This window comes from Sorex araneus, chromosome 9 (genome assembly GCF_027595985.1).
Source record: "Sorex araneus isolate mSorAra2 chromosome 9, mSorAra2.pri, whole genome shotgun sequence".
Taxonomy (NCBI): Eukaryota; Metazoa; Chordata; class Mammalia; order Eulipotyphla; family Soricidae; genus Sorex; species Sorex araneus.
In genome coordinates this window covers 51,982,456-52,126,634 of record NC_073310.1, presented here as the reverse complement: position 1 = coordinate 52,126,634, position 144,179 = coordinate 51,982,456, and the positions used below count along the sequence as shown (strand labels likewise).

The following is a 144,179-nucleotide window of genomic DNA, read 5'->3' as shown; positions in this document are numbered from 1 at the left end:
CAGGGTTGGTGTCAGGCAGCATGGGGTTGTGCCGTAGCTCTGTATTTATTTGGAGGGCAATCACAGGCAAATTATTCAATATTCTGAAGCTTGAATTGACTTACACTAAAATGGAATATCAGTTTCTTCTGGGGATGAAAAATGTAGACGACATAGTATAACTTAGCCCAAGACATGGTAAGCTTTTAAATTGTAGCTTTTTTATTCTGACCAACTTTGAATGAGGGCAGGTGGGTACCTGAGAGAGCAAATGGAGGGAGTTCTCCAACTTGAATTGAGGGCTCAGAGCTAGAGAGAGATGTGTGTCTGGTTTTGGTGTTCACTTGGCCTTGCCTTGATTAGTATCAGCTGGGTATGCGTAGCCAGACTGTTATTTATCTTAGAGAAGATGACTTTGGAGCCTATCCGATTTTCATCTGCCTTTGTTTTAAACTTGTGGTTTGAGGGCTGCCTCAGGAATTGGAAAGTGCAGAGGCCCCCTGAACCTCAGGGTGTTTCTGCCACAAGAAGTTCTTACCTCTCTAAGCACAGAAGCATCTTCATCAAGGAAGTGAAAGAAGTGGGGGCTGAATGACTGGCCAAGACCTCTGACTCAAACAGTGCCATGGAGGATCCCTTTTACTTCCAAGAAAGATGAAGAAGTCTATTTCTGAAGGTCTACGTGGGACTTTGATTTCATTCATTCATTCATTTGTATGTGAATCCTTAGTCTAGATGTTTGGGGTATAGCAATGAACACAATATAAAAGTAGTCTGCTCTTACAGAATTTCTAGTAGCAAAAGATAAACAACAGACAAGTGAACTAACCACCAGCCAACAATATCTTTCCTGATGATCAGGTCGACCATTAGAATTTTTTTCTTTTTGCTTTTTGGGTCACATCCAGCGATGCACAGGGCTTATTCCTGGCTCTACACTCAGGAATTACTCCTAGCGGTACTCAGGGAACCATATGGGATGCTGGGAATTGAACCCGGGTCGGACGCGTGCAAGGCAAATGTCCTACCCGCTGTGCTATTACTCCAGCCCCAGAATTTTTAAAAAAATACACAAATGGCATAAAGAAGAGTAGAAAGATGATTAAAGTGCTCCTTGTAAAGGAAGATGGAGGAGGTGAGACCTTAAAGAGAAGCACCAGGCTCACAAAGATCTGGGAGAAGTAGAGCAATAAAATGCAATATAATGCAAAATAAATAGATAGATTTTAGACTCAATTTCTCTGTGATTCCAACTGACACAGAGAGAATCCTTCAAAGTCTCCAATTAACCCCCCAAACCTACAGAAGGGTTATATTAGAGACTGCTTGTTCTTTTTAGGTGCTCAGTACTTACTCTTGACTCAGTGCTCAGGATCACTCCTAGTGAGGTTCAGGGAACCATAAGTGATACTGGAAATCAAACCTAGCTTGGTCTCATGCAAAGTAAGCTCCCTACCCTCTGGGCTATCACTCTGGCCCCTGAGACAGCTTGTTTTTTGAATAAAATGCCATCATCCTAGGGTTCTTTTATACTTGTCAGTGATTTGACATACAAAACTAGAATCAATATAGGCACCAGAGATAAAGTACTAAATTCCTTGTCTTACACACAGCTGGTCCTAGTTTAATCCCAGCACTGATTATGGTCTCCAGAGCACCACTAGGAATAATCGCTGAGTACAGAATCAGAACTGAGCACTGCTGGTGTGGTACAAAACCAAAATAAAAAGAATTTTAAAAATATATGGCTTGATAATTTGGTGCAAAAATGGGTATTTTGTTCTGAAGACTATCATAATGATAAACACCAGATATGTGGATGACTAGAATAGCATTTCGTTTTCAATAAGAAAGGTGGGGAGGGATGAGGATGGCTGGAATTTGCCTTTTCTTTCATCTTATCTTTACTTGTCTTATCTTTTTCTTTTTTGTCTTAATGACTATGCTCTTAGACTCCCCTGGAAAGAATGAAGGCCTCTGCTCCTCCACACTTTATCTTCTCCATGTCTCTCTGCTCTGGCCAGGGGGAAGTGTGCCCTGACAGCACAGGCCTGCAGCACCCCACACGCAAGACTCTTTCCGCCCCTCTTCAGTCACACCATGGCTGTTCTGGGGTACTATGGAGATCTGTACACATTTCTAGCTGCTATTAAAACACACAACCTGGAGTGCTGATGTATTAAATCCAACTGCTGGCAATGCAAGAACACACCCTGTGTATAGACACAGTGTTCATCCAGAGAAGCCTGTGGTAGCTCCTGGGAGGAATTCTAATCAAGTGACAAAGTATGTTGTCAGAGTCAAATTACTCACTGGGCACTGTGGGGACAATGCCAAGGGTCCTTCATGTAGGTTCCACAAAATGTTTCAATTTCCTCAAAAAACAAAGGAAAGAAATAAATCTTTGGCCAGACAACATGTTCTAATGTATATTAATATATTTCTTCTTATTCCAAATAGTCACGAAATACATTTTTTGATGGTTCAAGGAAGGATCAATGGGGATAAGAAGACACAGGACCCCAGGTATATTTATGGTTCATGACTAAACACCTTAATAAATCTCCGCACTTCCTCTCTAAGATCAGGGGGAAGAAAATTGCACCTAGATACACTAAAAAGTGTGACTCTGGGACATAGGATTTGCTAACAAAGAAGGCCTGAGATCCCTGATGTCTCTGAGGCCACTCTCTTAGTCTCATTGTCATGAGAAATTAGTGAGAAAATGTTGGAAAGACATCTGGACCCATTCCCTGCAACCTCGGAAACATTCTTCTTTTCAACTCCATCTCTCTTTTATGCTGTCCTCTTTTCTCTTCCATTCAGTCATCATTTCTCCCCTCTCCCCACTCATTGTCCCTCCTGTCCTTCTGCTTCCTTCCATAAGAATGTCTGGAGATGTGGTGCCAGATTTGATTCAGGATTGACTGCATGCATGACTAGCACCTGTCCTATCTCTCTGTCTTTATAAAAGAGGTCTAAAATGATGTTCTGTGATGTGATTATATTCCTTTACAAGATATGTAGAAGGTGTGGTCTTCTTTATAGAACTTCTCCAGTTCCATGTAGAACCTCTCAATTTCTTTTTCATCATAGTTGGAAGTTGGTGTGTAGACGATGAAGATAGAAACTGCAGGCAGTGAGCCACATCTATCCAAGCGTAATCATCCAATTCGGGTTGTTAGGTATTCGAATGAATCGATGCTCATGGCCAAGTTCATGTTGACAAGGACACCAATGACACCAATGCCTCTGTTGTCGCATGTTCCAAGGAACAATTCTTCTCCAGTGTCGAAAATGGCGTGATGTGATTGATGTCTCCTCGTTTCAGTTAGACCAGTGATGTCGTACTTGTTCTTCTGTGGTTGCACCATCAGGTCCTCGATGGATGCTTCTGATGCCACACCTTCTACAAGACCATTGTTGCTGATTTTAATGCCAAGATAGGTTCGAGAAGGTCACCCGAAGAACTCCACATTGGGACATATGGCCTAGAATGGAATAATCAGGGTGAGAGACTGTCTGAATTCATCATGTAGACCAAGACCATCCATGGTAACTCACAGTTCCAGAAGGACGAATCTAAACACTGGACATGGGAGTCTCCCAGTGGACAGTTCCACAATGAAATTGACCACATCATAGAGCTATGCTGGGAATATCGTATCTCACTCAAGTGAGAGAAGGAATCCAGAGTTCTGACCTCTGTCGATGGTCAAAAATCAGGGATGCTGTCTCATTTGCCAAGGCATCAAAAATCAGATGGGCCGGTCATGTAATGCAATTCAGAGATTACCTCTGGACTAGAGCTGTTACCGACTGGATTCCCCGGGACGTCAGAAGACTTCATGGCCACCCACCAATTAGATGGTCAGATTTCTTCATCAAATCCCTGAATGAATGATTTGAGGCTCTTCCTGTTCCTGGATCAAGCAGATATCATTGGGCTGCACTAGCACGAGACAGGGACAAATGGAGACGTTACTGGTGCCCACTCGAGCAAATAGAAGATCAACAGGACTACAAGTGATATAAGTGATACAAGATATGTGTGTGTTTATGTGTGTGTTAGAATTTTCTTGTGTTATTTTATTTTTCTTTTTTTAAAATTTAATTTAATTTTATTTTTATAAAGTTGTTCACAATAATTTATTACATTCAATATTCCAACACCAATCCCACCACCATTACACCTTTCCACCACCATTATTTTCAATTTTCCCAACCAATGCCCAAGCCTGCCCCAATAGCAGGCCATAAATAATTTATTTTGTATTGCTTGTTATGAATAATTCACTAAAAATGATCAAAGAAGCTTTCCTTAGAAGAAAGTGTGTGAAGATTGCTGTATCTCACCTAAAGTCCTTGTAGAAGAGATTATTAAAATGTTGTTACAGGTTGAGCCTTGTGTGCTAATATTTTGTATTTGATCGAGATCAGTTGCCTTCTACTTTACACCCCACCCAATATGGTGTGCTACTTCCGGTACATCAGTGGTATAGAGCATGAGATGTTGCTCCAGGAATTCTAAAATTGTAAACAGGGTGATATAGCTGGAGTTAAATTTTTAATTGGATAGTGACTTTGGGGTCTAGAAGGATCTCTGCAGCTTGTTGATCTCTTCCAAGAACTATGTATGAGTCTCTGGATCATGGCCGTTAGTGAGCTTATATGGCACCAGAGGCAGTTCGTGGGTATGACTGCCAGGCTCTTGGATGAACAGAGAGATGTGGGGAGGTTATCCATCCCCGAATCTGAGAGCCTGGAGATTTTGGTTACAAAATCCAAATACGTAAGTTTTTCAACAGATTCACTCATGAATGAGTCTGTTCCAAGCCTGTGAAGATCGGCCCTGAGCATGGAGGTGATTGGGTTCTGGAAGGTTTTGGCTGCTCGGACTCTGTTTGGGGGAGTGGGGGACTTACCCAAACCCTTCTGGGGTGATCTGGGTGAGACTCAGCCTGGAGCCTGTGCTATTTTCTTAGGAATACTTGCTATATATTTTGTCTAAGTTCTCACATTGCTTCCCTAGAAATATCCTAAAAATATACTCTCTGCCTTGACAGCAAGTTGAGAGGCATGACAGCTGAGGACACTGAATTAATGTAAGTCATAAAAATTTTACCACTGGAAGATTCACTCTTGAGATGGCAAAGGTGAAAAGCAGCGATGGACTACAAATAGGAGGTCAATTACCCTTTGCATTTTTATCTACTCTTGACTTCAGTGCACTCATAATAATTCCTTTGTTGTAAACTTTTGAATATATAAATAATTATGATTGACTTAACAAAACACACGAGGATCGGTCAAGAGTTGGTTGCAGGCAAGAAGGTGGTCTGGCTAAGTCTTATGCCCTAGATTTATGAGAAATCTGAAAGCCTGCTTAGTACAATCCAAAGTAGAATCCATATTTCAACATTGACCCTGTCACTTGCTCCAGCACTAATTGCTTACTGGTCTGACCTCTTCCATAGCAATAAAACATCTGGAATTTACCTTTCTCAACTTTAAAGAACACCAGGATCAAAAAGAGACAGTTTAACCTGAAAGTTATTATACATGATAGGTTACAAAGGTATGGTACATTTTTTATAGCAAAAACATCCCCCAAATAGACAATAATATTCCAAAAATATTATATTTATTATTACTACACCATGCAAGACAAAGAAAGATTATGTAACATATTACATAATCTATGTCATTATTTAGTTGTCATCTGAACTATCTGCTTACTTGAGAGTGGAAAAAACCAAAAATACAGCAGAGGGTGGACCAGGCAAAACACAAGGAATTTTTTTTTTAGTTTTTTTTTGGGGGGGCCACACCTGGCGATGCACAGGGGTTACTCCTGGCTCTGCACTCAGGAATTACTCCTGGCGGTGCTCAGGGGACCATATGGGATGCTGGGATTTGAACCCGGGTCGGCCGCGTGCAATCACCCACTGTGCTATCACTCCAGTCCCAACACAAGGAATTTTTTAAGATGGGGAAATTATTCAGTAATAAAGGATAGATTACACCATGCATTTGCCCAAACCTGCAGAACTATGCAGCATGGAGTTATCTTAAAGTAAACAAAATGTTTTTAAGTAATTTAGGATGTCAGAGACTTTTTGACAAAAATAATCTACCTGATCTTGTGACAAAAATAATCTACCTGATGGATGTGTGATATGATCTCAGTAAACATGAAGGAACAAAGAAACAATCAATTTGGAAATGAGTAAAGAGAAGAATGAATCATTTATGGCATTACATTTATGCCAGTAAAGTTGTATTCACTGTAATATATATTAAGAATTCTAAAATTGCTAGGTATGTATTTTTGTAATTGCTGAACACTAAATACATATATGAAAAATGGCAGGAGCAGTACATATATGGACAATGGTTTCTCATTGCTTGATTATCAGGTTACATACAAATAAGAATAAAAGCTAGAAGCATCCATGTAGTGTTGGAGATCTCAATTTGAATTGAACTTTAGCTTTTAGGTACTAATGGCTTCATGCATATTTTTTAGTCTGCTTCTAGGCTACTGAAACAGCTGAGATGGATTGATATCCTAGAAACAAGAACAACCAATAAGATCTAGTCCAGATTTATATATTTTTTTCTTTTTGGCTTTTTACTTCGGGGCAGGGGTCACACTCAGCGATGCTCAGGGGTTCCTCTTGGCTCTGCACTCAGAAATTACTCCTGGCGGTGTTCCGGGGACCATATGGGATGTCAGGAATCAAACCCAGGTCAGCTGTGTGCAAGGCAAACACCCTACCCTCTATACTCTGGCCCCGAGTCCAGATTTCTAGTATCATTCTCCAGTAGAAGGGAATAAAGTTCCTAAAAAAACTAAGGCAGGAAATCATACAAAATGAGCCTAAGACATTCTACAATGCTGAAAATAAAGATAGGTTTAGCAAAACAAAAATGCCTGCACAGCTTCCAAATAAATACACATATGTATACACACACACACACACACACACACACACACACACACACACCACAGAATAATGAGTATAGGAGTCAACTCAAAGAGCTCCCAGTGGCCAAAGTTAGAATAACATGAATAACCAAAAAAAAAAAAAAAGTACAGCATTATTTACACATACTTATACAATATGTAAGTCTTTATGAGTTCCTTCCACTATAAAGTAAGGACTGAAAACCTTTTCAAAAGGGGAGAGAAATAGAAACACTTCCAGCACAAAATTCCAAATAACTTATGTAGTCATTTGGCACACATCTCAAGTGTGCCTTGGAACTTCCTTCCAAGAGAACAGTATGGAAGGAGGAGGCAGCAAAATGGTCTTCACAGAGGACAAATCTGAGACACATCTTTCAGCAGGTGGTCAGAACCTACCTCAATATCATGTGATAAGAATGCACTGCACTTCTGTGACCTTCTCTCCAAAACCCCAAACGAACTCACATAAAACATCAGATACACCCAAGTAGAAACTTCCATTAAGTCCTTTACCTGTACTTTTCAAAATCCTGGAAAATAAGGATAAACTGAGCAAGCATCACAGTTGGAGAACTCTGAGGAGACATGAGGACCAACTATGATGTGTTCTGGATGAGTTCCTGGCTAGAAAGAAAAGCTTAGGATAAAACTAAAGAAATCTGAATAGGATATGGGTTTGAGTGAATGAGATGTAGTATTTTTCATAGTTGTGATAACTGGGGTGGTCGAGGAGGCTTGGTACGGTCTGCAACATTTCTGGAAATTTAAAACCATTCTAAAATGAAAGCTTATTTTAAAAACATAAATCAAGAATACTGGCTATCAATTCTCTCTTCAAATACTGAAACTCATTTCCAGCTCCTTTCCTTTAATGCTCCAACAGGTCCGTAGCCCTGAAGAGCATGGCTTGACCCTGGCCACTCCCTTATTTCCAGAACTTCTCCTTCAACTGTGAGAGATCTCACAGGCTCTTCCAGCTGCTAATAGCCTTTGTTCCTGGAGTCTCTGAGATTTGCACAACACAGTGTCTTCTGATTGACTCATTTCTAATATATCCGTGTCCCACCCTCCCCCAGCCCTTATCTCAAGGTTTCATGATTTGCCATCATGATCTCACTGCTGCCTTCATGATCTCACTGGCTGGCAGCTCAGGGCACACAGCTGCGCACCGCATAATGGTACAGACTATTCCTCGTGCAGTACAATGGCCTGATTTTTAAACAACTGATCCCCCAAAATATCCTGGGGGTGGGGTATGGGGTATTATTTTAGCCCAGATTTTATCATTTAGATGGTCCTGGTGTCTGATGATGGCAGGTGACACCATCTCCCATCTGAGGAAGTGGCATTAGTGATACCTTCTTGTGGAGTGGTTGGCAGACCACAGATCAAATGGCAATGCCTGCCAAAGGCATGCACTGTCTGGGCTTGCAGTGGCTGGCTGCCACACTGGCTCTGTTCCCCCACTCTCTTAAGCAGCAGAGGGCATGGCCTGGTATTTCTTGTTCTGGATATCACTACGCAACTGCTAGAGAAGGTGGGAGATCTGTGCCCCTGGCCCTTCTCAGAATGATTTCCCATTCTACTGAGTTTGGTAGGAGCTCTGAGAAGGCCTGTACCCAGGAAAGCTTTCATTTTGGGTCCTGAGAATTCCCCAAACCTGCTGAACTCTTCCTCTCTGTATGGCATCTACAAGGGAGCCAATTCAGAATCCTTGATCTAGTCATTGTCGAGAGAGGAGGGACAGGAGGTAGGAGAAGAGGAAGTGTGGAGGCTAAATATCTATAAAAGCAGATGATCACTTGGCTGCCAGCTGTTCATCAAGCACCTGGAAGGCTACTGTGGGGCAGAAACCCATGTACGGCTCCAATGATGACAGGCAACATAGGTGTGTTCAGCACCTCCCACACTCACACACATACACACCATGTGGGTCTGTTGTGGGTCCTGTCTGATCATTCATGTTCCCCAGCCTTCAGGGTAAATCTCCCATCAGTTCTGCTGCTTCTGCTGGAGGAGACAGCAGCACAAACTTCCCCAAATCTCTTACTGGCGCTCAGCACCTGCGCAGCATGCATGCACAACTGGGGGCAGTTGACCTCACCCCCACCTCCAACCTCTCCAGAAGATGCCTCTTTGCGCAGTCTGCTGGTTAGGACAATCCCCGAACAGTTCCCATTCTCCCCCAGAATTCTTTCATAGTAATAATTGGTTGTCCTTCCAGGACCTCTGTTTACCCTGCTAAGCTCATCTCTGAATTAAACTGCTTAAGGGGAGATGACTTCCAGAGCATGTGTCTGCCCAGGTCCCACAGGTCTTAGAGAAGAGATGCAGACCCTTGTAAAGCCTCCGCAGGGAACGGAAGAAAGGTCAGACCTGCAGTACTCCAGAGAAAGGGTTGTAAATAGGATCACTTGCTTTGGTTGATTTAAAACCCTCAGGGACAGACAAAGCTCAGGATGAAATATGCAACTGACTATTCACACACCACTAGACTAAGAAAAGCTTTCTTTTAAGACATAATGACGATCCATCAGTACAATCAACCAGACCTGATTCTCTTTAGTATAAACAAAAAATGCAAAACCCCACAGCCTGGGAAACTGGGGAAATGGCTCAAAGGGATAAAAGTACATGCCTTGCATGTGGCAGCCTTGAATTTAATCCCTGATACTGATTGGTCCCCTGACCACCACAGGGAGTGCCTCCCCCATCCCCCTAAAAAAACCTAGCATACATTGCTTTACAGTTATTTCTATAAACTGATTCATGGCAAAGAGCTTTTTTTGAGTTTATTTAGCCCAGGTACTTCACTGAATAACTAACTATGCAGCTATGTTCTCTGGTCTTTGTCCTTGTAAAGTTATTTGCAGTTACCCAAAGAGGATCTTCTGATAATATTTCATAATGAAGCAGGAAACAGGGACTGGTTCTTTAAATGATGTGGCTTTTTTTAAAACCTCAATTTCCCATCTGTGAAATACATAATTTGGAATTTCTGGTGCCCAGAACAGTGAGAAATAAGTTTCTGTTGTTTTAAACTACCAGGTAATGATCACAGCAGCCCAGGAAATGAACACAGGCCTGAAGTGGGGGAAATCTGGGCTTGTTCAAAACTCTGAGGCGATGCGGTGAGTGATGAGAAGGGCAGTCTAAATGCTAACGGAGATTTAGCATCCAGGCCACACCAGGGTGCAAGAGCACAGAAAGAAAGGAGTGTGGAATATTCTTTCAACAATGGGAAACGACTGACCAGTTTGAATGGGAATTGCAATGACCTACTCTTTTTATCGTGCTATACACTGAGCTCAGCCATTACACATGCAAGGCACACACTTTACCAGTGAGTTACACCCCGGCCCCAATAATGACCTACTTATTAAAAGGGGACCATTTGTGCATAGAGAATGAAATTTAGGCAGTGCAGAGAGCATATTGTGACCTTGTGGATAGTAGTGGGTTTAAGGATGGAGGTAGCCAACCAAGTCAACATCTCTTTGGTAGATAAAGTTCATAGGCCTTGCCAATGAACTGGATAGGGATGGGGGTGAAGGTAAGAGAAAATAATGATGTTTTGGTAACTGGTCTAAGCCAAATGAGTAGATACGAGAAAAAAAATCTATTTGGAACAGGATTTGAGAATGGTATTCAATCCTGAACATGTGAACTTTTATGTGGCTGGGGATTATGTACAGAGGAATGCCAGGTGAGCATCCAGTTATATAAAACTGCAGCTCAGGAAAGACACGAAGGTTACAGATTTCATTATAGAATCATTAGAGGGATTATGCAATGCTCATATCCCCAAGGGATCCTGCTTATAGAAAATAGCTCAGAACCAGATCTTAAGAAATATCAACCATTTGAGATTGGAAAGAAGGCAGATGATCCAAAATGGAGATGGGGGAAGTTGGAGGAGTGTGATGTCTAGAGGCCAGAAGAAGGAAAGGTTTTTTGTTATTTTAAAGCATGCTCAACTCCTACAAAGGCTGCTAGGAAGTAAAATAAAACAAGACCACAGAATGGTCTTTTGAGTCAGCAACACAGAAATCTCTAAAGACCGTGCCCAAAGCACTATCAGGTGAATGGTGAGGGTGGACGCCAGATTGGGGTGGGTGGAAAAGTAGATGACTCAAAATAAGTTCCAGATGGAAGAAAAGTAAAAACACAAGAACCAAACTATAAAAATATTGTAAGAGAATGTAGGCGAATATTTTTTGTAATCTTGGGGGAGGCTTTAAGAGAAACACAAAATCAAAATACATAAAAATTAATATAATCAATACTTTAAAGCTTTCATGTGATTGTAAAAAAATACCATATATAATTTTTAGGTAAAAAATAAGCTATATACTTTTATATTAAATATTTTGTACTTGCAATATTGATAATAAAAGGATTAGTATTCATAACTTAAAAGGAATTTCATCTGTTTATTCAGAAGATAAATAATCCATAGAATGATCAATTCATAAATTTTGAAAAGATTTTACTTATAATAATCTGAGACATGTTTATGCCAAATGTCAATAAATGGAAGAGATTTGGTTTTCTTAAGCATATTTGATAATCGTGAGAGAATAAATTGGTATAGCCAAAGAGGGCAAATTGGCCCTGTTGATGAACAAAATTCATTTTCTAGAATTTTCCCTTCAGAAGGACATGCATGTCTATTGAAGTGGTTCTTCACTGAACCTATAATAGAGAAATGCAATTAATGGATCAGTCAGCATCGTTTCCATTTTGGAACTCCGGGTCCTCTTCCAAGCTCACACTGACTCAAGGTCCTTGAGGTTGACCTTGAGGTTGTCAATTGGTGGTTGCTCTTAGTTACGGAAACTTCCCTTATCTCCTACCACATGTATCTTCCTCTCCTCCATAACATGGCAACTCTTTTCTTTAAAGCTGGGGAAAAAATCTCTCTCTGAGAGAAGCTGCTAAAATCAGGTATTATATTACATACTCTATTCAACAGAGTAACAATCCTATAGGGGAAAAGTGAATAACAACAAGGAAACTATTAAAGGAAGTCAATCCAGTCTGGTGTGAAGTTAATAAAAGCCTTTGGTGGTTTCTTTCTTATAAATGTAGCTTATTTTATAGGTGACTAAAAAATATACAATTGTGAAGTATCAGTATATCATGTTTTTAAACAGCTAAATGAGATGGATTTATAGAACCCAAAACTTTACCTTTTGATCATACTAAAAAGAACAACTAGCACAAACTAAATTCTGAAAAAATAATTCCTTCATTGCTAAGTTTCCTGCTAGTTTTCTGGCTTGTTGCTGCTTGTACAAACATTTCCGCAGTTTTCTATCTCCTGGAGAGCACTGGGAAATGCTGTCAAAAGCAAGTTATCTGTAGAGTTTTGTAACCTGGGTTTTGCTTTCTTTCTTTTCAAATGTGGATAAGCTCATTAATGATGTAGGACTTCATTAGAACTGAATAGGACCAGCACCAGAAGAAAAAAAGCACTCGCACATGTGTGTGTGTGTGTGTGTGTGTGTGTGTGCGCGTGTGTTTACATAAAGCTCAGGACTTCCTGCAGAGTTTGTCATCTTTGGAATATTCACAACAGAAAATAAAGGTATCCCCTCCTCCGCTGTTCCCTGTGGCTATGATAACAAGAAGATGTATTCTTTGGACAATTTTTGCTGCCCCAGCAGTCTATAAGAGATTTCCCCTTTGTCATTAATCCACCATCATGAGCAAATTGTTTTGTCAGTTGGCCAGGACCTCTAGATACTCAAGGATCACGTTAGCAGGAAGCTCCAGCTGTGCGTGTGGAGGTGGGATGGCTGTGCCTTAAAAAAGTTTCATTTTTGTGGAAAGTTATCATAATCTTTTTATTGGGTTCAATAACATTAGATGAAAATGCATCCCCAGTCTTTCTACATCTGGAACTTAGCTGTCCTCATGGGGATAGTCAGGGACACTCCAAGGAATAACCACAAAAAAGATCAGGAAATTATTCTAAGAACCAGAGAAAGAACTTCATTACAGCAAGACACTTGAAGAATATTAGATCCTGTGTCAACCTCATATATACCTCATGTATACCCTGGAAACAATCAGGCTATACTGCAATCCGTTTCTCGTTACTTTTGAGTTTGTCACTTTCTTTACTTTCCATTTCTTTAAATTTGGATCAGCCTATGCTCTATCCGGTATCTCCTTTAGCAGGAAGCATATCTCAAGACTTGCTGATCTATTGTGCTCAGAGGGTTGGTGCTATCTGTGGTTTAATTTGCTGAATTTTTTGAGTTCTTTCCCCAGGAGTTCTTGGACAACAACATTTACTGCCAAGGCCTTGGTTCAGCTATCTATAGTGTGGTTCAGCTATATTCAAGTTCACCTTTATTCTATTAGTCCAATTCATAGTGTCACACTCTTCCTAACTCTAAACTTCCTTTTACACCTAGGTCTGTTATTGCCTCCCCAGCCCCAGTTACCATCGATACCATATCTCCCCTGCCACTGATATCAGATTTTCAGATCAATCACACCTAACCTATACTTCATTCCATTCCATCTTCCTTCAGGGTGAAGTCTAAGCCACGGGGAGAACTGGGGGAAAGGTTAACTCCAGAAGAAAATGCTTAATAAGATGGAAATGGGAGAATGTTAGAGTTTCTTACCTATATTTCCTGATCATTAAAAAGCTGAATATACAGTGGGATTATTTGGATTGATGTCAAAATAAACTCATCAAAATGGTAAAATCTAAGGGCACCTTTTAAAGATGCAATCTTGCTTGACAATAACTGTTAGACTAACGTTCCTCATTTTGTAGTATTTCTGAGTATAAAGACTCCTTTGCAACTTGCATTTAATTGTATCGAAAACGCTAAGACATATGTGCTTTTTTCCTTCATGTTAATAGTTTTGGAATCCCCTTGATGCATCTACAATCATAATTACTCTCACTGATGGCCACGTGTTGGTTGTTATTTGCTATCATTGCTTAGGATTTGGAAATGCCTGCAAGTCTACAGCCTGAATGGCTGCTGCCTAGAGAGGTCCCAGAGACAATGATCAAGTAACTCCTAGGTGCCAAATTCTTCAGTGGGGGAGGAGAGGGGGGGAGGAGGGAAGAGTTAATCAACCTCGGTTAGCAATTCTTAAAGTGGTAGTCAAAAAAAGGCAGGCTAATTGCAGACCCAGCCTCAACGCTTAGCATCACTGTCTTCTTGCACTTTGATGGAGCACTGCAAGAAATCTTCTGGCGTTAAGACTCTTCATGGCACAGAGGACAGTTTATGTAGAAAACAGAAATAGCTTCCTGTGACTTCATCACAAAGCAACTTGACTCAGAGTATGAATGTGAAGATGTTTTTCTATGATTTCTCTGTTTTCTTTTTATATATGCATATATATTATTAACATTTTACTTTTAAAAGACTGAAAATAAATTTAATACACATATAATACATATAAATAAACATTCTTCATGATAAGAAGACTTTGTCTCATAATTTGATGGTGTTCTTGTTTTCTTATAAATGGCACATCTTGGGGCAGAGGAGGTAGTACAAAAGGAAAGTTGCTTGTTTTGTATGGCACAGTTTTGACCCCTGGACACCCATGTGGTCCTCTGAGCCTTCCAAGAATAAGCCCAGAGCACAGCAGGGTATGGTCCCCACATCAAAATATAAGTAAGAAAAAAGTACATTGTCTATAGATAATGGCTCTCTGAAGCATGTATGCCATTTGGTGACAGAAAAGTAGAAGACACTTTGTTCTCTGTGATCCCATGTTCCTTCCTTTGAATGACACAAATTCTTAGTTGAAAAGATTCAGAGTGCTTATGCCAGTTTTCCTCCAGTCTGGAAGATTTGTTCAAGAAGATTGATTCTACATGGTGACCAATGACTCACATGGTGACTCAATGGCTCAATGACCAATTGATTCACATGGTGACCAATGACTATCCCTAATTTTTCCATCTTAAGATACTCACAGAGTTTGGGAGATAGGATAGGGGATAAGGAACTTGCCTTGCATGATTCTGGACCCTGATTCAATGCCCAGTACCACATAGAGTCCCCAGAGCACTGCCAGCATTCACCCCTAAGCACGGAGCCAGAAATAGCCTCTGAGCACCACTGGGTATGACCCACAAGCACACAAAAAGACATAAAGACCTAGTTTTAGAAATGCTTTGAAAATCCCAATGACTTGTACATCTCAAATGATAGAATAAAAAAAATTTTTTTTAAAGTCCAATTCTAATGCTAATGTTTGCCAAACCACTTGGACAATATAAGTAAAGACCGTTAAGCAGTTGCTTGTTTGGCAATAGCCTTGAGAAATGTGGGAAAATTGTGAGATTGTAACCCAAACATGAAAGCTTGTAACTATCTCAAGGTGATTCAATAAAATTTAAAAAAAAGAGAAATGTAGGAAAAGCATATTATGAATAAAAGTTACAATGAGTGCTCAAGGAGATCAAACTTAGTCGGATCATGGCTATCAGTCCTGAGTTCTTTGTACACAGGATAGAATTTGCCAGTAAGAACATCCAATATCTATGTTTCTCCAGAGGAAATACTGATATCTAATTGTTACCAGTTACAACATGCCCATTTTTCTTCCTAATAGCCACCCAGTTCCCTGATTATAAATGACATTCTCTTCTTGAGCATTTTGTTGTCAGAAGGTCACACTACTTCATGCTTCTCTCTGCCTTCTCTACTCTGATGGTCAGGGAGTTCATTATTCCCTCCATCTGCCAGTTTGAGCCACTGGTATCAGCTTACTCTTGGGGACCTTGGAGTCTGTGTGTGAGGCCAGAAATGAGGGGAGTTTCATGGTAGTCTCAGAAATGGTCCCAGGGATGCTCTGAATTATGCTGGCCTCTGACAAGGCTGTTGCCTGATTTGATACCTCATGACCTCTCTATCCAGATTTTTTTTATGATTTTTCTTTTTTTTTATGATTTTTCTGGCCTCAAATTTGTTCTTTCAGCTTTCCATCAGTACTGAGAATGTCAATCATATCCCTCCATGAATTCAAAGAACCAAAGTCAGTTTCTATTACTTGCAACCAAGATTCTTTACTGATTTAATAAATGTCAGAGGCAATTGTGGTGCTACAGAGAAGTGAAGCGCAGAATTTCTCCCAATTTCCTCCTTTGTGCCATTAGAGGGAAGAGAGTGGAATATGTCTCTAGAAATCTTTAAGAACACTATAATACCACACCTAACCTAGGATGATTCTTCAAAAAAAAGGGTAAAGTATGGAAATGACTTTTCATAGATTTCTTTTCCTAATATAATTAAGAACATAGATGTTTCTGAGTCTAATAGTCTCTGTCCTATGATTTTCTCCTTGAGGTACTAAAAGGGAAAAATCCAGAATTTGGGGCATGTTTAAATTTTGGAGATAGTAGGAAAGATTTTGAATCATACTAGAGGTGTTCAGAGGCTGTTCGTAACAATTTGTTCAGCAATAATCCCTGGAGGTGCTCAGGGGACCAGATGTAGTACTGAGGATCTAACCAGGGATATCTGTATTGAAGCAAGTGTCTTATCTCCTATGTCATCTCTCCAACCCTTTTTAGTGAAACTCCCTTTCCATTTTCCTTATATATCTTGACAGACCAAGGTCTCTTCTCCTTCCCTCAAATTATACATATCATTTGGGAAGGGGGCTCCCAAGTGGTGCTCAAGTTACTTAAGGAATGACATCCAGCTCTCCTCCACTTGGCCAATGGTTCAATGTGATGGGCCAAGGACATAGTGATGCTTGGACTCTGTAGTGCTGAGGACCACCAGCGCTATACCTGATGATGCTTGAAAGGCCACGTGGTGCCAGAGATCCAACCTAGGTTGGGTATATGCAAAGCATGAACCTTTTTCTTGTCAGCAATTTTGGTGACAGGCAGACAGGTGAGTTCTAGAGGTTGATAGCATATATACCTACCTGTGTTTGGTATTCAAAACTGGTGCTTCTCTGAAAAAATTATAATGGATTTAAATATAATGGGAATAGACAGCACAGAGGTTGTCTCAATGGTATATTTTACTTCCATTTTTTTCTTTTGCCTCTAAACGGTGTTTAGAGGCATTCAGGAATTACTCCTGCTGGTGCTCAGGGGACCATATGGGATGCCCGGAATTGAACTGGGTCAGCCACATGCAAGGCAAATGCCCTCCCCACTGTACTATCACTCCAGCCCATTTTTCAATGGCATATTTTAGAAAAAAGAAATACATGGCAGGCTCCAGAGATGAGTTTTTTTCTGTGTCCTGCATGAACTTTTCCAAAGATGCCCATCAGTGCAAGAAGATTCAACTTTACCCACATCTAAGGATAGTTTGAAAATGCTCAGAAATGCTTGCTTTTCTCTTCTCTGTAGTTCTGGGTGGTGGTCAGGAGCCTATCGTGGCCTGTTCAGTTCTGATCCACTTGACTCCCTAAGTGAATTCTCAACAGGGAATCCAAAAGACTAGCTGTTTTTTCAGTAGAGGTAGTACATTCAACTGGTGGGACATGCTTTGTAGGCAGCTGGCCAAAATGACTGGTTTGAGTTTGGATGCTGAATTAACCTCAGAGGTACTTGGCAAGTCTGGACTGCATAGTGTATGCCAAGGCGATCCAAGCCACCAGCCACCTAAGCTTCCCCTTCTTTTCCTCAGTGTTGCAAGAAATGACTATGATCTTTCAGTAACTTTTGCTCTACTGTGACAGAAAAAAAATTAGGGCAAAGGTGTAAGGTTTACTTGTTCAGTTTTGAATGTTTCCATTAGTTACATTCAAGATAAAGAGAGATAAAAGATGGAGACTTAAAAATAAAAAGAGAGAAAAAACTATAAAAGAACTGCACCCACGAGGTAAGCTTCATAGATAAAGAACAAGGCTAAAGCTGCCAGTCTCCTCGCAGGAGTTCTGAGGACCACCTTTTGGGATTTCTTTTGAAACGATGCTTGCCATATTAAATCTGATTTGTTCACATTTCAGCCAGGGAAGGAATGACAAAAAGGTAATGATGAGGTCCTGTCACAGTATGATATTGTCGAAATGGGAAAGAGATGAAATACCCTGAAATGACAAGTAGGGTATGTGTGTCTGAGAAAAACAAGTCCCTTTCCCTGTGGATGGAGAGCTGTGCTCCTCCAATCAGCTTCAGAGTTATCTGGAGTCTTGTTACAACATAGACACTGGGCTCCATCCCCAGAGCTCCCATTCATTTAGACTGGGCCTGGGTCAGGGATCAAGAATTTACTGGGGAGACAAAAGCTTTTGATTCAAGTACCCAAACTGCAGAATAACTAATTGCAAACACTGGGCTCCCCAACTTGTAGAACAACTAATTGAAAACACTGGGCTGGGGAAGGCCAGTGAGATGCAGAAGGACCTCAAGAAGATTTTGGTTTGCCTCAATTTACCCGAGTCCTACAGTATCTTTTGGTTCTGTAGCGTGCTCAAGAATCTCTTCCCTGAAACCACCCCTCCCACCATGTTTCTGCATAAAGGAGATGTTAACTCTTGGAGATGAGAAAGTAGCTTATCAGGAGAGAGGCCGCATGTAGAAAAGCCATGCTTTATATAAAAATAAGCCCATAGGGCCCTGAAAAAAGAGATTATAAATTCACTTGTCATCCAGTTGATCTTCGATTTGCTCAAGTGGGTGCCAGTAACATCTCCATTTGTCCCTGTCAGGTGCTAGTGTAGCCCAATGATATCTGCTTGCTCCAGGAACAGGAAGAGCCTCAAATCGTTCATTCAGGGTTTTAACAAAGAAGTCTGACCATCTTGTTGGTGGGTGGTCCCGTGGTCTTTTGATGTCCCGGGGACTATGATTACTTTTTAAATATTTTATTTTATTTCTTTTTGCATTATACTGGGTGATGCTCAGGGGTTACTCTTGGCTCTGCACTCAGGAATTACTCCTGGCAGGGCTCAGAGGACCATATGGAATACCAAGGATCAAACCTGGGTCAGCTATGTACAAGATAAACACCCATTTCGATGTACTATCACTCGAGGCCCAACCACTTTTTTTTTTAATCATGTAGAGCAATCTTACTATTATTGATGATGACATTTATTCATTGAGTCTTAAACTCTTTGTTACGAGCTTATGCAGGATGCACGTGCTGTCTGTTAGTATAGATGGATTCCTCTTCTCAGAAAAAGTTCAAAAATTTCTTCTTACTTTATGGCCTGCAAATAATGGACAAAGGTGTACGTATGTATCTTTTAAAACATTAATTTTCAATGAATCTTTTTTACAGGCCCCATACACTCACAAAATTTTTTAGTACTCCAAAGAGGTTGAGTTTATGTAGGGTATGTCCATCAATATTGATCATATAGTAATGTAAAATTTTGTATTTCTTAAACAATTTGAAAATAGTTACAATAACAGCACCTAATACTTTTTAATCATTTTTTTCACACCTCACCACTGCAGTTATGCCAATCACTCAACTCCACTGTTTCCCAAATACTCTGCAGAGATGCCAAACTGTGAATAATCTCAAGTACACTGGTACTCAGGACATACCTCTGGGGTCTTTTTGTACTCAGGGTGGGCAGCCTCCCTGCAACCCCCCTTCATCCAGAAGCCCTGGCTGCCATGCCCACCTCCCATCTTGTCAATTCATAGGCCCAGACCATAGATTTGAAGTCTCTGGACCTGCCAATTCCTCAGTACTGAAATTCCAGTGGAAACACACTAAATTAGATTGGAAGCAACACAGAATCCAGCTAAACTCAACAAACAAAAACAATAACTCAGCAGGCTCTACTAGCAGCAAACAGCTTAATAAATTCTAAGACAAAGAATTAACAACTTTGTGATCAGATATAACAATGCTCAGATGAAAATGATTTTTTCTTATACTTATGGATTTCAACTCTAGAATTGTATCATCAACAACTGTGGCTGTTGTCTACATTAAAATAAATAAAATTAAAAAATGTAAATGACTAAAGAAGTATGTCTATATATATATATATCCTGATATATATTGCAATGCCAGAGATCAAACCCAGGGCATCATACTCATGGTCCCATTGAGTCACATACTGATCCCCTAAAAATGATCCAATATCTTCTAAAACAGAAAATAGAGAAAAGAGTGGCATTGTTGTACACTTTTGGAAATTGCCTTTATCCTTTATGATCAACTTTATAGAAAATACTGGATATATGGTATAGTACCTTATAAAGGGAGGAATATTTTATGTCTTTTCAGATTATTGTAATTCTCTTCTGTGTTGCTACAGTAGAAATCAACAAGTGGGAATTACTTGAGGGTTCACTTTCATGTAGACTGCAAAATTATTAACGAACTATTTATCCTCTGTGACATTAAAGTCCACTGCCTGTTCTTGCAGTTTGAATGGATCTTTCTTCATGCTCAAGGTTTAAGACTCAATGAAATCAATGATCCAGAGCATACATAATTAAGACTTTCATTTTCCTTTGAGTTTGTGGTGGTGAAGAACATAATAATTACTATTCTTTTTGATACTATTTCTTTCGTTTGTACTAAGATACCAGTAGCCTCGATTGCTTTAGAGCTCTATCGTTCTATATGAACTTCAAGAGAAAAGAAGGGGTAAGTAAAATTTTAGAATCAATAGGAAAATAATGTTCCTCTCACAGATTCCCCAGGGATGTATAGGATCTCTCAGAGATTCACAGACCACAACTTGAGAACTGCTCTCCTAGGAGAATTAGGTAACAACCATATTCTACATTTTTATCTTGCTAGTTTTTTTTTGATCCTTTCATCTTTCAGTGTGACTGTTAAAGAAAATCCCAAGATTACATTAAAATCCTTCTAATTTACCCACAACATCTAATTACAAGGCAAAACAAATCACACAAAAAATGCAAAGTCTCTTGAATGCAATAAAAATAGTAATTAGTAACCCAATGGGGAGTTACTGTCTTGGCGGGCAGATAATGAAGTGAAGTACGCTCAAGCATACACAAAAAGCTATGGACTTAAACTTGCTATAAATTCATAGATTTTTGAGACCTTCTTTTAAAAATGCAAAGCAATTGTGACCATGGCTTTGTTATTTCTGTTTGGTAGAAATAAGGGGTTTTCTTTCTTTCTTTCTTTCTTTCTTTCTTTCTTTCTTTCTTTCTTTCTTTCTTTCTTTCTTTCTTTCTTTCTTTCTTTCTTTCTTTCTTTCTTTCTTTCTTTCTTTCTTCCTTCCTTCCTTCCTTCCTTCCTTCCTTCCTTCCTTCCTTCCTTCCTTCCTTCCTTCCTTCCTTTCTTTCTTTCTTTCTTTCTTTCTTTCTTTCTTTCTTTCTTTCTTTCTTTCTTTCTTTCTTTCTTTCTTTCTTTCTTTCTTTCTTTCTTTTTCATTAGTGAATCACCGTGAGGTACAGTTATAGACTTAAAAACTTCTGTGCTGTATTTCAGTCATACAATGATCGAGTACCCATCCCTCCACCAGTGCCCATTTTCTACCACCAATGGTCCCAGCGTCCCTCCCACCACCCCCATCCCATACCCTCCACCCTGCCCTGCCTCTGTGGCAGGGCATTCCCTTTTGCTTTCTCTCCTTTTGGGTGTTGTGGTTTGCAATGGAGGTATTGAGCGCCCATCATGTTCGGTCTATGGTCTACTTTCGGCACGCATCTTTCAACCTGAGTGGGTCCTCCCAACATCTTTACTTGGTGTTCCCTTCTCTATCTGAGCTTCTTTTTCCTCCAGCATGCAAGGCAGGATTCCAAGCCGTGGAGCAGACCTCCTGGTTTTAGAAATAAGGGGTTTTCTACCAAAATAAGAAGTCTGGGATCCCGACCTTCCATAATGTTGAGAAACTGAGGTGTGGGAAAGATTGAATATGGAGCTGTTTGGAATGCTGGGTGTGAGTTCGCTAAATGAAAGAATCTCTGAGTATAACCACTATCTGTGTGCTATGCTCCTTCTCAGCCTGGGAGCCATCAGAGAGCAGCAGGGCCCAGCCTCTGAATCATGCTGACTTCTGCAATGCTCCTCCTCATCCTATGACTTCCTGGGCCCTGACTTCACCTGACACTGAGATATGGAACCCACAACTTGACTCTTGGTCTTGTGGGCAGCCCTGACTATTTAAGGCTCTAAAACAAAGCCTTACCTGGGCTTGGCTTGACTCTGCCAGATTATTTTCTAACCTCTGTATTGAGAGTGGAGGAGATTGAGCCACCTAGGATATGGGGAGACCTATGTACATGCTGTTGACATCTGTATTGTTCTTTGGCCAGATGCGTAGTACAAAGTAACAAATAACAACAGGACAAAGCTTCCTGGGAAATTTTCTAACACCCACTGGTTTTCACTTGATTCTCTTCATGGTTCAACCTGAAGTTGGACCATTCACTTGGTACTCAAACAAGCACCGTAGCACTGTCACTGACATCCCGTTGTTCATCGATTTGCTCGAGTGGGCACCAGTAATGTTTCCATTGTGATACTTGTTGTTACTGTTTTTGGCATATCAGATACGCCACGGGTAGCTTGCCAGGCTCTGCCATGCAGGCGAGATACTCTCTGTAGCTTGCCAAGCTCTCTGAGAGGGGCAGAAGAAGCAAACCCAGGTCAGCCGCATGCAAGGCAAACGGCAAATGCCCTACCTGCTGTGCTATCACTCCACAGCCCTCAAACAAATTGATTTTTTTTCCGGACAAGTGGCCTCTATAAGGGCAGGGTGAGCTCCCCCTACTTCCTCACAGTGAAGGACGTTGGATTCACTCTGTTCCATAGGTTGCATTTTCTGGCATTTGGAACTTTTTTTTTTTTTTTGGTTTGCAACTCAGTACATGATAATCTGTTTAAAGTTTTAAAGGCTTGTTTATTTAGAACAAATTTTGCGCCACATTCATCTACTTGATCTTACCTCAGACCTCCCTGGCCCTTTTATTTTTTGTCACGGATCTTTATTTCTTTGGGAGAAGGGAGGGTGTTTTGGCCCACATCTGGCAATACTCAGAGACTACTGGCTCTGGGGTCAATGAGGTTTTTCCTGAAGGGAGCCATATGTGGTGGTAGGGTATCAGCCATAGGCAAGGCAAACATCGAACCCTGTGCTATACTTCCTGGCCCTTACTCAAGGGCTATCAGAATCTCCTGACACAACAGTAGACTGGAGAGTAAGGAGCCTGGACTCTGATGTTGGATAAACCTGCTCCTGTTCTGCTTTTACTATATGTATCCTGTCTTGGACCATGCAGCCCTCCCTCGTGTGTCTAAAATGAGGGAAGTAGAAACTGTTCATCAAGCTGTCAAAGGAATTATCTAATGCACTTAATCAGGTACCTGGCTCAGAGAGGGGCTCGGTAAATAATAATAGCATCTCCCAGAAAGGAAATACATTAACAAATACATAAACTGTCAATACAGCCTTTCAGTATCCAGGCTTCCTGGAGGTCTCTCAGTATCATGTCTGGGGTAGTTAATGACCCTGTGTGGATGTCATGACACAAGGAAGGAGCCACTCCTAGCTAAGATAGGCTGAGCCTTATCATGCCAAGCACAGTGACAAACATGTGTGTTTTCTCATATAACCTCCAAACCAATCCACAATTCCGGGATTATTCTTCCCGTTCTTTCAGATGAGAGAACAGCAGTTCAGAGAGGTTAAGTATCTTGGCTGAAGTCACACTTGTTAGCCTCAGCTATGTCTGACCAGCACAAGTTCTGTTTTAAAACATGCTCTTCCCTCTCTGTCCATGTGGCAGAATGTATGCTCAGGAGCTGTGGTCACATCCTGTCTCACCAATGAATATGATCCACACCTGGGCCTGTCAGAAGAAGGTTAATCAGAATGTTTCTCTGGGATTATAAGAGACTGGAATCTGGGGGTGCTGGACACTGTCCTTCTTTGAGGTACCCGTGTGGCCCACCATGCAGTGAACACGCCCAGGTCACGGAACTTGGAGTACCCTTCACCTGGGGTTCCTTGTTTTCTTAAAGGAGGCCTTGAACCTTGCATGTGTGGTGTGATCTGTGTGTGTGTGTGTGTGTGTGTGTGTGTGTCGGGGCAGGGGGGTCAATGAAGGATATGCAGTGCCATGTGTATATGCTATCTATGGGGCATGTGTTATGTATGAGTCTGTGGTATGATGTGTGTGCTGGGTATGGTATGCGACATGCGTGAGTCCACAGAGTGTTGTGGGTCTGTGTGGTCTGCACTTGTTTGTGTGAGTCTCTGGTGTCAGTGAGTGTGTGTGTAATGACTCTGTATGAGATCCTCTTCACTTTGGAAAGAAGCTTCTCCACTGAGGGCTGGACACAGCAGGCCCACCTGGCTTCAGCCCCTGGCACCTGTGCCTTTTGGATCTTAGCTCAGTCTCTTGGAGAGAAGGAAGAGTTTGCCCCAAGATGGGGTGATGCCAGGGGCAGGCATTCCTCGCTTCAGAGCCAAACAGCTTTTCCTGTGCTTCACAATAAAACGACCCTCCTTTTTCCTGGCCCCTGTGTTTACTCCTTTTTTGTTTTCCCTGAGTATCCAGGGACTTTAGCTGAGCTGTGTCCACTTCACTCTCTTTAGATCTGCCAGGCTCGGGAGTCCGGGCCTGAAGCCTGTCCTGTGTTTCCTGCTCCCAGACAGTGGGGTGGAATCTTTCATGCACACGAGCAGCTGAGCCTGCAGAGAAACTTGGACATGTTTTTTGCCCATTGCCCCCCTGGGGTTTCTAGATGAAACCGCCCCAGTCTGCCCGCTCTCAGCAGAGGCTTTTGTGAGCGGTTTATCCACAGAATGCAATTTCCACGTGGGAGGGCCCTACAAAAATAAACTCACAGCTAAAATATTGAGAGTTGAATTCTCTGGACTGCAGGACTCAGCATGTCCGCACTGCCTGCTAACTCATCACCAACTTGGGCCTGAGGTTTCACTCTGGTGACCTGAGCCTCTCTTCATCCCATACTGGATTGTCCTGGGGTTTTGTTCCAGGTCAAAAAGGCCAACTGTGAGCATCCTTGGAATAGATGCTCTGATGCCATACATGTTCTTCATGTCGTATTGTCCTGGTTCTTCTAAGCCGCATGCTTCCTGCCACTCCGGTCCAGAGGTTGACCTGTGGGTTGCCAGTGCCCTACTTGGCCACTACTGGAGCCTCTGTTAACAGCAAGGGGGTGTGTGGATAATGTGGCTCCATCCTGAAATGACTTGATAGGGATTTAGTCTGAGAGCCTGGTTGTTCAATCCACACCTGGAAGACCACAGTAGAGATCCCTTCTGTTCTGGCGTTAGAGATTGAACATTCTGTTCTCAACTTGCCTGGTGGGTGGTGGAGAGGCAAGACCTTTTAGGCCTTATTCTCCTCACCCCTTCTCCTCCATGTCTTTCTTTGCCTCCCCCATATCTTCATAGCTTGACATAAGAGTATCTTAAGCAAAAGCAAATGGCACACCCTTGACTGTTTTTGATAGAAACCATCAGGGAGATTGCTGTTGCTTATTTGTTTGTGTATTTGGGGGCTTGTATGGGGCCACTCTAGCAGTGCTTAGAGGCAACTCCTGACTCTGTGCTTTGAGATCACTCCCAGCAGTCCTCAGGAGATCATATGGTACCAGGAATCGAATTCAGACTTCCTGCATGCAAAGCAGATGTTCAACCCACTGTACTTATCTCTCTGCCCCCTCAAGCTGGTATTTAAAGAGGGGAAAGCACCAGCATGTAGTGACTTGAGAGGGAAGTATTTTTTACTGTCTGAGATTTTATGGCAGAGGGTCCCTTTGAAGACCTGGCACTATGGGATTCAGGGGATGCTATTACCAAAAGGCAGAGAGGAACTCAATGTAGCACATTTCTCCTTTTCATTTGCTTTCCTGCTTCTTCCCCATGACAGCTTCGGGACAGTCTTCCAGGCCAGCTCTATCAGTGTCCTTTCATTTAGTGCTACGTTTCACGTGGCTTCTGATCTTCATTGGTGTCCAATTGCCCTGTGTTTAGGGTCTGCCTGTGCATGTCCCTCACCAATCCAGCAGGAGGTGCTGACTGATGGGCACCTGCCTGGAGAGGAATTCCAGGGTCCTTTTCACCACCAGGAGACCCCCAGTTACAGGGTCTCTTGGTGTCATATCTGGGACGTTTAGCAATCACTGTGTGGAAGTTGCAATTCCAGGAACGAGTCCTCGCTGGTCTATTCTGAGCACTGAGCATGCTGAGCACAGCCCAAGCACCACCCGGCAATTCAGATTTTCAGATGAGGGGACAGAGGCTCAGAGAGGCTAAATAACTTGACTGAAGCCCCACAGCTAGATAACCCAAGCTAAATCTCACCAGCACCAGAGTACTCTGTTGCCTACGAGGATAACCCAGTCTGAAAGTTCAGTGTTTCTTGGCACTGCCTTTCATAGAACAGAGCCTCACCTTATCAGATGGGGATTCTTTGTTGGGGTTCTTTCTCGTGTCCCTAACTGGGCTTCAGCGTGCCCATGAATTCCACTCATCGCCCTGAATCTAGAAGCAAGATGCTGTGGGATGTGTGATGTTTTTGTTCATTAGTCTGTTTTTCTGAAAAATATACAATTTCTGGATTCTTGAAAGATTGATGCCCCTTGTCATGTCAAGAACCCTAACATTATGGTCACATCAGTTTACTACAATTTTCTGGCCCCCTAGAGGACTTTCTCCTGTTCCCAAAGCCCCAACTCCTTCTTTTCTTTTTTTTTTTTAAAGGGAAAAAAATCTTTATTTACTTATTAGGTGTTAAAAGTCTCAAGGACATTTAAAAATATTCTCATATTATCGCTTCTAGGCATTTTGGCTAGAATCAAGTGTAAAAATATTATCATATTGAATTGAATGGGAAGAATTGATATCCATGGGTCTACAACTTGTTGAAGTATCTTACATTTTTCTTCCTTTTTGGGTTACACTGGGCAATGCACAGGGGTCATTCCTGGATCTGCATTCAAGAATTACTCCTGGCAGTGCTCAGAGAACCATATGGGAAGCCGGGAATAGAACACAGGTTAGCCTCATGCAAGTCAAACACCATCCCCACTGGTCTATTGCTCCAGCCCCATGTCTGATTTTTTAATAGTAAGACTGTCAAAGAAAAGGTTTGAAGATGTTGGCAAAGAAAGGACTGCATTTTATCCAACAAGGACATGGTGGAGTAAAAGAAGTTGACATGTTAAAGTACTTTGCTATTTCCACCATGCAACTAATATCAAATGTTATAGTGAGTCCATTGGTTCTGGATATGAACTAAAAATGATAGTATATCTCTTTAGCTGCCTTACTCTTGTGCACTGCTGGCACATTGGAAATTGCTTCTCTATGTTCAGGAGAACCTGAATCCCATTTGCCATTTGAAATCTAGTAGCAATCTCGGAGTTTCTCAATGAAAGTGAACTTCTTGAAAAGATTTAACTTTGTAGTGAATTGAACTTTTTCCCTATTGCTGTGAATAATTCTTTTTTTAATTTAATTTAATTTAATTTTTTTTATTTTTTATAAATTTATTTATTTATTTTTCATTAGTGAATCACCGCGAGGGCACATTTACAGATTTATACACTTTTGTGCTTATGCTTCCCTCATACAAAGTTCGGGAACCCATCCCTTCACCAGTGTCCATTCTCCACCACCCGTAAACCCAGCATCCCTCCCACCCTTCCCAATCTCATCTCCCCCCACCCCACCCTGCCACTGTGGCAGGGCATTCCCTTCTGTTCTCTCTCTCTAATTAGCTGTTGTGGTTTGCAATAAAGGTGTTGAGTGGCCACTGTGCTCAGTCTCTAGCCCTCATTCAGCCCGCAACTCCCTTCCCCCACATGGCCTTCGACTACATTATAGTTGGTGATCCCTTCTCTGAGTTGCCCTTTCCCCAGAATGTGAGGCCAGCCTCCTAGCCATGGAGTCAACCTTCTGGTAGTTGTTTCTACAATTCTTGGATGTTAGTCTCCCACTCTGTTATTCTATATACCATAGATGAGTGCAATCTTTCTATGTCTGTCTCTCTCTTTCTGACTCATTTCACTCAGCATGAAACTTTTCATGCCGATCCACTTAAATACAAAATTCATGACCTCCTTTTTTCTGACAGCTGCATAGTATTCCATTGTATAGATGTACCAAAGTTTCCTCAACCAGTCATCCGTTCTAGGGCATTCGGGTTTTTTCCAGATTCTGGCTATTGTAAACAGTGCTGAGATGAACATACATGTGCAGATGTTGTTTCGATTATACTTTTTTGCCTCTCTGGGATATATTCCCAGCAGTGGTATTGCTGGGTCAAATGGGAGCTCAATATCTAATTTTTTGAGAATCGTCCATATTGTTTTCCAGAAGGGCTGAACCAGTCGGCATTCCCACCAGCAGTGTAGAAGGGTCCCTTTCTCCCCACATCCTCTCCAACAGCGGTTGCTTTTGTTCTTTTGGATGTGTGCTAGTCTCTGTGGTGTGAGGTGGTATCTCATGGTTGTTTTGATCTGCATCTCTCTGATGATTAGTGATGTAGAGCACTTTTTTATGTGCCTTTTGGCCATTTGTATTTCTTCCTTGGTAAAGTTTCTGTTCATTTCTTCGCCCCATTTTTTGATGGGGTTGGATGTTTTCTTCTTATAGAGTTCAACCAGTGCTTTATATACCATTGATATCAACCCCTTATCTGATGGGTATTGTGTAAATATCCTTTCCCATTCTGTGGATAGTCTTTGTATTCTGCTCACTGTATCTTTTGCGGTGCAGAAGCTTTTTAGTTTAATGTAGTACCATTTGTTGATCTCTGTTTTTACTAGATTGCTTAGTTCTGTGTCACCTTTGAAGATACCTTTATCTTCAATATCGTGGAGGGTTTCGCCGACCTTGTCTTCAATGTACCTTATGGTTTGTGGTCTAATGTTGAGGTCTTTAATCCATTTTGATCTGACTTTTGTGCATGGTGTCAGGTCAAGGTCTAAGCCCATTTTTTTGCATGTGGTTGTCCAGTTGTGCCAGCACCATTTGTTAAAGAGACTTTCCTTGCTCCACTTCACATCTCTTGCTCCCTTATCGAAGATTAGACGGTCATACATTTGGGGTTGTGTATAGGGATATTCCACCCTGTTCCATTGGTCTACGGCTCTGCCTTTGTTCCAGTACCATGCTGTTTTAATTGTTACTGCTTTGTAGTAAAGTTTGAGGTTGGGGAGGGTGATGCCTCCCATCGTCTTTTTCCCAAGAATTGTTTTAGCTATCCTTGGACGTTTGTTGTTCCATATGAATTTTAGGATTGCTTGATCCGTTTCTTTGAAGAATGCCATGGGTATCCTTATAGGGATCGTGTTGAATCTGTATAATGCTTTGGGGAATATTGCCATTTTGACAATATTGATTCTCCCTATCCATGAGCAAGGTATATGTTTCCATTTTCTCATGTCCTCTTTTATTTCATGGCCAACTCCTTCTTTTCATCCCATTCTGTTAGATCACTGAAAGTTGAGTTTAGTTCCTTTCACAGTAACACAAGTTGAATGAGCACCCAGGAAATAAACCCTCATTCTCAGAGGACTAGCTATCCTGCCCCACCACACGCATTCCTTTCAGTTATTTCAGAGGAACTGACTGGTTTGTTTCCATCTAAGAAATGATCTTAGCCTAAATTGCCTTAAATTATCTAGGGGTTGGGGGCTTGGGACCACAGCTTTCAGTGTTCAGGGAGGGGTTACTCCTGACTCTATGCTCAGGAATGATCCCTGGTGTTGCTCAGGAGATTGACCATATCTTGGGATCAAGCTGTGATCAGACACATGCAAGACAAGAGCCCTAAACCTTTATTACCTCTCTGTTGTCTAAATTATTTTTATAGAGTGAAGCCTGTGGAGGTAAGTGAATAAAGGGGACCTTGGTTCTTAACTGAATGTGGATCCTAAGTAAGGTAGGGGCACAGAAGCGAATTGTATCTCTGGGCACACAACTGTTGGCTGTTTGAGCATCAGAATGGTCCGAGAAAAACCATAAAAACTTTCCCCTGTTCCTTCTCCCTGCCCTGATGAGACCCCGAGTTGCCGCCCATGAATGGCACATCCTGCTCCTGAACAGCCATGATCTCAGAGACACACAAGCCAATCTCAGAACCCAGTGGCTTTTGGCAGAAATGCCTCTGGACTGTGCATTAAACTATGGCACTGTTCCATTCCCGGTGGGAAAAGGTGTTGTCCCTTCTGCCTTCCCCCCACATCCCCCCAGCAGTGCGGTGGCTGCCATCTCTCAGAACCTATTGGATAATCAGGTACCAGCCTGCAGTGATGAGACACATGGGGCCTCACTGGATGGGGGGTGGAACTGGCCTTTCTCCCTGCCCCAACAAGACCCTGAGTTGCCACCCATGAATGGCACATCCTGCTCCTGAACAGCCATGATCCCAGAGGCACACAAACCAATCTCGGAACGCAGTGGCTTTTGGCAGAAATCCCTCCAGACTTAGGTGGCCACATGACATCAGATGCTCTTCATAATCAGTAATAGAAAACAAATTATCTAATGATGCCTTTTCAGCAGGTCTGATTGTTGGGGGGAAATTCCATATAATAATGGTGGGTCTTTTGTTGGAATATTGAATGTAATCAAAGTAGACAGAGAGTAAAGTGGAAATCATCTGCCACACAGGTGGGGGGAGGGGTGGAATGGGGGGTATACTAGGGTTCTTGGTGGTAGAAAATGTGCCCTGGTGAAGGGATGAGTGTTTGATCATTGTATGATCAAAACTTAAACTTGAAATCTTTGTTCTCACGGTGATTCAATAAATAAAAATAAAAAAATAAAAAAACTGAAATATGGCCAAATTAAAAAAAAAAAAGCCTTCCCCTGTTGAGAACTTGTAATATCTTAAAGGTGCTTATGGCTAGAGGTAAGCACTTGATAGGGTTCAGCTCTGCTGCTGTTGCTACTGCAAAGATCACGTTCTTCTTTCTAGAAAATTCCAGTCTTTATGGCCAAATCTTTGAAGGTACAATACACCGATGTCCTCTTTCTTTCCCTTGCCAGAATTCTACTTTCCAGACAAAAGTTTGTTTCCCTTCACCTTTAAGGTGAGGAGAAGCAAAGAGAGCTTAATCGAGAAGAGCTCTGGCTTCCCACTTATCTGATCTGGAACAATCCTGAGAGAAAGAGAGAGAGAGAGAGAGAGAGAGAGACAGACAGACAGACACAGACAGACAGAAAGAGACAGAGACAGAGAGAGACAGAGAGAGAGAGGGAGAGAGAGAGAGAGAGAGAGAGAGTGTGTGTGTGTGTGTGTGTGTGTGTGTGTGGTGTGTGAGAGAGAGCTTTCCCTGTATGCAAATTAGCCTTCCTCTGCTTGAAATTAAAGCCATTTCCCCTCCTTGAAGCCACTTTAAGATAGAGAAGTGCTTTTCTCCTTAAAATAACTCTCCTGTATTTAAATGCTCTATTAAATGCCTCTTCTGGTTTTTCTTCCCCTGAAAAGAATTAGGCTCATTTAACTTTTCTCTAGGGCTCATTTTCGATTACCGACTTAAATTGCTCTTGTTCCTGCCTGCTTGTTTTCTGAACCACATTCATAAACCAAATCCACAACTAAAATGAATAAATTATGACAATTTTGATGCTCCAAAGGAGGGAGAGATGATTTCCTTCCTCTCACCTCTTCTTTTCCCGTTCAGGCTTAGCCTTGACCATATTTTCTTGGCTGTTGTTCAATAGAAGATCATAGTAGTACCCACACTGCAATCGAGGGCACTGCTTTTCTCTCTCTCTCTTTCCTACATCACTCAGTTTTTCATCCTGTCCTTTACCATTTGTGGGTTGATCTTAGGAGCTTTCCAAGGTGCCAGGCCCACCTCTAGATAACGACTCCTCCTTAATTCGAATGAGCAATAAGGTGAACTCTTTGGGGTGGAATATTCGACTCTATCTTTGTACTAATCCTTCTGCCTGGCTCAGAATAGATCTCTAAAAATGCATTGTTAGTGAAGTCTCCTAAAGAGCACTATGAGATGCTGGGTCTTGTTAAGACTAAGGCAGACCTTAAATTCCCTGCCAGGCGTCCTCTCTTGAACAGCCCTATGTGGTCCTAGCTGGGAATTGTGTCTATAGAAGTGACTTTTCTCAAGCAGTGTGGTTTTCTGCATGGAAATGTAGTTTTGAGATTCTTACCCCAAGTGCTAATTTATCTTCCAATTGGAAACTCTCAAGATACATTTTAAAAGCTGTTCAAAGGGAAAAGTTGACATGCTTGGGGCCAAGATGCCATTCTAATGAGCACTGTGGAGAGATAGGATGTGAAGACTTGAGCCGTTGTGAAATCAAACCAACAATTACAATGGTCTTGTAGCTACAACTTCGTTAGGAATTATTGATTCAAGTCACACTTTCCACTAAATTGCGGTGAGTTGAGTTCTTCAAAGAGACTCACATAAGACTGTTGACTATCCCTGTCAGATTTATTTCCATCTACTCCAATCCGTGTCCCTGCCACGCCAAACAGCGGGCCCTATTCCTGTCTTTACTCTCATTTCTAAACTCACTATTTAGCTTCATTTCTGCAGCTTTGCTAATGCTGTTTCTATTTTCAGGAATTCCCTGGTCCTCCATTGATCTGTCAGCAGTAAGCCCATCCTGAGCCGCCTTTTCTCACTGTCATTATTTTTTTGTTGTTGTTCATATGTGCAAGTTCTGTCTTTCCAAGTCCAGCTCTTTATCAGTCCTTAGTTCCAAGCAGAATATGATGCTGAAGAAAGAGTTAAGACCGGTGACTCCAAAACTCAATTTCCAGACTAATTTTTTTAAATAAAAAATCCACTGAAATTAAAAAAAAAAACAGAAACAAGCTCCTAGAATTTGCTTTTTTAAAAAATCGAAAAAGCTGCAAGAGTTGTGTCTGATGATTAAGTTTGAGAATTTCTGTGATGTGAGAATTTGTGTTCCATAATTTTTTAGCTATTTTGATGGTAGAACTGCTAAAACTGTGTCCCATAAAACCACAAAAACTTTCTTGCTCTCAGGTGCTCTGGGAGTTCTTACCTTTAGAGTTTGTAGGCTGCCGTGGTATTGTATATGTCCAATATTGACTCTTTATTCCCTGGAGATATTTATGTACTTACTTTCATATCCTGAGTCAGATCCACTTTCAAACTTAAATACCACTGCTCTTACCAGTTAATCAATTTTGCATGGGAGATAAACAAGGCTTTGCTTGGCAACTAACATTTTCCATCCTTCCTGCTTTGAAAGATGGCTCTTCCTTGGCCAACATGAAGAATAAACTCTGTTCCTCTTAGTGCTCAGTAATAGATTTGTTGGGCCCAGGGATGTGATTAGAGCATATGTGTGATGCCCAGCACAGCTGCCGTGGTTCCTGATGCCACAAGTGTGCAACCCCTGACAAGCATTGCAACAACTGTGCACATCCTGGGCATTGACATAATGACAACAAAGGGAAGGGCAGAAACAACAAAATTCTCTTGTTTAATAAAAGGAATAAAGGGACTGGAGAGATAGTTCAGGGGTTAGGGCGCTTGTTTTGCATGCAGCTGACCTAATTTCAATCTCTGGCACTGTGTATGGTTTTCAGATTACTGCCAGAAGTGAACCCACAGCAAAGAGCTAAGAGTATTCATTGAGCACCACTGGAAGTGGCTCAAACTCTTCTTGCCCCCCAAATAATAGATTTTTTCATGATGTTTGTGTTCTGAAAACGGGTAACCATTGTCATTTAATGCATTCCTTATACATTCTAGGTTGTGACTATATGTTATGTTGGATCAGACATTCCTTTGTTTAGAGTAAAATCAAGAGTAAATTCAGACTCCAATCTACACTCAGTGCCAGTGTTGCTACAAGTCTGCCTGTTGCCTTACTAATCTATAGCTGAGACTATCTCATCTTCCTCTTAATCTTCATCTTAGTCTTGAGTATGATTGAATATATCCACATAACAAAATTTTATTTGTTTGAAGGCATCATATTTTTCCCTGTGTATTATCCACTTACTCTAAATTACTTGAGTGACATAGTATTAATATGAAATATCACTGTCACTATATCACTCTCATACAGTTGTTCACCAATTTACTCAAGTGAGCACCAGTAACATCTCCATTTGTCCCAGCCCTTAGATTTTAGCAGCCTCTCCTTACTTGTTTTTCCCAATGATTGGAGGCTCTTTAGAGGGTCAGGGGAATGAGACCTATTATTGTTACTGTATTTGGCATATCAAATGTGCTACAGGGAGCTTGCCAGGCTCTTCTAATTAATATGAAGTAAAACTCTTTATTGGTAGTCTGTGTTAGATAGTATAGTAAGTGGGTTCAAGAATTTCAAAAATTAACAGGGTAAGAACTATATTTTAGACAGGACCATATTTTTATGGGAGTTACAAAATGCCATTCAAAAAATAAAGCACTTTACAAAGCAAATAGTAGATATGAAATACTAAATGAGTGTCATAGGCACTAACTATTCTTAGGTGTTAGAGGAAGACTTTTCACAAAGAATTTAAAGACTTCCTGGGAAACATATCAAAACCCAATTCTGACCCATAGCAAGCAGTCAATCAATATCTTCTGAATGAATAAATTATTAGTTGATTGAGAGATAAGAACCATGCCTTACAATATAGGTAGAAAATACCCAAAGGAAAAATTGCACTCATGCACATGACTTTTTTACCTATAAAGTATGACCCTTTTTATTTGGCTTTAATCTGAGCAAGGAATAGAAAATAAATAACTCCCTGTTAAGGTCAGCACTGTAGTACTGTTGTCCCATTGTTCATCTGTTTGCTTGAGTGGGCACCAGTAACGTCTCCATTGTGAAACTTATTGCTACTGTTTTGGGCATATCAAATACACCACAGGTAGCTTGCCAGGCTCTGCCACGCAGGCGGGATACTCTCAGTAGCTTGCCAGGCTCTCCGGCAGGAACAGAGGAATTGAACTCGGGTCGGCCAAATGCAAGGCAAATGCCCTACCTGCCGTGCTATCGCTCCAGACCCTGTTAAGGTTAATCTAAACTAAAGGATTACCATCTGTGTATTATCAACGGTAATCCTTTAGTGACCAAGAACTAAATAGCAATTACTTATTTCCCCCCATATTTAGATTAAATGCTCTCTGTGTGCTTTCATCAACTCACACTAAATGGGAGGCAAGAAAAAGGCTAGTAAGTCTGAGCTGTCCATCAGACAATGACCAGATAAAGGGCCATTGTCTGAGTTGTATAACATAACTCCCTGATTTATTTAGTGAGCAACCTGATTTATATCCCAGCTTTTCCAAAAGCAGATTTGAAGTCCACTTACAAGACAGAGTATAGTAAGTAAGGCGTATGAAGAAAGTGATAAATGGGACAAAGAAAAATGAAAAGAAACTAGACAGACTCTTCTTACGGCTGGGACTAAAAAGAAAGCAGACCAGTTTTCTAGGATAGGAATTAAATAAGGTTATGGGAGAAGGAAGAAGAAACTTTTCTCTCAGATTTTCTTTAATTTTGGTGGAAATATTTTCATGGGGTTGTATCAAATCCAATCCTAAACCTTTAGTAAATCACTTATCTTCCTACTCTTTACAATGAGTGAAACTCTCACTAGCATAGAGTTCTATCACTATCACTATCACTATCACTATCACTATCACTATCACTATCACTATCACTATCATCCTGTTGATCATCAATTTGCTAGAGCAGGCCCAGTAATGTCTCCATTTGTCCTACCCCTGAGATTTTAGCAGCCTTTTTTTTTTATATGGCTAATTGACATAGAGTTAGCCAGTGTTTTATGTATGAGGTACTCTTCTGAAAGACACACACACACACACACACACACACACACACACACACACACTCCTACGAGCAACCCTTTCTGTGTGCAGCCCAAGGCACCTGGGGTTGTGTAGCAGTAGTTCTTCTCCAGTCTGGAAGCCAACCTGCAGAGTGAACAGGAAGCCTGCCCAGGGGTGGATAAAAACATTCCACTTCAGAGACAACCATTATCTAGAGGGGCAAAGGCTCAGGACTATTTCCTGTTGGAGCAGTTCAAAAAGACACAACAGGAGGGGTTGAGGCTGAACAAGGGAAGAACCATCTCTGATTCTGATTGGCCAGCATCTTAGTTGCTGAGAAGCCGCCTTAGTCCAGATACCAATGTGCTGGACTTGAAGCCAAAGAAGATATTCCCAGACCTGCTCAGCTGCCATTGCCAGCTAAGTCCATTGGAGCAGATCTCTTCATGTCTTAGTTCCCATTTGTCTATCTGGAAAGAGTGTTCTCTACCGTCTGCAACACAGATTCCCTAGGACTGGATGTAACATTGTACACAAAGTGTGAAAATGAAAGCTCCAATATATATTCAACCCCAGTCCAGTTTATTTGCATTTTTTTCTGTCCCATTCTTCACTCTCTATATCTCAATTATTATCTTCTATCTTGTACATTGACTTCGAATCCGTTTTTTGAGAGGCTAGAATATAAATGAGCTGATTCCAAAATAAAATTCTATGTATTTTTGATTTGACTGAAGTTCAAAATCCTATGTATTTTTGATTTGGCTGAGTCACATAAATTTTTATCACTTGGTTCCTCTGTATTTCTGATTCTATTTTTCTTAATATTCTTTGCTATATCATTCACCATACAATATGCCCTAAATTCTGTTAGTTCAGCTTTTTCTTAGCCCTGCCTTTGCTCATGTCACTATTTAGTTGTGTTTTGTTTGCTTTTATTTCGGGCGGGGGGGAGCACACCAGGCAGTTCTCAGGGCTTACTCCTGGATCTGCTGGGGGGGCATATAGGATGCCAGGGGTCAAACCCAGATTGGTGGAAGGCAAATGCCCTACCTGCTGTACTATTGCTCTGGCCCCCACTGCTCAGTCATACATGACTTTAGACAGAAAAGAAAGGAAAGAGAATGGAAAGGAAGGGAAAGGAAGGGAAGGAGAGAGAAGGCAAGAACACTGTTGCAAAAACACTAATTTTTTTAAAAGGTAATTTTACTTTTAAAAGTCCATCTACATCTGGCATCACCTTAACATATCAGTTCATTCTCCCATATCCAGCCTAGTTTGTTATGTGGATTTGTGACTCTAAATAGACTGTGACTACAGGCCAGATCCAATACCTTGTTTGGTTCCTTCTGTGAAACATGGCTACTAAGTAGTTAGTTAGCAAGATACTACTTCACAGTCATAATTGTTCTTGTGAATGGTATCAATTTAGTCCTTGGAATAGACCATGTCATAATAAAAATCCTAAATTCATTACCACTGGACATTTAAGTTTACTTTAATAAAAATGTCATGATTTATGACTTGCGTATCTAACCTCTCCTCATCCTTTCATATTAGAGAAGAAAGTGTTTATAAAAATTTTCCAAAAACACAGGCAAATTTTTCCAAAATCTCAATTCCCCACTGGCTAAGCGTTTAACCGCTTCACTGACCCATCCCTGCTTTATCTCACTTTATCCTCATGGGATCCCTTGGTCAGTGAAACAAGACTCTGGTTGCTGTTTCTAATCACGACTTTTTCCATCTAGGAGTCTCTTTGAACGCTGTTGTTTTTGAAAAGGCCAGAAGAATTACATCAATGGCCCAATAACACCCGTCTCCTGGTTGTTAGCTTTGCAGGAGTCATCTCGTTCAAAGCAAGACGAAGGATTCTCTTTACCAAGGCATGTCCCCTCTCCAGTCCATGGGGGGTAGGTGGGTGGTGGGATGTTTTTGGAACTGAAGTCAAAGCCATGTGTGGAGTGGCATCCCTTGGACAGTAGGACAATGAGAAATGCTTAAAGCTTTAGAAACAGGGGCTGTTTCATTGACTTTTTTGTGATACTGCTGATAGCCAAATTTGGAAGGCAAATGGAGATGGCCAAGAGACTGAGAAATGTGTAATAGCAGAAAGACACTGCCACCCCAGGCTAAAAGACAGAGCCGGAGTCACCAGGTAGAAGCTTGGCCTAGAGCCTGGCAGAGTGGAAGGTACTAAGGAAGATTGGAATCTCGTTGGAGGTGCCCCCCTCCCCCCAGGCAGGGAGAAGTGGAAGGAAGGCTATGCCTTGGTTTTTCTTCCTGTCCTCCAGTTTCCTTCACTGCCTCTCTCTGTTAGAAGCTGCTGGAACTGGTAGTACAGTAACCTGGGACATAAGAAGAGTGGAGACAAATATCTCTGCAAACCTCTCCCCTCACACCCTGCACCCGCACCCACCCCCCACCCCCAGTTCATCATTTTTTTTTACCAACCACAAACCACAAAGAGGAAGGGTGAGGAAAACAACAAGCAAGTCAAGAATCAAAACAAAATCACAGCAATAGTCATTCAAAATAGCACCAAGGTGGGCCAGAGTGATAGTATAGCGGGTAAGGCACTTGCTTTACATATATAGTTAACCTAAGTTGAATCCTGGGCCCTATATATGGTTCCTTAAGCCCCTGCCAGGAGTATTCCTGAGGCTAGAGCCAGGAGTAAGCCCTGAGCACTGCCAGATGTGGCCCCCAAACCAAAACAAAAACCAAACCACACGCACACACACAAACACATGTACACACACACACAGCAACACCTAGGTGAGAGAGAATATCCTTGGGAAGAGTTGGCCAGAAGGCAAACGGGACCAAACAGCTTGATCTTAAGAACCCAGATTAGTCCTACAGCTCTGAATTCCTGGTGGCAAATAGTGGTCCCTCTTTCTAGAGTGAGCCATTGAAGGAATTACTGAAGGCTCTAGGAAAGTCACAGATTCACTGGGAGATCAAGGTCAGTGGTGGAAACTGCACAGCTTGGGATGCAATACCAGTTAGAGAAGCCAGCTGTTAGTTCTACACTGACGGTGAGTTCTACACAGTTCTACACTGAGTTGGGGCAGACTCCTGGACTCACAGGTACTAGGACCACTGCTCCTCCCTGGGGCTGCCCCAGGGGCCTGAGGTTTCCTTGCTCAGGAGCACAAGTCTATGAAATAATTCCACCCAGTGCTCTGGTCCTCTGCCCTTCTGGTTTTACTGAGTTGAAGGCATCTGACTGCCTACCAGTAGTCACACACACACACACACCCTATTGGGAAAAGACCACTGCCATGATGAACTGAATCCCATGCTTTAGTCCTAACTCCAATGTGACAATACATGAAGGAAGGGCATTTGGAAAGTAAATGCAGGTAAATAGGTGCATAGGAGTAAAGCCTTAATTTGATGGGATTGGTAACCTTATTATAATCAGGAGATTTTAAATGGTGCTATTTCTATGACATCTTTTTAAAAAAATCAAACAATGCAAAAGAACAGTCACAAAAATCTCTGCCTACAATCTCTGCCTTCGATACTCTACTCTGATGTTCTTACAAAAGCAGCCATAGAGAATGACTGAATGAGTGTGACTGCATTTCAAAAAACTTTATTCACAAAGCAAGCAGAGGTTTGGATTTGACCCAAGGGCCATAGTTTGCCTTCTCTGAGCATCAAGTGTTGAAAATATGGCTACTCTTTACCCCCATTTTGTGACTTTGTGTGTGTGTAGGGAAGACTAGGGGTCGGGGCAGTGTCTGGGGGCAGGCCTGGGAGAATCAGGAAGGAAATCAAGGTACAGGTCTGTGCAGTCCCTGGTGACTGCAGGCAGGTGAGGGCCATGTCAGAGGGCGGGTCCAACTGGGCTTCAGCTGAGAGAGTCCTGGCTGTGCCTGCTGTCCAGCGGGACCAGCAGCTGCTGGGCAGGAGTTCTGTCTTGTCCCTGCAGTGACTGTGCACAGGATAATTTATAATTTGGTGTAAACGTACCTCGAGCTCCTTGGAGATGAAAGACTCTCTATAAAACTGAGTTATGAGCCTGCTTAATAGGAGCACTGCTGAGCTTTCCAAAAGTGGAGTGAAAGCCCTTTGGCGTCTGGGAAGGGCTGGCTGTAAAAGGACCGTAGGCCACTTCAGCGGCTCTAGGTTTTGCTGCGAATTCACTGTGATAAATCATTCTCCTCCTCCCAGTCGGTCTAACAGGGTGTTTGTAATACTTGCCAAGTGGTCCTTGCCGAAGCTACATCTCAGCTTCTTAAGGACCACTTGGCAAGTATTACAAGTATTCAGAAGCAGAGTATTCAAAAGCAGAGATGTTGTTCGGGAAGTGAGAAACACACAACACACACACATACACACAGCCTCATAGTCACACACTACACTCACACAGACTCACACTTGCATCCCCACCCTTGCTCGCACGGACACATTTTCACACATGTGCACACTTGAGGCATTAACTCCCCCGACACTCACTCACACTGAGACCCTCAGACCCTCACACATTCACATGCATTTGTCCTCACCCCCCACAGCTGCACACTCATTCATACTGATTCACTTTCCCCACTCACTCGTTCACATGGATTCATGAACTCAGTCACACTCACATGCTCAAACCCTCAGTCGTTCATACCAACACACACTCACCACTTGCTGTTACGCCCCTTCCCACACTGACGGTCACCCCTTCATGCACTGTCACACCTATACTCGCACACACATGATCTCACACTCACACAGGACAAATTCCGGATGAGCTACTACTCCCTTTCTCTGGCATTTTCTATAGATTTTCACTACTGGGTTTTGTTTTTTACACAAAAAGTTGGACTACTGGCTCTATTCCTGCTCCGAATATTCTCTGTTTTCAGTCCTGGGCAAATCCCTAACATAGCAGAACAAAGTCCCCCACAAATGTAACTGCTCCTGCCTGAACGGGGATCCCAGAGGTCAGCTCTGGGCGTGTTTGCTTCAGATGGGATGAAGATTTTTTAGAAAACACTGCAAGTGTCTTATCTTACTCCTTCGGAATTTTCCATAGAGATTGACCTCTGGTTTAGGAAAAGTTGGTTTGAGGGCTCTGCACACGTACCCAAACTTTTGCACTAGATCTGAGAGCTCGCTTCATTGAGGTGCAGGGTGCTTCTGCTTGCCAGCCTACCTCATTTCCATCTCTCCTCCCTGGTGACTGGAAAGCTGTGGTTAAAATAACACAGACTCTGCAGAGCTCCAATTTAGCACTGCTCTCGGAGAAGATTTGGGATTTCGGGAGCCCACAGAAGATGTGTCTGTGTTGCTTTTCCATATTTCGTTTTAGATTTTCCTGACGAAATCAGGAATCTCCTCAGGTAAAACATTTTCTTTTCTCTTTCATTGTTTGGTGGAAAAGATGATTAAGACAGTTGTGTCAGCCTGGGGAAGAGCCAGCTGCTTTCTTCCTCTTTACCTCCAATGAGCTTCTGTCTGTTTCTCTGAGAGGGACTGAGCGTGAAGCAAGAACCCGAGAGAGCTGCAGGCTGGTTCTGTATGTGGAGAGAGGGCTGCTGTTGGCTGAACGGACAGACTCCGGGGCACCCATGTGACACAGCTGGCTGTGCAGGTCATGTCCATAGTTGGCTTGGTCTCATCTCGCCAGAAGAGTGGGTTGGAGGTAGCTCATGTGTCCACTCACACAGGAACCATTCCTGGTTTTATCTTGTATCATGTATACTTATTGAATTAAAGGGATGAACTGAATCTCTTTACATTGTTACATTCTCTTCAAGTAGTTGGTTGCCACTATCTGTATATGTCTCCATGAATCTATGTGTCGATTTATCTACCTATACATCTAAATACTTACCTATCTCTTTCTCTCCTCTATCCATTTATCTTTACTTACCCATTTACCTACTTACTACTAATCTCCTTATTATCTATATTTATTTATCATATATCCACCTGTCATCTCTCTCTCTACCTGTCATTGGTCTCTACCCACTTGCCTATCTCTCTCTCTTTATCTGTCATTATCTCCCTGTCATCTATCACACATCTCTCCTACATTTTCAAAAATACAGCTTTACAACATGGTCTGGTACTTTTAATTATGATTCTCTCCATTAATTGAACTCCAAGGACTTTATGTCTTTATTTTAAAATTTGTTGAAATTTTCTTTGAATGCCAATAACTACAGTCTCTCAAAATAACAGTTCATTTCTGAGGGGTCATTTATTTTTTAAACACTTGCCATCATCCTCACCAGCTTTTCTTCTTCCTTTCTTTTTTGTTTTTGGGCCACATCCAGTAGTGTTCAGGGATTACTCCTGACTCCGAACCCAGGAATAACTCCTGGTGGTTCTCTGGGGACCATATGGGATTCTGGGGATTGAATTCAGATTGTCTGTGTGCAATGCAAGCACCTACCCCTATACTATCTCTCTGTCTCTTTTTCTCTCTCCCTCCCTCCTTTCCTTCCTTCCTTCCTTCCTTCCTTCCTTCCTTCCTTCCTTCCTTCCTTCCTTCCTTCCTTCCTTCCTTCCTTCCTTCTTTCCTTCCTTCCTTCTTCTCTCCCTTCCTTCCTTCCTTCCTTCCTTCCTTCCTTCCTTCCTTCCTTCCTTCCTTCCTTCCTTCCTTCCTTCCTTCCTTCCTTCCTTCCTTCCTCCCTTCCTCCCTCCCTCCCTCCCTCCCTCACTTCCTTCCTCTTTTTTCTTTCTTTTATGTTTTTTCTTGCTTTTGTCTCTTTCTTTCCTTTTGACCATTGAGTAAATACTCAGTAATGATTGAAACATTCTCTGTACTCTATATTCAAATAGTCACTAGGGTTTGGAAAAGCTCTGTCATCATTGGCATTCATCATCAATTTTGATTTCTACTTACATTCATGAAATATTAGTTAGTACAAAATGAAGTGCTCAATCCCAAGCTTTGGATTTTGTTCTCACAAAGCCTCTGTGTATCAGGGCAAAGCTAGGCACCTTTCACCTTTCAGTCTTCTCACTGAATTTTCTCAACTGCGCTCAGTGATAGATGGGGAAATATAAATTAGAGAGCGGTTGATGAATGGAGCTTCTGCTCCTATCCTTGGTCCGAGCCAGAGAGGGTGTGAGGGAAATGTGTTCCCTGGAATGAGACCTGAAGTGTGTCCAGCATCCACGTGGCCCTAAGGAGCAGTTCTGTGGGTAGAGGTCTAGGCAGAAGGGGCTGTCTGTCTAGACAACCAGGCAAGACCTGAAGGGAGGTGCTGGGGGGGGAGGGGAAGGTGAGGAGGTGGACGCAGAGGAAACTTCTGTGACCTCTGGACAAGAATAAAATGAGGAAGGTGGACTCAGACCAGAGACTTCCTCTCTGGGCTGGCTATCCTCAATCATGTCAAGGCTGCAATCCTCCTGTCTCAGGTCTCTATCCAAAGATATCCTTATCAGAGAGGCTTCCCTATCCATCCTAGCCAAGGGGCATCTGTGACCACCCCCATTCGCATGTTTTATTGTGGTCATACACAGGTAACACAAAATTTACCTTTTAATTATTAATTTTTTTAAATATTTTTACTCTTTGGGTCACACCTGGTGATGCTCAGGGGTTATTCCTGGTTCTGCATTCAGAAATTACTCCTGGCAGTGCTCAACATGACCATATGGGATGCCAGCAATCCAACTCAGGTTGGCCGCATGCAAGGCAAATGCCCTATCCCTGTACTGTCACTTTGGCCCCACTTCTAATTATTTTTAAAGGTACAGTTTAGTATTTCTCCCTTGTGTTTGTTTGTGTGTGTGTGTGTGTGTGTGTGTCTCCAAATCAGTACTCAAGAGGCCCTGGGAACTGTCCTAGAGATACTGGACAATCAAGCTACCATTTCAAAGCAAGGGCCCAAAGATGCAATGCTGCTCTTGCCCGGTAGTACTGGGGATTACCTGGGTCCAGCCCAGTAGTGCTTATGGGTTCCAGGGCTATGGTTCATAATACTCAGAAATCCATGTGGTGCTAGGGACCAAACCTGGGTTGAGTGTGTGTTAAGCATGCACTCTAATTACACCACTATCATCTGGTCCCAGTGGCATTTAGCATATCTGCATCTCCACAATCTAATTCTAGAATATGTATTTTAATCATTCCCAAAGGATAAACCTTGAAAAACCCTGTACCAATGAACTAGTTCTACTGTATTTTCCAGCCTCTGGGAAAACACTAGTATGCTTTTTCTCCTGATGGATTTGTCTGGACATTTTCTTAAATTAAATCTTACTGTGAGGCCTCTTACAGTAAGGCTTCTTCCACTGAGCATAATCTTAAAGCTTCAATCAGGGAGCATCTGGAACCATTACTCACCCTTTTTATGGCTGACTGATATTCCATGGTCTCTATGGATCTCATTTTATTTATTCTTCTATCCTGTCATGAACATTGAACTCTTCTCACCTTCCAATGATTATGAATAATGCTGTTATGAACATTCATGTACAAATTTCAGTTTGAACACACGTTTTCAATTCTCTGGGGTGCCTACGTAGGAGTGGAATTGCTGGTTCATATGGTAAGTCTATGTTTAACTTTTTGAGAAGCTGCCAGACTGTTTCCACAGCAGCTGTACCATTTTGCATTCCCATCAGCAACATGTGAGAGTTTCCATTTTTCCACAGCCTCGCCAACATTTGTTATTTTCTATTATAGCTATCCTGGTGGGTGTGAAGTGGTATGTCATTGTGGTTTGGATTTGCATTTCCCTGATGACACAGAGCATTTTTTCCATGTGTGGGTTGTCCATTCTTCCCATTCACTTTCTATTCACTTTATCTAAATTTATTTTTCTCTATACACAAGTTCCATGATTCATCACTGCCAATCCCATCATATCTCCTTTTTATGGATGGTCTCTTTCCTCATGTGCCTAATACCATGGCGACAAGGACCCGGTTTTGTTCACTATTATATTTCAGAGCTGAGGACAGTGTTGGTATTGTAAGAACTCCATTTGAAGACTGGATGAAGATTAAATCATGGTTAACCCTGTAGCTCTGGGCCCAAGTCCTCCTCTTCTTGCTAGTGGTCAAGTGAGATGACACTCTGAGGAAAATCCACAGCCAGTCCCTTAATTCCCTACCCCCTCAGCCCTACCACACACCAAGTGCAGAGAAAGATAATCAAATGGGAAGGTAATGAGAGCTGGAGCTAAGGCAGCTGTAAGGAATGTAGAGTGGGAGGAATAGATATGAGGGAGATATTTAAGGAAAAATCAATAGACAAGGTGACTGACTAGCTGAGGTGCCAATCAAAGTAACCTCATATTTTAAACTTAGAAGAATGGGGAAATGGTGACACCATTAACTATAAAAGGAAGTGTGGAGACAGTCTGTTTGGGAGTAGGGGGAAGGAGAAACTTGTTCTATGCTGGGTTTGAGAAGACAACAGATGATCTGAGCAGGCACGCACAGGTGTGGAGGCGAATACAGACGGCCAGCTCTCCAGCTCAAGGGGCAGAGCTGGATGTGAGGAGCCCAGAATGGAGGTCTTGCTTTGGAAAGGAAAATGAAGCATTTCACAGAAATCAGTGAAATTCTAATGAGAGAAGGGAAAAGTCAGGGGGAGAAGGAGACCACACACAGAAATGAGTGTGGTAAGGGGTTGAGGGCTTGGGTGGAAGAGAACGGTTGTGTGCAGGAAGGAGCGGAGACTGGAAAGCCACACAAGAGGAGGTGAGAGAGAACTAGGGAGGGAAGGAAAGAAAGAAGAGGGGAGTTAAGAAGAGGATAAACAGCAAGGGTTGATGATCAGGGAATGAGTATACCTGCCCCAAACCTGAAAGAGAGCAAGAGAGAATGAAGGAAGGCTGAAATACGATTCTGTGACAAAGTTATTGATTACTTAGGGTGAAAAACTGGGGGAGATCATTTGTTGACTGAAATCTACAGTAGACTGAAATCTTGGGTGAGAGTACAGTTGGCCAGTTGTTCAAACAGGAACTGAATGCAAGGATGATGATGTTGTACCTTCTTGTGTGAGCCTTACGCTTGAGGGGATAATACTGTTCCATGCCCAGAGTCTTTCTCTCTTATAAAATGTTTGTCTCTGAAATGCAATGTGGATATTTACCATCTCCATTTCTTAACCTGATGGTAGAGAAAACGTCAGGGTAAGATGTACAGAAAACTAAGTACACAGGTGTCCGACACCTGATGACAATCAGTCTCTTCCTGCTCACTCTTCTCACAAGATTAGACTGGGGATGTATTTCTGGAACATAATCTCCTGACTGAGGTGTCTTAGGACAAGAAGGGCAAACCACCACGGGATGCATATTTTATAAATGAAAAGTTCAAAGAACTTCTTTTTTTTTTTAAGTCAGGAAGCTTTCTCTTATGTAGTTAGGAAGCAGCTAGGAATTTCACCTTCTTTCTGAAATGATGGGCTTTCAGGATTGACTGCCTAGGAATGCTTTTGAAGTTGATTATAAATTTATTTCTATACTTCTTGTGGAGGCTCACTGAAAGCCCACTTACCGCAAAGTGACTCAGACCTTACCCCTAGTCTCTAGCCTTAATAAAGTCAAGACAATAATGGGGTAAAGAGGGAATCCTAAAACAGGAGGAGGGCATAGCCCTAGGTGCCTTGGGTAGCAGATGTAGGGGTAGGGGCCCCTGTGTGTGGCTGTGGACTCCTTACAATGAGGCTAGTGGCGACCACCAAGGCAAGTCCAGGAAGGAGGATAATAACTGAGAAGTTGGGTGGGAGAATGGACACCTTGCACAGAATGCAGACTCCAAGGTGTATGACTCATTGTGTATTCCTCCAGATGAACTTTTGGTGCTACTGCTGGCTTCCCAGTGACAAAATCCGGTCATGCTGATATTTGGCTTTTCACAAGGCATGTCACCTTGCTCTGAGATCACAACTGATGCCCATATTCTCGTCAATAATAATGGTTTTATTGCTCCAGAATAGAATAACTGGCTGGGATCTTACTGCCATGGATGTTTTGTTCTAAAGGGAGTGTTGTGTTGCTTCCTAGATGTTGCCACAAAGAAATGACTAGAAAAGGTTAGTATAGTTAGATTAATAAAAAGACTAAACTGTTTCAGAATATAGAATATAAAATCACAATTCTGAATGTTGGTACTTAAATTGTAAAATCAGCTTTTGATCTTCTCTACTTATCAAAAGCTGTTATGTCCACCAGTGTCAAAACTAATTTGCAATAGCAGATAGTAAAATTATAACAACCTCACTGGCATTAGTTTTGGAAAGAATGATGTGGATTATTTTATAATATAGTTGCCTTCCTGATTCTTAACTTTATTTTATCAGTATTAAAGTGGTATTATTTCAACACATGCAAACTGATATTGAAGTATTGCACTGAAAAATTGGCTGAAGGAGCTGCTCCTCAGGACTTAAGTGTCACCCAAAGTGCAAGTTTGGTAACAAGCATGTCCAACTTAGCTTTTGTCTTCTTAGCCTTTATCAACACTAGGCACAGTGCAGGTATTGGGGAAGGGGTGTCTAAAAATCATTTCACCTCCCTCTTGTATGACCCCCTCAACAAAACCATTGCCAACATGGTATTAATAATGCAAGCAAATCAGCCCTCTTACCCCCCACCTCCAGATAAGAGGGTTTGAGGGGCAAGGGGGAAACTGACCTGGCTGACTCTCCCATCTCCTCTCTCCTGAATGTTAAGTTGTCTAAGCTTCAGTTTCCTGACCTATAAAATTCAAATAATGAAAGCTTCTAGCCCACAGGAATGTGGTGACAATTAGGGAGATAATGTGTGTGAAGCTCTTAGCACCTTCAATCCCTGTTAGCGATGATTATCACAGGTAACTTGCGAACAACAGAACTGAGCTGTTGCATTCTTCAGTCTCTGTTCTCTCTCCTGCTAGTTTTAGCATGAAGCACGGTTCTAATGAAGGGATTCCTCTATTTGAAACCTGAGATTGGATGGGGATGTGACTCAGTGGGAGGGCACATAGCTCACATGTGTGAGGCCCTTGTTTGGTCACCCACACAGCAGAAGCAAAACAAACTGCATGTGACTTAATCCAGTTCAGACCCCTTTTGCATGATATGCATTGTTCTTCTTGGAAGTCTTCCTGCTCCTGTCCCACCTATAATGTTCTCTGGTCTTGTAAGCCCTGTACCTAGAAATCTCTTTCCTGGGACTGGAGCGATAGCACAGCGAGTAGGGGGCATTTGCCTTGCACTCTGCCAACCCAGGTTTGAATCCCAGTCATCCCATATGGTTCCCTGAGCACCGCCAGGAAACATTCATGAGTGCAGAGCCAGGAGTAACCCCTGTGCATCGCCGGGTGTGACCCAAAAAGAAAAAAAATCCCTTTCCTATTCCTGTGTGAGTTCTCTATTGCAAGACCTCTATGAATTAGCTTCTGATTCCTTCATTTCTAGAGCCTTAGCCCTCCTCCACTCCCATAGATTATTTGAGTTAGAGTTCATTTCCTTTGGTGTGTTTACTTGCTTTGTGCTGTCTACCTCACCATTCTCACTTTGAATTTTTCCCCCGTGTTAGAATTCCAATGGCTTCACGCAACAACCAGTAGGAAAAGCTTATTGAGTAGCTCTGAAAAGTTTAATTTCTCAAAGTTGTTGTCAGTTAGTCCCTAAAACAACAATGCAAAAAAAAAGAGCATGTTTGGACTCAAAATACTAATTATTTATGTGTTTACACATGTGTATTTGTGTTATGTAACACACACATACATTTCTTATCTGTGAAATAGACATGAGACTACAAAATATGTGAAGTTATTCCCAAGTCAAAGTCTATGAATCTGAGTCACTGGTCTTTGTATGCTGAGCTACACCCTTCATTATTAGAGAATTAGCACTGTTAGTGCTGTCGTTCCATTGTTCATTGATTTGTTCAAGTGGGTACCAGTAACGTTTCCATTGTGAGACTTGTTGTTACTGTTTTTGGCATATCGAGTATGCCACAGGGAGCTTGCCAGTAAGGCAAAAGAATTGAGGTCAAAGCTCAGCTATGGTTCTGCCATAGAAAACCCTGTGAAAGACAGGTGGGTATGATTCAGTTCCCAGAAGGGTCTCCAAACAAGCCAGGGATCTAGCATCAGTCCTGGCCTCTTGTGCTATCTCAGACAGAGGCTACTATGGTGCCTGGGAAGCTTCCACTCTGCCTTGGTGGGTACAGGTGATCTGTTCTTCTCTGTAACACTCCTATATGTTTTAGTGATAAATGCTACCTCTCAGTGACACCCCTAAGATATCTCTGAAGTAAAGTAAGGGGGTTATCTTCTCTTTTATTACAAAAATAATTAAAATAAGATTTAAAATCTCTCTTTTTTAAATTTTTTATTGAGTCACCATGTGGAAAGTTACAAAGTTTTCAGGTTTAAATCTCAGTTATACAATGCTCGAATACCCATCCCTTCACCAGTGCTCATATTCCACCACCAAGAATCCCAGTATAGCTCCACCCCACCCCCTCACACCCCAAACCCCCCCACGCCCCTAGCCCCCCCACCCTAAGCCCCCCCCCGCCTGTGTAACTAATAAATTTCACTTTACTTTCACTTTGATTGCATACAATATTTCAACAAAACTCACTATTATTGTTTGGAGAGTCTCTCCCCTAAAGTCAGACCTGCTGAAAAGGAAGCATTAGGTAAAAAAAATTTTTTTTTTATTGAATCACCGTGAGAACAGTTACAAAGCTTTCAGGTTTAAGTCTCAGTCATACAATGATCAAACACCAATCCCTTCACCAGTGCACATGCTCCACCACCAAGAACCCCAGTATATCCCCCATCCTACCCCCCACCCTGCTTGTGTGGCAGATGATTTTCACTTTACTCTCTTTACTTTGATTACATTCAATTTTCGACAGAAAACCCACTATTATTATTTGGAATGTTCCCCCAACAATCAGAACTGCCAAAAAGGCAACATTAGATAATTTGTTTTCTATTGCTGACAATGAAGAGCATATGATGTCGAGGTGCTAATAACGCCAAGGTCTCAGGTTTGATCCCCATACGGGCCAGTAGGTCAGTATTTGGGGGTTGGAGTGATAGCACAGAGGGTAGGGAGTTTGCCTTGCACACGGCCAACCCGGGTTCAATTCCTCTGTCCCTCTTGGAGAGCCCAGCAAGCTACTGAGAGTATCTCACCTGCACGACAGAGCCTGGCAAGCTACCCATGGCATATTCGGTATGCCAAAAACAATAACAACAAGTCTCATAATGGAGACGTTACTGTTACCGGTGCCCACTTGAGCAAATCAATGAGCAATGAGATGACAGTGAGAGTGTTGATGTCGCACAGCCACAACAGCGGCTGCACGGTTTTGGAATTCTGGTATTTTAGTAATTAATTCCAGAGGTGTTTCTGCCAGCAGCTGCTGCATTCTGAGATTGGTCTGTGTGTCTCTGGGATCATGGCCATTTAGGAGTGGAGGAGCCATTCGTGGGCAGCCGCTCAGGGTCTGGGCAGGGAGCAGGGCCGGTTCAGGGGCCCCCTCGCCCCAAGCCCCATCACTGCAAGCTCCTACCTCTGTCCTATTGTGTCTGAAAGGTGGCAGTCGCGGTGCTGCTGCAAAGGGGAAAAGGCCGAGGAACAATAACCCTTCCCCTCCCAGGGCAGCATGGGGCCATAGCTTAGTTCACAGTCCAGGAGCATTTCTGCCAGCAGCCATTGCGTTCCAAGATTGGTTTGTGTGCCTCTGGGATCATGGCCTTTCAGGAGCGGAGGAGCTGTTCCAGAGCATTTTTTTTTTTTTTTTTTTTTTTGTATATCAGGAAAGACGGCTTACGGGGCCACGCGGTTTGGAGAAATAGTCCTGGTCCCTACATACTGGAGCCATGTTTGTAGATGCTCATGGTCACTGGGATTCCATCTGGAGAAGGTGGGGAGACTGCACCTGCTCCATCTGGGGCACCCCGGTGTTATTGGCTTGCTTTGGGGTCTGAAGCATTCTCTAGTGTTCTGGTGCCTGGAGGCCAGGATTCTTCCTAAAATCCTTTAATGATAAAACTCTGCATAAAAACCAAAGTCACATTTTCTACCAGTAGTAAAGAGCCCAGCCTAGAGGGGTAACTCAAATGACTGGATGCAGACTTTGCATGCTGGTAGCCTGGATTCATTTGATCCTTGTTACTTCATGGCCTCCCGAGCACTGCCATGAGTAAGCTCAAAGAGCCGGGAGTGTCCCCTGAGATGGTTCCAAAGCCAAAAATAAATAAAGAAAGAATGAGCTCTTCTCTATCTATTACTCATATATTAACTCTTCTAATTGTCATAGTATTCCTATGGTCTAAGAGTTACAGGTTTAGATATTTTTATTGTAGATAGCATTCCTAGGAAGCTAATGAAAATCTAAAATTATACCATCTGTGCTCAGATGTTTATTACACCACTCCCCATAAATCTCCGCAGGCTTAAAATTTTCTTTTTCTTTTTTTTTATTGCTATTATCCTAACATGAGGCATAGCACATAGCAGGTGTCTAAGTAGATACTTACTCAAAGGAATTTTCATTTATATCAAGAATGTGGTCAACCTTATAAGGCCAATTAGGAAGGAAAAATAATTTATTGTTGGGGGGGGGATTTCCCAAGTGGTACAGGAGGTCCAAGGTTCCCTTCCTATGATTCTCAGCCAACTGGATGAGCAGTGCAGTGTAAAGACTTGAGAATACCACGTGGTGCCAAGGATTACCTGGGTCACCGCAGCAGTGCTTGGGAATGCTTGGTGCACTTGGAAACGCTTGAAGTCCACGTGCCTTCTGGGAATCAAACTGTTGTCAGTCACATACAAGGCATGAACTTTAATCCCTGTACAAAATCCTTCTCAAGGGAAAGTCACTAATCAGCAAAGAAATCTCCACTTGCAAAAAAAAAAAAAGAAACGAAAGTAACAGAGCTACTTGACTGGATTTAGAGAGATGGAATAGGATACATTTTTTCTTTATAGAGATCACATTTAGAAGTGCTCAGGGAATGAATGTACGGCCTCAAACATGCGAGGCAATGTACAGCTCTACCATTTGAGCCACATCTCCAAACCCCCTAAATAGGAGGTTTTATAAATCCTGATTAATTTAGCAGAAATAAAAAAGGAATGAGTAAATTTGGATTACTGTAAAGGTTTGGAAATTATGAAGACTTTATTTTATAATATTGTTTTAGGTTTCAAAGTTAGAAGCAAGAAGAGTTGGGAACAAGTGTAAGTTTCATCTTCCACACACATTTCTTAAGAGTAGGCATGTAGCACTGCACTGTAGCACTGTTGTCCCGTTGTTCATAGATTTTCTCAAGCGGGCACCAGTAATGTCTCCATTGTGAGACTTGTTGTTACTGTTTTTGGCATATCGAATACGCCACAGGTAGCTTGCCAGGCTGTGCCATGCCGGGGGATACTCTCAGTAGCTTGCCGGGCTCTCTGAGAGGGATGGAAGAATTGAGCCCAGGTTGGCTACATGCAAGGCAAATACCTTAACTGCTGTACAATTGCTCCAATTCAAGAGTAGGAATAAAACATGGAAAATATTAAGAAGTCTATGAAGGAATTCCTAGAAAAGCACCAGGTGGATCAGCTACTAGTTCAAAACCAATGTAGCTATCCTGACCGAAAATAAGCAAAGAGAAAGCCAGAGAGATTGCACAGGATATAAGGTGATTGTCTGATCCAGGTTGGATCTCTAGCACTGCATATGGTCCTCCAAGCACCACCAGGAGTGATCCCTGAACAGAGTCAGAAGCAAGCCCTCAATACTACTGGATGTAACCCAAAAATGAAAACAAAATATCAAAACAAGCAAAGACTTCAGAGGCTAACTGTGAGATCAAGTGTAGGAAATAGTGGAATCAAGAAAATTACATGACTGAAGAAAGAACCACAAACATGATTCAGCTTATCAATGGCATTCAACATTTAAAAAGGGGGGGGGGCAGAACATCCTAGGGCCAATGAAGTCAATGAGGAAAAAAGGGAGTGGTGGATGCAATTATAAAATTGAAGATTTTAGTCCAACAGAGCTGCTGCAAAGATCTTCAGATTCTCATTTAAAGAGTATACCAATTTCTTTAGAGATTCTAAAGAGGTTTCACGAAGAGTCATTTAAGTATTTGGAATTAGAGGACACATTCTACCGAAAACCAGAGAGAAGCCGACCAGAATGCATTATTCTATAACTCATTGTTGATTGAGTTGATAATGGGGTCCCTGAAAGAATTATGGCACCTTCAGAAAACTGAGGAAGAAGCAATGGAAAAAGTTTTCAGGCAGCCTGAGAAATTATGGTAAAAAATTAAGGTTGTATTTCGAGGGCAATAAGACATCATGCTCACTCAAAGGTGGAAGGAAGTATAACTCCTAGCTGATTCTCCAGAGAACCACTACTCACCCAGTTGAACATTCACTCGCTGCCAATGTATTTGTTTGCCTCTCTCAAACTGTTTTCGTATGGGTTGTGGAATAAAAACCTGGGTACCCAACCCACATGCTTCACGGATTTTGACTATGTTAGCGGTTAGCTCCTTGGGTCCCTTCTGGGTTTCCTTCTGACCCCCATCCCTGTAACTGAGGATAAGATAGATGGCTGGAATCAGTTCCAGACCACATGCATCTATTTCAATTTCAGTTAATTAAAATTTAGTCAAATTAATCATCCAGGCTTTCATCACACTAGCCACTTCAAGTGCTTGATGGCAACATGTAGCCAGGGACTATAGGATAAGACTGCACTAATATGAATATTTATTTCACTACAGAGAGTTGACTGGAATGGACAGTACTGCCTTAGAGTATTAGTGAGAACAGGAGGTAAATCTACTCCATTGTCATCACTATTTGTGTGGGCCACACCCAGCTATACTAAAAGATTACTTCCAGCTTTGTGCTCAAGGATCACTCCCTGGTTTTCAGGGATCATACCTGATGTTGGAAATCAAACTGGGGTTGACTACACAAGGAAAATATCTTAACCCCTATAATATATCTCTAGCCCAGTTATCACTATTTTTAAACACTTCTATGACAGTAATTCTATGGAAGCACCAAGTATATAATGAGATATAGCTTCTCTTGCTTCTCTTAATTTACCAAAATACATCCTGTAAATCATTCCCTTTCCAAATGGTAACAATCACTGAGATGCTATTGAAGACATGCTCTAAGATCTGCTATTTGCAGCGGGGACATGGACTTGAAGCTAATTAAAATTCTGCAATTGCTCTCTGGAAAAATCTGAGCTCTTGCTTGATTCACCTTCCCACAGTATCTGCAAATAGATACAAGTCACATACGTGTCAGGCAGCCTTAATTATCTACTTGAGAAATTCCATGACACCATCTGAGTTTTTATCATCTCATATATCCCAACTTCAGGAAACCAGGTACATTTAGGGACCTGAAAGCTTGGCATAAACAGATGCTCATTTAAGAAAAAATTCTTTGAACTGATGAGCTAGTTATCCTATGTTCTGAGCTCAGAATAGCAAATGAAGAGGAAACAGATCAAAGATATTCTGGCTGAATGTTCTAAAAAAGTCATGTCAAGGTGTGATGAATAATGCATTAGAGGTCCCTTGATTTTTGTTATGTGCCAATTTGAGGATGTGGACTGTGCCTACAGACTTCCATTATCTTCTCAAAGTAATAACATATACACATGATTACCAGTTTCTGTAACAATTCTGTAAGGTAGATAGTATTGTTAGCATTTTAGAGATGAAGGAATTGAGGCCGAGGGTGTTGGGTCCAGTAGTCCAGAAGGATGCGACTTCACACCCCCAGGGCTATGCCTTTTATCTGTATCTCTGGGCTCCTCTGAGTGGAAGAAGGCAGGTGGGGAAAGTGGAGCAGGAAAACAGAGCAAGGGGAAATGACACACAGAAGGAAGACACTGGTCCAGGTTGACAAGATGATCTTGACTTCTTGAGATTTTCCTGCACTCTAGCTCCTCTGGTCACCATCTTTGAGTAAAGTAAACCTTGCCCTTGATCATGGGACACAAAATGGAACCCAGAACTCCCCTTGATTGTTGGATTCAGGTGACTCAATTTGATGTGTGTGTTCAAAGAGAAGTTCTGCCTTATTTAAAAACAAATAAGAATATCAAAGCAAATCAAAACACTGCAAAGAGTCTCAGAGGAAGAGAACAGCCTATCTCTTGAGAAAGTTGTCATTTATTACTGTCATTGCTTCCGGAATGAAGCACCACCTATAGGAGATGAGGGATGGGGAAGAAGTCATAGGGTTACATAAACACCCCTAGAGAACTTCGACAGCTTATGAATATTTTATGTGCATTTATGCTTACTATCCAAAGATGAGTGATATGTAGACTTTGCCTGAGAGGAGCTGGAGGTCAGGTCTGGGAGAGAAATGAGTAAGCAGATTATAAAAAGAGGAGAGATGCTTTGAGAGTCTAATCTGTGAACTACAAATGAGAAGAGGGCTAAATGTGAAACTCCAAATTCCAAATGATGGCAGATAACTTAGACACTGGATCAGAGGAGGAGCTGGCTATAGCAGTTGATGACTGCTGAAGGGATACAGACATAACACCTGGTATCCAGGTTATCAAGGCCACAGAGTACTGGTAGGATTGGCACAGGACTTCATTTACAACAGTTTCCAAATCATTGTACACTCAGGGATAGAATAAGTTTTAATAATTGACTAGTAAATATCAACCATCAATACTGCTCTTAGAGTGAAGAAATAGACATGGGGTCTTAAAATAAGTCCAACAGATGAGTGCCACCTGTTTGTGAACCAGGGCAACACTGAGAACTGTTAGTTTTAAAGCAGGGAAGAAAAAGGAGAAGCAGCATTGGAAGGACTCAGAATTCCAAGGCTTGGGAAAAGGACATAAAGTTTGTGACAGGAATACTGCCACAAGAAGACTGGGGAAAAGAATGAAGTGATCAGAGATCAGTGAAGTGATCAAAGTGATCAAAATAATGAAACATCTCATGGTATAACAGCTGAAAGCCACACAGATTGCAATTTGAACCAATAGGTCAGATATCCTCATCAGACAGGTGAATGGAGCAATTGCTGGTAAGGACTAGATGTTCTCCCTTGCAGGGGACATTGAGTGTAGTTATTCCAGAGAGGGTATTGGTGGAGGGAAAAAAGAGAACCTATACCACACCCTTGGAAAAGAGAGATCTGGGCAGAAGATCAGGGAGCAAAAATGACAGAGAAGGCAGTAAGCTAAATCTGTGAGGTGTGTGGGCAAGAAGAAAATGAGGCAGTGGTGGGTGGATGGCCTTTACAAAGGCAAGCATGCTTCTTTCATTTAGAGCAAAATGAAAGTCAATTTCTTCCCGTATGAGCATCAGCACTCTCTTCCAACACTGCCTAAGGACAAAATGGGCCTGGTGAAAGTCCCAGCTTCAGCACAAAAGAGAATATTCTGTGAAGTCCCTTGGGCAGTAACAATGGCCTCCTGGCCCCTGGGGCTCTGATTTCTTTCTTGTGTCCCCCATATTTCCCAATAGCCCTTTAGCACATTGTTCATGAATTTTCTTTTTGACTCCAATGTGAAAAGTGACAAAGCAGGAAGGTAAGTGCCTGTGACTTGCTATAGCAAGCCCCAAAGAAGTGTTGCTTTCCTTCCTTTTCTGTGGCTCTCCAGAAGTCTTTATAGTTCTGGCAAAGGGCTAAGCAATTAAGAGACTCCTGAGAAATTTCTAGTTCCCCCTCTCAAAATACCCAGCTCACAGGTGAGGACAGGAAATATCAGTAAACCAATGTTCAATACCCCCAAAGAGTTTAGGGTCTCCTTTGGAGATGGTTATGCAAATATCTTGACCTCTAAATACTTGGACTAGCCAGACCCTCGCTCAGGGGTTCCTTTGGCATCATGTTGTCTATTTGACTTCGGGTTAAGATCAGGGTGATGCCCTGATAATAGGAAGGGCTCCATTGAAGGCAGCAGAAATCAGGTTCTTTTTTTTTTTCAAGAATGCAGGGCCACAAGGCATGGAGGAACCCTAAAAGCACATTCTCATCTTGGCTTTAGAAAACCACCAGCCTCTTTGTTCTGCACTCCTGAAGAGGGCCAGCTGTCGGCCTTATGGCTGTCTTACACCTCTCCATGGGCAGCTTGAATGCACCAACAATCCCAATGAACGCCAGTTCCAAATGATCCAAACTGACACGGGTGCCCACATATGGAGAAGAGTGCCCTTAAAAGCAATACTGATATCTGTGTCCTCAGTTGAGTATGCCCTTGGGAGCCCCATGGGAAAAGTTTGGCGACTATTGTGGGTTTTATTGACATTTCAATCACATCCACTGAGAGACAGCTTTGGCTAAAGGGCAATTCCTTTGATCATGTGGACTCTGCATAGAGAACACGGCTCTATCACACCAAAAAAGCCAGAAAGTGCTATTGACTTAACAGCTAGGATCTTTTATTTACAGATGTCAAATCTGCAGACCTTCAATTCATTCCATGGAATGGCCTTTTCTTTATTTTTAATTGATAAAAAAAAAAAACTCTGACTAAAACCATGGCTTATTTAGTGTCTTTTTTAGAGACCTATCATTCAACTTTCCAAACCAGTGTCTGTAGTTGGCTTACTTTGGGGACCTCATTTCTGCAAAAACACACTTGAATTTTCAATAGCACCTCCCAGCAGTAGCACCTGCTCAGAGCTACTGAGCAGAAAAAAATGGTAAAACCTTCTATGTTGAAATTTAGGAGGTAGCTAAGCTCATGTACCAGCTAAGTGGCTGGCTCTCACCCCCAAACACTACTCTCACACCCTTTTAGTCTGCACCTCTCTGGAAGAACACATTTTTAATTTTGTTTTGTTTTGTTTAGGGGATTTTTGGAATTTCAGGCCACACCCAATGGAGCTCAGGGCTTCCTCCTGGCTCTGAGCTCAAGAATCATTCCTAACAGGGTTCAAGTGTTGCGGAATGAACCAAGGTCAGCTGCATGCAAGGCAAGCTCTCTTCCAGCTGAACTAACTCTCTAGCCTTGGAAGAACACATGTTTAAGTGTCACAGGCATTGTGAGGTGGTTGGGAACATTCAGTGTTCAAATGTTCAGCACCCAGCATGCTGTCTTGTAGGCTGCTCTCCATCCTGTCCACAGGAAATAACGTGTTTCTTTCTTAAACGGGCTGGAGTGATAGCACAGTCCGGGTAGGGCGTTTGCCTCGCACAGAGCCGACCCAGGTTTGATTCCTCCATCCCTCTCAGAGAGCCCGGCAAGCTACTGAGAGTATCCCGCCCGCATGGCAGGGCCTGTCAAGCTACTCGTGGCATATTCAATATGCCAAAAACAGTAACAACGAGTCTCAAAATGGAGATGTTACTGGTGCCCGCTCAAGCAAATCGATGAACAGTGGGACGAAAGTGCTACAGTGCAGTGCTTTCTTAAACAGCCTTGAAGCCATCCCAGTGGATACCATGGGACACATAGCATGAGGTTTTCTTTATGGACGCTTCCACTGGGATCTTGAAGGCTCCTGTAGCCTTGAGAGAGTCCTACAGAGTTTCTTCCTCCAGCATGGGCTAACTAAGGCTTGTTTTGGCTGCTGACTCCCATTTGCAAGAGGAGGGACATAGAAGAGTGAACCATGGTGGCTGGGATGGTTTTGACAACCCTGGAAGCACCCATCTACTCCATTTTGCCAGTTATATTAGTCCAGAAACCAAGGTTCAGTCCTGCCATGCAAATATTTGTCATTGACCCTCTTAGCCCTCTCTCTGGCTGTCTTTTGCCTAGCTCTCTTTCCTCATCCTTTTCCATTCTCAACTCTTATTCCTCCTTCCGAAGGATGCCTTTGGGTCTAGCAAACAGACTCTTCGATTTTAGACTGAAAGCACATGGACTTTAAAGCCCTTAAAGAGTGTTTAAAATAGAGTTATTGCCATCGTGAGGAAATTCAGATCGCTGAGCAAGTCATCTTTTCCCATCCCTCCACCTTCTTACCTCCCACTCCCCTCCAGTGCTGACGCCAGTCCCATGTGTTGGTACCGCCTACTGGAGCAATCTCTGCTCAACCCTGGCTTGGACAGGAACTTCCTTAAAAGAGAAATTTAAATAGAAATTTCATTATGCTATTAGCATCTCTTCCAGCATCACATCTATTTTTGAAAAGCTTTTTTTTCTTTTTTGCTTTTTCTTCTCTCTGTTTAGTGCTCTTTTAATGATGCCAAACAATTGTCAGAAATCAGAGCTTCTGCACCATGCTGTCAGCTGTCTCAGTCACCAGCACATGTTACTCCGACTGGATTTGAATGGTCTTATTTAGCCCAGGAAGACAAAGAGCAACATTTACACCTGGGGTCTGTGTAAGTGAAGGCTGGGGTGGGGGTGGAATTTGGAGTGTGGTACAGGCTTTTCCATGCTCCCTGCTACAGGGCTGCATGAGGCTGAGGTTGCCAGTTCTCATCTTGCCTTGGGGGTTGGCTCCAACACTCTCCTGTATTTATCAGTTGCAAGTGAATTAGAGCAGAAGTGAACAGCCAGTGAGCTGAGTGAACCCTCACTTCCACCTTGTCAGAACAAACATGTTTCAGGGTTCTAGAGAGCCCCTACTGCCTACTATGATTTGATTCTCAGTTTCTAGATCTTGCTTCTCAGGGACTGATGGAGTACTTGACCTATATGTAAGAAGTTTTAGGAGCAACCAAGGATACCGTGTTCATATCATTTTTCTCTTCTTTCTGCCTCTTCTATCAAGCCCTTTGCCCTCAGGGGCTGTCTAACTCCTGGGCAAGTATTTCTCCTTAAAAAATTTCTTCAGCAATCAGCTAGTTAGCAGATAGTGTTCATAGTGATTTTGGAGTCTCAGGAGTAATTTTAGAGCATCTTTCGTGTCATTCATTTTGGAAGCAAAGGGGAGTATAGAATATCATTGATCACATTGCTGAGCTAGCAGCTTTTGGAATGATATTTTATCAATGTAAGATAACATTTAGATAAGTCCCCATTACATGAGAGGGAAAAGATCAAAATAGTTAGTGATGAGCTTTAACTGGATGATAGATCATTGCTGCAACTACAAGGACACAGATAAAAAAATTTTTTTTTAAATAATGTAATAAAATGAACGAGTCATCTGAATTTATTTGGAAACAATCATGTTTTTATGTATTGTGCATAACTTGTATAAAGTAGAGTGTGTGTGTGTGTGTGTATGTGTGTACTTTAGAAGCCTCTGAACACAGAAAAGCCTTACTGTTCTAGACAGCTGGCATCTGCTGCTCTATTCCGAGTGATTAACTCATCTCTGACTCCTCACCCCTTTGGAGAAATCAAATGTCGTCACTGGCTACAAGAATGGGGGAGGCCATTCTAGATCCATGGAACAATTACCCAGTGAACTTTGCATCTTTTGATATAGTGCAGAGGGACTTCCGAAAAAGTCATCCAACATTTCGGTCTCTAGATAGACATTAGCAGCAACGGCAGTAATATGGAAGAAACAGCCACATTTCACAGCCCTCATCCCTGATGTTCCACTGAGCTTGGCCAGATGGAAACACAGCAGTAGCTTTGCAAGTAGCTGCCAAATAGGGCAGCCAGACGACACGGGGAGAAGGGGTGCTTGCGAGAAGCCAAGACATGGAGACTCCTCTCTGAGCTGCCGCTTTCTCTTGGGGAGTCCTTCATGATCCCATATTCTCTGCTGCTGCCAGGCAGACACAGGAGGAGCTGGGGCCTCCCTTCCACACCCGTGGAAGAAAGCCACCTGGCGCTTCCTTTCACCGAGGGGGAAGCCGTAACAGGGAAGGGAAGTGATTTGTCAAGGATGTGAATGGATTGTAGGAGGATTCCAGTCCTTTGGCTTCCAGCCTAGTGGTCAGCTGAAAGTGTCCAACCTTCTCGTGATCATTGTAGGACTGAAAAGGAGGGGGACCCTAAGCACTCCTGTGACCAATGACTCCTGCCTGCAGTTTAGTCTGGAAGAGAGAAAAAGAAAAGTCTCTGGGTTAAGGAGACCAAGTTTTTGGACAGATCTTTCCTCCTGAAGCTAGAGGATGGGTAGTCTGTGCTTTGTCTTCTCCTCTTGCTGTACCCAGGCCTGAAAACCAAATGGACATTATCCAGTTCCTGCTTTGGGATTTTTGTGTCTCTGAACCTTATTATTCTTAAAAGAAAAAGAAACAGAAATGGAATCAAGCCCTTTTAACTCACTATCTGCCAAGCTATTGAATGTAAAACCTGAACCAGGAGCCAGTGATCTCTCCTTCTGCTCGCTTTGAGTGAACAAATGACCCTGAAGGCCCTCAGGGAGGACTCCTCCAACCTTTGGCTGAGACCAGCAGACTCCTGAAAATAATAATGTCTTCTAGAAGTCAAACACAACCACCTTTTTGTTGTTTTTTTGCTTATGGAGGACTCATCTTGAAATGCTCAGGGCCTACTCCCAGCCCTGAGCTCAGAGATCACTCTCATGTATTGCTTGGAGGATCATGCAGGACTGGGGATCAAATCTGGGTCTCTCACATGCACAGCATGCTCCATCCCTTTGAGACATTTCCCATTTTTGTTTATTTATTTTTCGTTTTATTTATTTATTTATTTACTTTTGCTTTGGGGGACAACACCCAGTGGTGCTCAGGGTTAACATCTGCCTCTGTGCTCAGGAATAAATTCTGGTGGTTCTCAAGGGACCAGGGAATCAAACATAGGTCAGCCATGTGCAAGGCAAGAACCCTACCAGTGATACTATCTTTCTGGCCCCAAGCACAACCATTTTCATTCTGAACTTCAGTACTGCAACTTATATTCCTAATGTAAATCATCTGCCTTTAAGATGTGAAAGCCGGAGCAATTGCCTATAGAAGTCCCCCTTCATCTGTGATTTCATTTTTTATGATTTTAATTACCCATAGTCAACTATAGTCTTGAAAAGGTGCCATCTAATCTGGTATTTGGGGAGTGACAGCATCCACATAAATTTCATTGTAGTATATCATTGCAATTGCTCTATATGACTTGATATTATTAATCTCCCACCATGTCTAATTTATAAATTAAACTTTATCATATCTGTATAGAAAAAATGCAGTGTAGATAGGATTTAGTACTATCCAAAGTTTCAAGCATTCAATGGGGTCTTAGAATATATCCCCAACAGATGGGGGGAGGGGGCAGGGGTGTGCACTACTGTTTTTAGAATTTTCACATTCATCCTAGTTGGCTTCCCTCCACCAGATCCACAATCTCCATCACTATAATTTTTGTTCTTGCTGCTGCTGTTGTGTTATTCAGAGACTGTACTCTTTGGTGTCAACAGTGCCAGGGATAAAACCTCAGGACCTCACATGTGCAAGGCATGTGCTCCTGTGGCCACATCTCTGACCCCTCCATTTGCATTCAGTTTAAGCAAAATTTTATTCATATCCAGTGATGTGTCAAGTACTATGCTAGATATTTTTTAAATAAGGGTAAATAAATAACGCTCCTTTCATCATTTCCCCTTCCCACATTTGTAACCGGTTGTATTATTGACAAAATGATGCTAGGGCATGTATTTTCAATCTGCTTTTCAGATAGATAAGAGCATGTATTTTCAATCTGCTTGTCAGATAGATAAGCTTGCTGACACCATGCTCCTAAACTCCCCACACTTTCCTGGAAATGGGCACTGTCACTGCCAAAGAAACATAGGCTGATAGATTCAGAGGGAGGATGGAGGGAAATTCTGGGCTGAGGGGACTCTGTTTCTCCTAGACTAGACCACCAAATACCATTTGCTCTCTGCCCAGGTTAAAGCATGAAAAATGCAAATCTGAGTGCATGAGTAGAACCAATGGGAACTCTGATGGGGTTTCTTGCATCACACGGAGGACTCTCATTTAGAAGAGTCAGTAAGCTCGCTCAAGGCTACAAATCCAAGTTTGAGACTCATTCCACTCTCCCTATCTAGCTGGTCTTCTGAAACAACATGAGTTCTTGAGGAAGAAATAAATCTTCTTAGCCTAAGAAATTTGTTTCATACTTTTAAAAGATATGTGCATGTATCAATATATATCAGCATACCTCTTAGAAATGATTTTGACTTCTCTTGTTGGCCTAATTTCTTTATAAGTACAGAAAATTTCAAGATCTGTGCTTTATGTTGGCAAGAGTTTGGATTTCCTGTTTCAGTAAATCAAGGTAGACATTTTCTTCATCTTTCATGGATTCATGTGTGATCCCTGGAAAGTAACACAATGGAAAAGAAAGCTAGACTAATCTGTATTGGTGGGAACAGAATAACTTTTATTTACAATAGTAGAAATGGTGTAGTTGCCAACCACTATACCATCTCCACTTCCCTGATGACATCATTCTAATAGCACCAAGCATTTAGCCACGTGGCACAAACGCTGGCCTATTTCAACTGCAAGTGTGGAAAGGTCAGACTGCAGCTGAATCTCACCAAAACAATGTTTATGAAAAACGAACTAGTCCCTGACATTCCATTTGCTCTCAATGGAATGAACATCTCTGAATGCAGAAGCTATGTGTACCTGGGTCGAGAACTCAACATGAGGAATGACTTGGCGCCAGAACAGTGCAGGAGGAAGAGAGCAGTGTGGAATGCCTTCAAGAATATTGAAGTGGTTAAGAGGACGAAGAACCTCCTGCTCCGGGCACATCTTTTCAATTCCACCATTCTTCCTGCTCTAACATATGCCTCAAAGACTTGGACCCTACGAAAACAGGATGAGAATGCTATTATTGTTATTTCAGAGAGGAATCAAAAGAGCTATGCTTGGAGTATCATGTTTCTCTCAAGTGAGAGAAGGAATCCAGATTTCCGACCTCCATCGACAGTCAAGAATCAGGGACACTGTCTCGTTTGCCAAGATGTCAAAATTCAGATGGGCTAGACGTGTAATGTGATTCAGAGATGACTGCTGGACTAGAGCTGTTATCGACTGAATTCCATGGGACATCAAAAGACCACATGACCGACCACCTATGAGATTGTCAGACTTCTTTGTCAAAACGCTGAATGAATGGTTTGAGGCTCTTCCTGTTCCTGGAGTGAGCAAATACCCTTGGGCTACACTAGCATGCAATGGGGATGATTGGAGATGTTACTGGCACCCGCTCAAGCAAATCAAAGATCAACAGAATGACAAGTGATACTAGTGATACAAGTAGAAATGAATTTCCACCCAGCTTAGGTAGCAAAGGAATACTATGCAGCCACAAGAAAGAATAAAATCATGCAGTTCATAGCAACTAGGATGGAATTGGAGGGTATCATGCTCAGCAAAATAAACTAGAGGCAGGAGGACAAATCCAGGATTATCTCACTCAACTGTGGCAGATAGTAAAAGAAATAAGGGTATGGACAATATCAATGAACAATAAACCTTGGATATTAGAAATAGACTTGAGAATGCCAGGTGAGTGGGGGAAAGGTAAGGAGAACACATAGGTTAACAGGAAATAGCACAGAAATGTAGGGGGAGGATCTTAAGCATATGGGTGATGCTAAGGGAGGTAACAGTATGTACTAAAACCATAACTGTCAATCAACATACAATGGGATGGGTGGAAGGAAGAAACTGTTGGCATAGAAGTAACAAAAATGGCTAGGGGACAGGAAATGAGTACTTTGGTGAGCTGTGCATTAACTTTGTACATCAATACTGGGATCTTAAACACTATTATAACCCTATTGCCTAAACTATAATAATAAAAAGGAAGTCTGAAGCTAAGGGAACTTGCAGAGTTCAGGCATAACTACTGTGAACCTATAGACATGATCCAGCAGTCAAACAAAAATAAGACAGTATTGTCCAACGCAACGCAGCTCCTTTCCAACTCAGTAGTATGCTGGTCTCTGCTCTGTCATTAAACTACACCCTTTGGATTTATGCCCTGTTCAACTGATACACAATTTAATGAACTTGTCTGCCAGTGGACAAATCAGTAAGTCTCTGTGCATGGGAAAAGTTAAGTATCTTCAAAGAGGCAGATAATAAGTAAATGTTGTTCCTAATTCTGCTTTTCTGGGTAGTTAATCTTCAGTGCTCTGTGTATATGTTAATTTTACTTTGAGGGAAAACCCTTTTAAAAATTAATATTGATTAAAAATTTTGATGACAGCTTTCTCTAATTTTTTCAAACTTCCCATTTTTTAAAGGATGATAGAATATGAAGTTTTGATGAATTTTGTCTTAAAAATGCCATTCACTATACACAAAATTTCACTGTTTTAACGTATCAAAGGAGTTCCTTTAAGACTTTTTAGAAGAAAGGCTAGACTGGTGTTGGAATTTGGTTGAGCGAAGCTCTGAGACCATAGCTTCCTGTGCTGACAAGCAGGACATGCAGTTAGAATCCTATGGACTGAATATCACTGGAAATTCATGGGTGCTCTTCAATAGAACAGGCAAACCAAGACATACATGATGCTAACAAGGGAGCTCTTGCCTAGAGAGTGTCTTCAAGGTCAACCCAATACTTCTCTTGCACAACTTCCAAAACAGCTTTGAGTCATTAGACTAGTTCTCAATTCTTGAATTCTTAACTCTTGTACCTTGCTTAGAAGACCTTCCTCTTCTTATCCTTGCAATCACCTTCAAGTAGCCTTCTGCAGTTGTACTGCTATTCCTGGCTCCTGTCTTCTCAGAGTTTCTGCAAAACCCATGTGTTATTTTAAAATTCATCACCTTTCTCTCTCTCTCTCTCTCTCTCTCTCTCTCTCTCTCTCTCTCTCATTCTCTTAACAGTAAGCAAGAACCATGATGTTTATTCATTACAGAAGTTTATATAGAAGAAATCATACAGTAATAATGTTAAACACATGGAGAAATATTGTTGGACTGTAAGTTGAGTACATTTCTTATGAAAATAATGGCAAGAAGAGAGTCCACGTGGGATTTATAGTATTCATTCACAGTGGGTGGTTTTATTAATGCTTAATTTTTCTCTGATTTCACAATTTGAGGGACTGACTTTTTAGCACCAAAAATATAGGTCACCCCAAAAGAAATTCAAATTATTCTTCTAAAATAGCATAAATGTAAATTTTGAGTTTAAGTTCACATGTTAAAAAAAAAGGTTGAATACAAAAAAATTCCCCAACTGAAAAAAAAATAGGTACTTGTAAATAGCAAAATATGGCTGATAGTGTAATTATTAGGATTGAGTATATGACTGCCTCAGAGATCACGATTGTTATTTGTTTGGGGGCCACAATTGGCAGTACTCAGGCCAGCCCCTGAATTTGCAATCTTGGATCACTTCTGGTAAGCTTGGGGTACTATGTGGGTGACCAGGATCAAACTCAGGTCAGCGATGTGCAAGCTAAGTGCCCTACATGCTGTGCTCTCTCTCCTGCCCAGAATTGTGACTTTATTTCTGATGGGAGAGAATATAACCAATCTCAAAACTATTTGAAAATTTCAAAAAAACATTAAAAAATCAGTAACTGGTAGTTTCCAGGTATGAATTGTAACTATTCATATAGGTTTGATATAATTTAACCCTTCACTCATTAATAATGGATATTTTCAGAGTCTCATAACCAGTGTAGCCTGTCTGTATGTTTTCTTTGTTCTGGTTTTGTTCTAATGTTTGGTTGACTTGTGTCTGAACTGATTGAAATAAGTTTCAGATCATTCTCAAGGAAAACAATGAACTGAGGTTTTTTTTAATTTAATTTAATTTTTTATAAACTTGTTCACAATTATGTATTACATTGAATATTCCAACATCAATTCTATCACCCTTATACCTTCCCACCACCATATTACAAATATTTCCACCCTGACTCCCAAAGCCTGCCCCCCAAACAGGACCTAAATAATTTATTTTGTATTGCTTGTTATGAATAATCAGCTAAAAATGATGAACTGAGTTTTTAAAACATAAATTGATGACTGAATAAATAATTATTTAAGCTTTGCTAGAAGCTTGGCAATTCTTCCAGCTGCCTGTAGACCATGTATGCTGGAGACTACTAAGAATTCTAATGTTTCTTCAGAGAAAGATACCCAGCAACATATTTATCTTGAAAATGGTATATGGTTGTGTAAAATGTGACTTAACAGTCTTTGATCAAATCACTTATGGAGAACATGAATTATACAAAAAAAACTCGATATGGGGACTACTTACACAAAAGTCTTTAGAAAAATCACTGCTTAGTAGAGAAGGGAATGGAGGAAATCCATGAGAAAGAAGTTCTAATTCCCAGTTCTTTATCTGGCTCAAAAGAATTGTTTGACCTTGGACAAATCATTTGCTCCATCTGTTGTGATTTATAAGGGATTCACCAATTCTAGAAAATGCCACTTTCATGATTACTTCTTCCATTTTCTTATGATTAATGAAAAGACAAAAGTTTTCCAGAGGGTCCTTTGAGAGGCTGAGAGCACGCTTTGCATATAGGAGGCCTGGGCTCAATCCCTGAACTCTGTCAGGATTGAATCTGCAGGTGTCAAACTGTGGGGTTCAATCGCTGAGCTCTACCAGGAACAACTACTGAGCACAGAATTTGGAGTAATTCCTGAGCACATTATATATGATTCAAAAACCAAAATAAGACTGGAGAGATAATACAGGTGTTAAGGCAATTGCATTGCATATGGCAAACCCTGGTTTGATCCCTGGCACTAGATTTGGTTCCTCAAGAACCCAAGTGATCCATGAGCACAAAACCAGGAATCAACCCTGATCATCACCAGATAAGACCAAAATAAACATCTGCCAAATTAATTAATTATTAATAATAGATAAATTTGTTTCCACAAATATGACAGGAAAACTATGCTTATTTGGAAAATCCTGGATCCAATTGCATCATCTTTAGAAGAGATATTCTATATTAGGGCTGGAGCAATAGCATAGCGGGTAGGGCGTTTGCCTTGCATGCAGCAGATCTGGGTTCGATTCCTCCGTCCCTCTCAGAGAGCCCAGCAAGCTACCAAAAGTATCCCACCCACACAACAGAGCCTAGCAAGCTACCCTTACCCGTGGAGTATTCGATGTGCCAAAGACAGTAACAACAAGTCTCACAATGGAGACGTTTACTGGTGCCCGCTCAAGCAATGGACAACAGTGCTTCAGTGCTACAGGGCTAAGATTCTTTGATCTGAGAAACCTCTTTTTTTTTTCCTTTTTAGTTTGTGACATTCATTGGCAGGGAATTGACATAGTGTCTTCTGCTGACATTTTTACAAAAGAATCCATACACCACAGTATTAAGCTAAGTGAAAGCTTTTCTTAGCACTACCTGAGATTGACTCTATTTTTCACCCTATGGGAAGCTGGGTTTGACAGCTAATGGAGTTCTTTTGTTCTAAGACTACCATCTGTTCAAGGCACTTTTAAACACTTCTATCATCACCATTCTGTGTCAGATATATAAATATATTTTCATAATTACTCATTTCTAAGAAAAAGATAAAAACACAATTACACTTTGACTTAAGAAAAGATAATATTTAAATGAAAGCAGCAAAGTTTAAATTTCAGCAAGTAGGGCCAGAGAGATAGTACAGTGAGTAGGGTGCTGCCTTGCATGCAGCTCATTTGGGTATGATTCCTGACATCTTATATGGTCTCCCAAAAATTACTCAGGAGTATTTCCTGAGTGCAGCACAAGCAGTCACTCCTGAGCACCACCGGATGTGACCCCCAAACCAATAAATAAATAATTTTTAGCAAATAAACAAATTTAATATATCTATTGAAACTCTAGTTATATACACATTTAATATCTTTAAAAATGAAAATAACTTTATATTGCAAATGATATTAGATATGCTACAACAAGCAGCTTTCAAACATTTATCCATTAAACCCAGGAGACTATATGTGGGGATACTGGTTTCTTTTCTAGTCAGAGGCATTCTGGGAGCATTGAGATAACTGCTACCACTTGAATTCTGGATTCTGATTCAATTCGATGCCTTAACTTACCCATTTTGTTGGACTCCTTTCCCAATTCTGTGGTCCAATGAAATCTTCCCATATTTCCAAACTAGTTCAAATTGGGTTTTTAAAATTTTAACCCAAGCTGTCCATAACTGGTAAGTGAAATATCAAAATACAATGGCCCTTTGATTTCATTCCTTAACCTTTATTCTCTAGCTAATTTGACAGACTAGTACATGGCATGCATTCATTGGTAATGTCTTTCCTAATAACATGGATGCCTCTTTAACTCCATTTCAAGAAGCATCTGCCTTCATCTTTGGGGACCATGAAGAATCAGCATAGATTCTTTGGCCATAGTAAGGTGAGGTTTTATTGTTCTTTATTGGGTTGGAAAACTTATTCTTTATTGGGTTGGTACTACTCTCTAAGATAAGACTGCACTGATGAAAAAAATGAATTTCTTTCTTTCAATAAACCCAAACCAAATCTGGTACACTCCTGGTCTCATCTGGGAGAGAAGCTTAGGGCATCTGGCTTCATAGATCAAACAAGGTAGAACCAATCAAGAGGATGATTAAAGGAAGTATCCCAGGTTACACGGTTGGGGTATAACACTGAGGGATGGCTGCAAGAGTAGGAAATGAAGGAGCCCAAGCTGGTGCTGAGAAGGAGAAGCATTTCAGGAAAGGCCAGAGCTTATTATAGAAAGGCTAAAAGATCAGCTGGTGGGACCAACCTACAACCTAGGCAGAAGGGGGCTATAATATGTGAAGCGTATGATCAGGAACATTAATGTAGGAAGTGTGTCAGATCTGAATGGAATGTGATAGCGGCTTTATCATAGCAAACAGAGAGGCAGGGTCTGTGTGATTCATATGCCAGGCTGTTCTTTAGGCCGAGCAGGAAATTTGATGGAATAGAAGATCAGTGGTAGAATCCCAGACTTGACATGGTTGCCAAAAGTGCAAGAAGATTTTGGAAGGGATGGATTGAAAAGACACAGAAACAGGATTCAGTGTTCAGTAGCTATGGGAAAAATAGAAAAGTGGAGGTGAGAGTGGGGGTCAGCTAATGTTGATTCAGAGACATAAGCCATAGGGATGAGACAAAAGTGCCACAAAGGCAACAATTTAAAGTGGAGAGGAAGAAAGAAGGAGAAACAACACTGAATCTTTAAGAAATATGCAAAACGTGCTTCAAAACTTGGTCTTTCTTCCAAGGCGAGAATTAAAATAAATGAATAAATAAATAAATAAATAAATAAATAAAACTAAAAAACAGGAAAGTTTGAAAAAAACCTCAATTATTCTTAAATAAAACCACTGGACAAAACAAGAAGTAATTCTATCTTCAACTATTCTAGGAAACAGCTCAGCTACTTACGTTAGGTGACTCATTAAGATAGTTGTCTCTATCTCTAACAGATTTTTTTAACAGAGATTATATGGACATTCCCTTTAATCCTTGCTTTCTCTTTGGGAAGGGTTATTTGAAAAGCTGCATAAATGAGCAGTAAGTATTAGGAATATGTGTTCAAAAAGGAAAGACCTGAGTCAAATTATTTCCCTGGGAGTAGGAGGACTTCCAAGCAGTTCTTGAGAGGGGAGAGAACTCTTGGGAATACTTTGGCCAGCTGGACCATCAGAGCCACACCCAGAGAGGCAACATTCTAGTACAGCATGTGGCACTAGAATCCAACTAGGGACCTGCAAAAACTCTGTGCTTTGGGTTATCTCTTCTGCCCCACTATAACTTATTCTCACATTGTGCTGAAACAGTTCTAAATTTTAAAGAGAAGGCTTGATAAATGTAAAATCCTAGGACTTGATGTTCATAAGTGAAAAGCTAACTGTATTATATTCATCAACAATAGTTAAATTAACAGCCTTCAAATCAAGAAACCTCCTGGCCCCTGTCCTCTGTTCTTTAAATAGGAGCTGATAATATTGAGGGTCATGTGACCCCCACCACAATTGATTGACCAGTGTACTAACAAGGCCAGCCAATCTAGAACCAGAAATCCAGGATGCAGTTAGGCAAAAAAAAAAAAAAAAATTTGTGCAGAAGGGACCAGGAAGATGTACATGGGTTAGGGCTAGAAATTCAGGACCCTCAGGATCCCATAGCATCCTGAACCTCACTGGGAATCACCCTAGAGACCTTTGAGCACTGCTGGAGGGGGCCAACTGGTCCCAAGCCCTGTAGAGTAGGAGCATTAAATTGCTGGCCTATTGGTCAAGTATAGAATATCCCTGTAAGTGTCCTCAGACCTCCTGAGCATTGTGTGAGGTTCCCCAGCCCCTTCCTTCCAAAGTAAGAAAACAAATAAAAAACTTTCCTCAGAGATAATAGTGATTGAATAGCTCAATCAATTTTTTTGTCTTGAATATATTGAAAACTCAAAGAACACATGTAAAATAGTAATATCTCCATCAGCCACATTCTCTAGCGCTTCCTGCATTCTACTTCCAATTAGCAAGAAGATCCTGTATTTATTTCTAGCATCTTGACCTCCTAAGGCCAGGCAGAACCCTAGACCCCGTCACAGTGAGTTTCTTTGTAAATGACTGGAATAGCCTCACCAGAATCAGAATCTGGAGACCAGAACCAGGATTGTGGGAATCTGAACTCCATCTCTACACCAGCACATAAAGTTTCCTACTTCAAGGACACATAAGAACAAGAGGTCTATAACTTTTGATCAACAATTACATAACCTGTATTCTAGAACACCGAGAACCTGGCCCTCAAAAATGCTGCTTAGCATCAGGGACATTCTCTGCCGACCTGTCATCCAGGAGAAAAGCCTACTACAGTTCTAATATTCCTGATATTCCAAAGAGGGATGCACTATTATCCTGCATTCAATTGATGCAGTGGTACAAAGAGGGCAGCTGCCATCAGCCAAGCTCTAAGAAGCAGCTTCTCTGACTGATCCTCTGGATTCAGCTCTCTCCAATGATCACAGATGCAGCCAACTGGCCTTGCGACTGGGTCAGAGCAAGCCCCATAAGGATCACTTCTCTCCAGTCTTTCAGCCATTCAGCAGACATTTCCGCTGTCTTCACAGGTTAATGGGGGGATGGCCTGATTTCTACTGAATTGCAGTTCTTTGATGATGCTGTATTAAACAAGAAAGTCTCTCCTGGCCAGCCCCAAAGAATATCAAGTGCCCTTCTTGAGTCGCATGTTTGCCTTTCGACAATTCCAATCAAACTCCATGTGCTCTGTGGCTGTGACAGTTACAGAGTGAAATTCCTGCAGAGTAACTCTAAGGATTTATCCATAACAAGCTTCACACATGCACTGTTTGGTGAGCAAGGGGCGATTGGAATGTCAAAGGTACTTAAACTAATGAGGGTGTGGCTGAAAGCATGGAATGTAAATCCAAGCCATTTCACTCCTAGTAGGATGGCATTTGTTTATTTATTTTTTATTTATTTTGGGCATACCCAAAGGTGTTCCTGGCTCTGCACTTAAGAATTTTTCCTGGTGGTTCTTTGGGAACCTTATGGGATTCTGGGGATTGAACCCAGGTTGGATGTATTCAAGGCAAGCAGCCTATCTGCTGTACTATCTCTCCAGCTTCTGTACTTTTTAAAAAAAAATAACAAATATGGGCAAGAATTTGTAGTAATTAGAACTCTTATTTTTTATGAGTAAGAATGTACAATAGTGCAGGCAATGTAGAAAATATTTTGACAGTTTCTCAGAAAGTTAAATAGGGAATTAGATCTGTAAGTATATCACTGGTATCTGTGCAAAAGAATTAAAAGCAGAAACTCAGAAAAAAAATTGCGTAGCACTGTTCATAGTAGTGTTATTTAAAAATAGCAAAATGTACATATAACACAAGAATCTGTTGATTGAAAAATTTAAACAATAAAATGAGATGTGATATATGTATGTATGTATATATGTATATATATATGTGAGTAATGAATTATTATTTTAGCCTCAAAAAGGAAAGGCATTCTGATACATGTTGTTGCATGGATTAACCTTAAAAGATTGTGCCAAGTGAACTATGTCAAGTGCTATACATATAACTTCATTTTGATGAGGTACCTAGAGTAGGTAAATTTACACAGAAAATAGAATAGAGGTTATGAGGGGCTGATGTGGGGGCAGTATGGGGGAGTTATTTTTTTAAGGATAAACTTTCTGTTAGAGATAATGAAAATTTTCTGGAAAAGGATAGTGATGGTTGCATAACATTGTGAATATTTAATGCTATTGAACTGTACACTTAAAAATTGTTTCAAAAAAGCTGGAAAAGTACATTCTTCTATTCACTTCCTTGCCAAAGGCATAGACTACCTTCTGCCCAGGGGTGTTGTTAAATGTGTTACCTCACCACAGCGAGGTCACTCTCGGTCTGGTAGATGGTTTTTAACTGAACCATTTGGCCTGGCTTGCAGCAGCATTGCTAATATCCTCTGCAGTTCCAAATGTCTTCCCATATTTTTCCAAGTTCAATCAAATATGGGTCCATTTTTCTGCCTGCCATTCTGGGCCATTGGGTTCTGCTGGGAATGTGTCTTCTCTCCCCAAGAACACTTTTAAAAATGAATAAAACATGGGCCTAAGCAATTCAGCTTTCCCAGCTGGTTCTCACCAGCTTATAGTATGTATTTTGTTTCTTTTTACCCCTGACAACCAAGATGACTTTGCTCTCATGCTGACTTTTATTCCTATGAAGTTTGGGAGAATGGGCTGGCTGTTGGTCCCACCACAAGTCACACAAGACTTCAGTTTAGACTAATGATTGGCAATATCCTGGGATGACATGTATATCCTTCCATTGTACTGACTGTGCATATATAAATCTTCACAACTTTGTGCAGAATTAGTATAGGGACAATGGGCCAGACCTGAGAAGCCATCCTTAACTGAAACAGAACTTGCTGATCCCACATCTGGCTGAGTGAGCCCCCACAGTCTAGGAGAACTAAATTCTGAACCGCAGCTGTGATGTCTGCCATTGTCCAGCACCTATACAAGTGTCACTGTACAAGTGTCATTGTTCGGATCAAATAAATATACCAAGGATTTAACCTGGGAAGGAAAACATTCCATCAGATTTCTGTGTAGGTACTGAATGTTCAGAAAGTCCCTATTGGATTTGTAAGTTGGAAGTGAAAACACCCCGGAAGCATCAGGCTCACCCCATTTGTCACCTTCATTGAAAAGATTCAGAACAAATGACAATGCTTGAAAATAAGTGTTATGGTTTAATGAAGACCCACCAGTGGCAACATGGGACACTGCACAGAGGCAGGTGCCCGGCAGCTTCCTGATTTGTACCCTAATTCTTCTGAAGGCTTTTTCTACCCCCAGCCCCACCCCCACCCCCAGCAGATACTAGTAAACCAAACAGCCCTAATATCAAGTATGTTTTCACTTTGCTGCTGTGTAGACTGATGACATGATTCCAACATGTTGGCATCTACCAGTGTTTGGTGTTTGGCATTCCTGATATGACAGGAGCTTCATCTTAGACAAGCATTTTCACTTAGCATGAATGTCAGTTCCTGGGGTGAGATAAAGGTTGAACTTCACTAACAGTACATTTGGGGCACCCATTCGCCTTAGCAGGCTATCAGTTCACTTATTATATAACAGTCACCAGTGTCATTGGCCCTGACAGGAATGTAAAATCAATGAGACCACTGAGTGGAATTGGGAAAACACTATGTGAAATGTCACCAATCTAACAATTTAATGAGAAGAGCATGTGGTTTCTAAAGGACCCCTCTAAAAGCATATTGAGAACAATGTGTCACTAAGTCTGCTACATGGACTGTTTTATGGCATCTGAGGGGACTTAAAACATATTTGTTTCTTTCAGCAATTAGGAGAACTCCAGCTCCTTCCATTCTGGATTCTAAGATCTTTGTCCCCACAGAAGAATAAGGTGGTCCTTAGAAGTCTATACAAATCTGTAGTTGCACGATCAGAAGTTACCATTTTCTTATAAGCTAATATGATATAGGAAACGGAAAGGAGGGGCCTTACCTTAGAAGAATCACCAGGTATTGCTTCCTCATCGCATACTGAGATGTCAGGGAAATGGTGGTCATGTCGTGGAGAACACACAAACTTTCTTGACTTGCATCCTGCTCTATGGGTTGTGGTTGTTCTTCAATCCTCTTTCTGATTCTCCTTCCATATGGAGTTGCAGGCAGTGGAATATCAGCACAGCTGCACATCTTACTGTCTTTCCTAGGAAATCATTGACTTTTTGGGTTCAGGGGACACAGTGCTCTATCAGCATTAACCCTCCTATGACCCAAATATGTCAGAAGTAGGTCATTAGCCTGTGTTCCTGTGGAAGCCAGGTTGTTCTTCTCAAGCCAAAAATATTTGGCACATGATCTACAGACAGTTCTTAAACTTGAGACTACTGAAACCTCCAGTGAGTAAATAATATTGCCATGTTGCTTTCACATTAACCAGCTACCTACTTGATAGTCTTCCATCAAATTTGAAAGGAAAGGGACAATGACAGTAAAGTAATGTCCTAGTCACAAGTACAATATGCACTAACATTCAAGTGAAAAAAATGCCAATTTATCCCACTCATGTATGATTCAAAGAATTTGCTTTATTTAGCATCAGATGGCTGTTTTGTCCATAGTATTTTTGTCAAGATTTTCAACACACATATTCATCCTCTTGTCATTCGATTAACACCACCCATTTAAATCCTGAAACCTACTTTTTTTTCACTGAATTTGCATGCACAGACTCACACACACGCACATACACACACAGAGTGAGAGAAAAAAAATGAGGGTACCATATGCTCAGATTAAGCTGAGACTTCTTATTTCACATGAAGATTCCTCTCATTAAAGAGTTCTCTTGGAATCTTGTGATATCTGGATGCCCTTGAAAAATGAAGGTAGCTTTAAACAGCCTGCTTTGTAGCATCTGAACTAAATTCTTCATAATAATTCAATAGCTTTAAAAAACTCTCACACCTCATTTTAACTGGAAAACACTATGTTATTAGAAGGAAGGAAAAGAAAGATAACTAATCTTAATTTTTCATTAAAAGGCTACATGAAACAGAACTTTCCATGCTTTGCCCATTATCATCTATCTTTGTAACAGTTTGTCCCACAAAAACAAAATGAATATTAGAAAGTGTTCTTCAAGGTTCTCAGCAAATGAGAGAACTGTGCTCACAAGTTCCATTTACTCTCAAACATTGAATAAACTAATGGCCCCTGTTGGCAGAGTGCTATAATACTTCGGTGCTTTGCATTCCTCCATTTTGTCTTGCACAAAACCCATGAGTAGCAATGCACAAGGACTGAAAATATTTATGGAATATTGACTCTTACTGTCTGCTTTCACAAGATAGCTCATTGAGTCTTCATAACCAGACTGGTTTGCTTTCATATAAAGAAACCAAAGTCTCCATAATGGGATTAAATTGCTTAATGACACAATTAACAAAGGGTAGCCTGGAGATCCAAGGCAAATCAATCTACTCCAGAGCCTATAAGTTTCTTCCTTCTGATTGCATTACCTCCTGACTAGCAGGGAACTGAGAAGTACTTGACTTTCAGTTACCTGAATGAGGCAACAAGTTGCTTTGTGATCAATGAGATCTACAAAGCCAAAAAAAGAGACATTATCAAAGAAAGCCTATCCATAGTAAGTTACTATCAGGATAGGTTATAAGCAGTGGCTCTCAAACTTTGGTGCCCACTAGAATCAGAGAATTTGTTTTAAACACATATTTCTGAACCCCTTCTCTAGGTTTCTTGCTAATCGGCTAATCACTAATTTTTCTTTTCAGTGACCTATAAATTTACCAATTCATGCTTCCTTTGGCATGAATTCAGACTATGAAATTTCTAGTCTTAATGTTTGTATGCAGTGAAAAGCAGTGGTACAGGTATTTGTCATTAGGAATCTAGAACCTGGTGATGAATAAGGCACTTTTTTTCCTTTGCCAAGAGGTAGGTCATATATATCAAAAGTAGTTCTCTCCAAATACTGTATATCATCATGTTACACTGTGTTTTGTTATTTTATTCTTTTTTACAAACAAAATCCATTACTTTTTTAATTAATTCTCCCCTTCTTTCTCACCCTTTGCCCCTTTATGTAACCATAAATCTGTTGTCAATGTTCACTGGCTTATTTGTTTGTCTCATTTGTCTGTCATTTTATATCTTTATATTGCATATATAGGTGAAGTCTTTTCTCTTCTGAATTACTTTGCATAATCTCCTTGTATACTTCTGTGAATGGCAAAGTTCCTTCTGGGGGTGGAAAATAGTTGAATAGTGTTCTGTTTTATAAAAATTTTAAAAAATTTCTGATATGCATTGGGCACTTTGGTTGCTTATATATTTTAGTGATTACAAATTTTTGTTGTTAAATTTTGGACCTGGGGCTGGAGTGATAGTACAGCAGGTAGGGCATTGGCCTTGCACGCGGCTGACCGGGTACAATTCTCAGCATCCCATATGGTCCCCTGAGCACTGCCAGGAGTAATTCCTGAGTGAAAAGCCAGGAGTAAGCTCTGTGCATTGCTGGGTGTGACCCAGCCCCGCCCCCCAAAAAAATTGGGGCCACATGTGGTAGTGCTTAGGGGCTATTCCTGGTTCTGGTCTCAGAATAGGGATTATTTCTTGCTGTGCTCAGGAGATCATACATAACACTAAGGATCAAACCAGAGTTGACTGCATTTAAGGCAAGTACCCTAACTCCTGTACTATCTCTCAGGCTCTTAGCTATTATCAATAATGCTTCAGCAGATATTGGGGTGGCTATAAAATTTTGTGTTAATGTTTCTGTTTCTTCAGATAGAAACCCTGAAATGTGATTGCCAGATCATGTGGTAGCTCTATCTTTAGCTTCTTGAGGAAACTCCATTACTATTTTCCAAAATGGTTGAATTATTTAAATTCCTACCAACAGTGCATGTAAATTCCTTTATCCCCACATCCTTTCCAACATTTTTCTTGTTCCTTTTGATGTATGCTATTCTCATAGGGGTGAAGTGGTATCTCATTATAGTTTTACTGTGTTATTTTCTTGATAATTAGTGATGATGAGCAGTTTTCACAGGCCAACTAACCAAATTTATGTTCTCTTTGGAGAAGAGTATATTTAAATCCTCTGTTCCTGGGCCGGAGCAATAGTACAGTGGGTAGGGTATTTGTCTTGCATGCAGCCAACCTGAGTTCAATCCCTAGTATGCCATGTGGTCCCTCAAGTACCCCCTGGAGTAATTCCTGAGTAGCTAGGAATAACTCCTGACTATCGCTTGGTGTGAACCCCCTCACCCCCATCACCAAAAAAAAAGCAAATAAATAAAGATATTAACACTGTCGTCCCATTGTTCATCGATTTGCTCAAGTGGGCACCAGTAACGTCTCCATTGTGAGACTTGTTACTGTTTTTGGCACATCGAATACGCCACGGGTAGCTTGCTAAGCTCTGCTGTGCAGGCGTGATACTTTTGGTAGCTTGCCTGGCTGTCTAAAAGGGATGGAGGAATTGAACCCAGGTCAGACGTGTGCAGGATAACCACCCTACCCAATGTGCTATATTAAATAAATAAATCTTCTGCCCAATTGCCCGCTTGTTTGTTTTGGTCACACCCAGTGGTGCAGGGGTCTACTCCTAACTCAGTAGGTCTCTCTGAGTGGTGTTCAGAGGAAACAGGTAAACCTAGGACACCAGCATGCAAAACATATGCTCTAGCTTTTTCTGAACTCTCTCCCCAGTCCAAAGATAATCTATGGCTCTACTAAGATATTGTAGATTATACCTGAGTCTCTTGCCCCCGCGCCTGGCTGTTTTCACTGGGGCCCCCTCAAAGGAGGTGGGTTGAGTCTCCCTTCCTGCCTTGAGCAGAGCCCCGGCAGCCGAAACAAACTCCAGAACCCAGCCACAGCCATACTCAAGGCCCCTCTCCACACTTTCACGGACAAGCCTCATGCATGAAAGGACCGGCAGAGGAACCCTGGTGTGTGGGACCTGGGGCTGAGATTTCCAAGCCTCTTCCTCCCAGATCCCCCATTTTCTATTAGCCAAGCTGTCACACCCACAAACTGCCCCTGACGCTGTGTAATCCTATCAGGGGCCAACATCCAGAGACTATAAAACCAAGCTCCCAGAAGTGCGAGGTTGAGAAATAGCCTGATTTTCCCTCTTGGAGAGCCTGGCAAGCTCCCTGTGGCGTATTCATATGCCAAATACAGTAGCAATGCTGGGTCTCATTCCTCTGACCCTGAAAGAGCCTCTAATGCAGCACCATTGGGAAGGACGAGTAAAGAGAGGCTGCTAAAATCTCAGGGCTAGGACAAATGGAGCCATTGTTGGGCCTGCTCGAGCAAATTGATGATCAATGGGATGACAGTGATACAGTGATATAGTGATACCTGTGTTTCATTTTGCTTTGTTTTGGTGCTGGATTGAACCTATGTCTTATGCCTTGTGCTTTACCATTGAGCCACATCCTGAGTTCGTTCTGCCAATATTTTTTATCAGTCTGTTTGTTGTTAATTTGTATATGATTTAGAAAAGGACTTCTTATCTGATATATGATGTGTAAATATTTCTTTCATTTGGTAAACTGCCTTTATGTTTGCTTTTGGACCCCACCTAGTGATGATGCTCAGGGGTTCTCCTGGTTCTGTACTCAGGAATCACTCCTGGGACTATATGTGGTGCTGGGGATCAAACCTGGATTGGCCACATGGAAGGCAAGTGCCTTACCCACTGTACTATCTCTCTGACCCCAGTAAACTGTCTTTTTGTTCTCTTTATATTTTCTTTGTGCAAAAGTTTTCCAGTTTTATATAACTCCTATTGCCTATCTTTGTTTTTATTATGCCCTAAAAATGAAGTTCAGTCTTCTTTAAAGATCTAATCTTTCCTTTTTGTTTATTTTTGAGCCACTCCCATGGTGGTTACTCCTAGCTCTGCATTTAGGATTATTCCTGATAGAGCTAAGGGACATTATGGGATGTAGTGGGTAAACCCAGGTTGCCACATGCAAGGCAAATGCTCTACTTGCTGCATCTTTCTCTGCTCCTCACCTGTTATCCTTCATGTACTTATGATTTCAGGTCTTACATTGAAGTCTTTAATAGTTTTTAAATTTATTTATTCAGTTATTAGTTTCTGGGCTACATATGGCAGTACTCAGGACTTCTGCCTTTTTTTCTCAGGGATCACGCCTGACAGTGTTCAGGGGACCATATATGGTGCTGGGTATTGTACCTGGGTTAACTGTATGCAAGTATTATTTCTTTGGCCCGAAATTAACTTTTATATTCCAGGGGCTAGAGTAGTTTGGTTTTATTCTTTTATAAGTGTCTGTCAAGTTTTCCTAACACTATTTGTTGAAGATATTTTTTCCCTCCCTTGTATCATATAAGATCTTTTATCACAGGTAAAATATTGATAAATGTGAGGCTTTTCCCTGCCTGAACTTCCAATTCTGTCCCATTGATTTGTGTCTATTTTATTCCAACCACCATCCAGATTTTATTACTGGTGTTTTGTTATATAGTTTGAATTTAGATAACAAGATTTCACCATTTTTCTATTTTTTTCTCAGAATTGCTTTAGTTATTCAGCGTATTTTATGATATATCAACACTTGTATTTTTGTGCTATTTCACTAAAAATATCACTAGAATAGAGACTGAAGTGATAGTACAGAAGGAAGCAACTGACCCGGGTTCGATCCCCAGCATCGCATAGGGTCCCCCAAGCACCACCAGGAGTGATTCCTGAGTGCAGAGTCAGGAATAACCCCTGAGCATCGATGGGTGTGATCCCCCCCCCAAAAGAAACCCTAAATCACCAGAATATTGATGAGGTTGTATTAATCAGTATTATTTTTTGGGGGGACTGGAGCGATAGCACAGCGGGTAGGGCATTTGCCTTGCACACGGCTAACCCGGGATTGATTCCTCCATCCCTCTCAGAGAGCCCGGCAAGCTACCAAGAGTATCCCCCCCGCATGGCAAAGACTGGCAAGCTACCTGTGGCGTATTTGATATGCCAAAAACAGTAACAACAAGTCTCACAATGAGATGTTACTGGTGCCCGCTCAAGCAAATCGATGAACTATGGGATGACAGTGCTATATGTTATTTTGATAAAATGGACATCATAACTGTATTCTCCTCAACCATGTGAATGGAATGTCTTTTAATTTCTTAATGTCTTGCTATGTCTTTTAATAGTATCTTGTAGTTTTTGTTACATGGTCTCTCATAGTTTTATTTGATTTATTCCTAAGATAAAAATTAGATTTCAATTTGAAATAGGAATGTTTTCTTAACTTCTTTTCATTTGCTATTTGCATTTAGAAATGCAATAGATTTTTTCTATATTGGTTTTAATGCCATATATAATGCCATACTCATTAATTTCTTCAAATTAAAGGCTTTAATATGTATTATACAATCTGCAAATAATGATAATTTCACTTTTTTTCTCATATGAATTCCTTTAGTTTCTTGTTTTCTGGTTGTTCTAATATTTCTAACATTAAATTAAATAAAAGTAGTGAAAATAGATGGGTCTTGTTTCTGACTTAAAAAAAAATAATTTCAGGGCTGGAGCTATAGCACAGCAGGTAGGGCATTTGCCTTGCACGCGGCTGACCCGGGTTCAATTCCCAGCATCTCATATGGTCCCCTGAGCACTGCCAGGAGTAATTCCTGAGTGCATAGCCAAGAGTAACCCCTGTGCACAGCCAGGTGTGACCCAAAAAGTAAAATAATAGTAATAATGATGATGATGATGATGATGATGATGATAATAATAATAATAAAACAATTTCAGCTTATTTAGTCTGATCCAACAGTTTTATAGCTGTGGGTTCTTTGCATATGGCCTTCATTAGATGTGCTCCTTATATTCCCCTTATTCTGAGAGCTTTTATCATACATGGGTTCTGAATCCTGTCAAATGTCTTCTTAATCTATTGGTACTGTCATATGACTTTTATCTTTATATATATCATATCATATCACATTGACTTTTTTGAATAGGTTGGATTATTCTTGAATCTCTGGAATAAACTTTGTATAGTCATTTTGTATGATCCTTTTACTGAATTCTTCTATTAAATTTGTTAGTACTTTCTTGATAATTTTTGTATGTATATTAATATATATTAGAATTCACATATATTAATTTTGCATACATAATGGTCTGAAATTTTCTTTTTATGTATGTTGGTTGGTTTTGATATCAGAATAATTCTGATCTAATAGACAGCATTTGAAAGTATTCCTTCTTCCTTAATTTTTTTAAAAGTCTTAGGAGAATAGCTTAACTTCTTCAATGTTTAGCAAAATTGCCTAGTAAATCTGTCCTTTGTTTTGGGGGAGAACTTTTTATTACCGTTTCCATTTATAGTGTTAGTAGTTATGTTGTGTGATGGTAGTTGTCATCAGGTTTCTTGCCATTAAGAAACTTAGAAACTGGTGTGATAAATGAGACCTTTATGAATATAGAAATATTGCAAAAACCACACTTTTATTTTGAGTTAGTACAAATAGAGTCAACATAGTGCAAAATACCAACTGTATTATACAGCCTTGAAAATAGCACTGTAGCGCTGTCATCCCATTGTTCATCGATTTGCTCGAGTGGACACCAGTAACGTCTCCATTGTGAGACTTGTTTCTGTTTTTGGTGTATCGAATACGCCACAGGTAACTTGCCAGGCTCTGCTGTGAGGGCGGGATACTCTCGGTAGCTTGCTGGGCTCTCTGAGAGGAATGGAGGAATCAAACCTGGGTTGGCCGCGTGCAAGGCAAACACCCTACTCGCTGTGCTATCACTCCAGCCTTGAAAATAGAAACATTAAATAACCTTTACTAAGTATGAGCGGAAATTTACTATGAACGAATCTGTTTCATGGTCTTTCCTTATATTTTTTGAGGGGGTCTTAAAGCAGAGCTCGGTAGGCCTGGGTGTCCCTCCAGCGATTCTTGGCCAAGTAGGCCAGGGATTCAATGCAGGGACCCTGAAGTGTTGCAGATTATCCCAGCTGGCGTTTAGGGTCCCCCAGAGCATCTCCGGTGATGCCCAGGGTGCTGGGGCTCTGACCCTAACCACTGCACTCTATCTTCCTGGCCCCGGGCCTTTTATTTAAAAGTCAGGTAATTTTATTTTCTTGGGATGCCATCTTGTCACCCATCTTTATGAACAAAGAAGAGAACGTTGTTTTTCAAAGCACTGATGTACTGGCATATGTGGGGGTTCTTTATTACTGCCTTTATATCACTATTTAAAATGAATGTATTTTAGACAAATCTATGTCTTAATTTAAAAACTTAACATAGTTTACACACAGTTATCCAGGACCTAAAAATTTGCATCAAATGGCTGGAAATCAGATTTTCCATTCTGCAATGGCTTTAACATTAGCATATTTTGTCCTAACATACTTCCATCTGTCACATTTCTGTCCCTGTGTTCTAGTGCCCTTTTCATACTATAGTTAATTATGAAAACTGGGACAAGTAAAACCAATGAAAATTATATTGGAACAACTCACTATGAGGTAGCAGTGAAGAATTAGTCACTGGGAAAAGTTCTTCTATATTTAAATGAATCCTCCAATATATATAATCCATTATAACTCATAGCTAGATTTGCCTATTGATAAACAGGTGGCCCCTGACCATGAACAAGGTTGTGCTCTCTGGAAAAGATATTAGTTTTATTTATGAATAGCATCTGTTCGAAGAATGTATAATATTATGGCTCCAGTGTATGTTATATGGAGAAGGGAAAAAAATAGGGGTGGATTTAATACCCCATCTGTGACTAGTTAGTTATGGTAACCTTTCGGTATTTGGTGGTTTCAGCAAAGATTCTAATATACATTCCAGGCATCAAAAACTATAGGGAAGACTGCAAAAATATTTAGACAGAGAATTAATACATGCTCTTGTTTGAGAAACTAGAAAGTACAGGCAGTTTCCTGCTGGCTTGAAAACTGCACTCAATCCAGCCTCTCAGGAGGGAAGTGCGCTACAGCCTCCCACAGGGACAGAGGCTCTGTGAGGACACAGGCAGAAATGGGACCTGTGGTCTTATCAGAGCCAAATGGCAAAAAGGGACTAAGTTATCAGGGAATGCTAACAAGAAATAATGCAGCCACTTATTCCAGAACCTACTAATTCTTTCAGACAAGGAAATCACTGGGTTTGAATTTAAATTTTATTTTTTTTTAAATTCATGCTGATGAAAAGCTGGCTTTCATTAACTATTTCTTTTTTTTTCCTCAAATTTATATTTCATATCTAGTCATTGCCTACCTGCAAAGCTCTAATCGGTCTTTTTGACCTCTCTAATTTGCATTTTTTTTTTACATATTTGCTTTGAGGAAATCTGATTTTGGGTGGAGTAAACAAAAACAAAATCTGCTATGTCCTTAGGTATTTAGGAAGCTAATGATGAGTTTTAGGACAGTATCCTGGATTTAGGGCTGGAGCGATAGCACAGCAGGTAGGGCTTTTGCCTTGCACGTGGCCAACCAGGGTTTGATTCCTCCATCCCTCTCAGAGAGCCGGGCAAGCTACCTAGTATCCTGCCTGCATGGCAAAGCCTGGCAATATCAAATATGCCAAAAACCATAACAAGTCTCACAATGGAGATGTTCCTGGTGCCTGCTGGAGCAAATTGATGAACAATGGGAGGACAGTGCTACAGTGTTATGCTGGATTTATGATAGAACATGAAAAAGAGCAAAGAGTAAAAGCCAAAACGAATTTGAAGGAAATGGATAAGGTATTTACTAAACTTTAGACATTTTCTGAACGTGTCAGTCATTATGAAAAAGTAACTTTTGGTCCTAAACTGACTATTTTGACTCTACTGTGTACTGAGGATTTGTACAGGTGAATGGCGATGATTGCTTTTACTTTAGAGATGTGGTGCTACCTGTAGTAAACAAAGAATCAATTTGTACCTGTGTCTTGATTTATAAAGAGGGTGGAGAGGTGACATAGGCTAGAGCCATTAAGAAAACATTTCAAGTTACTCATAGTTTCCCCGGAATCACCTGGCTTGTTATGCCAAATAGGCCCACAGTGAGAAACACCAAAATCCATCAGGAAGCAGAATGAAATACGGCGGAAGTCTAGACCACAGCCTTGGCTGGGATCTGTGGGAAGAAAGGCCAGCCAGTTACAGAGTGACTGGGTTGTATAATTCTAGTGGACTGTGCAGCACAAGTACTATCTCTAGTGTTCCCAGTTAACTCAGTGCAGGGAAGATATTGGCTGGTATGGAGGAGGTAAACAAGATGTGTATCTCAATGAAGGCACAGTGTTCATCAGACTTGATAATAAATGGAAGCTAATTAGAGAAATACAGAACTTAAGGGAAGAATTGGGATTAGAGTGGAGTTCCTTCCACCAGTCAAAAGCAATATAAGAAGAGAACTGATCCACACAATTGAGTTTGTGAGGGACAGGGTTGAAAAGGAGAAATGGTGGGATCCTAAGGGATGGAGAAAGATACACTGGTGATGGGTGTGGGGCTGGAATTACGTGCATGAGAAACATTATTAACAGTATTATAGATCATATATTCTCAATTAATAAAAAATTAAAGAGGGAAAATTTAAAAACTTATGTCAGGAATGTTATTTAGTCAGAGAATTTGCCTTGAACGTGTGAGGGCCTGGCTCAATCCCTGGCATCATAAAACAAAACCAAACAAAAAATAGAATAAAAATAAATAAAACCGCTAGGAAAAGAGTGTATCTGCCAAGGAGGCAGGCTATAGGATGAGAGGGAACCTGGGAGTGTTGATTGAGAGAAGGTCACTCTGATGGTGGGGCTGATGTTGGAATATTGTAAGTCTAAAACTCTATTATGAGCAATTTTTTAATCATGGTGCTTCAAAAACATGTAAATATTTTTTAAATAAATAAAAATATGTTGGAAAAAGAAAAGGAATCCCTTCTGCCAAAAGTTATAATCCAGTAATTGAACTAAATATAAATAATAATATAGCAAATCCAAGATATATTACATTAAATGCTATGTTAGCTACTAGCTGCTTAAACAAATTACTACATGATTTTATATAGACAAATACATGGACATGTTTTTATTTTTGTTTTTTGAGTGGCGGGGCCCATACCTAGTGATACTCAGGGTTTACTGAATACAGCCAGTGATACTCCTGGCTGTGTGTTCAGAGATCACCCCTGGCTGTGCTGGGGGTAGGGATCAGTAAGGGAACCACAAGGAACTGGAAATAGTTTTGTGCAAGGCAAACACCTTAACCCCAAACTGTATCTCTGGCCCTGGGGAAATTTTCTGTGAAGGAAGCTGTACATTCTCCTCAACACACAATTATAATTGCCATGACAAAATCATAGAACATGATAATAAAAACATTCCTTACCTACACGGAAGAATGTAAGTCCTACCTAGTGCTTGGCACCGGGATATGGCTTTGTGTTGTTTGCTTCCATCACCAACTTAATAACAATAATTGTCATTGTCACTGTCATTGTTATCCCGTTGCTCATCGATTTGTTTGAGCAGGCACCAGTACCGTCTCTCATTGAGAGACTTATTGTTACTATTTTTGGCATATCTAATACTCCATGGGTACCTTGCCAGGCTCTGCCGTGCGGGCGAGATACTCTCGGTAGCTTGCTGGGCTCTCCGAGAGGGGCGGAGGAATCGAACATGGGTCAGCCACGTGAAAGGCGAATGCCCTACCACTCTGCTATAGATCCAGCCCTTAATAACAATAATAATAATAATAAATCAACTGGTATATCATTCTTCCTCCAAGAGGAAGCTTTTTGTTTGTCTGTTTGCAATTAATGTTGGTAACAAACTTATTTCAGTTTTGCTTACATATTTCTATTTAAAAAAACTAAAAAGTGACTTAGGGTTTATTTCGATTGATGATTGGCTCCTGTGATGGCAGGAGGGATGAGCCTAGGGTGTCTGTCTCTGCTTAAATGACTCTAGTGTAAGTCACACCATGGTCTTTCTTAAACCAGATGTGCATCTCCCTGGCGCCAGTGGGAATTCAGCCAGCCAGTGTCATTCTCCAAAAGACATGAAAACAGGACTTTCCTTATGAATTTGGCAAAGAATTTTCAGTTGCAGACAGGGGGATGCTTGGAGTGTTCTACCAGCCACTAGTAAACAGAAACTTTGCTGGGGTGAGTGGTGACAGGACTTGGGAGGGAGTTGGGAGGCTGTTTCCCATTCAGGGGTTGCCTTTGGGAGAAAAATGTTGACAAAGAGATAGACAATAACTAAAAATGATTTTTCTCATGCAACAACCATGATTCATAGTTCTGGAAATTAAGGTATATGATTGAAACACATTTGTTATTCTTTTCTTAATCGCTGGGGTTGTAAGCTTTCTTTTTTGGGTTAGCACTCAATCTTCTAAGTCAAGAATTAACACACACCTAATGCACTTCACTCCCAAGGGACACAGTCTTGCTATTCTTCATCATCAAACAATGTCTATGGCTACTAGTTTTTTTTTAGTGTTTATTATGTGCCAATCATTCTGTGAGGCTCTTTTTATTTCTTATGCTCTGCTTCTCAAACTTTACTGGAGGCAGAATCGTCTAGATATTTATTGAAAGTACAGATTCCAGGGTCTCAGTTGTAGGAATTAGAAATTCTAATTGTGTTCATTGTTGATGAGGCCCAAGAATGTTGCTTTTAGTCAACAAGCCTCCCCTTCCCACACCACAGTACCACCACACACACACACACACACACACACACACACACACACACTGCCCCTGAAATACCTGATCCCTAATGTATACTTTGAAGCACAGATTTCCATGACTGTAAAGGGATTATACAGTTTAGCCTCTGAAGGAATAAAATTTCTGTTGATAACTGAAAACAAATTCTATGAAACACCTATCGACACACAACCCTTTCCAGAATGGATATCATTATCATTGGCTGACTTTCTAGAGTTTTATAGAAGCCAAGAAGAGATTTTGAAGGAATTTTCAAGAACATTAATTCTGAAAAAAAAAAAGAGAACTGGTAGTATTTTTACAGTATAAGAAAACTATCAAATCAGCAGCAAGTGATTCTTCCAGTGATTCTTCATAGAAGAGCTATAAAGCAAAGAGGGAGGAAGGTTGTTCTAGGTCCTTAAAAAGGCAATGAGCTAATAAAGATATTTTTTGTCTTAAGTTTTCTTTTCCTGACTATCACACATCTGTCCCATGACTCAGTAAGCCAAGTTCCTTCCTGAGTCTGAGCCCCTTTCCCAGGACTCAGAGAAAGGCAGGGACATTGGGTATTCAGAGCTGTGTCATAGCTGGGGTCCCTGGCAGCATGAACTGTTCACTTGCATTGTGCTAAAAGTTGACTTAAATCATCTCTTGTCCTTAATATCATGTAAGAGTAGAAATGTTATTCTTCCTGTTGTCAAGATTAAACAGACATAGGTGTTTTCTGAGTTACAAAAACCTGACTTCAGAAGAAACCGCTTTTTTAAGAGGAGGATAACAGTTATTGGTATGTATATATGTAAAATACATGAGACCACATATGAAGAGATAAGTCCTCAAATCTCAAACCACCATCCCATGTTCCTGTACATACTTCTGAGCAGTGTGACATCATGTTCCAATTGATTTGTCTGCCCAGCTTTTATCTTCATTTGGAGAAACAACTTGCACACTTATGTCTCAACCATGTCACACTATTATTTAGACACTCAACCACTGGTGTGTTTGTTCAATCTTAAATTCTTTCTTCTCCACAACTCTTCCCCAAATCTTAAAATAAAGGAAAGAAAAAAAGAAAGAAAGAAAGAAAGAAAGAAGAAAGAAAGAAAGAAAGAAAGAAAGAGAGAGAAAGAAAGAAAGAGAGAGAAAGAAAGAGAGAGAGAGAGAAAGAAAGAAAGAAAGAAAGAAAGAAAGAAAGAAAGAAAGAAAAGAAAGAAAGAAAGAAAGAAAGAAAGAAAGAAGAAAGAAAGGAAGGAAGGAAGGAAGGAAGGAGGAAGAAAGAAAGAAAGAAAGAAAGAAAGAAAGAAAGAAAGAAAGAAAGAAAGAAAGAAAGAAAAGAGAGGAAAGAAAAGAGAGGAAAGAAAAGAGAGGAAAGAAAAGAAAAGAAAAGTCTTTCACCGTTCTCCTTTTCCCCACCATATCTGCTAGTCTTGTTTTGTCACTGCTGGCTTATTTGAAATGGTCCTAGTCAGCTATAGACCAGTTATGTATAGGGTCCTGAAGAGAGAGAAGTCAAAAATTCTGAAATGAAGACATCATGATGAAAAGTGAGTGTCAAAACCACAAATAATCTTTTGCAGTTGTCATACTAGAGATTCTTGCTCAGAATCTCCAGTATCTTTCTATTCTGTTATCTTCTACTAATGAAATCTGCCTTTACCTGGGTCAAGAAGATGACCCAAGAGTCAGAAGGCATATTTTGCATGGCCAACTTTCAACATCTGCACTAAATGTTCTCCCAAGAACCCCAAGAGTCACCCTACCAGCACTAAGGTAGGAGTAGCCACTGAGCATTGCTAGTTGTAGCTCTAAACTGCCCTCCACCTCAGAAATCATTTACCAACCAATCTTCCTTCAAAAACACAATTTCTTCTCCTCCCTATTCCCTTGCCATTGTTGTTCTTTCGATTACAAGGGGTTGCACATCTGGTTGTAGTGTTCAAAGACTTGGATGCAGTGCTCACCTGGGGTTGGGTTGCTCTCACTTAGTTGTGATGCTAGCAAAATCCTGTGTAGTAGTGTTTGCCAGAGGTCACACTTCTGACCACGAAACTTGCACTTCTTCTTCTTCTTCTTCTTCTTCTTCTTCTTCTTCTTCTTCTTCTTCTTCTTCTTCTTCTTCTTCTTCTTCTTCTTCTTCTTCTTCTTCTTCTTCTTCTTCTTCTTCTTCTTCTTCTTCTTCTTCTTCTTCTTCTTCTTCTTCTTCTTCTTCTTCTTCTTCTTCTTCTTCTTCTTCTTCTTCTTCTTCTTCTTCTTCTTCTTCTTCTTCTTCTTCTTCTTCTTCTTCTTCTTCTTCTTCTTCTTCTTCTTCTTCTTCTTCTCCTTCTTCTTCTTCTCCTCCTTCTCCTTCTCCTTCTTCTCCTTCTCCTTCTTCTTCTTCTTCTTCTTCTTCTACTTCTTCTTCTCCTCCTTCTCCTTCTCCTTCTCCTCCTCCTCCTCCTCCTCCTCCTCCTCCTCCTCCTCCGCCTCCTCCTCCTCCTCCTCCTCCTCCTCCTCCTCCTCCTCCTCCTCCTCCTCCTCCTTCTTCTTCTTGCTATAGCACTTGCTAGGGGTCCTGCCTTTCAGTTTTGGTATTTGTACACTGCCTGGTGAAGAGTCAGAGAACCAGGACTTTGCTGCAATTTGGGGTGTTCCAGACAGAAGAATATGTGGAACTCATGGCCTCACACTACTTTATAAGCTACTGAGTCATCCCTTAAACCTCCAAAACACCATTCGTTACTAAACTTTACCTGGGTTGATTTAGCTAGATCCAGTATTGCTTTAACATTTCCTACTGCAACTGTTCAGCTACCTTATGTACTCAACACTTTTTTCCCACATTATCAAACTGCTGAAGGGGCATTGACCTAGAATCCCAACAACATGCCACTGTTCTGGGAGGAAAAATGTGAATATTGATTTGTTGACTAGGAAGTGACCTGGGGTATCTGATTCCATGTCTGTCTATACTGAGTTGGGCATATATTTGCATTCCATCACAACAAGAAGCAATTTCACAGAATGATAAACCTAGGTAAATGGGAATTATATGGCACTAAGGAGCAATCTATTTCAAAAAGATGCTTTTTCTTGGGGATGGGGTGCACTCGCAGCAGTACTCAGGAACTATTTCCAGTTTAATGCTCCAGGGAGACTCCTGGTCGTGTTAGGGGACCTTTGAATGCTGATATTGAACCTGGACCTCACTCATGCAAAGCATGAACTTCAAACTCTGACTTTGTCAAATAATGTTTTTCATGACAAGAAGTAATGTTTCCACTGCAAACAAGTTGATTTCCAAGATAGGCCTTTGCTTTTCATGTTCTTTATCCCACACCCTCACCCCCTCATCCTATACCCCTAGCCTGGAGATGACACCCCTTTGTCCCAGTCTAACCACAGCCCTCTTGTCCTTTGGGCTGCTGCCCACAAAGTGCCCCTCCCCGTGGTAGCTCCAGTCTATAGAGCACTTGTACAAGTATTGATTGCAGAAGCCAACATTCTCGGTGCTCTCACTAGATCCTGTCACTGTGCTGAGTGCTCAGAACTGCTTTTCATCTCAGGGGATTCCTATGAGGTCGATGTCATTATCCCCATATTGCTAGTGAGGATACTGAGGAGTCAGGCATACATCTAGAAAGTGGCAGAAGGGCCTTAGATCGGGACCCAAGCCATCTGATGCCCGATCATGCTGTCCTCTGCCATATCTGCCATCTGGTTTCCTCAGATGCACTACAGAGAATGCACAGGGCAGCACGTGGTCATAATGCTCTTTCCAGCACTCGTGTGCTCAGCCTCTAGGATCTTGGCTTACATTCCGCATACTTGCTAGTGGTGGGCTTACCAGCACCCCAATTTCCAGTGGTACCCCACTTCATAGGGCTGTGGTGAGGATTAAGAAGAGAAAGACACACATAGACATGCATGTGATGGGTTCAGACAGGGATAAAGAACTTTAGGTATTTGGTGTTAGAGCAGCAAGTTCCAAATCCAGGGTATGCCTGAAGAGTTTTTTAAAATTTTCTTGTGCAGGGTTCCCAGTCAGCTCGGCTCTGAGCTTGATTTAGCCAACATCCTCTCCTCTCTAACTTGTCAACAAAGTTAAACATTTTATGACTTTTGCCCCAGCGCGCACTCTTCAGGCTGCAAAGAAAAACAAGGAGTGGGTTGAGGGTGGGTAAATGTTCAGTCTGGATTGTGCTCGCACTGACCTCCCACTCTCGGTGTCTGTTTCCTAACCTGCCCCATTGCTGGTAGACCAGATAATCTTTAAGGTCTCCTGCAGGCTACTGTTGAGGCTTTTCTTTATTGGATATCTTTTCTGTTGTTTTGTTTTGTTTTGTTTTATTTGGATCACACCCGGCCGCCCAATAGTGCTCAGGGCGTATTCCTGGCTCTGACCTCAGGGATCACTCCTGCTTCTGCTCCGGGACCATGTTGGGGTGCCAAGGATCCAACTGGATCGAGGGCATGAGAGCACTGTAGTAATTACCCTCTGTATTATCTTTTGAGTTAAATCTGTTTGTACTTTGGCACTGGGTTAAAGCCACCCAAGTGACAGGCAGAAGGGATGGATCACCCAAGTAGGCTGTACCACCCTGAAAAAGGCCATGCCTTCACCCTAGGCGCTGCTCCCGCCAAAAGAGCGGTAGCCCCCAGGCCGCTCAGCGGGCGGGGCGGTGGGCGGGACCACGGGCGGTGGGCGGAGCCTCAGGCGGTGGGCGGGGCCCGGGCGGTGGCTCCGGGCATGCTCCGGCGCCGTGACTGCGAGCCCGGCGGGTCGCGCTCGTGCCGGGCCGGCCCGGAGCGGCGGCGGCGGCGGCGGCGGCGGCGTGGGGCAGCATGAGGGAGTCGCTCGGTAAGTTCTGGCATCTCTCGCCCCGTGCCCTCCCCCGACTCCCACCGTCCGTTTGGGGCGCTCCGACCGCACCTTGGCGAGCGTCTCGGGCTCCCCTCCAGCGCTCGCCCCCCAACTTCAGCTCGGACGTTGCTCGCCGGGCTCCGAGCCCTGCCCAGCGTTCGGGGATGCCCGCACCGTCGCCCCGACACCTCCCCGCCGTGCCCCGCTGCCCGGCCGCCGCGGAGCCCACGCCCGCATTCTCGAGTGGGCTGCGCGCGCTCTCGTGTGTGTGTGTGTGTGTGTGTGTGTGTGTGTGTGTGTGTGTGTGTGTTGCGTGGGCCAGTGCCCTCCTGGACGCGGGGCAGCGGTGGTGATCCCGCGTCTCCCCTGGGCGGGAGTCGCCGTGTCCCCTCTCCGCGTCGCCCCCCGCCGACTCCCGTCCCCGAGTTGCGCGCCCGGACTGGGTGGACAGGGGTCTCCAGCCTCGGATGTGACAGCGGCTGCGGAGAGTCTGGGAGGGTCGGTATCCCCCCGCGCACGGGTGCCTGCTGATCGTTGGGACACCCCCGCCTTCTCCCCGCCCCGAAGCCCGGGTCTCCGCCCGCCCGTGCGTGCCCACCGCGCCGTTGGGCTGGGGCTGGGGCTGAGGCTGGGGGCGCGGATCGCCGCCGCCTCCCGGCCAGTGCGCGGGGCGTCCGGCCCGGGAGTGCTCTGGAGGGAGCCCAAAAAGGGGGAGAAAAACGAACCGGTGGCGAGTGGGGGAGAGGGAAGAGCCGCTTGGGAGTGCGGGGAAGCTCGTTAATCTGCTGGTTTATGGGCTCCGGGGCCCGCCCGCCGCGCTCTCGGCGCTCGGCTCCCCGAGCCACCCCCCTCCCCGGTCCCCGCCCGGCTCACCCCAAACCTGGCCGCGTCTCCCTCGACGCCCAGTCCACGCCCGCAGCCCAGGGCGCCTCTCGGAGCCCCTGGCACTGGACAGCCGCGGCCCAGGAGCCCCTTGGGTTCTTGGAGGTGCGCGGGGGCTTGGAAACGCAGCGGTGATTGCACTTCGGAAGGAAACAAACCAAAAGCAAACTTTGAGCGGATACAAACCCGCTCCTGCCGCAGCTCTGGCTCACACTTGCTCTCTAGGAGCTGAAGACTTTGGGGCATCAGCTTAGACCACCCCCACTCAGGACCAGACTCCCTTCCCCCCTCCTTCCCCCCTCCCAACCGAAGATCCATCGCCTTCCCCAAATCAAGTTGCCAGCACCTCTTGGAGAGAAGGATGCATGCACCAACCCTCCAAAGTTTACCCCACAATCCCCTTGGGCTTTTTTGTTCCTCTCTTCCTCCCCCTCTCCAGCCCTCCAGCCCCCACCCACAGTTTGGCAGAGAATAGACACCCCCGGGATTTCAGGTGAGGGAAGATCAGGGACTGGGCCAGGAACCTGGGGTTGGGCAGCCAGAAATGCTCTTGATGAAGATGTCCAACTCGGTCCTCACAACTGCGTGATCCAGGCCTGTGCAGGTCAAACTTCAGGACGCTGTCAGGTAGTTTCAGAATTAAAAAGACTCCGTTAAGAGCAGCTTCAGGGAAGACTGTAAAATTGGGGTGGTGGTGGTCTGTGGTGTGTGTGTTTCTTGGGGGAATTCAGTTTCTGTTTCAGAGTCTTCTGTGGGTTTTCATGTGCCTTTGGCAGCTCATGCACTGCATCTGGTTTTCTATGAATGTTCTGTGGGTTCGAACTTAATTGTATTTACCTTGATATTAGGTGTCTGATTTTCAGGCACCAGCCAGCAAGCCATAGTCCCTCAGTGTGACTTTGGGTGGGAGGACAGCTAACAGATAGCAAAGAGTCTGGCGCTGGCTGTAGGTGGGTGACCAAATATTTGTCGAACAAGCCTTCGTGCCCTGTGCCCTCCACTGTCTTACCACCAAACTTCACCATCTGCTGTGGAGCTCAAAAGTTAGGGCCCTTGGCAAGCTCAAGTGATTAAAGGGACTGGGGTGGCCCAAAACCAAAGGGGGGGGGTTCATGAAAAGTCTTGCCACCTCCTTGGAGCTAACTTAACATGCTCTGGGGTCATCCAATACCCTGTCTGAGGGGGACTTGGGCTGGGGTGGCATTGGCCAGGAGGAGATTGGAGGTCGGCAAAGAGAATAAATAAGGTTGGTTATTTTTCAGTTAATTTTTTTTCAAAGAAAAGCAAATATTAAAAGATCACAAAATCTGATTCTTTCCAAAGCAATTTAAAGAGAAACCCTGGAACTTCTGTCTTCTGGAAAGCCCAGGGTTTTGCTGCCAGATTGCCACCCTTCTAGCCTGGAGGGCCCTCCCGTCTGGGACGATAGTAAACACCAATGGAGTTGTCAAATCCCGAATTTCTCTTTAATGAGTTTGGCAGTGGGCCACTCTAATGAATCTAGGGAGAGTTTAGAACACAGAGTCTTCAGTCAGAACAATTGTTGGACTGTGGTTTTTATTTTGATAAGCCAGGACTGTATCTCCAACGCTGTGAGGCCTGTTGCTGAACCCTGGGCTGCCATTTATTCTGTCTTTAAACAGATGTTGTTTTTCACCTTTCTGAGGGGGAAAGCTTATCTCCCGCCTTAACTCTCCTATTGTGCTTTGTTTCAAGGGCCTGCTGGATTAAGGAATGCTGAGGGACACTCACTGGCTGAAGCCAGCATCCCCCACAGGGTGGGGTGAGGTGGTGGTGGTGGTGGTGGTAGGGTCTGCGATGGAGGGGGGTGCTTCCTCAGTTTCCTAAACTGGGATCTAGGCTTTAAACATTAACAAAGCATCAGAACTGCCCAGATATGAACACCTCAGTGATCTTGATTTGAATTTTGTGGCATCTTTTCACACATTGCATTATTACCTTAACTATCCTTCACCAACTGTATTTGCAGAAAACTAGACATTGCAGTTGGGAGCAGCTCAGCCCAAAATGGCCAAGATTTTATTATCAGATCACTAGATAACCTATAGTTTGCTGCCCCTTGGTTATCTCTCGATCATTTATCTAGAAAGCATGTTTCTTCCATAAGTAAATGAAAAACTTGAGATATTATTATGAAGATACTAACATCTATCTCAGGGAGAAAAAAAAGGAATGACAATGTTGGGGGGAAAATAGGTGGAGAATGGAAATCAAACTCTCACTGGGAATCTCTGAACAATGTTAATTAGTGGGAATTTTCACTTTTTACTCATTCACTGAGTTTTGCAGTGTGTAGAGGATAACTGATATTTGCAAGTGGAAAATAAGTTAAGACATACAAATGAGATGAACATTTGAGCTAACAATTTTTATGAGACCGTGTTCTTTTACTCAAAGATACTTAAAAACTAAATTATAAGATTATTAGACTATTTTTGGAATCTTTACCAGGAGAATTTGATATAGATGATGGTAAGAAATTAAATTCTGACTTATTCTAAGTTTTACAGTTCTTTTTATAAAGAGCCAAAAGCTCTAGAACTTTTGGAGCTAAATCATAGCCCTAAAATCTTTTCTTAATGAGTGCTAATCTTTAGGGATGTTAATGAAGTACTTAGCATCTCATAAAAAACGGGGTGTGCTCACCAAGGCAGTAACTGTATGACAGAATTTAGAGGTGAGAAAGAAGTCAAGAGAGTGTGTGTGTGTGTGTGTGTGTGTGTGTGTGTGTGTCTGTGTGTGTTTCCACACAAGTTGTGGGGGAAATGACAAAAGATTATTTTATGCAAAAACAGAGCACAAAATATTTATTTCCTTTGCTTTCTCTTTATCTCCTTTGCTCTCTCTTTTTGCAAAACTGTTGGTACCATGGTTCCCAGAGATAACACAGAGATTTAAATACTGTCTTAACACACACCTGACTCTAGCTTTATTTTGGGTACAAAATATGATCCCTGAGCCCAAAGCCTGGAGTCAGCCCAGAACATGGGTGGGTGTGGCCCAATTCTTATCCCCTCCCCAACAAACCACTAATAAATAAGCAAACAAACAAACAAACAAACAAATGGTCCCCACCTAGAGAGTTTATATTAATGAGATGTATTAGTGAGTCAGAAGGACAAATACCAGAAGCCAGGAGCCTTCTGATTTAGACTTAAGGTTTACCCTTTTAACTCTTTTTATAATTTCCATTTCCTTTTCTTCTTCCTCTTCTTCCTCTTCTTTCTTTCTTTCTTTCTTTCTTTCTTTCTTTCTTTCTTTCTTTCTTTCTTTCTTTCTTTCTTTCTTTCTTTCTTTCTTTCTTTCTTTCTTTCTTTCTGTCATGTTAAGGAAACTTACTGATAGTTGCATTGCTAAAATGACTACTTCACAGATGACTTCTGCTTTTGTACAAACTATAAAAGTTTGTACAAGATTTGTGATAGTTTGAAGACTAGGCAGGGCTGGTCAGCACACTTGGGTAGTAGCTGTGAAATTTGGGAGGATCTGTGTGAGGACTTATTGTCCCGGAAGCCAGTGGGAACTGTGGAGCCCTTTTTGAAATGATTAAGACTGCAAAGGGAAATGGCAATCGGGTTGCTCATAATAAAACACATAGTTCTACTTTTAAAAGAAAAAAAAGCTGTACGAAGCATTAAAAATCCATGCATCAGTTAACAACATGCGCCTTTCTGCCGTGTTTTATATCTTGGCTATTTACCTCTTGTTTAAATAAAGTACTTTGTTATATATTAATCATAACATTAGACCAAAAAGTTGTTGGTTAAAGAAATATTTACAGGGAGCTGCCAACAATTTGAGGGACTAATTACATCTTAAGTATGGAATGTCAGGGAATATAGTAGAGTTTTAGGTTTTCTAGAGGAGTAACAGGGCCTTTAGAATGCTATTTGTAATGTTATATTAGATTTTATCAGCCTAACAGTGCTTTTAGGCTTACTGGAAACATGTTCAGAATCTCCATAGCAAGTAAGACACATGCTTATGGAGAATCTTTGTGCCGCTTAGTAATCATGTGTTCTTTCCACAGTGTTTATTCTCAGTTAATCTTCCAAATACATCAGATATTCTCAAAGTAGTGTTTTCCTACTCCTACCGAGGCAGCTCTGTTTATGAAGAGGTTTTTTTCCCCCCTAAATGTGAAATAATATTAAGTATGTGAAAGAACTTTTGACTGATAAATGGCAACTTCATATTATTCTACCTCATGTATTTTCAGATAGAACATAATATAAAATATAGCAAAATATAAGAAAACATGTAAATAAAATCAAGTATCACAGTTGATATTTTCAGATGTTTCCATTCAGTATTTTACTCCTGCCTATACCATGATGAATCTGGGGTTTTCTATCCTAACTGTATTTCTTAACATTGCATCACATCAAGAGCATTGCCCCACTCTGTAATATCCTGGAAAATATAATTTACATATACACATTATAGTGTGTGGATGAACCAGAACTTTTAAACTGCACATTAAGTTGGCATGTAGTCTTAATTTTTTTTTTATCATGTTACAATTTGGGTAAGTACCCTTAAAATTGTGCATTTTCTCTGATTAGTTTGTTTAATGGATCCTGAGAAGTGAGATTATTAGTCTGTGGGGTTTCTGATATTTTAAACTTTTATAGTATATTTATCACTTTAAGAAAGGAAATGGGCTGGATTGATAGCACAGCGGGTAGGGCGTTTGCCTTGCCCACAGCCGACACGGGTTTGATTCCTCAGTCCCTCTTGGAGAGTCCGGCCAGCTACTGAAAGTGTCCCGCTCACTTGGCAGAGCCTGGCAAGCTCCCCGTGGCATGTTCCATATGCCATAAAACAGTAACAAGTCTCACAGTGGAGACATTACTAGTGTCCACTCGAGCAAATCAATGAACAAGGAATGACAGTGCCACAGTGCCAAGAAAGGAAATATACATCTCTACACACACACACACACACACACACACACACACACACACACATTAATATACTGGCAGATAGGAGAATCCTTACCGCATACCATGAGTGCTCTTCCCTAAAACCAATACTGCATTCTAAAAGCTCCGATAATTTGATAGGTAGATACTGAAATTTTGGTCTAATTTTCCTTCCTTAATAACAGGGGAAGCTAACTGTTGTATTCATATCTTTCATTAGGAATTTATCTCTTTTGCTCTTCATGCATGTTTTAAAAGGGAAGAAAAGTTCTGGTTGATTTAATAAACATATTATATCTCATCTTATTGTCCCGGGGACCTTAATCCTATAAATAAGCCAATAAAAATGATCTGAATGGAAAGGGGGAGGAAGTGGTGCCTATGAAGGCCAGGGATTGAAAGATCCCCCACACCCCTGCCCTCTCCGAGCATGACATCCCATGGAGGGGGTGGCTAGGTTTTACATGACCTTAGCTCTCAGGCACACACCCTTGTACCCAGCACATCCTGTGCAAAACAGGTATCTTGATGAGTAAGTTGGAATAAGTGCGCAGTCCCCACCCACATGTTAGGACTTCTGGGATGGGGAAGACCTGCAAGTCTTCTCCCAGTCACGGCCGCCCCTGCTGGTTTCAGTATGTGGTCATTTATGCTCACTGGTTGGCTTCTCATGGATGCTAATGAGGCGGAGGTCAGAGGCTCTATCTTCATGTGACCTATTTGGCTTTGTTTTGTGCCATGACCACATGCTGTGTTCTATGTCCAGTGGCCAGCTGACTTAGAAATGCATGCTGTTCACCACGTGGGGGAGGGTCAGAGTCAGGAGGTGTTTCTGAAGAACCTGATTTTGCTTTACCAGGAGAAGACTGATGCCCAAAGAGGTTCTTTTGGGTAATGTCTTAGCTGCCTTCAAAACAACAGATTACATGTTGTTCGACATGGAGAAATGAAAATATTATCCCTGAAGCCTGGGTAGGGGCGGGGGTGGACAACTTCATGCCAATGAATTAATAACATTCTCCTAAATTTATAGTCTTAAATAGAAATGTTGACAATAATGGCCAATGTTGAAAGTATTTGAAGTGTCATTCTGTTCTTTGAAAGAAATGAAAATAACCACTTGAGTATTTTCGGGAGAAGAAATTTTATGGGAATAGGTCTGCTAAATCAAAACTAAATTACCTGGTATCTTCTCCAATCAGTTATTTTCCAGTTATCTGCTTCTCTTAATGAAATGAGCATTATCTTAGTCATTGAAGTTAAAATCTGTTGTCCTTCTTATTGAAAATTACTTGTATTATTCTCCCTTTTTCCAGTTGCAACGAGCCCTGCAGGTCACAGTAGAAGAACCTTGTAATTCCTTGTGCCCCTTCTTACCACTCTGTCCTTGCTCTTACCACATTCCTACTAGGTTTCCTATACAGCACCCTTTCCCCTGCTTACTTTGGTGGCTTCTCATTTTCTACCCAAAAGTCCCAATTAATGCTGCAGAAAAGAGTGGCTATTTCTACATAATATATATTTTTTCTTTCAGTTTTTTTTTCCAAATGTCATGCTGACTTATCACAGAGATAGTTCATTAGTTTTCCATTTTCACATAGCTGGTTTTAGGATAACTACCTGTTACTGATGAAGAGTCTAAAACCCCAAATGATTTGAGGTCGGCTGAATGAAGCCAAATGAATGAAGAGGTCTTCTGAAGAGCACAAGGCAATTGTATAGTATTTTGGTGTTTGGTGAATGAATCATATAATGGAGTATTTAGAAATTACCACAAAGACACTGCAGTCAAGTGAGGTCTTTGCCTTTGTGTGTGCCTGTTGTGTGCCTGATGTGTACGCATCATGTGTTTGTGAGCACATTGTATGTGTGAGTATAGTGTGTATGTGAGCATGGTGTGTATGTGTGAGCATGGTGTGTGTGTGTGAATAAACATGGTTGTGTGAGCATGATGTGTGAGTGTGGTGTGTATGTGAGTATAATGTGTGTGTGAGAGCATGGTATGCATGTGAGTATAATGGAGTATGTGTGTGAGCATGGTTCATATGTGTGAGCATGGTTGTATGAGTGTGGTGCATATGTTAGCATTGTGTGTGTGTGAGTATGACGTATATTTGAGTATGGTATGGATATACTACATGTACATGTGAGATCCTTGTGTATGTATGAGTACAGTATACATGTGAGCATGGTGTGTGTGAGAACAAGGTGTGTCTGTGAGAATGGTGTACGTGTCAGAGTATTTTGTGTATGAACATGGTGTGGGATGAGCACAGTGTATGTGTATTGTGTGTGTAAGATTGGTGTGTGTAAGGAAAGAATCATCTAGAAGAAATGACCTAGACCCCAACAGGGAAAAATAAAAACAAAACTTTTCCCTTTGAAATGTACCATTTTCCATTTTAATGTCATCATCCCTTCTGTCTTTTCTTGTTTACATTTCTGCATTATTTGGTAAGTTAGGAAAGTTCTGTTGCTATTAAGGAAGGAAATGCAGATGGGTGGGCCTAAAATAGCAGCACAGGCTTTGAAGCTAGCAGACATGGGTCTGAACCTTGGATCAGCACCGCAAGCCTTATAACTTCAGACTCCTGGCTTTGCTTTTCTTGTCTGTCAAACAGAGACATTCCTTTTTACATCAGGAAGTCTGCTGGGACTTGATAGTAAAATAAAGAGTGCCAAGGGTCTTGCAGGTGCTCACTCAGTGGCTGGTTGATTTTTCTCTCGCATACATACTGATATTCTGTGCTTACAGAGCAAAACTCTTCTTTGTTGTCTGAGAGCTTATTTGGGGGAGGAAAGAACAAATTCGTCACAAATTAGAAGATATTTTTGGTGAACTTGTTCAAGTCATCTAGAAAGTATTATAAGCTTTTTTACCACCTATTGCAAGCATCCTGAGGGCGGGGGAAAGTAATAGGATATAAACGTAGTGATATTATGAATCACAAAAAAGAACCTAGTCCAGGAAAACTTGACTGTATTATTATTCCTCAGCCTGCCTGCTGTAAAGGACCTAAATTAGAGACTAGAAATGCAGTCAGCATTGCTTCATGGATGTCAGTTCAGCATTTGATTTACACAAGTTGATTGAACCCTGTCTTCGCACCCAGCTGAGTATTACTTGCTGTTTTGTGTCCTTCATCTCTTATTCAATTATGTCGTAAGTTTGAAACCTGTCAGATTGCATTCCAATAGCAGAAAACTGAAAAAAATACTTTATCTTAACTCCCCCCCGCCACACACACACCCTAGCACTCAGCACAAAAATCTTTCTTACTTAAAAAGAGAACTGTTATGCACCCAAATTTTCTCTTCCTTCTAGGGACTGCTTTGCTCAACCCCAGTTGTGCAAACAGATGAATTCTTTGCCAGGTGGCTGAGTAAAGCCCTGATTTCTAATGAATCTGAGCAGTTCTGTAGGAATGACCATTAGAATATCCTAATAACTGCTGGGAATTACACACTTTATTGGAATAAAAAGAAGATCAACTTTTTTTTTTTACAATGAAAACACTTGAGGTTTGGAAATTAAGTCACTTGACACAGGCCACTTACTAAGTAGAAACCAGAATGAAAAAACTCTGGGTTTCTGCATTCTCTTGCATGTACAGAGAATAAAGCCACATGCCATCTCCGCCTGCGATGGAAAGAAACACCTGAGCTAGAGAAACTGATCTGTTAGGACATGTGCCTTTCCTGCCTTCGGTTGTTAAGTTTTATCATGGTAGAGTTTTTTAGAACTGGAGTGATAGCACAGCAGGTAGGGCGTTTGCCTTGCATGTGGCTGACCCGGGTTCGATTCCTCCATCCCTCTTGCAAGAGGGAAGCTACTGAGAGAAACTCACCCGCACGGCAGAGCCTGGCAAGCTACCCATGGTGTATTCGATATGCCAAAAACAGTAACAACAGTCTCACAATGGAGACTGCTCGAGCAAATCAATGAACAGCGGGACAACCATGCAGTGCAGTGCAGTGCAATGCAGAGTTTTTTAACTGTTCTATAAGCTTTGTCTTTGAAGTGATAGCCTTACTCCAGGAATCGGTGGGTCAGAGAGGAGTATGAAAAGAGTTTTCTGAACTCTAATCCACTGCTGCTGGGCATGTTGTCTGGTTCATCCCCTTCAGAAAATAGTATGAGGTTTCTCAGAGCGGTAAAAATAGAGTTATCATACCACCTACCAATTCCACTTCTTGATATCTGTCCCTTGGACACAAAAACATTCATTTGAAATGACACGCACACCGCTCTCCATTGCAGCATGCAGCATAAGAACTAGAATCTGGGCACCAAAACCTCAGTGCCTAACATAGATGGGTGGATAATGAACACAAAGGAATACATACACCATGGAATCCTATGCAGCTGCAGGGAATGCTGAAAATCATGCATTTTGGTACCACTTGGATGGAACTGGTGATATGTTAGTGAGTCAGAAGGACAAATACCAGATGATTTTACTCCTTTGTAGTATGTAGGAGAATAACAGGAAATGTAAATACATGATCTCAAAGGGAGGGTGCTCAGACTACCCTTGAATCTGGAGCATAGAAAGTAGAAGGACAGGCAAGGAAAGAAACCAAGGTGGGTGATAAGAGAGAGATGGGAGGTTTCAGACACATTGGTAGTGTAGAGATGAGGTCTGTGTATAACACATAGAGCCAACAATACTGCACATAGGAAATCCAAGCTACAGAAATCAAATGTAAAAATGTGCCTAGCAAGGAGGCAGACTGGGATGTGGGAGGGAACCTGGGGACATTGGTGGAGGGAAGTTGACACAGAATTGGTGTTGGAACATCATAGACCTGAAACCCAGCTGAAAATAACTTTGTAGGCCATGGTGCCCTAATATCTTATAAAAATACATAAATGTTTTTTAAAAAGAAAATTCCTTATTTTTATTTTTTTCCATTTTGTTCAACTCTTTTTTTAGTCATTTTAATACTTTATTTTTAAAATTAATTTATTTTATTGAATCACCATGTGGAAAGTTACAAAGCTTTCAGGCTTATGTCTCAGTTATACAATGCTCAAACACCCGTCCCTTCACCAGTGCACATATTCCACCACCAAAAATCCCAGTATACCTCCCACCCCCCACTCCCCACCCCCGCCTGCGTAGCTGATAAAATTCACTTCACTTTCTTTTTACCTTGATTACATTCCATATTTCAACACAAAACTCTCTATTGTTGGAGTTTCCTCCCAAAAAACAGCCCTGCTAACAAGGAAGCATTTGATAATTAGTTTTCCATTGCTGAGAATGAAGAGATATGAAGTGGTGCGGCCACTATCATGGCTGTGCGGTTTGGGAGTTCTGTATTTCAGTATTTTAGTAACTAAGTCCAGGGAGATTTATGTTAGAAATTGCATCATTTCCCTTCCTGGGGCAGCATGGGGCTATGGCTTAGTTCACAGTCTAGATACATTTCTGTGAGCAGCTGCTGGTACCAAAAGGAGTCTAGCTGACTTCCAGATCGTGGTCAATCAGCATAAGAGTGACCGCACAAACGAGTGGCCACCCGGGTCGCATCTCGGTGGAGAGCGCGCTGGTATCGCCCCCATTCCGAGCTCGAGCCCGCGTCCCGCTGTTGCAAGTTCATACCTCTTTTTTTTTTCCCACGCCACCAGGTTCATACCTCCTTAATGGTCTTTATAAAATGGCAGACGCCACGCCGTTTCCCCAAAAAGGGAAAAAAAAAAAGCTGAGAAAGACCTTTCCCCTCCTCGGCCGGTGTGAGGCTATGGCTTAGTTCACAGTCTAGAGACATTTCTGCGAGCAGCTGCTGGTACCAAAAGTAGACTAGCTGGCCTCCAGATCATGGTCGATCAGCACCAGAGCGACCACACAAACCTGTGGCCACCCAGGTCTGAAAATTCCTTATTTTTAATTTAAAAAAATCTAATCAGAGGCTGGAGCGATAGCACAGCGGTAGGGCCTTGCACACGGCTGACCCAGGTTTGATTCCCAGCATCCCATATGATCCCCTGAACACCACCAGGGATTGTTCCTGAGTGCAGAGCCAGGAGTGACCCCTGTGCATTGCCGGGTGTGACCCAAAAAGCAAAAAAATAAGTCAAATCATGAGGCTGGAGTGATAGTACAGCAGGTAGGGCGTTTGCCTTGCACGTGACCAACCTGGGTTCAATCTCCAGGATCGTGACCAACCTGGGTTCAATCTCCGGCATCCCATATGGTTCCCCCAAGCACTGCCAGGATTAATTCCTGAGTTCAGAGCCAGGAGTACCCCTGAGCATCAGTGGGTGTGACCCAAAAAATAAATAATAATAAATAAATAAATAAATAATCAAATCATTGTGAACTGTAAAGTGACAAAGATGTTTGTGATTGAGTTTTAGGCATACAGTTTTCCAACACCAGCGTTTCCACCAGTGCAAAGTACTCTCCATCAGTTTCCCTCCTGACCCACATCCTGCCTCAGTGGCGGGCACATTTCCCCTCCCCCATGGTCCTCCCTTTCCCTGATTTAGCCCCCACCCCCATCCCAGCCTCAGTACCAAGCTTCCTACCAAAGCACAGTTCTCCTGATCTTTGTTCCTATTGCCTTTGAACACTTGATATTCCCTTAGGAAGTTTAAAAAGACCTTTATTGCTCCTAAGAAAAGTAGGAAGAGAAATAGGGAGATCAAAAGAAAGAAAATAAGAGCCCCTCCTTGACTTCTTCAAAACAAAGGCAGGGAGAAAGCATGCTGCAGCCATTCTTGTCCGGGACCTTGGCATCCCTTGCCCATCTGCATGGCATAGGGTTCAACTCTGAGCAGAAACTCACTGTTCCCAGGTAGACTGAGGAAGGAAGTCGGCGACAGCCCTTTCCCTCAGGAGATTGATTTCTTTTTCATTTGATGCTCTGAAGAAGAGACAAGCAGGAGCACCCTCAGAGTAAATTCACTTACTAGCTGCGACTTTTCTTAGAAGGAAAAATTGTTGGTAGCATAGAGCAGTTTTCTGTGCTCTTAGGAGCAGAGCAATGAACTTGATAGACCACGGAGTTTCTCAGAGGCGGGTGGGTGTCTTTGAACTCATAGTTCACAGGTCATCCTATTTAGCAGTCTCACTGGGCCCAGACAGATTTCTACATGAGCACTTTTTTATCTGAAGGTCGTCAAATTGAATGAATGGTGACCCCAATTTTGAAAAGTGAAATAGTAGAATACTACAATGCCAGAAAGATTCGAGTGAGCGTTCGTGTTTTTCCTTTAAAAGTTTTAATTTGTTAGAGCAGAGACCAATCTGCTGTGGGTTCTTGTGGATGACATGTAAAACGAGCACACTAATGTGTCTTCTTTTTTTTTACAACTCAAGTTGGTATATTACAGGCTGGCAGGCAGGCACAGCAAGATACAGAGGCCTTTTCTATATGGAGACCTAGACTTATCTACTAGGTATACCCACTCCTTAGATGTTTGTCTCGTGGCAGTTCTCAGGGACAGTTCCTTGCTCTGTGCTTGGTGGTCATTCCTAAAGGTATTCAGAGGACCTTGTGCTGGGGATCAAACCTGAGCATCCAGCACACAAAATACAAAGCATGTGCTCCCCTTTAGCCACTCCTGAAATATACAGACTCTTGCGCCACATCCGGCTGTGCTCAGAGTTTACTCTGGGCTCTGCACTTAGGGCTTACTCCTGGCAGAGTTTGGGCAACCACCGGGGATGCTGGAGATAGAACCTGGGTCTGCTGGGTGCAAAGCAAGTGTCCCATATGATGTGCTGTCTCTCTAGCCCTGAAAGGGTAATCGTATAGGGGAGATGAATCTTCCCGAAAACTGCCTGATCAGTGAGAGATTGACTGGGTTCCTGTCCCTTCCCAGTCCCCAGCCCTATCAATGTGTCATGACTCTATGGGGACATGGTAAGCTCCCCTCTCTAACAGATGCCTATTTTCCAGTTGTCTGTTACATCTTTTAGTTAACGGTCGTCTAACTGTCTACCGCAAGTCAGCAAGAAACTCAGGGTCCAGCATGCCCCACATAGAGTTTCAGTGACTGGGCCGTTATAGGCACTCACCCATTGCATTTTTAATGTTTGGACCATTTTAAAAGTTTACTGTTCGAAGTGATTCCATGGAGGTGAGAGTAATCATTCTCAGATTACAGGGTAAATGGGTGATTTAAAAAAATGTGTATGACTTTGGAAATCACCACCTCCAAATGATGTGAAAAGAATTGAGGGGAGCAGTCTAAATGACTGAGTGAAAATGAGTAACTAGTCTGAACTCTTTCCACGAGGCAAGTAATCCTTCAAAGACAAACTAGAGTCTGGAGCCCGAGAAACCCATAATCGCATATTTGCACTATGATCACCGTTCCTGTTGGGCTTTCATTACAACTTAAAAAATGGGGTGTTGCCGTCTTCAGATTAGAAGACAGATGGGGTATGGGGGTTGATGTGTTTGAGAGGTGGGGGGTCTTGTCAGAGGCTGGTGCCAGCAGAGTCCTGGATTCCCCTGTGCCGTGCTGTTTCAACTCAAGATAGATCAGTGCAAGCTATGAGCGCTAATGCTGTCGTAGCTCACCTGGGGGCAAATCTGGGGACCTGGGGGGTCTTTAAGCAACTCTTTGGGTGGCGCTGGATGGAATGAAATGCTGTTGTGTTAAATGCTGGTATTTCAGTTTGGAAGGAGCTCTAAAGGACAGCTTTCTAGTCTGGCCGCTCTCTGGATGCCAAATGTCCCCTGTGGAACCGCAGTGACCAGCCCTGGTGGCCACTGTACTTGACTTGTTTGCGAAGGGGCTCTCACTGGCTGCCTCTGAAGGCAGCATCTTCCCTTGATGGAGTGAGAGGGGCATGCTAAAGAAGCAAGCTGAGTGTGGAAGGGATTAGAAACCACCCACGACCCTTCCCATCTGGCTGGCATGTGTGTGAATGAGTGGAAGGTCAGGCTCTAGGCACAGAGTACTGTAAGTCAGACAGAGGATCACGGGCGGGTGGCATAGGAATGTTTATTAACCATGGCGCCTGTGGCCCCGTTTCTCTTGGGACCCCCTGTAATCTCCACATTCTGCAGTGCTGAAACTAGTGTACTTAGTACCCCGTCCTCCCGTTCCGCCCCCTCCCCCATTCTCCCAGCCTCTATAAGATCAAATGACTTGAGGAGTTTCCAAACATTCATCTCATTTGGTTTCCAAACCTATCAGGTCCCGCGATGCCTCTCACTAGTGTGAATCTTTTTGGAAAGCTGGCCTGACCCAGTAAATGTGCCACAAAATGACCATGACCATGATAGCGTAGCCTTGAGGGGGTCAACTTTCCCCACTCCAGGGTGAAAATGACACATGCACATGTTTTGTGAGGGCCATTTTCTTCCCACCACACTTGGCACATGGGTGGCCTCACAGCCCACTTCTTGGTGGGCATGAGCTGTGCTTTGCAGTGCTGGGGGACCATTTGGTCATTTGGAGTGCAGAACTCTCAGCTTTGCGCTAGCAGAATGTGGCAAAGGAAAAGGGAGGGAGACTAAAGTTTGTAGGATCTGCACGAATCCTGATTTAAACTGCCTGCCCATATACCATGGGGCCGGTGATTCCGGGGACCCTGGTCTACACTATCCAGATTCTGTTGCTAAGCTGCTCCTTTTGGGGGCAGAGGTTTGGGTCACATGTGGAGATGCTCAGGGGTTACTCCTGGCTCTGAACTCAGGAATTAATTACACCTGGCAGTGCTCGGGGGACTATGTGGGATGCCAGGAATTGAACCTGGGTTGGCCATGTGTAAGACAAACACTATCTCCACTATACTATCACTCCAGCTCTTAAGCTGTTCTTTTCTCTTGGAATAATTACACCTAAAGTCTATTTCAGTGGGGAGCAGGGCACACCTCGTGGTGCTTAGAAGACTTTGAATTGCTGGGGATTAAACTTGTGGCTTCCACATCCAATGCGTGTGCCTACCCAGCCTTTCCCTGCCTCCCCCACCAAATATCTCTTTTAAATCACAGTCTTCCCCCATATACAGGCACATGGAGTTTATCTAATGAACTCAATTATTTAAAACCAAGAGCAATGTGCCTTTCTCTCGTGTGCATTCCAACAGCCATGGTTTGAGCAAATAAGCTATGCTTTGCTAGAAGACCCTGCCCTTTAGCCTGGCCTTTGTTTCCGGAGCCCTTGTTTGTTTGTTTTGGGTGGGGGCCTCTGGCACCACACCCAACTCTATGCTGTGATGGGTGGGGAGGGAGAGTTCCTCCTGACAGTGCTCAGGGAGGGCGCCATGCTAGGGATCAAATCTGGGCTGCTCACGTGTAGCGAAGAATGTGCTCAAACCCACTGATCTGTCTCCCCTGCTCCTTAGCCCATTGGCAATGGAATCTCCTTCCTGGCAGCCCTCAGCTGTGGCACAATCAAAGATTGCAGGCCTGCTGGTCTGACACATTTCTGAATGAGTGATTGAGTGATCTAGCTGTCCCTAGAAGGAGAGCTAGAGCCAATTTGTCAGGCCTGGTGCAGTGCTCCTGAGCACTCCATAAAACGTAGGTACCTGAGGGAAAACGCTAGACTTCCCAAGCTTGGTACCGCCCCTCCCCATCCCCCACTGATGGCAGAGACTTGTGAGGGGGGCTGGTGATGAAGAGTGAGGACATGCACACTCAGCAGAAAGGGGTGAGGGAGCGGGCTTAGAACCCCCCACCCCGACAGGAAGCACATGTCGCTGCCTTTCACCTGCACAGGGGCTGACAGGCATTTCCTGGCCATTGTTCAGTGGGGCCGCCACAGTGCTATTTCCGTCCCCCAGTGAAGTGGGCTGGAGCTGGCTAAGCTCTTCCAGGCCTGGCTTTTGTGTGCCGGTGGCCCAGGGAAGTGTCAGCCTCTGGCCCCGAGGGCACTGACTAAACTGTCTGTAGGAGAAAGGAGATCCTCTTGTATAAAAACAAACATGGCAGCCCTCATCCCACCTGTGTGCTCTTATGTCACTTCCTGTCCCCATGTAAACCTTTTTTTTTCTTTTTGGGTCACACCCGGCGATGCACAGGGGTTACTCTTGGCTCATGCACTCAGGAATTACTCCTAGTGGTGCTCGGGGAACCATATGAGATGCTGGAATCGAACCCGGGTCACCCACGTGCAAGACAAACACCCTACCCGCTGTGCGATTGCTCCAGCCCCCATGTAAACCTTCTTGTTTGGTTTGTTGCCTCCTGGTTCTTTACCTGGGAAAGTTGCTGCTGTTAAGTGCACCCACCCTGGCAGACGACTCAAGTCTCAGAGATGCAAAATCTTTCCCCTCAAAAGATTTGCTGGGGGAAAGCGTTTGATTATTTGAGTTTCGTGTGCAAAGGAGAGATTTAGGGTTGGATGTGTGTGTGAGATCAGGGTCCTCTCATTATGGGCCTGAAGCTTGAAGGTCTATTTTCACCAACGAGGCAGCTCCCCCCCACCCCACAGTTGCTCTTGCTACTGCTGCAGTCTGCCATGGCTGAGTGGATTAAAGGTCTCACTCTGCCTGCATTGTATTGTGGACAAGATGAAAGCAGGAAAGTGGAGTAAGAGGAAACTGGTCGCCGGTGATTTCTCTTTTTAGAAGCATGAAGTAGTAATTGCCACTTCTCAGTCTGTGTTTACTTCGTCCTCACTTCTTATGCCTGTTGTTTTCAGAAGTTGGGGTTGTGGGAGGTGGGGTGGGGGCAATGTTCATCTTTTCATAACTTGAACGCTATTCTGGACTTTTCCATCCCAAAGGTAGCCATGGAGGGTGGAGCCTGCATAATTACTGCCACATCCTCCGGAGTTGACCCCTGTGCCCACCCTCTCTCTATTTGAAGGAGGACACTTTGGGAGGGAAATGGTCCCCACATCTGCTCCTTTTTTTAATGCATGCACAGATCTGTGTTCCTGACCGGAGATCTGGCTAGGTCGGGGTGAAGGGAGGAGGATGTGTCAGACGGTTTGTGGGGAGAGCCCGGACCCTGTCACAAACGTGCTCTGTCTCCCCTCAGCGTGGAGCCTGCCACCCCAACGGTCCCGGCAGCCGCGCCCGGATGAGGCCTGTGCAGCATGTACAGTGTCCAAGACCTCCTGGTCTCTCATGGATACAAGCTGTCGAGGAACACCGCGGCCCACAGCGAAGAGAGCCCCGAGGGGCGGCAGCGCGCTCGGGCCAGAGGGAGGACCAGCCAGGGCCTGCTGAATGGCTGCGAGGATGGCCGCACCGTGCCCCCACAGAGCAAGGCCGCGGGAGGGAGAGGACGCACGAATGATGCTGAAAGTAGCCGCCGCCTCCAGAGAGCCCACGGGGAGCTGCAGAGTGGCGCGGTGTCCAGACCCTCGGATGTGGGGTGAGTGTCTCTGGAACCCACTCATTTCTGTTGGCAGGGGCAGGCATGGAAGCGAAATTCTTTCCCACTTGTAATGGGGAGGAGGGAAGAGAAGAGCCCAGAATGCTCTCATCTGTCTCGGGTCTGGAATGCTCCAGCAGCATGGCCGGAGTAGGCCTTCTGTCAGGAGGGGTGCGTGGCCTAATTCATGCATTGCAGCCTGTTCCTCACCCAGTGGGCACTAGAGCACATCAACGTGGTATCAGGAAGCCATGATGTCAGGTGTTCTCAGGCATAAGTTTCAAGGGATTTGGGGGCGGAGAGTGGGGTTGCAGGGGGACATGGCAGCACCCTGCTACCATCTGTTTTGTGAGGAAGCAAATTTTTCTCTTCGTTGTTGTCATGGAGTGCTCCAGCTCCCACCCCACCCTGGGGACGCACGCACTGGCCCTCAGCTGGGCATCTCGGCTGGGCCTCCCCTTTCCCTACCGTGGGAAAGAGGACAGGTGGGTCAGAGGCCCTCGGGGGGTGGGGGGTGAAGGAAGAGGGAGCTGTGGCTGCTTGCTCCACGGCCCCCATCAAGCAGCTCCGACCCAGAGATAACCTGGGGCATTCCTTCTTCAAACCGTGTTGGGGGACTTGGCTTTGCTCTTTGCACGTGGAGTAGCCAGCAAGACAGAGAGGGTGATGGGGCAGGTGACACTGAAGGGAACACCAACCGAGGGCAGACACTTAAGTGTCAGGGATCCAGAGCTGAGGGGAGTGGACAAGCATTTCCTGGTCAGAAACCCAGGACGGGCCCCAGGACTGTGTAATTACAAAAGGGCAGTGGCACTCTATTTCTCTTGCCACTTGTGTTCAGTGGTCTCGGGCCACTTCCCCCACCCCAGGGAGGCCGATGGCGATAGGTAAGCGAAGGAAGGAACGAGGGCCAGGCTGGCCGGTATCAATTGCAGTTTATTCCAATCTCCATTCCCTTTCTGCTTCTCTCTCTCCAGCCCTCAGATCTTACAGTCTTAGCCTATATACCAATCACTTAGGGTTGTGATACAAAGGTGGGTCAAACATTAATAATCAACAAAGAGAGGTAAGACCACTCTTCCAGGAGATTAACTCAAGGACAAAATCTCATCTAAGGAGATTAGTCCAGATTACTAGGAGATCTGCTCAAGGGTGGGATCCAAACAAGGGTGTGTCGCTTTCTTCTTTCTTCAGCTAGAAATCCACTTAAATAGTTGTAGTAAATCTACTTCTAATATTTCTAGCAATGTCATTCTGTATGAGCACAGTAAGAGATATAAACTTAAAGTTTGGTTCTTCCTGAGGACATTCACTGTATATTCCAGACCACAGTCCTCAGGCCAGGTTAGTCTTCCTAACCCCAGCAGGGTCCTAGTCTTGTCTTTACTTTTGGATCATGACAGCATTTATCTATGACCGTGCTCTCAACTTATAGTTGAGTATTGTGGCGCTTTGGCCTGACCCATTTTGATGCCAGAGTAGCTCACAGCTTGCCCTGGGTCCATTCAGTCCCTTGTCGGGACCCTGCTTTTGGGGTGCTAGGAACTAAGGGCAACTGAGTCGAGAAAGCAGATGCCCAAGAGTAAATATTATTGGAGTCAATCAACTCCCAAGTTACAAAGCATAATATCAACTGTCTTCCTGTGTCCATACAGAAAGGACATTGCTTTAAAGTAAACTATGCAAAAGATGGAGAAGAGCAATATTTAACTTACAATACAAGTTTAATGTCCTGAAAGGATCTGATCTGATTAACAGAATTTGATTTGGGAAAATGTGATTAACTGGTTGGGAAGGAGGGTGCAGAGAAGAGTTTACAGATAAACAAAGGAATGGGAGTGACTCGGGAGCACTGTGATGGGTGTAACCTGATAAACCTAAGTTCCCTGCAGCAAGGCTGAAAGGACATACCCAATGTTATCCTACGGGGACATCAAGAGCTTCCGGGCAGCTGCAGGAGGACCTTTGTTCTCACCATTCAGGATGGTCAGCATCCTAGGTGTTAGCAAAAAAACTAAGGCCTCTCCTCAGGCCCGGGGGAGTCAGAGCCACTTCCTGGCTGAGCCCACCTCTGGAGAGGCCACCAGGACTGGGCCAGGCTCAGGAGCATAACTGGAAGCCCATCTCCGTGGACCTCCTCCTTCAGACTCCTGCTGTCTTGATGCTTGACTCTCTTCTGCATTTTCTCACTGTGGATTGGGGGAGAGGGTGCTCCTGGCCTTGCTGGCACCCCTTGAACTGTCATCCTCCATGCCCCCCCACCACTAACTCCTCTTCCCTTCTCCTTTTGCCCTGAGTGGAGGAGTTATGACCTGCTCTGACTTTTGGGGCACCGAGGTGGGAGTTGGGCTCCCCTTTTCTGTTTTCTACTGAGCTTAATACTGGGCACACTGGGTTTGCGATGAACTCCCCGCTTCCCCCCACCCCACTTGCCCCCTACTGCAGGGGAAAAGCAAAGGGCTGGGGGGTCCTGTCTGGGGAGGCTGCATGGGGTCAGAAATGAGAATTGGGCTTTCGAGTGGGGTGAGAGGCATGGAGTAGAACTCTATAGATAGCGTGGCACACCGCATATCTGTTCCCTCTCAGGGCCCTGTGTGGTAAGCAGGTTCCAGAGACCCTTGAGGGTCCAGCAGCCCTGGTTCTGGAGGGAGGGATCTGCAGTGACCTTCCAGGCCTGAGGGAACTTGGCAAGCCACTGGGGTGGCCCAAAGCCGACCTAGACACCTGCTGCTGAGGCTGAGGCTTGCGGGTTCACCGGCAGAGGTCTAGGAACTCTTGGATTTAAGCTTCTTTGCGAAGTCGAAGTGAAAGTCAAAATGCTGCTCCTCTAAGCTTCAGAGACCAGCCATTGGGCTATTTTGGGTTGAAATGAAGAGCATTTTTTATTTTTTTAAATTTTCCCCCTTTTACAGCCAACCTGGAGTTTCCCACAGAAAGAAAGTCAGACCAACGATTTTTTAAAAAATTTTTTATTGAATCACCATGTGAAAAGTTACAAAGCTTTCAGGTTTAAGTCTCAGTCATACAACGATCAAACACCCATCCCTTCACCAGTGCACATGTTCCACCACCAAGAACCCCAGTATACCTCCCATCCCCCACCCCCCACCCCCCATCCCCTGCCTGTGTGGCTGATGATTCTCACTTTACTTTCTCTTTGCTTTGATTACTTTCAATATTTCAACAGAAAACTCACTACTATTATTTGGAATTCCCCCCCCAACAATCAGACCTGCCGAAAAGGCATCATTTGATATTTTGTTTTCCCTTGCTGAGAATGGAGAGCACATGGGGCCGCGTGGTTTTGGATTTCTGTTATTTTAGTAATTAAGTACAGAGAAATTTCTGCCAGAAGTCGCATCATTGCAAGTTCGTACCTCTGTTTAGTGGGCCTTATAAGATGGCGGTTGCCATGCCACCACCAGGGAAAAGAAAGGCAGAGAGAGAAAAACCTTTCCCCTCCCAGGGCTGCATGGGACTGCAGCTTAGTTCACAGTCTAGAGGCATTTCAACAAGAAGCCGCTGGGTGCTGAAAGTAGTTAGTTGGCCTCCAGGATCATGGGTGTTCAGGAATGAAGACTAACAGTTTTTTGTTTTTGTTTTTGTTTTTTTTCCATCCCCATCAGGAATCAAAGATAAAAGTGTTTTGAGAGGAAATAAATAGGTGCTAAGTGCTAAGGCCACCCTGTGCTCCCCACATATGAAGCCCGGGTCCCAATTAAGCTAAAACTTAAATATTGAAGTTCAGAAACAAAATATGAACAATATTCTGGATCATGGACTCTGAGTTTTCAGTCTAGAGAAGCAGATGGTTCTGGGCAAGGACCCAGCATCCCCCACAGTTCTGCCTGGCCCACCCCTCACAGTGATCCTGCCTGGCTGGCCTGGGGTCTGAGGTGGGCCTAGGGTCCCTAACCAGTGTCCAAGCACCAGGATGATCTGGGACAGGTCCCAAGCACCCTCCCCTCCTGCGGGTGCCAGGCAGTGTTTTAGACTTTCCCACACCTGCCTCCTACACACAGACCCTGGGCCAGTCCTCAATACCCCCATGACAGCCAGTTTAGAAGCCACTGAAATGGGAAGAAGGGTTGGTCTGAAACATTTGCTTATGGTGGCAGAGACAGGCCAGTTAGCAATGCTGTTATTTTTATTTTATTTTATTTTATTTTATTTTATTTTATTTTATTTTATTTGCGTCACACCCGGCAATGCCCAGGGGTTACTCTGCACTCAGGAATTACCCCTGGTGATGCTCAGGGGACCTTATGGGATGCTGGGAATCGAACCCAAGTCGGACACGTGCAAGGTAAATGCCCTACCTGCTGTGCTATTGCTCCAGCCCTGGGCAATGATGTTATTTTACAGCCAAAGATCGTAATGCCTGGAGAATGTCGGGGGCCCTGCGAGGGTGCCACTAGCAGGAACAGAGGAACTCTGGCTGGCATCCTGTGCCTTGGAGGCGACCACCTCCGGGTCATGCAGGGCTAGCCCAGTCTTGCTGGAAAGGACCTCTCAATTCTCAGGGGCTCCTTTTGTGTGGGTGCTGTGCTAGACCCGGCTTTCTCTCTCTTCCTCCACCTCCCTCAGGTCCCCTGGGCATGGCTGCATGCAGAACAGCTTGAGTACGTCTGTACCCCCTTTCCTGTGCGGAGGTAGGGGGTTCTGTGCTCCAGGATCACTCCTGGCAGGCACGGCCCCATTACGTGGTGCCGGGGAGAGAACCCAGGTCGGCCACGTGCAAAACAAGCATTCTACCCGCTGTACGATCACTCTGGCCCTAGATCTGAGTCTTTTAAGTGAGGGCAGATAGGATTCATGAGGATTTCAGATAAAGGTAAAAGCAGAACCCCGCTGATACAGAGCCTTGGACTCAGTGATACGGAGTGTTCACTGCTGTCAGATTGTGCAAAGTGGAGCCCCGGGATAGGGAGAAAAGGACAAAGAGGGTCCCAGGGCTCACTGGACGGGGCAAGGGAGAGGGTGTGTTGATCTGGTTTATGGAGATTCTTTATGAAAGCCGCTTCTTGCCAAAGGCTCTGCTGTTTCTGTGCATCAGCTGCCCTGTGCTCCCCACACATGAAGCCCAGGCCCCAAACACCCACGCCCACTTTCCTCTCCGTTCGTTGCTGGAAACCTTACCATAAGGGCTTAGCTTCTCCAGTTGAATTGCCTCTTTCCCATATGTTCTTCCAGCACTTCCCCCAGTCCCCAAGGGCTGTCAACTTCCTGAGGGCCAACACCGTTTCTCACTCATCTCTTGATGCCACTACTTCCGACTGCTGAAGAGTTTGTATGATGTGGGGGCTCCCAAGCAGTGATTAAAGGGAGATCAATCTACCTTGGGGTGGTGGCTACTGGTTATTATCGGCCAACTGTGGTTGTTGCTTCATAGAAAGGGCTGGAGATTTGCACAAGCCCTGAAACGTCACAGGTACCTGAACCTTGGGAGGTGCTGAGCCTTGGCAACCACACCCCTCATGTGTAGGGGATCATTGTTCCTGAGAATCAGACCTGGGTCAGACCTGGGATGGGAGCAGGCTTATCTTCTGCCCCCTCAAGAAATTTGAATTAACATTCTTTTTTCAAAAATAGGTTAGATTCAGCCCACAGCACCCGGTATTCCCAGGCAGTCTCCCATCCAAGTACTAACCAGGCCCTATCTTGCTAGCTTCCGAGATCAGACAAGATCGGGCGTGTTCAGGGTGGTATGGCCATAGACATCGGGACTGGAGTGATAGCACAGTGGGTAGGGCATTTACCTTGCCTGTGGCCAACCCAGGTTGATTCCTACATCCCTCTCGGAGAGCCTGGCAAGCTACCGAGAGTATCCCGCCTGCACGGCAGAGCCTGGCAAGCTACCTGTGGTGTATTCAATATGCCAAAAACAGTAACAAGTTTCACAATGGACATGTTACTGGTGCCTGCTCGAGCAAATTGATGAACAACGGATGACAGTGCTATAGTTCAGGTTAGATTAAGCTCACACTTAGTTGCCAAGTGCCAAATATTTTGTATCTCTGGGCACAAATGAGGCCCGGGGCGAAGCCATTGGCCAGTGGAAGGACCTCTGGGAGGTAGTTTCAGAGGCTGCTTAAGGAAAGGGGCACGGGGCTTCTCAGGCTAAGCTGGGGTGAGGGCGGGTGAGGAGGTGGGGGAGCAAGGGGCATGGTGTGGACTCAGCCTTGCTAAGGAAGAAAGAAAGGTCAGAAGCCCAGCCAGACTCCTGGGGGTAGTAGTCTGTGGGAGAGGCACCCTCCTATGTTGTTCTGTGGATGCAGAGATGGGCAGCTGTGGCATGGAGGAGGGGTGGGGGGTATGGTGGGGGCTATCTACGAGTACGAAGCCTGGGGCCTCAAGGACTGCGATGGTGGCAAGTGAGACTGACCACCCTGGCAATCATTCGGTGGTGGGTGGAGAAAGCTGGGGACAGAGGCTGACCCTTCCCAGGATTTCGCTCTGGGGTGGGGAACCTTTCGAGGCCCCTATTTTTTTTTTTTTTGCTTTTTGGGTCACACCGGCAATGCACAGGGGTCATTCCTGGCTCTGCACTCAAGAATTACCCCTGGCAGTGTTCAGGGGACCATATGGGATGTTGGGAATCGAACCTGGGTCGTCCACGTGCAAGGCAAATGCCCTACCCGCTGTGCTATTGCTCCAGCCCTTGCAAGGCCCCTCTTGATCTCGGCGCTTCTTTTCTGCCCTGCACTGCGTCCTCACACTCCCCCACCCACCCTCCATGTCCCTCCATGTCCCCATGGCTACAACCTCCTCCTATGGCCACCAGTTTCTTGGGATTCTCTTGACTTTTTCTGGTCTTGCTTCTCCTCACCCTCCTTCACCTCCATCTCCTCCTCCTCTTCCTCTTCTACCTTTTTCTCTTCCTCCTTTTCCTCCTCTTCTGTTATTTGGGGACACACCTGTTGGTGCTCTGGGCTAACTCCTGGCTCTGTGCTCAGGAATCATTGGCAGCTTCCGGGACCATATGGAGTGCTGAGAATTGAATCAGTTTCGGCTGTGTGCAAGGCAAGAATCCTACCCACTCACTACCTCTCTGACCTCTCTGACCCCTGCTCACTCTTCCTTTGGGTGGGTTTGCTCCAGAGCACCCTCACTGACACTCTGTATCACTTAGTTTGACAGTTTGAAAGAATGGCTAGTTTGGGGCAGCTTGTAGAAGCTTTGACAGTGCTGACTGTGTTTCCTCTTTCCAAGATGTGGGGACAGGCCAGGGGCTGGCTGGGGGGAAGAAGGTTGGGCAGTGAGTAGGGAGTGACCAGGCTGGGCTTTGGGCAGTGGCTGAAGCAGTTTTTAGGTCCTGGTGGGCGGGGGCATAGATTGACTGGGAACCTGCAAACATAGTTTCTTTTCTCATTTCATTATCTCTAATTTCATTTCATTATCTCTAAAGACTTGTCATCCTCCCCCCATCCCCAGAAGTTATTGACTCCACAGTAAGCTCAGCTAGATGTTAAACCACGACTAAAGGGTCTTAGTTAAGAGATGGTTGAGGATGAATCAGGCTTTGCAAGAAAGAGACTCAGATCTGAACCCTCTGTCCTTGTTGCTGTCTCTGCAGACTTCAGGGTCTTTTGGCAGGTCAGCGTGTCTGTGAGTCGCACCCACACTGTTGCCCCTGTCTCAAAACTGTAATGCTGAACTGTTAGAGCCTCACTTTGGCCATGTTCAAAGCAACAGGTACTAAGTGCATCTTCTATGTGGTCACATTGTCCCCACCTGACAGTATGAAAAGAATCTTTCTGAAAGTGTATGTTTACATCTGAGAAGCGTTTTTGTAGTCCATCAGTTTGCACTGTTTAGCTATTAAAGCATAGACTATTTTGTCCCAAGACCTACTTGCCTACATGCATGCGCGGGCGTACACACACACACACACACACACACACACAACCATACATACACTGATATAATGAAGAAAGAGAGGAAACGGGAGAAGGGGAAAGTCAGCAGTTATCTCTATGTCGATTAAACCATATGTTTAAACTGTGAGTGGCCATTGCTGCATAAATACTTGGCTACTATTGGAAAAAAATAACAAGGCTGTTATCAGACATTCACGGTTTCCTTAATGTATTTCCCCTGAAATATTATAATCAGAGGAAGCTGTAAAATAATTTAATGTAGCAGAGATTTGAATCTGGAAGTCACCCCATAATAGGCTCTGTTTCCCCCAGGAGTTCTGGTAAGAACTTTTTTCGTTAGTTAGCCATGAGAATAACGTGTAATTATCTCTTGTCATCAACGGCAGTTGTATCTAATTAGAGACTTAGAAATCTGGGCAAGTCTCTGATGTGGCGAACTTGGGCCTGCATCTTGGGAGGTTTGTCTTCTATCAGTAAACAGCCATCCTAGATAGCGCTACTGGGTAGAGTAAACAATCCCGTTTCCAGGGCTTTTTCAGCTCCTTTCAAATCATATTCTGCTTATAATGGTTTTTTTTTTAAAAAGGTACTGCTTCAAGTTTAACATCTGTTTCTCTGCATCTCCTTCTCTTGATAAAATTATACTTGTACAAACAGAAGCTGCTTGCCTTCTTGCCCATGGGTGAGGTGCTGTCCCTGGGACCTATTCACAAAGGAGAGCATGAATCTCTCCAGCTGGTGAGCTTATGCACGCATGCAGAGATTCAGACCTTCTGTCTGTTTTCTCATTGCTTTCCAGTCAACCCGCCCGGGTGGCTGTGTTTTTGCTTATCAGCAGAGCCAGCTGCTGGTCCTATCTCTTGTACACGCTCTCCTGTGGCTTTGCCATCTCCCTTTTTCCCAGTAAGAAGCAGACCTGGACCCTTCCATTGAGTTCTGGGAGAGCACTCTAGCACTGTCGTCCCATTGTTCATCGATTTGCTCAAGCGGGAACCAGTAACGTCTCCATTGTGAGACTTATTGCTGTTTTTGGCATATCTAATACGCCACGGGTAGCTTGCTCTGCCGTGAGGGTGAGATACTCTTGATACTCTCAGTAGCTTGCCAGGCTCTCTGAGAGGGGTGGAGGAAGAATCGAACCTGGGTTGGCCGCATGCAAGGCAAACGCCCTACCTGCTGTGCTATTGCTCCAGAGCAGTGATGAGAAAGCACTTCTCAAAAGAAGGAGAATATTTCCCCAAACTTCACTGGTCTTTGTGGCCATGTCATCGCCAGGCAAGTTGCATATGTTCAAATTCTCCTTTAGCTAAGAAGTGGGTGAGTGAGCCAGCTAGGAAATTATGTCGCTCAGCCAAGGGAGAGGCATGAGGTGGTAAGAACGTGCAGCCCAGGTCCAGAAAGACTGGAGTGGGTCTCGTGTTTTAGTTCATCCTCCTGTATCCCAGATGATAGCATCTCCTCATTCCTGATGAGGAACACAGGGCTTAGACTGGTTTTGAGATGATGTTTTGGCACCTCAGCTATGTAGCATGAGTGTAGCTGTGTAGCTGAGTAGCATCCTTGGGGTGTGCTGTTTTTGTCATTGGATCTATGGTTTACTCGGGTGTATTCTGGCTGAGTTCACTGTTCTCCATTACTCTCAGTTTCCAAAGATCAAAGTGCTCCCCCACATTAACTGGATGAGTGATCCTGGATGAACCTCAGTGAGGGCTAGGGCTGGGACCCTGAAATAAGGAACATGATAAACACCAAGTCTGTGGTCTTTCACACTGGTGTCATGTGTGACACTGCATGGACTGCATTATGGTCACTGTTTTAACTTGGTAGCAATCTAACATGTTTTTATTCCAGAGAAAATATATAAATGGTGAAATACTTTATTATATTCTATGAGACAGAATGAATCAGAACTGACTCTTCCTGCTTTGTTTTAATAAACCAAATATTAGTTTATTCTTTGTCATCATTATAGAAACGGGTGTACCTTCTTCTTTAGTGGCCAGTTCTCGGCGGTGGGATCCAGCCTTTCAGGACAGTCAGCTCTGTCTGTCACTGTTTCCTGTTATTGTGAAGGTCTATTGATTACAACCCAGAAAGGGACAATACAGATCTAAAACAATCATCATGTGAGACACAAACACTCCTTCTTCTCTTCTCTTTGTGCACGTATGCCCTTCCTTGGGCAAACTAAGGAGAAAGCATTGCTAAATGATTCCTCTACTGAGAATTTCTTTTCATCAGATTAAAAAAGAAGAATTGCTGAAAGTAAGAGGGCTTTCTAGTGCACTGACATTCATGTTGAAAGTCTTCCAACAAACTCGAGAAGAGAGGTGCAACAGTGTACCCCACTTATCTGTGGTTTCACTTTTCATGGATTTGTCTTCCCAGTGTCAACTGTGATCTGAAAATATTTCCCCTAATGAGGTGTCGAGAGAGACTATCTTCAAATAACTTATTACAGTACATTTTATTATTGTTCAATTTTATTATTGTTGCTGTAAACATCTCCCAGTGCCAATTTATGAATCTAACTTTAATAGGTCTGTGTGTATAGGGACAAACAGTATCTACAGACTTGAGTATGTCTGTCTCAGGCATCCCCTGAGGGTCCTGGAGTGCATTCCCTGTGGATAAGTGTGTGTGGGAGGGGAAATGTGTCACCATCCCCTCAATGCAGAGGAAGAGTCAGAAGCAAAGACAGCTCAAGTCTGTTAGGTTTTGTTTGTTTGGGTGCCACACTGACAGTGCTCAGGGCTTATGCCTGACTGTGCTCAAGGATCAAACCTGGGTCAGCTGCATGCAAGGCAAGGGCACTATCTACTGTACTATCTCTCGGGGCCTAGGAGGTGAATATATTGCCGGTAATGTCCAAATTCTCTTCTCTGGAACTGCAGAGCAGGAGCCCATGGCAGGCAGTTGGCACTCCTGGCCACCCTGCTCCACCGCTCCCTGTCGGTGGGCGGAGAAGCCTGAAGTCACCAGCAGTGCCCTGGCCTTCGGCAGCTGCTGCAACCCATGGCCGTCCCATTGGCCAGGAGCAGTCTGTATTTGGGGCTCTCTGCTTGTTTCCCAGGAAGCGTCTTCTCCATCTAGACATCTTCCTCGCAAGGAAGATGCATCAGGAAATCAGGCGCCTGCTGTCAATGCAGGTACAGCCACTGGGCTGACAGGTGGGACGGCATCACATCTGGGTTCCCTCTGGTTCACTCCCCCTCCAGGTTTGTCCTCAGGAACTGCAGCTCTGCCTCGATGCTTGGGGAGATGGTTTTGTCTACGAAGGGCGGAGCATGTTCTGTCACTGGGCCCGTGGGTGGGCAGGAATGTCAGCACTATTGTGCAAGGGAAACCGCTCTGGGAATCAACACGTGTCTTCTGGCCTTTCAAGGTCAAAGCCATCGGTGCATCCATGCCGATGGCTTTGGATGGGCACAGTGCATGGTCTCCCTTAACCGACCAGACTGGGTGTTGTGATTAGGTGTCTTTCCCTCCAAGGGAGGCTGGAAAAGAGCTGCTCTTCCCAGGCCCTTCCCCCCGAGCGGGCCCCACTCTGCCCATGGAGGAGGCTCCCCTGCCCCAGCTGTGGCTGCTCTTCTCAGTTCCTACCCCCCCTCCTCCCTGTCTGTCTTCTCCTTTCACATGCACCTTGTGTCTGTCCTGCAGTTTGACTCTCTTGCAGCCTTCTCTGTGCTCAGGGGTCCATCTGCACACTTCCCTCCTCCCTGCTGGTGTTCCCAAGATCCTGACCCCCAATTCTCAGGGAACTCACTTTTTTTTCTTGGTAAAAGCACGCAGCACCCCAACCCCCACCTCGAGGCATGCTGCTTAGACATCAGCTCCCACTCACCTTGCAGAATGCAAAGTCCTTTGAAATCCTGCCGCAGGGATGAGCCAGAAAGTGCCTGTCCATTCATCATAAAGAACCAACCTGTATCCATCAAGTCATTTGGAATCTCAGATTACCTGGCTGAGCCAGTGGGTGCGATGTAGGAATGACCCCTTACTGGACCTCTTCCACTGAGCTGGTCCTTGGAGCACCCCAGTCCATGCTCAGGTGATGTGGAGGCTTTCACTTGGGGATATCAGTGAGTCCACGTTGTTCCACTGTACTGCGCCAATACCTGAGTGCTGTCACTTGCTTCCTATCCCTTTGATCTTCAACTGGGCATCATCTGCAAGCCCCGTGCTTGATTCTGCTTCCTCTTCCACACCCTTATTAAGTGAGGGTAGTTTAACCCTATCTGTGTCATGTGTCCTTTATCTTCATTTATTTTGACCTCGTAAAAAAAGTGGGCATCGTAGTAGTCCCTTAGCAGCCTGGCCAGGCGTAGTTTTGAGTTACAGCATGATTTATGGTCCCTGCTTCAATTGAACGGTGCCAGAGGGATGTTTATCCCTTGCTTCCAGATCAGCTTTATCTTCTCTGACTGAGCTTTCATTTATGCTGACCTCTCCACCTTCGTCTTTATCTTCTCCTGACCTCCTACTCCCCCTTTCCTAAATTAGCCTGTCGGCAGCCCGGTAGCAGAAGGCCCTTTATGCGGGGCAGTACATGCTAAAAAGCAAAACTGCAGGCTTCCTGGCCCAAGAGTGTTTGCAAGCAAATTCTGCAGGCTGACCCCAGCCCAGATAATGTCCCACCTCCAACAGCTGGGCCGGTGAGGAGCCATTTTCAAAAGAGATCCCCTCCGCCAAGGTAGAAGAGACATTCTCCGCTGAGGAGTAGGGCACACCCGTTTGGCTCTTGCACAGGGCAAGGGCTTGCAGTGGAGACCCTGTTTATGGTCAAATCCAATTGAATCTGTAGATCCTGTCCCTGAAGATTCAACCTGCTGACCTCTGCTGGTGGTTGCATCTGCGGATGTGGAACCCGGGCCTATGGATAGGGAGGAATCGGGACACACCAGGATAGGGACACACCAGTGTCCCTGCATTGTTCAAGGGATAGCTGGAGAACCTTTGTGCTCACAGCTATAGGGAAGAGGCCATGGCTTCTAAGGATTTGCTTCTGTGTGGCCTGTGTGGCAGCTCTCTACCAGGAGGGTGGGGCACCCCCCCAACACCACCACCGCCAGGTACGGTGGTGATCAGCAGTCCTGGCATCTGGTAGGTTGGCAGACCTGCTCCCCAGAAGTCACTCATCTGAGGGTCCCATCCACCACAACAGGCGCACAATGATGGCTTGGCCTTAGGCACCCACCCAGGGGGCACTAGAGGTTTGATCATGGATGAGGGAAAGGTCAGTACAGTGTCTGCATTCCCGCAGAACCCACAGTTTATCCAGGCAACAAGATAGACAGGCCTCAATTTTTGTTTGTTGTTTAATTTATGTTGCTTTCATGCCCACCGGGTCCCAGGGGCACATCGCTAGACTGTACCTTGTCAGGTGACAAGTTGGTGCAGCCCCTAAGAACCCAGAGGTCCCCCCTCCCAAAGAAGGAGGTTGTGGAGACAGTGAAAGCAGGGTTGAAAGTCACTTCTGAGACTGCATTCCTCCAGGATTTCGTCTGGGAAAGACCAAAGACAGGCAGCATTTCTCTCTCATGGTGGCAAGTGCCATAAAGGCCGGGACTGCCTGCTGATTGTTGGGACTGTTGGCTATCATATGTTCAGCAGAGTCTTGCTGATTCTCCTGTAGCCTTGTGGGGTTTTTCACATGTTCATATTTCACATACTTTCCAATTGTTTTTAATCAGTTGTTTTACTAGTATCATCTCCTGGCTATGCTGAAGCATGGGGGTGCCTGGCTTCACGGAGCCCTCTTCTCTGGGGAATCCTGCACCTCTCTCCTACTGCTTTCATTGTACCTGTCAACACAACTTACTCAGGCTTTCACCTTCCTCTTGGCTGTCCTTATTTTTTTCCCACCCTTTATTGATGTTCCCAGCATATTTTTTGTCCCATTGTTCACCTTTTTTTCCCCCCAAATGTAAATGATTAGCCTCATTTTGTGAAAAGAAAAGTTGGGTCACCTCTTATTTCCTCAAAGTGTTAGAAATTTTTTTTTTTTTTTTGCTTGAGAAACCACAGAGGTGGCACACATTTCAGCTGATAAAAGCTGTCGACGTTGAAGTCAGGAGAGTATCCACACTTGAAAGCTTGTCTGAAGGAGAAAAATACCAGAAGGATCAGCCCACAGGGATTCCAGGACTGTCAGCTCTCGGGGCCCACTGGGACTTGTCACCACCAGCCTTACATTTCGTAGAAAACTGTGTGTGCTACATGTACGTTTTTAAATTTGCTCTCTCACCTGAATTCTATCCCAGATGACCCAGGCATCCTTTAAATTGGACTCTTGTTAAATTGTGTAAATAGAAAAAGCTTAATCTGGAATGCTTAGCCATTTTAATTACTTACCTGTATGTCAGTTTTAGCCAAATTAAAGTGATAACCTCAAGGTTTCGGATGGGTAAGAAAATTGACTCTGTTATTATTGTTATTATTATTATTATCATCACAATTAGTATTAATATTAGTAGTAGTAGTAGTATTGGCTTTGGGGGCCATACCCAGTTATGCTCAGGGATTATTCCTTGCTCGATGCTCAGGGATTACTCTGGTTATGCTCAGGAGATTACAATGTGATGCTAGGGATCAAACCCAGGTCAGTGGCATGAAGGACAAATGCCTTGCCCGCTACTCTCTCCAACCCTGACCCCGTTACTTCAGGAGGCAGTCAGGTGTCTGTGTCCTTGTCCTCTTATGCCATTCTTTGTCTCCAGTTTTGGTGTACACAAATAACACCTTGGAATTTTAGCCACCTCTGGACAGTGAACATGAAACCAGACCTACCCATTGAGAAATTGAGCAAAAGTCACATGATGTAGTTTCTTCCGTAGTGGGACACCCCCCAGGAAAACAGTTATAGAAGTAAAACAAGTCAGATGGTGTTATTCAAGTCTGTGGAATAAAACCCAGTCACTGTCCACTGACCAGCAGAGGCAGAAAGTCGATTCTCACCGATGTAGGACATTGATCACAGACTGCCTGGTGATTTGTTGCCCTCTCTCTTAACTGAGTCCACGGCAAATGGAAATCCTCATTAAATTTGCAGCCTCTGTGTGTGTGTGTGTGTGTGTGTGTGTGTGTGTGTGTGTGTGTGTGTGAGCTGGAAGTTTAATGTGAGCAAGAATGTGTTCCTTGGCTCTTGCGATGCCAGGAATAGCCTGGGCCACTCTGGCGGTGCTTGGGGGCTAGCAGGGCCCAACCAGGCAGTGCTCAGGGAACCATGTAGTGAATCACACTGGGTTCAGCCACAGGCAAGACCCCCACTGAGTTGCTACGTTTAAGACTTGCCCTCAAACTTTGCAAAGTTGAAGACCATGTCGCTGGTAGGTGCTGAGAACTTGGAAATGGTTCCTACACCACAGAGGAGTTTCTTGGGGTGCAGCTTCTGGAGTTTTTCTGTCTCACCTGGAGCAGGGCTGGATTGTGGGGAGTTGAGGGAGAGGCCAGCGATGACAGTGCCTACTGTGATTAATCCTCGTTGACTCTGACCCAAGTGCGGCATCCAGACCCCACGTGCTGAGAATATGATTTTGAAGACAGCAAAAGTAGCAGAGAGCTCCACCTCCACGCATGCCCCCTGGTAAAACTGCTCGCCCTGTGTCTGAGCAGTAAATGCTTCCGCATTTAGGTTGCTCGGTGGCAAATACTTTACCTCCTGCTCATTTTAAGTGTTCTCTACTTGTTCAAGGCCTCATTTAGCTTTGCTTGTAAGTGGCTGCTTTATAAGTTATGGGTCATGGGAATATGTGTGTTGGGGGTGGGGGAAGATAGACTGTGAGTAGGTACCCTCTCAATTTTTTTGGTGTGTGTATGGGGGTGTTGGGGCCACATCTGTCAGTGCCCAGGTCCCACTTCTAGCTCTTCGCTCAGGATCACTCTCTGGCGGGCCTTGGGAGACCATAAATGGTGTCAAAACCCCGGTCGGCCCTGCGCAAGGCAAACACCCTGCCCAGTGTGCTATCGCTCTGGCCCCCTACCCTTGCTTTTTAAGGAAAAAGGAGCCATTCCAGGGACTGAGGCGGTGGCCCAAAGCGGGGTTAGACCTACCTCGCCTGCGCCAGGCCGGGGTTTGATCCCCGCCCTCCCGCACCTAACGCCTGTGCCTTTGTGTTCCGCAGGTTCTGCAACCCGCCCGTGCTAGTGTGGACCTCTCAACCCCAGCCGGGTCAGCAGCAGACCTACTGGAGAAGAAGAGGTCAGGAGGCCTGCGGCTTGCTGGCCCCGGGCCCCCTGGAGGAGCTGGAGGCCAGGAGGATGGCGCAGGCGCACAGCCTGCCGGCGCACGTGCGCGAGAGCCCGTGGGAAGTGTCAGGAAGGACCGAGCATGTGATGAAGAAGGCGACGTGGGAGGAAGAGCTGAGAGCGGCGCCGTGGCGTGAGGGCAGCCCGGACGGATGGGGCCAGCCCCGGAGGCTCGGGCGGCACATGTCAGACGGCGACGGGGAGCGGCTCTTTCGCGACCTGTACCCCTACGTGCCCGGGGAGCAGGTGCTGAACCCCCAGAGCAGAGGGAAGTCCCGCTCCCTGCCGCGCGTCCTCTCCCCCGAGGGCCTGAGCTGCACGGAAATTCCCATTGCTCTGAACGACGGGCACGTGCCGGGGGCCCCCCACAGGTATCCGCCCAATTGCGCGCTGCCTCTGGAAGCCCCCCGACACCCCGAGAAGGGCGCTTTTCCCCGGCCCAAGTTTGGGCGACCCCTCCGGCCTCCACCTTACAATTCCTACCAACAGTCCCGAGGGCCGGCGGAGAGCGGTGGCTCCCCCGACGGCCAGCACGCTGACCCCTACGGCCACTACGCGGCCAAGAGCGGCGCGCCCAGGCCCGAGCTGTGCCTGTCCGACCCGGCCCTGGAGCCGCCCGTGTACGTGCCTCCGCCCTCCTACCGCTCGCCCCCGCAGCCCATCGCCAACCCCTACTTGGAGGAGCCCGCGCCCAGGCCTGGGCCCAGTGCTCGCAGCCCACAGCCGCACCCCGGGGAGAAGGCGGGCGCCGGGGGCCCGTTTCCCGCCAGCTCCCTGGCAGCTGGGCATGAGTATGGGGCAAGCCCACGCTCCCCACGCTCCCCTCGGGGGCTCCCTCCACAGCCCCGGCCCACCGCCACGGCTGCTGCTGCCGCCACCACTGCCCCAGACGGCTCAGTCCTGTACATCCCCTTCGACGACCCCAGGATCCGGCACATCAGAGTGGCCCAAAATCAGGGTTTCTACGAAGAAGCAAAGCCAGATGAGAAGGTGCCCCGCTACAGCCCCTTCCCCGTATCGCAGTCGGCCCCTGGCCCCACGCTCCTTTACAGTGCCCTGGTGAATCCACAGAGCGGGGCACCCCTGCCAGGCCACGAGGGGGGCGCCGTCTTTGATCATCCCATGCCCCCATGGCTGTGGGATCAGCTCCTCAGGGATGGAGAAAGCAGCGGCTTTCCAGACCCCAGGGACCCCTTTGGCGTCGTGCAAGGGCAGCGGCCTGACCCACGAAGTGGCCGGCAGGGTTCCCGGGAGGCCCCCGCCCCCGCCTCCCCTGCCCCCCTGGGTGAGAGTACGTGTGAGACGCAAACCCGGCTGAGAAAATTCGAAACTGGGATCCCCACCAAGAGAAGCGCAAAGAAGAAAACGAACGAAACCATATTTTGTTTGGTCTCCATCCCAATCAAGTCGGAAGCCCCTCTGCCCGCCACCGATATAAACCACAAAGACTTGAAACGGGGCACTGCTCAAAAGAACGGGCTTGATAAGAGCCTGGCTCTGCGGGAACAAAGCCCGCTGAGCATGTCCTCCACCGACCTGGAGCTGCAGGCCCTCACAGGAAGCATGGTCACCCGAGCCGGGCTCCCCAAGCAGGAGCCCGCCCGGCCAGACATGGACAAACAAGCAAATGACCTCAGTCCCCTCCCGCCAGTGAGACAGGGAGGACTTAAGTCTTCTGGCTCCTGGCCAGGCCACCAGTACAGAGACCAGCAGACACAAACCAGCTTCACAGAAGAGCCCAAGACCCCGGCACCCCACCCCGCTGCCGAGGTGGGCAGAGGGCCCAACACCGTGCTGACTGCCAAGTTCATAGACCCTGCCGTCGTCCCTGAAACTCAGGTGCACCCGGCACTGAGCCCCGGTGACTGCAGGCGGAGGCCGAATGCCTGTCACCTGAAGGGCCAGATGTCCCTGAACCTGTCTAGCAACAGCGCCTTCTCCAGGACGCTGTCATCCACCGGCCAGGCCCCGGCACCCAAAGAGAGTCTGAGACAGCCGGGCGCAGAGGGCCTCGGGCACCCAGACAGCCCCAAGCTCCAGGGTGAGGGGGCAAAGGGGCCACCCCCAGGCCCCAGCCACAATAAGGAGCTCTTTGGTCAGTTCCTTTTGAAGCCTGTGAGCCGCCGTCCCTGGGACCTGATCAGCCAGCTGGAAAGTTTTAACAAGGAGCTTCAGGAAGAGGAAGGAAGCAGTCACAGCAGCAGCAGTGGCAGCAGCAGCAGTGGCGACAGCAGCAGCTGCAGCAGCAGTGAGGACAGCGACACAGAATGGCCCCGGGAAGGCCGGGTCCACTCCACGCCCAAGCACTCTGGCTTCCGGGGCCACCGCCAGCAGGAGACAGGAGTGGAAGGGGGCTCGCCCTGGATGTTGGGGTCAGAGGACCCTGGGTTCAGAGCTGGGGGGAGAGTGAAGAGTAAGTCGGAGAGCTGGAGTGACGAGCCGAGGCCGGCGCCCCCGAGTGACCGGCCCCCGTTCCCCGGGCCCTGTGGCGGGGATTCCCGCCCCTCGGCCCTCCGGAGCTTGGCGGTGGAGAAGGAGAAGGAGCCCGAGACAAGAGACGATGTACTATCATTCAGCCCCGGGCCCGTGAAAAGAATCCCGTCGCCTTCCCAGTTCAGTGACAGCAAGCCGGCCGCGGACTCCTGTCCTGCCCACCTGAGAGAGCCCCAAGAAAGGCAGAGCTTGCCCAATGTTGTCAGCACCCAGGGACCAAGCACGGCCGTCCCTCCCTCGGCAGAAAGTGGGGCCCAGCAGGACCCAGCTCTCCCATTGTCCCTGGCCAGCAAAGCCCGGGGCCTCTCGGCACCAGACCTACGGTCTGTGGGGCTGCCTCGGCCAGCAGCGCCCAGTGCCAATGGCTTGGATGGGTCCCTGGGCACAGTGGGTGTGACAGAAATACCCCCCAACGAGTCCCTCCAAGAGAGGGCTGCGAGGATCCTGGGCATCGAGGTGGCCGTGGAGTCCCTGCTGCCCGGAGCCCGCAGGTCGGCACCAAACCAGTACCCTGAGCACAGTGAACGTGCCTGCAGGCCCGAGCCCCTCCCAGAGGTGACTGTGACCCGTGACACACCATCCGGGGAATCCACGGTGTCCGCTGACGCCTTTTATGGCCGCCGAAAGTGTGGCTGGACCCAGAGCCCCCTGTTTGTCGGGGAGAGGGAGAGCGCGCGGCGCTCCCCGGAGGCGGCCCAGCAGCACCCCGGGGTGGACCCGGGGCCCGCTCCCAGTGCCCAGCGGCCAGAGTCCCCGAATCACAAGGACGCGCCTTCGAACCCCCCTTTCCGGTCCACCTTGCTCCACGTCGTTGAAAGGTCCCCGAGTGCGGGCGGTAGTGGCAGCAGTGGTGGCGAAAGGAAACTCCGCGGCACCTCCAAAGTGATTGAGAGTTTGCAGGAGAAGCTGGCGTCGCCCGCGCGCAGGGCCGCCCCCGAGCGCCTGATGCGCATGAAGGAGGTGAGCTCCGTGTCCCGCATGCGGCTGCTCACTTCCCTGGGCGCTGACTCCACCGACTCCACCGAGGACCCTGACGAGCTGTCTGAGCCCGAGCCCCGAGCCCCGGCGCCTGCGGGGCCACCTGGGTCCTCCCTCTCCCTGGAAGAGAATGGGCACCCCGCAGCGCCCCAGGACCAGAACGCAGCGCACAACTTCTGGTGCCCAGGTGAGCAGGCAGGCGCTGATGTTGGGGCATCCCTGTGGGGTGGCGGTGGCTGCTTCCCCGGGCTGAGCCAGCTGGGATGGGGAATGCTTGTGAACCCAGCACGTACCCACCACATTTGGCATGCGGGAGAAAGCTCTATCTCTCCCGTGGGCGGTTGCTTCCAAGGGTTTTCCATGAAAACACCCAAAGAGGGTTTGAAGTTCCAGAAGAATTCAGGAACCCTGGACTTTGGATTTTATTTTATTTTAATTTTAATTTTTTTTTGTTTTTTGGGTCACACCTGGCGATGCACAGGGGTTACTCCTGGCTTTGCACTCAGGAATCACTCCTGATGGTGCTCAGGGGACCAAACAGGATGCCAGAACCCAACCCAGGGGACCATATGGGATGCTGGGATTTGAACCTGGGTTCGCCGCATGCAAGGCAAATGCCCTACCTGCTATGCTATCGTTCTAGCCCCTGGACTTTGGATTTTAGGCCACACCTGGCGAAGCTCGTGGTTTACTCCTGGCTCTGCACTCAGGAATCACTCCTAATGGTGCTCAGGGGACCAAACAGGATGCCAGAACCCAATCCTGGTGGGCTGTGTGCAAAGCAAGTGCCCTCCCCGCTGTCAGCTCTCTCCTGCACCCTCCCTTCTGCCCCCTCCCCATGAAACCTGGACTTAGAATCTGCCAATCTGAGTTCATACCTCAGTGGGGCCCCCGGAAACAAAATGGTAACAAACAGAAGTTTAGACATTCAAGTGGAGAGCTAAGGGTTCTTAATGTTCTTGACCCAATTTGCCTGTTTTTTTTTTTCACACCTCATTTTAAATCTTTCATTCTTTGAAATATCGAATCTTTCAATCTTGAACCTTTCTGGTTTTGTTTATAGTTCAGATTTTTTTCCATCACAAGTTTAAAAGTTAGAAAACAGAAAAGGTGCAAGCCAAGCTTGAAGAAACTTTTAAGACATGTAATAGACAAAGCATTTATATTTCTATGTTTGAATCCCCAAATCTTTCAGTTCTGTAGAGTTATTTATTTATTTTCTGGAGGAGGCCTTTGGGTTTGGGGCCACATCATGTTCAGAGATTATTCCTGGCTCGGTGGTCTGGAGTCATTCCTGGCAGTGCTCAGGGGACCATGTATTGCTGGGGATTGAACTTGGATCTTCCGCATGCCTGCATGCCTAGCATGCACTCAGCCCATTGAACTATCTCTCCAGCCCCACATTCCAGATTTTATTTTATTTTTTGTTTGTTACATTGACTTTTTGGGTCACACCCAGAGATGCTTAGGGGTTTCTCCTGACTGTGCACTCAGAAATTATTCCTGGTGGTGCTCGGGAGACCCCATAGGAAGCCAGGAATTGAACCAGGGTCAGCCTCTTGCAAACACCCTACCCTCTGTACTATCTCTCCGGTCTCCATTTCAGTTGTTTAACATACTCTCATTGCTGATACTATTTCTCATTTGCTTGATCCTCTACAATAATCTTTTTTGTTTGTTGGTTTTGGGGCCTCACCCAGCCATGGTCAGTGGTTATTCCTGGCTCTGAACTCAGGGATCATTCTTGGTGGTGCTTGGGGGACCCTATGGGATGCTGAGGATCAAACCCAGGTCAGCTGTGTGCAAGGCAAGCATCCTTCCCTCTATTCCTTCCATGTAATAATCTTGAGCATTAACAATATGACCTTGGATGAGACCAAGGTTCCAAGATTTATTTGGCTTACCACCCCCTTTTCAGAAGAAAGGAAGAACATTCAGTGCCTCCCTGGAAATCTGCATTAAGTATGCAAACAGCACTTCCATGTACACCCAAAACTCCTACTACTCCCTTGGACCACCCCAGGCCCAGTATCACCTACTTCAGAAAATACTGAACTAGACTGCGGACATGAGCTCAGGAAGGCAAGGTATTCACCGCTTCTTTGGTTCCATGAAAGAAATCGCTGTGCTTAGCAGTATATCTTGTTTATGTTCATGGAGCGTGGAGCTATGAAACCTTACTGTCAAGTATTTCACTGGGTTACATGCCTGGATATGTGCAGAGCCTGATGTCTCATTTATTCTCCTGTATTTCTTTATTTCCCTTCTTAACGAAAAAAGTAAAGGCAGAGTTGAGCCAATATATGGTTCTCTCACAAAATTTATTGCACAAAGAATTCTCAAGAAGCCATTCCTAGAGTGATAGATAATGCAGAGGGTAGGGCCTTGCACTACCTGGTGGACCTGGGTTCAATTCAGCATCCCACATGGTCCCCTGAGCCCTCCAGGAGTGATCTCTGAGCACAGAGCCAGGAGTAACCCCTGAGCACCACCAGATTTGGGACCATCGTCCCCTAGCCACCTCCCAGCGCCCCCCAAAAGAAGCTTTTCCCAAAAATCAAGTTCCTGTAGTGTATTTTAAATGATTATATTATAGAAATAATTTATATAAGCAACCGTATGAAATTAGCATATAAATAACTTTGGAGACCCTACTGTGAAGTGGTACATCAGTAAAGTATTCCAGGTTCAGTGCAGGCCCCTTGGTAAATCTTGTGGATCCAGGGAGCTCAGTTCTTTCTTTTGGCGTCCCAAGCAGCCTTTCAGACCACCTTCCTGCTTTCAGTTGCTCAATCAGGAAAAGACAGCCAGTAGCCCTCTGTTCCCCAGTCATTTCTGTGCTTTTATTCCGACACTGCTTATGGAACTTGTAAAAGGTTCAAAGAACCCAACCCTAATAGGTTTGTCCATGAATTCCATTTCTTAAGGCCTCTGAGAGTGAATTGCTCCATCTCAGAGACTTAGTTGAGGGGCTTTTTGCTACAGTAACTTGCAGACCTTTGGGCCGTTCTGTTCCTCTCACCCTAACCTAAACTTCTTTGTTAGTGTTCAGATACAAGAAGGCATATCTCCACCATAGTCATAGTAACTTGCCATGAACATTTCTCAACATTTCTCAACATTTTCCACTCAGATGCAGACAGATCACTCCGGCCATCTCTCTTTTACATACTCTCCACTTGGGCTTTATATCCTAGAGGGAAGAACAGTTAAGGTAGACAGTACAGGTTCCACAGCATAAGCCTCTGTCTGGAAGGAACTGTAAATCATTTATTAACATCTGCCTTCAGCAAGGGACAGCCTGGACCCCAAGGAGGGAGTGTCACTGCACTGCCCCCAGACTGGATCTCCAGAGCCACACGGGGACTCAGATCCTGCCATCCAACCATGGCACCCCAAAAGGGTGCCCCCTCTTCTGTTTTTCTGTTTTGTAATCTGAGGATTTCAAAGTAGCTGGGAAAGACCACTTGCTTAAGCTGGAAGGACCCAGAAACTTTCGCTCCACCCCAGACTCTCCTTGCACTTATTTCTGTTTTCCCATAAATGCAGTAGGATTTTGGCCAATGTCTTCCTGCTCCGTATGCAGAGTACATTACTGAATAATCCATCTGCCTGCCGGGGACCTCTGGGATCTTTGGATTTGACAAATTTGGTCTTTTCTGAGGGAAAGAATAGGAAGCATCTGGAGATTTTCTAGTATGGTAGAAAAGGATTATGCAGCCCTATTTTTTTTTTTTTGAGATAGTGAGTTTTGCTAGACTTTGTGACTTCTCCTTCCCACTTCACCCCCAAATGAGCCCACTCTTTTTTTTTAATTTTAAGGAAACTGATTTATAATTCTATTCAGTGATAGAGTTTCATGCTGTAATGCTGTAACACTACACCCTCTACCACCATACCCTCTCCACCACTCCCCTCATTTGTATGTGCTGTATCACTGTAGCACTGTCATCCCATTGTTCATCGATTTGCTTGAGCAGGCACCAATAACATCTCCATTGTGAGACTTGTTACTGTTTTTGGCATATCTAATATGCCCTGGGTAGCTTGCCAGGCTCTGCCATGTGGACGGGATATTTTCGGTAGCTTGCCGGGCTGTCTGAGAAGGACGGAGGAATCGAACCCAGGTTGGCCACATGCAAGGCAAATGCCCTACCTCGTGTGCTAGTTTTTAAAAATGATTTCCTCATCTTTAACATCAGAATGACTGTTTGAGGCCTATCTCTTCCTGCGAATTGCGAGGATTGTGAAATAAGATATATCCCACTATCAACAGGGACCTGGATGTAAGTGTTTCCAAGTCTCAGTCTGTGGTCCCATAACTCAGGCTTTTCTAACATCCAGTTTCTAGTTCAGTAAAGCACTCCTTCAGTTCTTAGCCCCACCATTTGTCATGTGAGTGGGGTTGGATAGGAATCAGAAAATAACTGAATGATGCTCATTTTAATCCTAAGTGGCCATTAAAAATCCTTCTTATGTGATCTGATTAATTTTTGAACCATAGTGAAGTCATGGGTAGAAATCCTAATTATTGTTTTCCATTCTGTCTGATTCATTTGTTAATATCTAATAACTTCGCCCAAACTCAAAGCAGGTGCACTGCTCATGCTGGTAGCAACCTCAGTCCAACAGAGCAGCCTAAGAACAATTTTTCACGTGGCACCTTGGGGGAGCCTATGGCAGATTTTATGTGATGATCACCTCTGGCTTTGGGAAAAACAGGTGTATCGTTCAAGCATACAACTTGTTACCTTTTTCACTTAGTTTCCCCACAAGTTAGAATGATTCCTTTTTGCTTGGTTGCCATTGAAAGTTTGGACTTTGTGACCTTCTGATGTATTTTATTATTTTAAACAAAAATCTCCTAAGCCCCAAATCCAACCAGTCCTGTCCCTGTCACCCCAGTATTCTGGAACCCGCTCACTGCTCTGGAACTCAGCCCTCTTAAATTCTGATTTTTATCTGGAATTTGCACCCCATACCCCACCACACACACATACCCTCAGAGAACTTTATTACCTGTGCTATAGTACCTTTCAAATCTTAAAGTGCTTTTATTTCATATTGAAGATGATCATTTGAGGAAACACCCCCTATAGTGGTCTTTTTAAATTTTTGACTCTAGCTAAAAAACATCAGCAGCTCAAAGCTATTGAGGCAACAGGATTCCATTTCTGCTGGGTGATGAATTAGGTTCCCACTCAAAAGTCTAATCCCAGGCACTAAGTGTGTTCAGCACCAACTTGGTCTAGCAACCTCAGTTGCCTATTCTCTCCTTTTGTTATTGGGGCCACTCCCAACTGTCAGTGTGGCCCTTTTGGTTTAATGCACAGGTCAGCAGTACTGGGGGATCATGTAATGGTGGGGGAATCAAACTTAGGACCTTGAGCCTCCTTGTCAATTGCTGTATCACTTGAGCTATCTCCCAGCCCCTCTGCCTGTTCTCCTAGTGATTATAAGAGGAGAACAAAGTGGAATGATTCACTTCTGGGGAAAATATGGTAAGATTTGATGATGTTCCATGAGGACATTAGAATGGTAGACATTAGCATATCTACACTGGGCTGAATCTTTCCAGAATGTTACCACATAAACTCCTTGTGAGTTATTGTAACCTGAAATATTGCCCATGGGGAGCCAGGGCTCTAAATATTCAGAGTCTGAATACTCTGTCTTTCAGACCTGGGCTGGCCAACACAGTGTCCCCTCATTGTATGTGGCTCTTGAGCCCTTGGAAAAACTGTGACGCATCCTAATCAAAATAAGCCAGGAGTTTAAAAAATACATCCCGGGGCACAAAGATTTGGCACCAGAGAAAAGATAAAATAGCTGTCATTTTTGTATTGATTTGTTTGTTGAGATGACTTTTTAGTTGGATAAATGAAATACATTATGAAGATTTGTTTCACCATGTTTTAACATGATTCTTAGAAAATGTAAGGAAATGTTAGGTGGGAACCATTGTAGTTATTTTATTTTTTAAATTTGTTTTGGGGGCCACACCCAGCAGGGCTCAGGGCTTGCCTCTGGTTCTGCATTCAGGGATCAGGCCTGGTAGTGCTTGGTGAGGGTGAGGGGTTCACATGGGGGTGCCAGGAATGAGGTACATGCAAGCCAAGCACCCTGCCCTCTGTACTGTTGCTCAGTCTTCCTGTTGTGTCCTTATTGGGTTTAGACCCTTAGTAATGGGAAGAGCCCATTAGTCGACAGAATCCTTTCTACAGCTCCCTAGCTTTGGGCCCTCGGCTTCAAGAGTTGGACTCTGGGGCTCAAGCACATTCTTTTTTATTTTTTTAAATTCTTACAATTTATTTTATTTTTATAAAGTTGTTCACAATAATTTATTATATTCAGTATTCCAACACCAATCCCATCACAATTACACCTTCCCATCACAATTATTTTGAATTTTCCTAACCACCACCCAAGCTATCCCAGTAGCATGCCCTAAATAATTTATTTTGTCTTGCCTGTTATGGATAATTCACTGAAAATGATCAAAGAAGTTTTCCTTAGATGAAAGTGTGTGAAGATTATTGTATCTCACCCTGGAGCCATTAAGCCCTTTACTAACATGTTGTTACTGGTTGAGCCTTGTGTACTGTTTTTTTGTTTTGTTTTGTTTTTAACACAGATTGGTTGCCTTCTACTTTACATCCCATCCAATATGGTGTGTTACTCCTGGTATATCCGTGGTGTACAGTATGTAGATCATTTGCGACCATGCACTCCAGGAATTCTAAATTTTAAATAGGGTGATACAGCTGGAGTTAAATTTTTAACTGGATGGTGACTTTGGGGTCCGGAGGCATGTCTACAGCATTTTTGCTCTCTTACAAAATTTATTTGTGAGTCTCTGGATCAAGGCCAGTTAATGAGCTTAAATGGAACCAGAGGCAGTTCATGGGTGTGACTGCCTGACTCCTAGAAGAACAGGGAGATTGGGGGAGGTCACCCATCCCGGACTCCACGAGAGCCTGGAGACTTTGGTCACAAAACCCACATACCTGAGCTTTTCAACAGATTCACTCATGAGCATGGTGGGGGATTTCAACTGACAGTCATTCTGTGGAGGTGTTTCCATGTGCCTGGCCCTGGGGAGAGCTGGCCAGTCAGTGTCCTGGTAACTCTGTAACCTGAGGCTTTTATAATGGCATCTCAATCTCTTCCAGGCCTCACCAGCCACAAGTGTCCCCTTTCCACTCTGTAGTCAAGAGATGAAAGCTCACCTCATGCTCGGTGGAGGAAAAATAACATCTTTGCACAGAAGGTCACTCAGTCAGCACAAGGCGAGGCTTGACTGAGCACAAAAAATGTCATGCTCAGCTATTAACGTCCTAGGTTGTCACATGGGTGTCCTGAGGGGGAGGCCTCAGGAGGCAGTACCCATGTGAACTCTGCTTGCCTTGAGTCAGGTGGGCACATGGGTGGCACAGCCAATCATGTTTGAAGGCACAGACCATCCCAAACACAAACTGTCCTATCTGGTGTCTAATGTCAGATTCCAAGGGCTGTTAAACACCCACCTTGGCACTTGGCAGTTGACTGAACTTACATTGAGGAGGTGTGTGTATGGCAGGGGTTCTGGGGATGCCATTCTGTGGTTAAATAAATGGGAATCTCTGTGGCCTTCCTCCTGCACACTGGGCAGATGGATTAAAATAGACACAGTTTGGGGGTATGGTGCACAGCAGGTAGGATGTTTGCCTTGCACACTGCCGACCTGGGTTCGGCCCAGTATCCCATATGGTCCCCCAAGCACCACCAGGAGTAATTCCTGAGTACATGAGCCAGGAGTAACCCGTGTGCACCGCTGGGTGTAACCCCAAAAAAGCAAAAAATAAAAAATAAAAAAATAAAATAGACACTGTTTTAATATGGTTTTTTTGTTTTGTTTTTGTTTTATTGTATGTTTTGGGAGTCACACCCAGTGATGCTCAGGGGTTACTCCTAGCTCTGCACTCAGGAATTACTATTGGCATCGCTCAGGGAACCATATGGGATATCGGGCATCAAACCCAGGTTCGCTGTGTGCAAGACAAACACCCTACCCACTGTACTATCACTCTGGCCCCCTTTTTAATTTTTTTATAACCATTTTTATATCTACCCAGTTGTACCATCCTTCCAGGTCGCATCCATTTGGCAGTTTCTCTGTAAGTTAGGAAGCTTCTGAACTGCTAAGGCAGGAGATTCAGACAGGAAGAGCCTCTTAGGGATCTATCGATCATGAGGGGGTCAGATTTAGCCTCCCCCAGGCCAATGGCAATCCAGTGATTGGTCCCAGGGTGGCACCAATATTCTAATATAAAAATGTCTCATATGGAAACCCAGTACTTGTAGGTACAGTTTGGGATGAGAGCTCTAGAAAGGACCTGTGTTTGGAAAGATCTGGAAAATCTGTGCTCATAGGCGTGTCTCCAGAGTGGAGCTGCCTGGTGGCTGGTGGCAGTCAGCTGGCCTTGCAGGCAGGATTTTGGGGTCCTTCAACCTTCAGAGATAGCATCTGACCACAAAGACACGCCTTTCTACAGTCAAATTTTATTAGAGTTACAATTTACCAAAAAATAACAAAGAATTTCTCCTGAGCGTCAGCCAAGCACGTCACTGCTGGTTTTACGAGGGCTGCCTTTCAAGCTAATTATGCTCCACTGGAAACAATAGGACCAACAAAACATGAAGCCACTCTTGTTTTTTCCATCTGCAGTCCGGTTATGGTCATTTGTGGCCCTTTAAAATGGTCTCTTAATATAGATAATATAGATGCGTTATTATACGTATAGTTTTGATGACATAGTATGATTTTGAAGTACAGGGTTACAAAGTTACTGCACCTTTACCACCACAAAAATGACCCTCCACCATGGTCCTTAGGTTATTTCTAGACCACTTCTTCCTTCCTGCCCTCTGTCTCCTACTACCAGCTAATCTCAGGTTTGAAACCAAGGCCAAGGGTTTCTCATAGGTTGATACACTTTAGTTCTTGCTTTTTTTCTCTGTATACTGCAGATGAGTGAGATCATCTGGTATTTGTTCTTCTCCCTCTGATTTATTTCACTTAACACCATGTCCTCCAGTTCCAACTAAGCTGCAGCACACTGCAAGATTTCATCTTTTCTAACAGCTACATAGTATTCCATGAAATAGCCTTTTCAATATTAGTTTTTTATACTCTGCAAAAATGAGATCGTTGAATGGTCTAGAAATTAACTTTCCAATCCTTTTTGTTTTGGGGCCACATCCAGCAGTGCTCAGGGATCACTCCTGGCCTTTCGCTCAGGAATCACTCCTGGCAGTGTTTGGGGAACCATCGAGGGTGTTGGAAGTTGAACCTAGGTGGACAGTGTGCAAGGCAATTGCCCTACCTGCTATACCATCACTCTGGCCCCAACTTTCGCTTACGTTTAGATCTTGCTCCCTTGCCTTAACATCCTTATTTATGAAATGAGAATCACAGTCATAGAACAGACTCATTAACTAAACCTCTCTCTCTTTTTCCTCTGTCTTTCAGATTCCTATGACCCGAGCAGAGTGGAACGGGTGTAAAGAGCAGCTCGTAGAGTGGAACCCTGGATGTTTGCTGATGGAGTGTTCTGAGTTGTATGCGACCTCTTGCCCACACACACGATGAAAGCCGTTGGATTTGGGGGAACTGTTCCACCAGAAAACCCATCACCCCCAGAGTTGCTGTGTGAAAATAAAGCAGTAGCTCATCCACACATTCGATTTTGTGGCATGAAGAGTTAGCACCTGTATGTGGGAGAGTCACGTGGGTCCTCTGGAATGATGGATTTAACTCAGGCGGTGAATAACTTTGTGTTAATCTGGTTCTCTGTGAAAGCTTCAGCATGGACCATGCAGTGAATGGTTTTAAAAGGATGGTGAATGTTGTCAGTCGAGTCCTCTTTCTGCTCACAGGGAGTTTGGGACAGAAGCCACCTTCTCGTGTGCCGGCACTTTGAGTTTAGGGCAAATGTGAATGAGTATGTATGATCCATTTCTAATTAATTTGGCCTTCAGCTGCTGGAAGTCACTTTTACTTACAAGTGACTTGCCATCAAGAGAATAGAAGCAAAGGTCTTTTAAGTTCCTAAAAGATGGAATTTTGTACTATAATGTACCAGGAATATTATTTATCTGGTAATGAAATACTTGGATCATTTGCAAACCTGCCTCTGTCTGCTTTGCACTCAGTATTATCTATTTTTATTTTCTGTATGGATGTTTAGAAATTCTTTATATGAAAAAATAATTGCTGGTTTAAAATAGACCATTTTAACAAAGTATATTTCTTTTTACAAAAAAGGCTATTTTTCTATGATGTAAACAGTTGTTAGGTGGCAGATTTTTAAGGAAGTATTATTTTATTTAAGAGTCTGTATCCCCTTTTTGTGAGCAGAACCCAAAGAGGTTTCACATTTGCTTTAGAGCATATGTCCCTTTACCCCTTTGCTACTTCACCTTAGAAAGTGATGTCAGTGTAAACATATCACAGGGTTAATATGATAAATGTTCTCAAAACTTTTATTTTACAGCAGTAACTATAAGGTTATATTTGAAACTAACCCTCTGAGAGCCAGCCAATATCTCCATGACAATTTTTTGCTGCCATACCACCAGGATTATTAAAAAAAACAAAAAACAAAAAACATAGTTTCATCTTTGTATGTTAGTGGGGATCAACCTCAAGATTATATTTTCCTCCTCTTTCCCCTTTTAAAGAAATAAGTATTTTTATCTTGAATGATCCTTAGTCTCTGCATATTTTTAAGTGCTGGAGACATTATATATATATAGATAGATTTATATATATATGCCATTACAAAAGTATTATGAGGCCTATGTATTCTCCTGTTTACTATTGCATTAACCTGCACAATGTTTATGCATTTTTAAAATGCATTTGCTAGCTAATATTTCCAGAATGGTTTCTTTGGTTCTCCTGCCCTCCTCTCCTCTCCTCTCCTTGCCTTGCCTCGCCTCCACTCCTCTCTGCTCCTCTCTCCTCTCCTACTTTACTTCTTTCCTTTCCCCCCTCCCCTCCCTTTGAGAAACCAGATTATCTATTTTTAGACATTTCAAATTCCTAAAATGTGAACTGTTGGGTGGTCTACAATTTGGCCCTACTCTGACTGACTGGGCTCTCACAGCCTGTTTTTATCTGTACCATATGATTTTATTTCCTAAGAACTTCATGTATTTTGGACTCTAATAAACAAACAAAACCTAAGTAATTCGGGGGGTTGGGAATCTTTTCTAGGACCCTTATGTGCAATTCTGGTTCTTACCTATAAACTTGGCCACCTCTTTCCCGAGTTTGACTCTTGTGAAAAAAGACTTTTGTTTTCACAACATAAAGAGATGAGCCAAGTTTTGGTAGGAATGGTGGAAACTGTTTTCCCAGGAAAAGTTTTGTCCAGCAGAGGTCAATTACTCTGTTACAGTTGGTGAATGACTCAAGCCATCTAGCGAAACAAAATGAAGGGGTGACTTGGAGGGCTTTGGTGGGGGGTGTGCCCCTTTTTGAATGCAAATAAAAGTATGTGTGTATATATATGTATGTATATATGTATATATATACACATACACATTCTAAGTTCAGACACATACATATATATTAGTCTTTTCCGACTTTAAATTTTGTTGATAATATTTAAAGACATCTTTTAATCAGAAGAATTAATTTTAGCTTATTCCTCAAGAGAAAGAGAAGGATCCTAAAGAGAATAATTTGCTGTACTATATGTATATCTCAGATAAGCCAAACTATATTGGTATTCACTTTTGTTTTATTCTAAATTGTTGTGTCTCATGTTTCTGAAACCATTCTGAATATTACTGAAATTATTGATATTTATTCCTTTAACCTTTATTTCTGAAATCCAGCCTGTATATATGTCTTGGGAGGAGTGGGAGGAAGGTAGCACCTTCTTGGGTAAATAATATAATCTGTCATCAAATATAGCCTTCCCAGAGGTTTTGGCCTCAATGCTAATAATTGTTTTATTAGCTGTTTTTCATACCTACATAACTTTGTTATTATTCGTGGCTGGATAAAGTTTTCAAATTCTGCATTCATCATTGCTTTTTTTGGCATGACTGTTGGTATCTTAACAATTTGGGATTTATGAAATTAACTCTTCTCATTTTGACCATTTGTGCTAAAATTGATATGAAGAATCCCCTGTGAAATACATTAGTATTTCTTGATTTGAGAGAGAAGCCAGCACAATGATAAAAATAGCTCTGATTACCTTTTGTGAAAGATGGTTTCTGAATGACCGAAAACCAAATATTCAGGTTATCATTTTCAGCCCCAGAGAACTCCCAAAAGGTGGCAGCCTCCAGAACTCTCTGCCCTGTGGCTCCTGACTACTTGGATTTCCCTTTTCCCAGGTTCCTTAAAATATCTCTACTGTCCAAGTTCCTGGTTCCTTACTTGAGGTGTAGCTTGAGATGGCAATTCTGGTTTCTCACCCATTTGACTGCTGGTCAAGGGATGTTGTTCAGGGTAAGTGTTTTAGCCAATGAGCTGAAAGTCGACTGACTTCTGTACAGCCTGGTTTCAGAGGCTTCCCAGCTCTGAGAAGGAGATAAGATAGACTCCACCTCACCCCAGTTTTACATGTGAGCCCCCCCTCACAGACTATGTTTGTGTGCTCTGGCTTTTCTGTGGTTGCTTAAAATGATGCAGTAACATCCTTCGCAGCATCAGGTTAGCCTCTCCTGGGAAGTGACCAGAGCAGCTCATGTTTCTCTCAGTATCTGAGCTGAGAGAAGCATTTCCGGTTGTGGAAACGCTTGTTGGTAGCGACAAGAGGATTCGGATCATTGTTCTGCCGGGTGGGTCCATGAGAGAGATGAAGCTTAAGGGATGGCACGGGGTTGGGAGTATGTGTCTTCTGCTGAAGGGATTGCCGGCCTAAGAGATTGCTTGCTTTTCCTTGGGGGCGTTATTTTTTTTTTTAACTCTGAAGCCCATGGATCTGCTTGTGGGAGCAGAGTTGCTTCTCAGGACAGGATTTTGGAGACACAATTCTATGCAACCTTTAGGAATCTGCCTGGTGGAAGGTCCCTCTCCCGGAGCCTGGGCTGGACCAGTCTGAGACCTACTAAGCTGAGGGAGAGACCATAAAGTTGCCTTCGAAAAGAACCGTTTCCAGTCTCTATATTTTGTTATTAGAAGAGAAAGAGGGAATGATTAAGAGTCTGACTCAGATGGAGGTGTCTTGAAAGGTTGCTTATTGCCCATGCAAACAGTCCTGGGGTTCATGAGCATTGTTGGGGAGTGGGCAGAGTTCCTGCGGATTCCTGGCCATGACTTGGAGAACTCTTGCCACAGTTGTGTTTACTACAGAGGACAGGGAGGGCCTTGTTCCATGGGCTCTGCTCTGTGACTGAAACTTGACCTCAGTGTCAAGTCCACACTATTGGGTCAGCCTGCCCCAGTGCCTTGACTGGGGGGGAAGAGAAGGAGGAAGGAGTGGAGGGAGAGGAGGAGGAAGGGAGGGAGGACTAAGAGAAGGAACCCTTGCTGAAATGTTCCCCTTTCCTGGATGCAAGCCAAGTATGCTGGGCCTGCAGCTCAGCCCCGTCTCCCTCCTCCCTTCCCTCAGCCATACAGTGGGACCGAGATGTGTGACTTTGAGGTCACAGGGCAAGAGGGAGACAAAGACAAGTGCAAGTTGAGAAGCAGATGGCAGAAATCAGAAATGAGAAACATGCCTCTGCCGGGGAGGAAAGCAGGAACAGAGAGATTAGAAAGCGCCATGAGAACCGCCCTAAGCCTCCAAACACTGCCCTGCCCAGAGAGCTCAGCAGAAGCATCTCAAAACACCAAACTCCTAAAGTTTGGTGAAGGCCCTAAGACCCCATAGACCCTTTGATTTTGCTCAGCATTTCAGTTCCCTGGGCACCGTCATGCAAGTGGCAGGCAAAGAGGGCCTGGGACATGATACGACTGGTGTTGGTTGAGGGCCAGGTAGGGTGGGGCAGGAGCCCTCAGATCAGCTGACCCCCAAGTCCAAGAGCAATGAGAGGGAAAGGTGAGTAGGGGCGACACCAGCAAAACACAGATGACTCTCGCCTTCAAGGAATTCTTGTATCTCTCTGCACTATGTTAAGACTGGCTGTTTAAGGTGGCTGGCCTGCTCCTCAACACACATGTCTGAAATAAAGATTTTTGCATGAAAGAGCTTCTGTTCTTGTCTTTGGCTATGGGTACAAGGGCTGCCCCATTCACCTTAAAAACTGGGTCCTCCCAAGTGCTGCAGCCTGCATGGGCAGCATCAGTGACGGACAGAACAGCTTGGCCACATCCTGCATCTCCACATCATAGATCCTGGAGCACTGATGCTCTTTTTTGGCCTACTGCAGAGTCCCAGCGGAGGCTTGAGGCTG

At 43.8% G+C, this 144,179-nt stretch overlaps 1 protein-coding gene and 1 pseudogene across 2 annotated transcripts; one reads left to right on the top strand and one right to left on the bottom strand.

Moving 5' to 3' along the window:
- Positions 1 to 40,843: 40,843 nt before the first annotated feature.
- JCAD (junctional cadherin 5 associated) lies at positions 40,844 to 143,971 on the top strand. Of its 2 annotated transcripts, none has more exons than XM_055146835.1 (4): positions 40,844 to 40,991; positions 109,843 to 110,181; positions 126,185 to 129,966; positions 139,291 to 143,971. In XM_055146835.1, exons 2-4 carry the CDS (start codon positions 109,901 to 109,903, stop codon positions 139,323 to 139,325), a joined length of 4,098 nt encoding a protein of 1,365 aa, XP_055002810.1. In that variant the 5' UTR covers positions 40,844 to 40,991; positions 109,843 to 109,900; the 3' UTR covers positions 139,326 to 143,971. The 2 variants fall into 2 exon arrangements, with proteins under 2 accessions (XP_055002810.1, XP_055002809.1); XM_055146834.1 differs by lacking the exon at positions 40,844 to 40,991 and adding an exon at positions 91,918 to 92,056.
- LOC129398921 (5S ribosomal RNA) lies at positions 115,783 to 115,900 on the bottom strand (annotated as a pseudogene).
- Positions 143,972 to 144,179: the final 208 nt, after the last annotated feature.

Excerpts from the sequence above, each read along its gene's own strand:
- JCAD (XM_055146835.1), top strand. The coding sequence starts at position 109,901 with ATGTACAGTGTCCAAGACCTCCTGGTCTCTCATGGATACAAGCTGTCG. Across the intron at positions 110,182-126,184 it reads TCCAGACCCTCGGATGTGGG|GTTCTGCAACCCGCCCGTGC; the intron begins GTGAGTGTCTCT and ends TGTGTTCCGCAG. Across the intron at positions 129,967-139,290 it reads GCACAACTTCTGGTGCCCAG|ATTCCTATGACCCGAGCAGA; the intron begins GTGAGCAGGCAG and ends TCTGTCTTTCAG.